The 119,389-nt window shown below is 53.2% G+C and overlaps 1 protein-coding gene across 1 annotated transcript; it reads left to right on the top strand.

The window, feature by feature from the left end:
* Window positions 1-3,096: 3,096 nt before the first annotated feature.
* LOC144735692 (uncharacterized) lies at window positions 3,097-102,951 on the top strand. Its single transcript, XM_078618170.1, has 52 exons — window positions 3,097-3,324; window positions 42,555-42,614; window positions 44,268-44,357; window positions 44,700-44,744; window positions 46,695-46,739; window positions 47,676-47,738; window positions 48,676-48,729; window positions 49,679-49,705; window positions 50,513-50,590; window positions 52,253-52,315; window positions 53,600-53,635; window positions 53,814-53,855; window positions 54,146-54,244; window positions 56,000-56,053; window positions 57,412-57,471; window positions 57,870-57,914; window positions 58,289-58,342; window positions 58,674-58,715; window positions 60,090-60,189; window positions 61,091-61,126; window positions 61,805-61,969; window positions 62,201-62,299; window positions 62,781-62,882; window positions 70,908-70,978; window positions 71,567-71,758; window positions 73,265-73,433; window positions 74,512-74,604; window positions 75,810-75,914; window positions 76,515-76,612; window positions 77,684-77,834; window positions 78,303-78,416; window positions 78,842-79,009; window positions 79,441-79,530; window positions 80,553-80,699; window positions 81,320-81,418; window positions 82,347-82,436; window positions 83,094-83,233; window positions 83,802-83,928; window positions 84,324-84,404; window positions 85,050-85,148; window positions 85,847-85,897; window positions 87,497-87,682; window positions 88,397-88,530; window positions 88,971-89,043; window positions 89,542-89,613; window positions 90,391-90,519; window positions 90,821-90,919; window positions 91,476-91,688; window positions 91,867-92,044; window positions 92,428-92,542; window positions 93,526-93,698; window positions 94,155-102,951. The coding sequence occupies exons 1-52, from the start codon at window positions 3,247-3,249 to the stop codon at window positions 94,234-94,236; spliced, it is 5,076 nt and encodes a 1,691-aa protein (XP_078474296.1). The 5' UTR covers window positions 3,097-3,246; the 3' UTR covers window positions 94,237-102,951.
* The last annotated feature ends 16,438 nt before the right edge of the window (window positions 102,952-119,389 follow it).

Raw genomic sequence — 119,389 nt, 5'->3', positions numbered from 1 at the left:
GGAGAAACCCCGCGCGCGCGGGGGAAACGCTCTATCCCCGTACAGATGGAACCAGGTGGATATTAGTTCACTTGCTGTGCTGCCTTTATATACAAATATTGCCCGTATAGCCTGCATAGACCATCGGGGCAAGTGCTGTTCGAGTGTAGCACGAATATAAAGACGAAAGCGTGGTGTGGCTACTATCATGCCCGGCCGCCTTTGTCTTTACAGCGCTGAAGTTTACACACCGCACCAGGTTCTCATTTCAGATCAGACTCGCTCAAGTGCGGCAGCGGGACTGCGGGATGGTGACGACGTGGAGAGTCCTTCATCCAGCAGTGGATAGATCAGGGCTGCTGCTGTTGGTGATGTATGATTGCAGTGTAATTCCTCTCATAAAGCCTCACCTCTTCGCCACTGCCAATTGTCTTCCTCTTCCCTCCCCCCGCCCCTCCATGTAACCCCCCACCCTTTCATAACGCTGTGGTGACGAGATGTTAACTACCTCGCCTGGTATACAGGAGGTCGTGGGTTCGATCCCGACCCTGACGCCTGCTGCTGTATATTTGGAGTTTGCGTATCTCTTATTATCATCATCACGGTGGCTATGAGATGTTAACTACCTCGCCTGATGTACAGGAGGTCGTGGGTTCGATCCCGACCTTGACGCCTGCTGCTGTATATTTGGAGTTTGCGTCTCTCTCCCCGCGGTCGAGTTATTTTTCTCCGGGTCCTCCGGGTTTTACCCTTCACATTAAGAATCAACATCACCACGCGTTTCCAGTATTTGGCCGCTATAAATGTCCCACGCGACCAGCCCACACTTCGTTGAGCTGTCATTTGTGATGTCCAGGTCGCTTCTGAAAAAGACTTACACAGCTCAGTGGGCCGTACCTGGTAAAATATAAATAGTTTCTAGTTTGAGTTTATAACCCCCACGCACACCTCCATCCTGGTCACCCATTCCCCATCCCTTGCACACCCCCGTCATCTAAACAATGTATTTGTTTATACAGTTGTTTGATTATGTTCAGCGCCACGATCAAAGGTGTTGATGAAATATAAAGTAAGGCCATGCTACTAAAATGTGTTTATTGTTCACCTACATCTGACATTGCCAATCCACTGCTCAGATGCGGGCCTCTCAATCTCGTGCCAGCCACGGTGATTGTTTGACCATACTTCACCACGCTGGACAGTGCGGGTTGGTGAACATATCGGTGCAGATATCATTTGCCACTGATGCTAGCCGTGACGAGGAATCGAACTCGGGTATCTTTGGTTCGTAGCGCGGCGCTCGAACTCCCGTGTGCCACGCCGCTCTAAAACCCCACAAATCCTACCACGTGATATCATCATCAGCAGCAGACATGCTCGATGCACTGCTGGAGGAAGACGTCCTCCTCCCTTCCTCCCCGCTCCAAAACCTATCGTCACCCCCTCGCCATCCTGCGTTGTGACAATCACCCCAGCACCATACACGTCGCAAGCTGCCGTGGCTGCCGCTCCGCAAGCGCGATGAATATTATTTTCTGTGTTCGTACCCTGCTGCAATCAGAGCGATGATACCGCCTCTAGCGTCTGCTGTTGGTCACTTCGCCGTACTTGACACGGAAAATTCAGAAAGCGGCCACTGCCGTCAGATGGATTTAGCCATGTCAGCCCTTGTCCGTGGCAGCGAGGTGACCAGGAGCTCAGCAGCAATGTTGTAAATTGTTTCTTCATTGCACAGCTTACACCGAAACCCATCGACTCGGATGTGTTTTGCACGAGAGCACCGAGCAAAAGATGATGGATCGTGCGCGTGCGATGACGCAGGTCCGTGATCCATCACCTGACCGTCGGGGTTAGTGGATCACTGATATGATCACATGCGTCTGTAGGGCAGGGGGCTGTTCGCAGGCAGCAGTACAGCAAGTAGAGTGGTTATTTCTACAGGCTGGTATTATAGAACGAGTCAATCTCTATGCCTAGCGATGCTGATTGTTCACAAAGTGGCACACGTGTTATCGACGTCCGATCCGCATGTACACAGCACGCAACATCACAGCCAGTGCCCTGTACACGTGAGGCATGCACCCTTTATTTAAACCAGGGAGCCCAAGGTCCCAATACCGTGCACGTAACAATAAAATCGCATGTCTAATAACATCAGCCTGGGAAAGGAAGCGACCGATAATAGTGACCTTACCACTGTGACACCACTCACCATGATGGGCGAACACGTGAATTCTGAAACACAATAATTTCGTATTTTATTTGCGCAGGAAAGTCTCACCGAGTCTTAAGAGTTCTATATATACTGTATGTGTGTATTTTTTTTGCCTCCACGATGAGAGGTTGGATGTTTGGCAACGCCATGAATCTTTGGTAGTTTCCACGCGCACAAAACTCACGCACACACACGCGGCGTGAAGTGTCAGATCTCTCAAATCCCTTTCGACTGGCTGTTAGAGAGGGTTCCTTGTAAGCGTGCAGGCTTGGCCAATGCCCATCATAAGCAATTGTAAAAAAAACGATGCATAGCCTTTTAACAGACTGTTATTGCAAGTGCTGTTTGCGAGTAGCACCTATGGAGGCCGGCACGGCAAACGAGGGCGTGGATGGACAACACCACGCCCGGCCGCCTTTGTCTCCCCAGTGGCGATGTTTACTACGCACCGCACCAGGTACTCATTTGAGGCCGAGTCGACCTAGGAGAGGCCCAGGACCGGTTTCAGATAATCGTCACCGGTGTTGGCCGTGAGCGGGAATGAACCCGGGTCACTACACCACACAGACAACAACACAACACACAGACAACAACACACAACACACAACTAACAACACAACACACGCGCGCGCACCACGGCGCAACACCCATTCTGAACACGGGCGCCGAGCCTTGTTCACAGCCCCTGTGGATGCCAAGTCACCCCCCTCCACCCACCCCCGCTGCGCTGCGCGACAGTCCGTGGGCCGAGTGCGCGCCTCCCTCCCTCCCTCCCATCCCTGGCGGACACCTCCTCCCCTCCTCCCTCCCTCCCTACCCCCGCTCCTCTCGGAGCCGCCCTTCCCTCCCCTCCACCCCCGCCACCCCCGCCACCCCTTCCCCCCCCCAGTTCATCCCGGAGCCGTCCACCCTGGCCGCCTGTCTGCCTCCTCGCTTTGTGCATCGCTCCGTCCGCCCCCTGCGCGCGTCCATCGGCCGTCGTCCGTCCGAGAGGCGTCCATCCCTTGGAGCCCCTCCGCTCCCGGGCGCCCCGCGCTCGATTCCGCGCGGCCATGCGGCCATCGGGCGCGCTTCAGGCGCCGTTGGTGCTGCTCGTTCTTCTCGCCCTGTTACGCGACTGCCTTGGCAAGGTGAGGGATATCTCTCCCCCACCACCCACCCACCCGCCCGCCCCACCCTTCCTCACCCTCCAGGGTCCCAGGTCCCCTCTCTCGCCCAGGTTCCCCCTTTGCCTGCGAGTCGTGCAACCCAGATTTGCGTGCGTCGTGTCTCTTGAATCGTCTCGTGGGTCACCCCGTGGGTCGCGTGTCAAACCGTCATAGTCGTGTCCTCTGCAACATCTCTCCCGTGCGTTCCGGGAACCAGGCCTCCTGCAGGGCTTTGCTCTCCCGTGTCAGATGTCGTTACCCAGCCCCCCCCCTCTCCCATTCCGCTTGCCTCTTCCGCATCGCGTCCTTGTTAACTTCTGTTGCTGCTCATCACCACCACCACCTCTGGACTCGATCTCCCACCGCAGCCTGCCAGAATATCGTCTCGTTCTAACTGCCCTTGGAGCAGGGATCATTCAGACCTTGCACGGAACCCCGAGACCAGTTCCACTTGCCCTGGGACCCTGAGATGCACGTCTCTGGATTCCCCGAGCTCGTGTTAATTGCACGTGTTGGCGACAAACGCGCCGCTGGTGATGAATGTGGCTGTTGTGGCTGTGCGCTGTGGGGGAGCGGTGGCGCAGCGGTTAGCGCTACGCTGCGTTACGAACCCAGCGACCAGGGTTCGATTCCCGCACACGGCCAACACCGGTGATGATTGTCTGAACCGGTCCTGGGCCTCCCCTAGGTCGACTCAGCCTCAAATGAGTAGCCGGTGCGATGCGTAAACATCGTCACTGGGGAGACAAAGGCGGCCGGGCGTGGTGTTGTCCGCCCACCCCCTCGTGTGCCGTGCCGGCCTTCATAGGTGCTACTCGCTAACAGCACTTGCTCCAACAGTCCGTTAAGGCTACACGGGGGAACCTTTGTCTTTGCTGTGTATCATTGCGCTGTGCGTGGCGCTGTGTGTGTAATACGTGTGTGTATGTGTGTATGTAAACATACGTGTGTGTATGTGTGTGTAATACGTGTGTATGTGTGTGTATGTAAATACGTGTGTATATGTGTGTGTATGTGTGTGTATATAATACGTGTGTGTATGTGTGTGTAATACGTGTGTATGTGTGTGTATGTAAATACGTGTGTATATGTGTGTGTATGTGTGTGTATATAATACGTGTGTGTATGTGTGTGTAATACGTGTGTGTGTATGTAAATATGTGTGTATGTGTGTGTAATACGCTGTGTGTAGGTGCTCGCTAACAGCACTTGCCCTTACAGTCTGTTAAGGCTATACGGGGAATCTTTGTATGTGTGTGTATGTAAATACGCGTGTAATATGTGTGTTTGTGTAATACGTGTGTGTATGTGTGTGTATATCTGTGTGTAATACGTGTGTGTATGTGTGTAATACGTGTGTTTGTGTAATACGTGTGTGTATGTGTGTGTAATACGTGTATGTGTGTGTGTATGTGTGTGTGTAACATGCGCTCTACATTCTTATGTCCGTGCGCGTTGCGTTCGACGCTTCGTGCATTTCGCGTTGCTGTTGGCGAGTTTCTGCGTGAAGTTGTGTGAACCTTGTTCGCATGGTGTGTACATGTTGTTTTAATTAACGTCATGGGCAGCTTGTGGAGTTGTGTGTGGGGTGCAGTGTTGTGGTTTCTGTTGTACGACCTCGCGTGCGTTTGTGTTGGCTCAGTGAGTGTGCTGGTGTCGACGATTGTGTCCGAGTTGTGTAAACGTGCGTATTTATATAAAAACGTACGTATGTGTCAAAGTGTTTTTTATACGAGTTTGTGTCTACACGTGTGTGTGTGTGTGAATACATGTGTATGGGCATATATGGATACGTTCATGTATACGTGTGTGTGAATGTGTATATGTGTATGCATATGTATGTACACGTGTATGAATACATATGCGCGTGTATGTAAATACGTGTGTGTAAAAACGTGTGTGTATGTGTAGATACGTGTGTATGTGTGAGTGTGTTTAAATACGTGTGTATGTGTTTAAATACGTGTGTATGTGTGTGTAAATATGTGTGTGTATGTACGAAGGTATGTGTGCAAATACGTGTGTGTGTGTAGATACGTGCGTGTGTCTAAATACGTGTGTGTGTAAATAGATGTGTGTATGTGTGTGTGTGATGACGCGCGGCCGGGCGTGGTCCTGGCCACCCACCACCTCGAGTCCCGTACCCACCCTTCATAGATGCTCGCTAACAGCACTTGCTTCAAAAGTACGTGAAGGCTATACGGGGTGATCTTTGTCTTTGTATAACCGCATTCGCCCACACCACTCGGCCACGCGTGTGTGGGGTGTACGTTGGTTGGCACGTGTCTGTGTGCACGCGTACGTCTTACGCTCTATTGCATTGGCAGTGGATGAGCTGCGACACGTGTGGTTGTCATGCAGACGTCCGCGCACGTGTTCAACTCGTTCAGCACGACCGGTTTGAAGCGCTGTCGCGGATGGGTTAATTTGGCACCCTGAAACTCTGAATCTCTGCCACACAGGGTTCGATTCCTCGCCAGGCCCCGTCTTCACCATTGACCAAATCGATCTGTGCGTGAGTCACCCTCTGTCGACGTTGGCTCGTGTCCCTTTTTGCGTTGTTCCGTTCTGTGATGTCTCTGCTATCGTAGCCCGGCGGTCTCCCTCCCCAAGAGAGTCGTGCAGCCTCCATGTTTACAGCGCCCCCCCCCCCCCTGTTTAATCGAGCAGCTGCTGAATGATGCCGCCGCGATGAATAATTGACCATACTTCACCACGCCGGTGCAGTGGCCTGGGATGAGGGCAGAGAGGTTTTGCTGCACCGCTCGAATGCCGCCTCCACTCTCCGCCTGTCTCTCGCACATTGCCTGGACATTCATCTCCAAGCAGGCTCAACTCCCTCCTGCTTAGCTCCCGAGATGTTGCGAGGCCCGGGGCACACTGCGGTGGACTTGCTCACTCATCACATCTCGGAAGCTAAGCAGGGCTCAGCCCGGATGACGCTCGGAGACAGACCATCACCACCACCCACGCATTGCGCTTGGGGGGTGTGGGCCACGTGGTCACGAAGCGAACCCAGTCGCTGTGCTCGCCTCTGCTCCGGCGTCGACGCCGCTTTGGTCAAATCACCCCCACGTGCGTCGAGGGGCACTCATCCAGCAGTGGAGTTGACACAAGGGCGCCGGTGCCTGTCAGAGATGTGGTCACGATGATGATGCTCACGTTCCAGCATTTATAGGATTAATGGAGTTGAACGAAACTGTGCAAAACGGGACCAGCAAGCACAAAGACCCCGATGCAAAGCGACCAATGCAAGTGAAACGTGTTCTGGGAGTGAATCGCGACACACCGAATCGTAGCGCTTCTTCCGATCACTGTCGGTGGATGCATTGGAATGACTGACTCTCCATACAGAGACCCACCCGTGTAGCCTCAGCAGACTGTTGGGGCAAGTGCTGTTTGCCAGCACCTATGAAAGGTCGGCACGGCACGCGAGGGGGTGGGTGGCCAGCACCACGCCCGACTCTCCACACACAGACACACACAGACACAATATATATACACACACAGACACATGCAGACACAATATATATATACACACACATACACAATACAGACACACAGACACACACAGACACAATAGCTACACACACAGACACACACAGACACAATATACACACACACAGACACACACATACACAATATACACATACACACACAGCCACACACAGACACAATATATATACACACAGATACAATATACACAGATACACAGACACACACCTACACACACAGACACACAGCATCCTCATGCCCGTGGCGTGAAAACACAATCTCGCGAACGTCGCCGTTAACGCACAACTGAAATTCTCCAACAAACAAACAACCCACACCAACCACACCAACAACACCAACCACCCCAACCACACCAACCACACCAACCACACCAACCACACCAACAACACCAACCACACCAACCACACCAACCACACCAACAACACCAACAACACCAACCACACCAACAACACGAACCACACCAACCACACCAACAACACCAACAACACCAACCACACCAACCACACCAACAACACCAACCACACCAACCACACCAACAACACCAACAACACCAACCACACCAACAACACCAACCACACCAACAACATTAACCACACCAACCACACCAACAACACCAACAACACCAACAACACCAACCACACCAATCACACCAACAACACCAACAACACCAACCACACCAACAACACCAACCACACCAATCACACCAACAACACCAACCACACCAACCACACCAACAACACCAACAACACCAACAACACCAACCACACCAACAACACCAACCACACCAACCACACCAACAACACCAACAACACCAACCACACCAACCACACCAACAACACCAACAACACCAACCACACCAACCACACCAACCACACCAACAACACCAACCACACCAACAACACCAACAACACCAACCACACCAACCACACCAAAAACACCAACCACACCAACCACACCAACAACACCAACCACACCAACAACACCAACAACACCAACCACACCAACAACACCAACAACACCAACCACACCAACAACACCAACCACACCAACCACACCAACAACACCAACCACACCAACCACACCAACAACACCAACCACAGTAACCACACCAACAACACCAACAACACCAACCACACCAACAACACCAACAACACCAACCACACCAACAACACGAACCACACCAACCACACCAACAACACCAACAACACCAACCACACCAACCACACCAACAACACCAACAACACCAACCACACCAACCACACCAACAACACCAACCACACCAACAACACCAACAACACCAACAACACCAACCACACCAACAACACCAACAACACCAACCACACCAACCACACCAACAACACCAACAACACGACGCTAATCTACAGCAGGCTTCCAAGGTCACGCAGCGTTTTGTACTGCAGCCCATCGACACTTGTGCAACAACGCAGGCGACTCGGGATGGCGCGTTATGTTGTGCCTGTGGGCTGGGTGGTTGCTGCTGCTGTTGCTGCTGCAGCTGGTATCGCTTTCCGTGAGACGCCGTTGCACAAGCGATGCCGCCGTGCGTCGACGCAGGGTGAACGCGAGCGAGAGAAATCGATTGTTGCGTCGCACGCAGGAGACAGCACGCACAGCGCAAAGGGAGCTCTTCTTTCTGAAGACAAGCGCGACCGTTCCAGCCAGCTTCCTTGTAAGGTCAATTATCCTCTCGCTTGAAAAACAAACAGAAAACTTATAGCCGGGATTGAAGGGTTTCGTTGCCATTAATTTGTCGGGGCGAGATGACCAGCTGCCGCGTCGTACGAATCGTGCCCTTGTGAGGAATCGTTGCTTGACTTGACTCAATCTTCATCATCATCATCAGCAGCAGCATCCCTGATCAATCATCATCAGCCACGGTGGGAAATGTGTGGAGATTTTGGGAAGCTTTCATCTTGCGGTGGATTCACAATGGAAGAGAGCCATTTAGACGAGAGTGATTTAGATAGACAATCGAGATGCTTTTTTTCTGTAACAAGGAGTTGTTACACAGTATTTTAGGAATGCCTTACCTGCTGTGCAATTACACTGCGCGCATTCTTCAGCTGTTTATACGTGGGGGATTTGATGGATTACCTAAACCACTTTGAAAGAGTCGAGGTGTCAACTCTGGGGTTTTTGAAGGATGGCTTTTTTTGAAGCAGGTGTGATGACCGTGTTAACAGGATGGGTCAGAGAGTTGAACTGTAGCTTTGCAACTCGAGCGAGAGGGAGCCAGAGAGAGAGAGAGACCCCCCCCCCCCCTACAACATCTGGCCTTTGAATGCAGGTGCTAGGAATGTCATGGAAGGATGGGACAAGCAACTTGGACGTTCGTAATAAAACGACGAAGTAGTTAGGAAAAGGCTGCGTCCGGATGGTGGCCAGTTAACGCAACATTTCAATTTACACGATCTAACACACAAAGAAACCCTTTATGATGGGAAATATTGGTCGCTAAAGCCGACTACGTGTTAAACTAGGAAGAGGAGGTTGTGATAGTTGGGACGGATGGAGGGCAGAGGTCAGCTACGAAAGGGGAAGAGAGAGGTAAAGCCAGACGGCTGGTTCCCACAGAAGAGCAGCAAGTGTGAGCACATCTTGGGAGCGCAGACGTCAACGTGAGGACGAGTTGCGGGCTCTGGCAGAAGGAAGGTGGCGACATTGAGGTGCGCGGTGGAATCAACAGCACGAGTCATTGATGACTCTGGAAGACGTTCCATGTTCACATGTTGTGGTTGGGTCTCCTCTCACATGGGGGCTGTGTTCGCAGTCTGTGCATTGCCGTGTGTGTGTGTGTGTCTACGTTTGTTGAACTTTCTTCGCACCGTGCGTCGCACACGGTGCTAATCGGAGGCGCGGGGGGAAGGATGAAAAACTAAACACAAAAAAGCGCTTCTCAAGAAATTAGTTTTCAATCTAGATTCAAAAGTGCATAGCTCCAGTGGCTTTCTAATATCGGAAAGGAAGAGTGCTCACTGATGAACGATTGTGAGGGTGAATCCACCCCGCCGCCCATGTCACGGAGTCCTAAATTAGCCTGCGTGTGGCCTTGCGGGCGGCGAGCGAGCATTTGTCTCGGCGCCTCCACCACCAACTTTGCCCCGGATCCAGCCGCGGTGAAGTGCGGCCAAAATCACTCCCACGCCACTGGGTGGGGGGGGGGGAGACCCCGACCCAGCAGCGACATCAATCCCACCCCCCCTACTTTTCCGCGCTGGAGTTGACGCCTCGCGTTCGACGTGTAAGGGGTGCGAGGGGGAGCGGGGGGGTTGGCGTAGAGGAGTACAGGAGAAACTTGTGATGCAGAGCGACGGTTTATCATCATCCTCCGCGTGTTGGAAAAAACAACGCGGAGGAGTTGGAGTTGGAGGAGGAGGGGCACCCCGCGAGCCGAGGCCAAATAATCCACCAGCCGCGCGCTCGCCCGAGCTTCCGCCCCCCTCCCTCCCTTGTTGCAGGGAGCACAAACAACGGCTGTGTTGCTCCGTCGGATCCGTCACGCCCTGGAAAGGGACACCTCGTGCTATGGGGCGGCGGCCCTCAACGAGCCGAGCGCTCCTCCTTCCGGGAGGCTTTGCGAGTCATCGTAGCGAAATAGCGAATGGGGCCACTTTGCATTGGGCGAGTAGAGGGGACCCTGGACAAAGTGCGACGCTTTGGTAATTCAGTGGCATTGGTTTACAAACGGGCCACACCCTGCCGATTCTTCTTCGTGTTGCTGATGTTGATGGAGAGCAACAATTCTCAATTGTACCCCGCGGTCGTTGAGCCGGACGATTGCGTCTGGAGTCGCGGAGTGGTGCATCATCACCATCATCATCGCCGCTGGCCTGACGATGCCTCCTCCTTCGCGTGATTGTGAATTCGGGCATCGATGCCGCGCTCTGCGTTCCTTGGTCCTGTTCTGGGTGACCACGGTCGCACACCGGAGAGTTTTTGGTTTTCCGTTTGTGCGTCGAGTGTCCGCATCTCCTGCTGCTGCTGCCCTGGTTTGTGTGTGGAAGTGGTTTAGCGTGGCCCATGAGCTTCGTGGGAGATCATACGCCAAGGGGACCTTCTGCATAATCTCCTAAACCCATCCCTGCATGTAATCTTCTCACATGCGTGGCTTTTTCGGGGCCCTCCAGTTTCCGCACACACGCCAAATGCTCGCGAAAGATTCCACAGTGGAGGTGTTCGCGGCTGCGCTGCACGCGCGGCTCACCGATGCGTCGTGCCGAGCGTGTTGCTCGGCACGACGCCCGACGTTTCGCTCCGACAACTTCTTCGGCCACGCGGATCGTAAGAAGCTCCCAGCACGCAGTGCGAAACGTGCGGGACACCGCGTGGCGGTACAGGCTGAAAACACATCGCAAGAGCTGCTGCCCGACTGATGACATCGGCCACACATTCCCCAATGCAGGGGCCCTCCTTTGCGTTTGGGAATGTCGAGACTCGTCGAGGCTTTCCCGGGTAAATGATTGGAATTCTCAATTCCTGGGGGAGGGAGTGTGGGAGCGTGGGTCATCCCGGGGGCGCTGAAACGTGCGAGCACACGCGGCTCGTTCCCACGCTCGCCACGGCTCGCTGGACGCGCTCGTCCGCCCGCTCGCTCCGACCACGTCCCACGATCGAACCCGAGCGTGGGGGTCAAAAAACCACGGCGACGACTCCACGAACCTCTCCGAGTGCTTTCGGCCTCGTCGGCTCCCTCGCATCCGATGGCCCTACCCCTTCTCCGACGGCGCACCTGTGCGTCTGCCCTCCGTGTCCCTGACAATCCCCTACGTTGGGACACAGGCGGAGAGACCGCTTCGATCCGTCGATTAAAATCAATCCGTACGGTTAGTGCGTGCCAATCGATCGCCGATTGTGCAATTTGTTTGCAATTCGGTGGCTAGGAGATGTTAACTACCTCGGCTGGTATGCAGGAGGTTCGTGGGTTCGATCCCGACCCTGACACCTGCTGTATAATTGGAGTTTGGGTGTCTCTCTCCCCGTGGTCTTTTGGATTTTTCTCCGGGTCCTCTAGTTTTTCTCTCAACATAAAGAATCAACATCACGCGTTTAGGGTATTTGGCTTCTATACATTTCCACGTGATGATAAGCCACCACGCTGAGCTACCATTGTGGCCAGGTCGCTTCTTCAAAAGAACCGTGTAACTCAGTGGGCCTTAGCTGGCAAAATAAAAAAAAAGTTTCGTTCACTTGCCCCTAGTGGCAGAGGCACGACCATTGATGACGATGCAACCGAAGATTCTCGAATCGAATCGCAGATGATGCGTTGCGTCGCAAGCGAGCGCTGCATTATTGCCTCCTCTACCAAAGTGCGAAAGTATCTCGCTCAGTAACCTGCTTGCTGTACTGTACTGACATTGGCCGACCATTGGCTGCACGCAGGGTCGTGCGCACACCACGATTCCTGAGCCCCATAAACCGGTACGTGAACGGCAGGAGGGTGGATTCACCGGTGTGGCTATCTCTGAGGCTCTCTGGTGTGCAGTGGCATAGCTTTCGGGTGTGCAGGCGGTGCAACTGCACAAGATGATGGGGAGGGGGGGGGGGCACAGGCGCCGGGCTGCAACGAATTGGACAGGAGACTCGCCCCAATTCATTCCTCTCGCTGGGGCCCCGCCAAGCGCGTCACCGCGCCACTGCCCACGTGACGTGGGCAGCCGCTGTCTGCGACAAACGTGGCAGAGGTCATGCGGTTTGTCGCGAGCGCAAAAGTCCAGACAGGGCCCTCCCCACCGCGCCATCCACCAACACCGCGCAGCCCCGTAACCCCCTCGGTGGTAATGGTGCGTTCAGTTTCGTTTGGCGAGATTGTCATCCGCCGTAAACTGTTAAACTCGAATAAAAATGTAATTGACTTCAGATGTTGCGCGGAGAGCTCACGCCCCGCGTGGAGTCGCGTTCTGGTACTGCGAGAGTTGCGTGCGTGATGTAGGTGGTTTGTGTGCGCGCGTGTGTGTGTGTTTAACTTCGTCCGCACCATACATGGCCAGCCATGCTAATCGGAGGTGATGCAGTGTGGCGGTTAGCGCGCTGCGCTACGAACCCGGTAGCATGAGGTCCATTCCCGCTCACGGCCAACAATCGTGATAATTATCCGAACCTGTTCTGGGCCTCCCCTAGGGCGACTCAGCCACACATGATTACGTGGTGCAATGCGTAATTATCGCAACTAGGGAGACAAAGGTGGCCGGGCATGGTGCTGGCCACCCACCCCTTCGTGTGCCTTGCCGGTCTTCATAGGTGCTCGCTAACAATACTTGCCCCAACAGTATTTTTTAAGGTTATAAGGGGGATTTTTGTCTTTGTAGGTGGGTTGTGTGTGTGTGATGTAGACACACACACACAATCTAGACTTTAATGAATGTTTTTTAACCCAGGCTGCTTTATTGTAAACATTTCATCTTCACCTCCTTTCAGTAATTCCCCGAAGTAGACTTTTTTTTGCTCCGTGTTCCAGTTCTGTCGGTCAAAATTTTATATTATACGTAAAAAAAAACCCCCATCAATTTGTACCGCATCAATAAAATGAGTATGACATCTTACTAAGCCGACAGTGGTCATCACATGGAGAGACCATTCCTCGCCATGGGACCGTGGAATTTCCACATTTGGCTCAGCTCTCGGACGTGTGAGCGGAGAGAGAGAGAGAGAGGCGCGTTGACCCACGAGGGCAGAATCGATGTGCGTTTACAGTATTTGTCTGCTATGAATATTCACGTGATGAGAAGCACCTTCACTGAGCTATCATTTGTGGGTCAGGTCGCTTCTGAAAAAGAGCTACGTAACTCAGTGTGCCTAACCTGGTAAAATAAAATAAAAATAGCTTAGAAAAGAAATAACCGTGTGTGCCTGGGTCGCCAGTCTCGACGTGCGTGACACCATCCCGACGTGTTCGGAATCAGAACATTTATTTTACACCGGAGGAATCCGATGAGCTACGAAGCTTTTTTGAGCCCCAGGCTGCCGATGACCGGCACTGGGGCATCTCCTCTCGGGGAAGTCATCCCGCGGTGCCGCTCCCGACTTGCCGAGCTCGCCACCGCAGCTCGTGCGGGAACAGCTGTTCGTCTGCCCGCGGCGCGTAGACATCACGTCGTCTGTGACGCCCCAGGTTTAAATATAGATCTTGGAACATCAACAAAAAAAGAAACCGACATCTTTATTTAGTACGTAGGCATTACGCGGCCGATGTTGAGTCATTTTCTTTGTTGCCGTTGAGACTTACAACAGAAGGTTTTCCTCGCCAAATAATTGGCAAGATCGTGATTTTATGATCAGTTATTCTACATAACAACCAATGTTGCGTTTTTTTCTTTCACAGAGAGGTAGAGTCCTCGTTTTATGACCCCGGAGGGATGATGGGCTTGAGTTGACCCTGACTGCGACTGAAACTGGTGGCGTTGGCATTGCGAGCCGCTTGTTGCAATGATGCCGCCACCCGCCCTGGATTTCCAACGTACCATTAAAATAAAAAATTTGACCTCCTGACCTCTTCTTGGCCAACCGATGCGGGCCCTCGTCACAGAGCGCTCGGCGGTTCACAGCTGCGTTCAATCCCGGCACAGGCTCGGAGCTCGGAAAAAAAAGTGAATTAGCTGCGATTGAACGCATATCGCAGAAGCTTCCAGCGTGGGGCGCGCGGGAGGGGGGGGGGAATAGCTTCGTTAACTGTTGCTGATTTGCGCGAAGGGTAGAGAACGCGGCGAGTGCGTTCCGTCACCCGTACCCGCTGGGGTCGTGGTAACCGGGAGGGAGTACGGCGGAACCCGCCGCTCCCCGTGATGAGGCTAGGCTGTGTTCTCACGCGACTCGCTCGCTCGCTCGCTCGCTGCCTGACGAAGACATCGCAGCGGTTCGAACGGAAAGTCGCGAGGAGTCTCGGGGCCGCCGGTGAAGAGGTTTAACGGTCACAATTCGATCGATACATCGGCGCGTATAAATAATAATATCTGTGCAATATATTGTCGGGTGGTGGAGGGGTTCATGACAAGAATGTTGGCATAAAAACTACAAACTATAGATCGTTGTATTGACTGCAATAGACCACGTGTTAGGTTAGGGAAGGAATGGGTCCAAAGATGTGAGGATTTGGGATGAAAGGATTTGTGACCACAGTTCGGCAGAGCCGTGTGGGGAGGTGGTGGTGATCATATTGTTGGTGTGTTTCCGTGACAACGATTCAGGTCATCCACGGTGTGCAGCACAGAGAAAGGTGGATAACAGTCAACATTATCCACCACACCCAGATGACTCCTTTTATCCGTGCAGAGGCTCGGATAATCGGGTGAATGGGATGAACATGCCACCGATCTCAGGATACTCCCCTTATGTGTGGAGAGGCTCTCACCTTCAGACGAATTGGTGTGCCCTGCCTCGTCGCTGCTAATGTATTTTCTGTGGCTGCCTCCACAGAGGCCGATGTTGACATCTTGACACCACAGGTACCATTCGTCATCACCTCCGCACATCAAAGCAAAACGCACAAAGACAAAGGAGACCCGTATAGCCTTTAAGATACTGTTAAGGCAAGTGCTGTTAGCGAGCATCTATGAAGGCCGGAACAAAGTGTCAGGTGGGTGGCCAGCACCACGGCCGGCCGGCCGCCTTTGTCTCCCTAGTGGTGATGAGGCTCAGTCGACCATGGGGAGGCCTCACACTGGTCCAGACAGTCGTCGCTGGTGTTGGTGGCCGTGAGCGAGAATCGAACTCGGGTCGCCGGGTGCACAGCGCGGCTCGTTAACCACTGCGCTACGAAACGCGCAGCACACACACACACACACGCGCGCGCACACACTCACACACACATTGTCATCGCACAAAACAAGCAAACGTGTAACCGTCGAGGCTTTGTAGCTGTTCCGGCCATTGTGCATCTTCCCTCGGCCGAACAGAAAACAAAAAAGCTCACGGCATACGGAGGATCGTTACTCCGGGAGAGATTCGACCCGCGGGAGGTCGGAGTGAAACGGGCGTCTGTGCCTCCGCGTTTGCTCTCCTCCTGTCGCTGGTGCTGCGATGGCATCGGGGTGGGATTCGCGCCCGGCGGATCTCACTCGCCCTGGAGCGGTGTTCAGTTAGCCGGCAGCTTCGTCGCAGCCTCGCCGATGACAACTCCAGCGGTGTTTTTTTTTAAATCAAGCCTTAGTCTGTGGATTTAAATTCGTGATTAGGATAAATTGTCTACAATGCTGACTCTCGCTAACTCGTGACGCTGCGCGCCGCGTTCTTTAAGTTAGAATTTTTACTGTCAGTGCCTGAAATGAAATCCACAGGCGGAAGATTTGACAGCAACATTTTAACACCGCACGTTGCTTGAATCGCCTTCAGTAAGCGTCGGTGAACATAACGCAGAGGACTGCGCACACACGTGTGCTGTGTGCGCGGGCCTCATCGCAGGTGTCCGCCCTGAGTCAGTCGTGGAAATTCCACATTCCCATGGTAAGGGGCCAGAATGGGATGGCAAGAAAAACACCGAAACGGACAGAATTGATTCTCAAATTAAATCTTGAATCGTGATGTTCTATCGATCGCCTACCTCGGGTATGGTGGGAATCGTCGCAAATTGAGAAGTCCTATGCGTCGTCTACGATGGCAACAGCTGCTGTACGTCCTATCACTGTGGGCACACAACTCACTTCGCGCGGGGCGATTGCCCGGCCAGTTAGCCGGCTTCTCCGCCCAGACAACGGAGAATTCCCCGAGTGGATCCCGAGCCGGCGTTGGTGAAGCTGCAGCTGCCGGCCACTTAGCGGTGATTGTGGCTTTACGGAGCCTCCAGCGACACACAAAAAAACTCCGCTGGCTGAGAGACTCTTCCCGGAACAGATCAGCTGCTCCAAGTCTCCCGCTGGATGAGCAGGGTTTTTAAAATTAAACCGCACTCCAGAGGTCACCGGATGGTTCAGCAGAGGCGAGGGTGCACACTGAGCTGGCGCTGCTTAGGCCCTGGCTGTCGTCACCAGCGGAACGCCGTTCTCCATTCTATCAATCGGACAGATGAGTTCGGGGGAGGGGAGGGGGGAGTTACCCAATATAATTTTAGCTTTTGGCCCCCAATGGGGCATAGAGCGACCACTGCAATGCCTCCCCAGCGTCGATGATGGGGACCGGAGTTTGGCTTCTTGGGCAGCGCTGGAATCCAGCCAGAGCAGTCCGGGACTACGTTCCGGGAAAAGTCACTTCGGCCCCGCCACATCCACCTCGCCTTGTTTCCTCCTCGCGACATTGCGGTGGCGAGTTGCAAATCTGGGGCACAATAATAATATGGGGTGAGTGCGGATAGGCGAAGCATTGCACTCTCGTGGTAGTGCCTTAGAGTTCAGTTCAAAATTATTTTGAAGTACCCTGTGAGTTAAGAAGCTCTTGAATCGGGTTTCATCCCTGGAAAACGTAACGTGCACAACAGGTCGCAAGAACAATATACATAAAAATAGTTAGTGAAGGAAAAAATGGCAACAAATCACATCGTGCGGAGCATATTACGAAGTTATATTCAATTAATCTTTTACTAAAGTGAGGATTACGATTAAATAACTTATTGCAAATAAGGCATAACAACGCAAATGGTTAAATAGTTTCCCCAATAATCCCTCCTCGAAGCCAGCCCAGCAGCGTATATCGAGAGAACAAACTCCAGGGAGATGTTAAACACCGGTTAGATGGGACGGGGGGGGGGGGGGGTAGTAGGGGGGGGAGTGGGTGAGGGGCGGGGGGGGTAGTAGAGGTAGTGGGTGGGGGCGGGGGGGGGTAGTAGGGGGGGGAGTGGGTGGGGGCCGGGGGGGTAGTTGGGGGGGAGTGGGTTGGGGGCGGGGGGATAGTAGGGGTAGTGGGTGGGGGCGGGGGGGGTAGTAGGGGGGGGAGTGGGTGGGGGCCGGGGGGGTAGTTGGGGGGGAGTGGGTTGGGGGCGGGGGGATAGTAGGGGGGGTAGGAGATGTGGGGGGCGGGGGGTAGTAGGGTGGTGGGGGGGTCACGTGGGCGTGAGGCGTCCATCGCCTGGGATGTTCTTCGTTCCGCCCCGGGCTGCATTCTCCGTGGATGTCCCTGCGTCGTGGACCGCCGGGCGATGCGGAGAGCCGCAGCAGCGACGAGGACAGAGGCCGTGCGCGTGGTGGGATGAATGGGCAGACTTGTCGCGCTCATAACGACCCTTCTGTGCATTGTTCGCCGGACACATCTGCAAACATAAACGGCCCCAGACATGGTCAAGTTCCAGTTTTTTTGCAACATATACTGCGGGTATTAATAACGCTTGTTTTTTTGTGTTGAGGTCTGGCAACGCGGCTTTATTTCGGGGGGCCACGTTCATCGTATCCGGCCTTGTGCTGCATTGATTAGTCTTTGCCTCGCTCCACAGAAAGGTCGCGAGTTCAAATCCCACGGCGGGGATCGACTCAAGAGCTTTAGCCTGACGAGCCTAAAGATGCGGGTGCCGCATTGCGGGAAATCAACACTGACCCTCCCTTGGACTTACTTGCCCCCGACATAGCAATGTGGAAATCGCACGGCTGGGTTTAAGATTGTAATGCAGCGGATGATGAGTGCCTGTCGCGCCGCTCTCATGCATGCCAGTGTGAAACCAACTTTTAATGTTTTACATGAACACGGGAGTAAGGCAAAAGGTACAGGTGCAGCCCTGCAAGTTCCCCTTCACGCCGCTGCTGGTGGAAGGAGCTCCTCTGGAGGTAGCTCAAGCGAGCTTGAGAGTGGCCCCCTTTGAGAGGGTACTTGGCCTACTCTTCCACGGCGGCCACGCGTCTTGGAAGAGGTGGAACCACTCAATTTCAAGGACAGTGCATATTATTATCAGAGTTGTCTCTTTTTGTTTGCATTTTGATTGCAAGTGTTGTGGTTATTGCAAACATGATCCCTTGTATAAAGGTGTCAGTTTTGGTGGCAGATAAAATGGTAAAAACCGATTACGATATCTTGCTATTGGCAAAGGAGGTCTCATAATATAATATCAACATTTTAAAACTCTGAGACATTCCCCTGGCTGTCTCTCGCGAGGCGTTCGGCGTGGGAAGTCGTCGCCGATGTCCCGGGATGAGTGGGCTCAGAGATGGACGAGCGATGGTCCACCCGAGATGGACCGGGGAGCAGACATTGGCCAGCGAGGACACGACAGGGCCGTGGGTTATGGAACCAATTAAGGCTCTTGAGTCGTGATATATCCATGTGGCAGTGCAACCCCACAGATATATATATACAAGGACAAAGATCCCCCGTATAGCCTTAACATACTGTTGGGGCAAGTGCTGTTAGTGAACATATATGAAGGCCTGCATGGCACACGAGGGTGTGGGTGGCCAACACCACGCCCGGCCGCCTTTGTCTCCCCAGTGACGATGTTTACACACCGCACCAGGTCGACCTCGGGAGTCCCAGGATCGGTTCAGATAAGCGTTACTGGTGTTGGCCGTGAGCGGGAATCGAACTTTGGTTACGGGGTTAGTAGCGCAGCGCGCTAACTGCCGCACCACCACTCCCCACACATCTACACACACGAACGCACACGTGTGCGTGCATATACACGTACATATGCAAGCGGCTACATCTGTGAATACATTGTACACACAGACACACGCGCGCGCGTACACACACACCCGCATCGGCACGTCTGCAAACGCCCTGCATACCCACACGCGCGCACATGCGCACACACACGCGCACAATTTCCCCACACTCTGCATCTTTCCATGAGTTCGCAATCCCTTAGAGCCTCACAAATCCCCACGCATTCCCAATCTGATACGACCCAAAGGTGCCCCTCCCCCCACCACCCACCCCAACATTCCCTCAAAGCCACTCACAGATTCCCATCCCAAACTCGACTTCGTTTCTCTCACGTTACATCCCCCCTCACATCCTCCCGTTTCTCTTCACATCCCTACACGTTGCTCCACGTCCTCCATCAACCCTGCGTCCTTGGCAAAATCATGGCAACACTCGCCCAGCGCCTTTGGCAGGCTAGTGGTTGGTTCATGATGTAATGATTTTCTAAAATTACTAAATCTACTGGGCCGCTAGGCGGTTAAGCAAGTGTGCTCAAGGACCCATCTGTGTGGATCGACGAGTGTTATTTCCTCGTGTGCGTGGGGTTCCTGTGGGATCTGCAGTTTCCTCCCACGTGTGAACCCCTCCTTAAAACAAAAACACAATGGAATTAGACGAACACGCAGGGCCCGCCTGACGAAAGCCTTGAATCACTGAGAGGCTTTGCCGGATAAATAAATTCCATTATCGTCTCTCCACCTGCACTCGCATGCACATCGTGCTGTGTCTCCGCTTCCTGTATGTCGCATTAAATCCATGCTCCTAACCCCCTCCGCCACACACACACACAAGGCTTCACGGAGCGCTAAGAATAATCGTCAGGAGCAGCGGGGCTTCCTGGAGACGCTGTTGTTTTTGGAGTCGAGAGAGGAAATTGGGCTAAGAACAAAAAAAACCCCCATTCTCTTACCTGGGCGAATTGATAAAAAAAAGTTCAAGGTAAAAGTTTGTTCCAAAATAAGAAGCATTGTGGCGAGCCGCGTGGGTGGGTGTGCAGTTGTTTGCCATGGGGGATGAGGAAGGACGGCAGACGGGGGGCAGGGGGCCTTTAGGGCTGTGGTGTCGGAATTTCCAGGAGATTACCGCCGTGGCTGTCTGTGTCTGTGCGCGCGTTTGCCCGTCCATCTGCGCGTGTGTCCGTGCCAGCGGCGAGCGGTGGCGCAGCGGTTAGCGCGCCTGCAGCTACGAACCCTGTTGGGGCAAGTGCTGTTAGCGAGCACCTATGAAGGCCGGAACGGTACAGGAGGGGGTGGGTGGCCAGCACCGCGCCCGGCCGCCTTTGTCTCCCCAGTAGCGATGCTTACACACTGCACCAGGTATTCATTTGAGGCTGAGTCAACCTAAGGGAGGCCCAAGACCGGTTCAGATAATCTTCACTGGTGTTGGCCGTGAGCGGGAATCTAACTCGGGTGACCGGCTTCGTAGCGCAGCGCGCTACCTACTACACTACACTACCGCTCCCCGCGCTCGCACGGCCCGGTTAGTGACGACTCCCTCGCCTCTCCCTCTTCACGCCAGAGACTGAAAGCTCCTGCAACATTTGGAATATCCCCACACCTCAAGAATGACCGACTCACAGCTCCGCCTTTGTTTACGCTTAGGTCGCACTCATCTGTTCGCGACCTTGGCGGGAGCACGCCGGACTCTCTGATGCTGAACTCAAACCGGCGTTGCCCGTTTCTCCCTTTTGTCGCTGGCCTCGAAGCCAGGAGGTGGGAATTCCCCAATTCCCCGGCTCGCTGTGAGCCACAGCGAGAGGCACTGGCGGAGCGAGTGGGGGGGGGGCGGGGTTGGCACGTGCCCCCCCCCCCAATGATCCGATCGAAATCCCTAATTTTGATCGGATCATTGGGGTTTATTAGTAATAAATCGGCATTTTGCGACCCCCACTGCCACTATGTAGCAGATTATTACGTGCCAGGGACTCTATGAGATGATAGGACAATAGTCTGAGTCCATAATTGGCAATAAGTAACGGCAAAGCGGTTATAAGAGACTCACATAATTGTGCGCAGTTGCGTATACAGTACACGACTTCCCTGAAGGCATTCACCTTCAGCGAGCGCGATGCCGATCACACACGGATCAAATTCGACCCTCGATCGATGGCTGCGCCATCACCGCGCACGCATCGAATAAAAAGGGACAAGTTCTTACTTACTAACAACTCCTTACTTACTAACATCTCCTCTATCATTTTTCATTGCTGGAGGGGTTGCCCCCCCCCCAGCTACCTGAAAATCCTGGCTCCGCCATTGGCGAGAGGAATCCTGGATTTGGTTGTATCTGCGCGCGGGGATATTTAACCGGGTCGCTCGCCCAGGCACACCGGGATGCAATGAAGTCGCGCTCGGTGGTCTGAGGCTGCTGCTGCTGCGAGGAATTCGCGCTGAGGGGGGGGGGGTGGGGTCAAAGGGCGCTGACCACACCGGCGGGCGTTCGCGGGGCCCTCTGTGGCATTGCGGTCGCTGCAGCCACAACTGTCGCCGTCACTGGGAGTGCGCTGGCTGTGTGCGCGCGTGGGTTGAGTGTCGTGTGAGTGTTGTGAGTGTGCGTGTGTGTGCGGGAGCGGTGGCGCAGTGGTTAGCGTGCTGCGCTACGTACCCGGCGACCTGAGTTCCACGCGTGTATTTGTGTGTATGTGTGTGTTTAAAATTAAGATTGTTTTTATGCAGTTTGTTAATGGCAAAGACAACGAGTATAGGGAGCGGTGGCACAGCGGTTAGCGCGCCGCGCTACGAACCCGCCGACCCGAGTTTGATTCCTGCTCACGGCCACCAACACTAGTGACGATAATTATCTGAACCGGTCCTGGGCCTCCCCGAGGTCGACCTCAAATGAGTGCCTGGTGCGACAAAGATGGCTGGGAGTGGTGCTGCCCACCCACCCACCCCCTCGTGTGCCATGTTGGCCTTCATAGGTTGCACGCGAACAGCACTTGCCCCAGAAGTCTGTTTACGACTCAACGGGGGGGGGGGGGGGGGTCGTCGTCTCTGTATTTGACATGTGGTGCAACTTCAGGTCATCTCCGTCAGTTAGCCCTCGACACCTGGGTCTGTCCCGTCAACCCACTGCCAGCGAGCATTTGACACTTCACGGGGCCTGGCACAGGCGCCGTGATGTCATGGCCACTTCGTAGCAGACGGCTGCGGCTGCTGCTGCTGTCGTTTCCAGGAATCGAAGTACATTGCAGGGGCCGCGTGGCCACTGGCAGCCACCGACACAACACGCGAAGAGTGACGACACCACCCCATCGTCATCGTCGTCACCATCGTGCTGCTGTCAACCCCCCCAATGGTTTCAAACGGTGTGGGAGCCCTCACGCTGACGATGTCTCATCGGCGAAAGTGACCCCCAATCCACCTCTGAAAATGAGCCAATAACGCTGACGCAGCGCAATTACCTCTGCCCTTGGTGGTGGTGATAACTGTTTGCAACTGCTCGCCCGATCACTGAACTCGGTCGGCTCGTCGCCTTCCGCGCTGGAGTGAGCTCTCTCACAACGCAGGGGACGCCCTTTCACGACGCGTCACAACATCCGTGAGCGGAATAGAAAAGAAGCTCACGAACCGCCATAGTTTGACCGAATAACAAACACGGCTCGGTCGCGGTCTTCCGATCGCGACAACCTCAACCCCCCACCCCCCCGCAACCGCTGTGCCCTCCTCACTCGACGTGAGCGAGAGCCGCGCTAATTCCCTTCCCTGCTGACGCCACACTCACGGCTCGCCAGCCTCTCATCCCGGGGATTAGCACCGGGGACAATGGCTCGCGTCCCACCAGCGACTTTCTGATTCCCCCCGACGGCGGCGGCGGCGGGCGGCGAGTCCCGTGCTCGAGTCGCTCTCCACTGCCGTCCTCTTGGAGGAGGAAAGCCTGCACGGGCCCTCGGTTGAGTGGGAGCGGGTGATTCCTGCTGCGCCTGGCATGCGTCGGCATTCCCTTGGCGGCTGTGTTAGCGCGGCACGGCCGCTGAGGGTGCCATTGGTGTCCGGATAGCCCCCCAACACATTTTTTCCCCCCCAACGATATTGCAAAGAGACACCCACAAACAATTTTGCGCCCCCATGGCCTATGTTCAACGTGCGCTCAGTAAGGTCTGTCGCTTCGACATCAGTGGTTCGTAACGGATCTATTGGGGCAGGTCGCGGAAGTGAAGCGTGTGTCAATTATTATGATTCATACCGCCGGTCGTGAGAGTCCTCGCGTTAAATGGAGCGTGGCGACAGTCGTGGTGATTGACAGTCGTGGTGATTGACAGTCGTGGTGATTGATTGACAGTCGTGGTGATTGACAGTCGTGGTGATTGATTGACAGTCGTGGTGATTGACAGTCATGGTGATTGACAGTCGTGGTGATTGACAGTCGTGGTGATTGACAGTCGTGGTGATTGATTGACAGTCGTGGTGAGTGACAGTCGTGGTGATTGATTGACAGACGTGGTGATTGACAGTCGTGGTTAGTGACAGTCGTGGTGATTGACAGTCGTAGTGATTGACAGTCGTGGTGATTGACAGTCGTGATGATTTATAGTCGTGGTGAGTGACAGTCGTGGTGATTGATTGACAGTCGTGGTGATTGACAGTCGTAGTGATTAATTGACAGTCGTGGCTCAGCGGTAGAGCGAGCGGCTCGCAATCGCGAGGTTGCGAGTTCGAAAATCACGGCTTGATTCAGCACAGCATCCATCCCGAGGTCGATCAAAAAAAAAGAATTCAAATGTTGCTGAAAAGTCAACAGCGGCTGTCGTACGGATAAGCCTCGTTGAGATATAAACAGGAGCATGAGGCAGCGTCTCGATGCTTGCTTGAGCAGGGAATCACTTTGATGATTGCCAAACACCGGCTCGCCGTGCATCTGTCGTCTGACCAATAGCCTCTGGCAACCTTTCACCCGTTGGACATCTCTCCGCTTTGAACGTTCGGCTGCGGCCCTGATCTCGAGTACAAGTGTAATTAAAGACTCGGACGCTTCTCTCTGTCCTGTGTCATTTATTTGGGTTCGATCTCTTTTCCCTCACGGCACTCCCCTATATACTCTTGGCTCTGCAGCCCCAGGCTGCTGTCGCTCACGTAGCCCAACTCCCTCCTAGCAGACCCGCTGCCGTCTCGTCGCGCAGACCCCCGCTGCCCAACTCCTCCCTTGCAGACCCGCTGCTCTCTGCAGCCTCCTCGCTGCTCCTGCTGCCCCGGGGTCGGTCACCGTTGGCCGACGGTGCCGATCCTCGTGGGCCGGGTGTGTGGCGATCTCGCCACTCTCTCTCACCCTTCGCCCTGCGTGGCCTCACACTTTCCCAGTCCCCGATCACTCCCTACTGCTTCCGGTTTCCCCCCTTATAGACCTGAACCCTCTCCCCCACGTGACGTAACTCCTCCCCCCATGACGACACTTCCGGGAGGTTGTTTACGCCCGCATTACACCACCCTCCCCCGTAGAGAAAATCCAGCCGATCTCGGCTGAACACAGCTCCAACAAGCAATGCGAGCGAACACGACCGAATACGAAAAAGGACACAGAACACACAATAATATACCGAAAGAACAAGAACACAACACAATAATTAACGAAATGTGAGGGATTTCGAGCGGGTGCGGGTCGCCGGGCCATCCCAGACGGTCGGTGGCCCTCCCGCCGAGCGGGAACGTGGCAGGGTTTTAAGAGCGACAGGCTGAAGTTCGTTTGTCGCTATTGGAGGCCTGGCAACGTCCCGGTCCCCTATTCTCGAAGGCGCAGCATCAGAGGCGTCCCGCAATCGCGTCCGCGGCGGGGTTGGAAGGGCTGCGGGCCTCAAAGGTTCCGCAGCCGTGGTAGGCGCACCCTGAGTTGAGTCTTCTTTCCCCTGCCGCGTCACGGCCGGCTCGTCTGTGCTGGCGAATCCTTTCTTGGAGCGGCCGCTGTCGAGGCCTCCTGCTGGGGCGGACCCGGGCCCAGCAGTCCCTGGCATAATGGCCCTTTCGCCCGCAGCGGAAACAGTCGATGTTGTTGCGCCTTGCTGCGGGCGCCCCGTCCCGACGCGGCCGTGTCGGCGGCGCAGCCCGCGGCCCCGGCCCACCGCGGCTCGGCCACGGAGCAGCGGAAGCCGACAGCTCCTGCGGGCTCCTGTCGTCCGGCACATAAACTGCCTTCTTGGGGTCCCAACCCAAGGCTCCCCCTTCGACGATGGGCCCCCCCGTCCACGCCGTAACTTGCTTCCACCGGCGCAGGTTGAACTGGGCGTCCAGACATTTAGCCGCAGCCCGGGATGTGAGCTTCTCGTGACCGCACACCGGCATAGGAATGCCGAGATCCCGGGACAACTCCAGCATCTTCCCCAGGATGAGAGGTTCCAGCAGGTCAGGCTCCGTCTCCGGGTATGCGGCCATAGCCAGCTCCAGTACCGCGCCCCTATACGCCACCGGAGACTCCTCGGGTGCGCGTTGTCGTTGCAGAAACCGGCGATGAGCATCATCCGGCGGCTCGTAAGCGTCTGCCATTTCGTCGAACACACCTCGCAATGTTTTCTTCTTCGCGGCTTTTATAGAGCGAAAGAATCTAACGGACTCGTCATCGAGAAGAGTCGGAAGAACTTCTAATGCCTCGGCGTCAGTCCACCTCGCTGAGCGTACCGCTGCCAAAAATCTGCAGGCGAACGCACTCCAATCGCCCCCGATGGAGAATTCCTTGACAGTCGTTAGGTGACGACTGCGACTCCTTGGCGCGCTCCCTCCAGCCGCTGACTCATCCGGTGGCATGTTCAACATGGCGTCGCACTGTGGTGTCGACAAGATGGCGGCCTTCCGTCGCGGAGGGCCCAAAATGGCGGCTTCCCGCCTTTCGTCATGCGCCACGCCCAAGATGGCGTCTTCGTGCCACGTGGCCGATGGCGTCGACAGCGAAGACAACCCGGGCTCCTGCGGACCACCAACATCTCCTTCCGATGCCACCCTCGGCGTGACGAGCTCACACAACTGTGCAAGTACGTTCTTGAGAGTTTCAAGTTGCTCCGCCATCTGACTCCATCTTAAATCCACGTCCTTTTGTGCAGACGGGTCCGCCGACGCGGCGACATCTTGGACCCCCGGACCCGCACTCGTCTCAGCACGGATCTCCTCCTCTGCCGGAGTCAGGTCCACCGCAGGAGGAAGGTCATCGTCGTCGGAAGATGAAGCCGATGCCGGAGACGGAATATTCTTTTTTCTCAGTTGTTTAGCCATGCCATTACACTTTTGACACCAGTGTAATAAAAGTCTCGGACGCTTCTCTCTGTCCTGTGTCCTTTATTTGGGTTCGATCTCTTTTCCCTCACGGCACTCCCCTATATACTCTTGGCTCTGCAGCCCCAGGCTGCTGTCGCTCATGTAGCCCAACTCCCTCCTAGCAGACCCGCTGCCGTCTCGTCGCGCAGACCCCCGCTGCCCAACTCCTCCCTTGCAGACCCGCTGCTCTCTGCAGCCTCCTCGCTGCTCCTGCTGCCCCGGGGTCGGTCACCGTTGGCCGACGGTGCCGATCCTCGTGGGCCGGGTGTGTGGCGATCTCGCCACTCTCTCTCTCACCCTTCGCCCTGCGTGGCCTCACACTTTCCCAGTCCCCGATCACTCCCTACTGCTTCCAGTTTCCCCCCTTATAGACCTGAACCCTCTCCCCCACGTGACGTAACTCCTCCCCCCATGACGTCACTTCCGGGAGGTCGTTTACGCCCGCATTACACAAGTACAGGGTGATCGCAAAGTCCCACTCCGACGTGACAGTATCTAGGCAGGTAACGATGCATCGATTCGTCGATTTGAAAATAATGCGGGCACTGCCGTGATTTCAGACTTGCATTTTAGACACAGACATGGAAAATCCAAAGTAAAATCCCTCGATTGTTATTTTTCTCAGATGGCTAGCACCTGAATTGTAGACTACCGTGGGCTACCTGCTGTTATGGTGTCAAACTGTGAGTTGGCCAGGAGATGGCCGCAGAGAAATCGATTCTTGAATCCATATGAGCAACGCTTCGGTAATTATCCCCTCCTGTAACCGAGGTTGCCTCCACAGATTTTTTCCAGCTTTCTCACACATGCCAAACCCCCAACAATGGCATTTGCCAAACATTCCAACGCAGTGGCCCCCTGATGAAAAGAACCTTGAGACTCATGATTTTCTGAAAATGTCAAATATTTTTTTTTATTATATCGATTAGAGAACGGAAAATAATCATCGACACCTGTTATTGTTTAAACTCTTATCAGGATCATCCTGTACTCAGAGCACTAAAAGTAACCTGCTTTTTTTTACGTAAAACTAAAATGTTAGGATAATACGTATTGTAAGGGTTTTTTTTTCCTGGCATAGGAATGACATTAATCGGGGCACAAGTTGAAAAGTCAGAGCAATTTTAAATGAACCGTGGTCAGTCTTTTATGTTCGTTACTCCCATCTCTTCGGTGTAGCGATCTATTTGTTATTCATGAAACATCTTCCGTGCTTCTTCTTCTCCTTCCGTCGTTTCAATTCAATGTTTATTTGTTGCGCGGAAAAAATCCCGTGTAGCCAGTTACCCAGCTAGTTTCATTGGCAACTTGTCCCGCAGCAGCCACTAACAATCGAGTTGCTGTTGGGGTAGAGAGGAGCCCAGCCAGCAGCCAGCCAGGACTACTCGAGACATTTATTATTTTTAATGGTAGTATGGTTATTATAATTTAACGCGTAGGCCGTCGCGACCAATATTATCGATAATAGAGGTTTTTGGGTGAGATCGCGTAAATATAAATGCGTCGTTAAACCGGTGAGCTGAACTAGCAACCAATTCGCACGTTCTATTTACGTGACAAACCTGACTAATAGGCTGTGTCGGGTGGTGGCGGGTCTAACGACGCATTTGTATTGACGCGGTCTAACCCCAACAAACCTCTATTATGGTTATTAAAATGTGTTCATTCAGTGCCGGATTATACTGGTAGCAAAAGTTTCATATGCTACGGGCCCCGCACTTTCAAGGGCCCCGCACTAAATATTTTCAAGCTATCAATTCCGGTTCAGTGATTCTGCACTTGCTCTATTACGATAGTACTATACCGCCTTCAAATTTTACGAACGACTGAGTGTTTAAGGTTAGCAATGTGTCGTATTATCTGGCTGTATAGCAAATGAAAAAATACAATTGCTGTACTAGGCAAGTACAAATTTTGTGTTTTAATATTTACGTGTTCTTTGAAAAAACTTTAGGGCCCCTTTGTAACATATGCTACAGGCCCTGCGCTAGCTTCATCGGGCACTGCGTTCAACTACATTCTCTTGCACGCGTGCAGCGCAGCGCTGGGATCTCCTGCGTCTCACGGCACCGCTGCGTGGCGAGGGGGCAACGGCGTTGCGCTGGGGCTCTCACGCGCCCGTCTGGCTCGGGGACTGCGTGCGCGTTACTCTGCCAGGACATTGGCTTTTTTTCCTTCTGTGGCACTTGAGGGCGGCGTGGGTCGTGGTGATCGGCGATTGTCCCCGCTCTAATCCGCCTTTTCATTTTGCCCAGATGAACGATCGCTAATGGTGTGTACGTGCAGATTTTTTTTGGGTTGTATTTTTGGCCCCTATTTTTTTGGGGGGGGGGGGAGGGGGGGTGGAAGGCGCGTGAGTCCCATCACTCCGACTGAAGTTGGCTTTGTGGGCGGCTGCCCACTCCTGCCCTGTCCTTCCCTTGCCCTCCCCTGCCTTTTCCTGCCCTTTCCTGCCACCCCCTTCCCTCCCATGCCCTCCCCCCTCGCTCGTCTACTCAGATCCAAATTCTCACCAAGGGCCCTCAGATCTTAGTGGACAAGGTGCTTTGAATGGCCACTCTCGGACCAGGGAAGCTGCCGTGCTGTGATCGTTATCGCACTGGACTTGCAATCCAGGGGTCACCGGTTCTATTCGTTATCATGGCATGGAGATTAAAACAAAGGGGCGCATTTCTTAAATCCCACCGCCTCTGTCCAGGTAGGAGTATCAATGGTTCCACCAGAGTTAGTCTATCGGCAGGCCCTGCGTGTGTAAAGTGTGATGTCTCGTCAGCGTGTAGGCTGTCATGCTCTCTGGAGCCGGCCCTCTAGAGCTCCCTCTAGTGGAGGCGCTTCCACCAGCAGTGGTGTAAGCAAAAAATTGCAGGGCTGCACCTTTACCTTTTTTGTTTACCAGAGTGGCCATTGACATCAGCTCCGATCTACTTCTGGATGAAGCCGCGTCCAAGCCCCGTGGTTCCCGCGACGCGACAAAGCCCGATTTAATCGCGGGTGATTAAACGGGGCCTGTGTACAGCCGTTGGCTGGCACGACGGTGACCCAAACCCATCTGTTTGCAGACTCCACGGTCCATCCCGCGGACACGGATGACTGTCCGGTGCTTGTTACCGAAACAGCGAGAATGTACGAACGTGGGAATTCGTCCTCCCATCCCCTCCACCCCAAAAAAAGCCTGGAATGTGTATGGGGGCCAATTGTTCCGCAAAATGTGGGAAAGGTAACAAATGTGCGTGTGTTTTGTTGCTGCTCTGGACGCGGCCGTCGTTATCTGTGTGGCCTCGTTGGTGCCGTGCCGCGGGTCGCCGTGGCCTCTGGCCGCGGTGGGCGGCTCATGCAGCCCTTGGGAGATTAAGGGAAAATGCACAAATTCACGACGATTCACGCGAATGTAAAGACAGCCAAAGGTCCATTTCTATTTTATATTTTTGATCGTTGTATTTTACTGGGTAAGGCCCACTCGAGCTGCTATGTAGCTTTTTTCGAGAAGCAACCTGGCCACAAATGATAGCCCAAACGAAGTGGCTTATACCCGGGATATTTATTGCAGCCAAAAAACGTTTAACTCACGTCGATTTTAAATGTGGAGGGGAAAACCCCACGGGGAGAACACGCAAACTCCAAATATACAGGCGTCATGGTTGAGATGTAACCAACGACCTCCTGTATGCCCGGCGAGGTAATTCACATCTCGCCATCGCGGCGAGATGCTAGGACAACACGGTAGCGTCGGGAATGTTTACCACTATTCAAACACCAATTAAGTCGTTACACGCTGCATGCGCCTGATGACTGGTAAAGACATCCCGCGTGACAGGGTGCTTAGTTCAATCACGATATATATCTCGTGTGCGTGTGTGCATTTGAACAAACGTATCCCCTATGAAGTGGAGAAGTCTGGTTCTGATTAGGAGAGAGGAGTTGTTTATGTATGTGTGGGTGTCCCTGTGACGCACGGAGTGCTGACTCAAGTTAAGATGAACATCTGTTGTGTGTGTGTGTGCATCTGTCTTTGCGCTTGTGTGCGGAGCGGTGGCGCAACGGTTAGCGTGCAGCGCTACGAACCCGGCGACCCGAGTTTGATTCCCGCACACGGCCAACACCAGTGACGATTATAATGAAGCGGTTATGGGCCTCCCCTAGGTCGACTCAGCTTCAAATGAGTACCTGGTGCGATGTGTGAACATCGCCACTGGGGAGACAAAGGCGGCCGGGCGTGGTGCTGGCCACCCACCCCCTCGCGCGCCATGCCGGCCTTCATCGGTGCTCCTCGCTAACAGCACTTGCCCCTACAGCCTGCTAAAGGCGACATCTTTGTGTGTGCCCCGTGTGATGTGGAGAGATCTGCTTCACATTTAGATCGACGACCTCGATGCGAAACAGAACTCACTGCCGCCAAGAGGTGAGCACCGTCCCAGGAATCACTTGAGCAGGGAGTCGCGTTTACTTTCGGCTGTGAGCGTGCGCGAACATTCCGAACTCTGCGCCTCTCCCGCAGTAAGGGGGGAACCAGATTTCCGGTGAAGGACAAGTGATCTCACTCCCCCCATCCTTGTTTTGTGATTTAACTTGTTGAAAGTTCCCCCCCCCCCTCCCAGTTGTATTCCGGTTGTGTCGTTGCGTTACTGCGCGTGGCACCGCACCTCTCGCAGAGCGATGCGCCGCCACACGTCAACCCGGCCCACGGAAGCGGATATCGCAGAGCTTCTGCTGAGATTCCTGCAAGGGATCGCTCTCCCCTCTCCCCCCCCCCCCTTTAGTCGACTGTGGATCTCTGTAGCAGTCAGAGAGGGAAAGGAATCCGTCGGGACAGCGCTCAGGACCGGGAATTTCACCAAAACGCCGGGGTCCTCCGTTGTGCCGCGTTCCTCCGCGGTACGGGAGCCTCCGCTCACTTCTGTCTTTGCCACGATCCCTCGTCGCACGATGGACTTTTCATTCGCCTGCGTTTTCAATCCGTTAGCTGTGATGTGATCGAGTAAATTGCTGCCAGCAGGGCGGTAATTGGGTGTTGATGTGGGACAACTTGGACACAGCCCGGTTGCAAAGAATCCTGTAAAGCGACGCTCCCACCAACTTGAGAAGCCCAGAATGGAATAATTAATTGTACGTCTTCTCAGTTACTTGCGGCCGCCGTTTGGGAACGTAGCAAGCGACAGCTGACACCAACACCGCTTTCATGCCTCTCGATTCCCCGCCCGCCCGCCCGCCCGCCCGCCCCCACCATGTTCATATTTCCAGAAACAACTCTAACTGGCTGCCAAAGTCGGGTGGCAGGGAATCCAAATTCCCCGGGACGATGATTCCGCCTCTCACGATGGCGGTCCGAATCCTGCGTCGTTATTATTCGGGCTGACCAGAAACATTCTTCATTTGGGGGAGGGGGGGGTGGGACAGACCCTGGTCAAACTCACACGGAAACTCCGTCAACTTGAAACGGCGTGGTGGAAATGCCGCTTTCTAATGTAATCAACTCTAGCTGTCCGTCAGCTCAAGTTCCAGGAGAAGTCGGGCCCACTGGAGTCAACTTCACTCGAGTTGGCCGTCGACGGACGTGAAGTGCAAGCGATGGAGAGGCCACTGTGGATCTTGCGCCAGGCTAGGTGCACTTTGAGGGTCACGTGGAGTTGCGAAGGCTCGTTGGCAGGTCACCGCCGGACAGACCAGGGTGTTGTGGGTTCACAGCCTAGGGCTGACTGCCAGAAGCATCCCCCTGAACGCATGTAATTATTAGTGTGATTTTAATACATTTAACAACACACAGTGGCATGCATCGCATGTACAATGGCATACCACTGGGGATAATACTTCTGCATAAGGTCGACGTATTAAACCCAAAATGCACGCAGCAATTCACGGATGAAAATAAATATCTATTCCAGGAATTATTACCGATAAAATTTAATGCAGGTGATACAAACAGAAAACGTCACGGAGGGAGACGGAACAAACGAGAGAGAGAGAGAAAACAAACAAAAAAGGTGACAAAAATGACACGGGGAAAGTTACCCTTTGAACACATTCACACGACGGCATGGATCGTCGCTTCTCGCCTCCTGCTGTGGAGCGGGAGGGCAGCTGCCAACAGCTGCCGGCAGCTGCCCTCCACTAGTAAAGCGTCATCCAGGAGCCAGGCCCGCCGCAGACGTCTCCTGCCAAACACGTCGGTATGCACAGCCCCCTCCCATATGCTCAAATATTGATACTAACGCAAAGAAAATGGTTACAGTAATTTACGTGCCACAGCGATATGGCCCTGCTGGTTTCAAGAACAACTTGCCGGCCTCTATTCATCCTCGCGCGGCTGACCCACGCGGCTCCCTCACCAGGCTCCCTGGATGTCCAGGGGGGAGGGTGAGAGGCAAGTTACACATTGGGGGGGGGGGGGTGGTGGGAGGGTTTAAGCAGAAAAGCGCAATGGGTTTGGAATGTACCCAGAGCGCGATACAAACGAGCGCGGAATTCTGTCAAATTAGCGTAATTGAAGTGAAAATTGATAAGGAAAATACGCTGCTTCCTAGCGTTACTACGACAGGGGGCACAGGCATGGGGGTCTCCACGCACGCGGAGTTGAGGTTCGGCCTCTGCTCGGCGTCACCGAGAAGGATCCTCGATGGGACAGCAGCGATGTCCAGCAGCTGGACATCACGGGGCACACGGGACGCTGCCCATCACCGCGCGCCGACAACAGATTTGATTTTTCCGATAACAGATTTGATTTTTACGATAACAGATTTGATTTTTCCCTGCAAGCGATGCCGGGCAATCGTCAGATCGAACTTTAACTTTATACGGTTGTGTAATGGGCCGTGAACCAAAAACGAAGGTGATGTTACGAGAGACAAAAACAGTGTAGCGTCTGCAGCCAGGGCCATCCCTAGCGGGGGGTGTGGGGCCCGGGGCAACTCACACCACGTGCACCCCCCCCCCCAGATGCATTAAAACTAAACCTGAAAACGTTATATTTGACAGCGCGAAGTCGAAGCACGCGCGGGGCTCCCCAAAGCACGGGGCCCGGGGCGGTCGCCCCAACTCGCCGTGTAGCCTAGGCACGGCTCTGTCTGCAACGGTTCTGTCGAACTTTGTCCCACGGCGCTGTGGACAAACAGTAGGTCCGCGGACTACAGGCTGAGAACCACAGATCTAACACATGACATTAAAACAACGCAACACCGTCCTCAAGAATGCGGTGGCGACGTTTCAGGCGATGGCCCTTCTTCATAGAACATAAACGGAGAAGCCAGAGAGATGGAGTGGGTAGTAACGGTTTGGAGACTGAGCTTAGCACTTTGAGGGCTGATGAGAATTAAACGTAAACACATGTTTAATGACGATCAGTTTTTGTTGTTGTTGTTACCTAACAGTAGCTAACGAGCTCCAGACAGACCCTTCAATAATCACGGCTGGCTGCGTGCGGTGCGAAAGAAGTGCAACATACATACACAACGACTAAATATACTCACTAAAATTGAGTGCGTATATTTATCACTAAGAATGATAAGAACAAGGTGGCCCAGTGGAACAGCAGTTGCACGCTGCCTCCATGCTCGTTGTCTCGTGGTTTACGTTTGACATTGAAACTCATTTACTTCATTCATTCACGAACTTGCAACCAGCTGAGGGCACGTTGAGAGTAACGTTGCATTCGAGGGAGGCCGTGCTGAACGTAAGAACATTCATGCACTAGAACGTGTCCTTCTGAAACGTATCAATAACACTCAGCCTCGCTTGCATAACGCCATTCAAATTCTTCATTTCCACATTGCTGAATGGCTGATGGGATGTATCAACATTTTTTTTGCATTTTATATATATATTTGTTTTACGTGGAGGAACAGATGTGTGAAGGCGTCCAATCGTCTGCTGAATAATATTTTTTTTTTATCGCCATTGCGCGAGTTCCCCAAATGCGCACTCGATGTTCTCCCACGTCTCGGCATCCACGCCAGCGCCCACCGGTCACTCCGTAAACCGCAATCGGCAATCTCCGTCAGTGTCCAAGGAACGTGATGCAAAGAGAGAGAGGGGGGGGGGTATGGACGGAGTTTTGGGTGGGTTCGGTGGGGGGGGGGCACCTTTTTGTGAATCGTATTCATCGAGAAGTTCTCGTGCCCCCCCCCCACCACTTCCCACGGGCACGGACAGAGAGCCAGAACGACGGATGGACGAACGGACAGACGAACGTACAGAGCTATCGCTTGCATGCTTTCAACCTCCGCACGCCAGAGACGTCACCGTACGCCGCTGTACATTGCGAGCAGCCCCACGGGATGGAATTCATCACTCAGCGGCGCGGGTCTCGCCGTACATCCTCTCATCCCTGCGAACATTTCCCAGGACCCCCCCCCCTCCGTTTTTTTGTAATGATGACGACTGCGGGGGGGGGGGAGGGGTGGATGGGGGGGGCACACAGCTGCTACCACTGCTGCCTTTAAAACTCTTTCAGAATTAAGCCTCTGCAGACGGGACATGAAATAAATAAAATAATCAAAATAATAATAATACCAACTCATAACAACAGGGCCAAGTCAGACTGCTTTTTTTACATTTGCAGATCGGGTTGCGGAGAGTGAGGGGAGGGGCTCCGGCGTTGATGTCACCGCTGCGTCTGGAAGCGCTTATGGGACTGGAGGGGTCGCGGGGGTGGGGGGCATGGAACACTGGGCTGATACAATCTGCTGACAGAGAGTTTGTGCTCAATGCTGCATGCTGCAAGGAGGGGGTGGTGGATTGGGGGGGGGCTTCTGAATTTCATTTCATTTTAAATGAACACGTATGTTTATTTAGTTATTTTTTTTTGAAAAGCTGAGTTTTCTAATAGAGGCTTTACTTGTTCCCACGGCAAAAGCGTTTCATGAGGTATCACCAGCACGTGTATCTGGCTTGATCAATTCCACATTTTCATCCTTGAAAGTTCGGACTCGATTTCGTCTACCTTCCAAGAGTGTTCTTTTTCTGCCATGATGGGAATAACCAACATCAAAATCGCCCCCCCCTCCCCCCACACTACTGACAAATTAATGCCCGCCAGGTGCTGATTCACCTTGCACACCCAGACGAGATAATACAAACAAACGCAGAGCAGCAGCGTGAACCTGCGTCTGGACGCAAACGCGGTCGGCGTGCACGTCAATGTCCAGAGGCCCGAGGTTTTCCAGGGAAAGGCCCCAAGTGGGCTGCGATGTTAAAGTCGCGGGGTCCACACTCGCCTCGGACGCCTCATGCCTCCTCCGAGCTCACGGGGTCATCAGCGTCGCTGCGTCTCGGCGTGGATGGCGCGTTCACGTCACGACAGTCGTGCCGTGCGAACAGTCCCGTACGCTCCGCGCCCGGGAGGACGTGCCTCCGATTGGCACGGTTGGCTACGAACGGTGCGACAAAAGTTCAACATACATACTGCATGCGTACGTGCGTGTGCGCCCGGAGCGCTTTAAGTGTTTCTCGGAGGTCAAATGTCAACGTTTTCACGTGAAACTCGATATGCTGGAGGCGCTCTCAGTGACCCCTGGACAAATGTTCAACACTGGTAAATGTTTTTAAATGTGAGGCTCTGAAGTGCGAAATGTGTACTGTATATATTTATATACGGGGCGCCACGGTGGTGAGATGCTAACTACCTCGCCTGGCATGCAGGAGGTCGTGGGTTCGATGCCGACCCTGACGCCTGATGCTGTATATTTGGAGTTTGCGTGTCTCTCTGCCCGTGGTTGAGTGGATTTTTCTCCTGGCCCTTCCGGGTTTTCCCTCCACGCTTAGAATCAACACCACGCGTTTAGGGTGTTTGGTTGCTATACATTTCCACACTATAAGCCTCTTCATAGAGCTATCATTTGTGGCCAGGTCGCATCTGAAAAACAGCTATATCGCTCAGTGGGCCTTACCTGGTAAAACACAAAAATAAATACGCATGAAAAGAACAGAATGTGGTTAAGAGCTCACACTTTCAAGACATTTGGCGGAGAGAGCCGACACGCTGTGGCAGTCTGGTGGCTAGCGCGCTTCCCGGGGAGCGAAATTTCTAGAACTTTGATCGATTCAACCTTTTCGTCCGTCGAGTGACAATGCTCCCCGGCTCCTGTGGCGCCGTCCATAAGAGGAGGACGTGCATCCGCTGACGCCCTGTACAAAATATACATTTTTGAAACCGTCGACGTTCCACCCCCCCCCCTCCCAAAAGATTGTCACACGAAGACCCACAGACTTGCACAGAGACCTGTTGTGGACTAACGTGGCGACCCGCACGCTAACATCGAGGCTCACAAACGTTAGGTGCCCTACATGGCGCACTTGCCAATAGTTTCAAAGTCATTTGTCTCCGAGCGGTGATTGGTGAGCACTTTCACCCTCTCAGAGGGCCACCGTGTGCCTCCTTGTTCCAAAAAGTGTGGGGTGACACTCACGTCTCTTAGTAGTCTTGAGCCAGTGGTGGAAATTACACGTTCATATGGCGGGTTTCAGGCTGTCCATGGGGCATTAAACTCCCCGACAATTGACAGCTACATTACATACGAGTGTCGAATGGTGAGCTTTCCTTTCCATCACCCAGTCACTGATGCCCTCCTGTGGTGGAAATAATAATAGCGCATAAAATATTTGCGTTCACGCCACGGCTTAAAATTTTTTATAATGAGTTAATCTTGGGCTGGATCGTGGAGACATGCATTTTGTTTTACCATAACCTGACAGAACAAATAAAATTAAATTGTCACGTGGGAAATTAAACAAATTGAGTTTGTTTATCAGAAAACCAGAAGTTATAGCTCCTAACGACATTTGACACTCCAAGTCCACTATCTTAGTTGTCGATATGGACCTAATTCGTGTTTTTTGTAATTAACGTGTTTTATCTTGACTTAAAGCTTTCGTGAATGCAGGAATTGATATTCTGTGGGTATTTCGGTAAAGTCACTTTACGGACAGACCCACAGACTACAATGTGTTTTACTTTCGGCGTAATTACCCACAAGCACTTCTGCACGCTCCTCTGCGAGCCCTTCTAGCTTGTGTTCCGTATTCTTTGTAATAAAACAGTGTCAAGTTGTACCGCACCGTAAAGTAATTCGCTCGTGCTCCTAGAGAGAGCACGACTCAAGTGGCACGAGGAACAACAGACGAGCGGAGAGGTAGCCACGTGATGATCCGGCGCCAACAATTTCCCGAAGCTCTGCGGTCCAGTCCTCTACACATTGAGGTGTTAACATGTGGGAGGGAGCCGGAGCCCCTGGAGAAAACACACCCGTGGCGTGAGGGGGAAACACTCTATCCCATACGTATGCATCTTGAAGCTTCTTTCGAACGGTACGTAGCCAACGGTGCGAATCAGAGGAGCAGGTGGAAGGGTACATTTCTGGCGTTCTCCTAGCAGGACAGGCTTATGGCACCTCGACACCCACGGGGAGTAGCATCGCAACGTCTGTGTGCGGTGATCCACCAACCATAGCTGCTGCTGCTGCTGCTGCCTCCACAGCACTGGGTTACAGGCAGCCGCGTGCAGCAGCGCAGCCACCTCCGCGCGGCAAACGTTCACATTGCGCGCAGGGTGATGTACACCGGTAGCAATACACAAAAAATCCGCTGTCAATTGCCAGTCAGCTGGTGAACAACTGAATAGTCATCCGAGCACGACTTGACTTACTTGGCGAGGCCTACAATGGTTCGGCCTGGCCCCAACAGTTGCATCGACGCCTGCGTGCGCAGCGAGCGCAATTTACAATCACAATGTGGATATGGTTAAGTCTGGTATGTTCGAGCTACAGGGCTTGCGATACGTTTTTTTTTGTATAGAAAAAAAAGTGTCCGTGTGTTTCCACATGCCCTCGTGTGCACGTGTCAGCGTCTCCGTGCGCGCGCGAGCCACTCTGCGCGCGTCCTTGATCCGCACGCTCTGCGTCCTCGCGTTTGAGCTGAACGCACGATTTTTCCATTATAAGTGGGGTGCAGCGTTTCCAGTACCTTTTTTTTATTCCCCAGGACGACTGTTCATCATTAGACAGAGCCCCACACACCCACCCACCCACCTACCCACCCACGTCCCCGCCGCCACCCCCCGTCGGAGGGATAACTTGTTAAATTAGTACCACGTGTCCGTGTATTTATTCATGTTGTTCGTGTGTGCGTGTGTGTGTGTGATGTGGGCATGTAATGTGTGTGTGCGTGTGCGCTGGGGAACGCGGTAGCGTCGTGGTTTTAGCGCTCTGCGCTACGGATCCGGCCACCCTGCTCCCCACACGTCCTCCTCCTCATTCTCTGGGAGAATTAAAAGCAGAAGGGGCAACATAGGAAGGCAAAGACGGACGTGGTGGTGTGGTGTGGGTGGGTAGGGGGGATGACTAAAAGTTCTGGACATAGCTGTGCATGGGGGAGCATAGTGAGTGTTGGTGCGGAGAGCTCCCAACGAGATCACTGTCGACCTAGAAAGCCGGCGCCTGTCACGGGGAAGACGCCGTGGGGCTGTACTTGCACGCGGCACGGCGATCTTTCGGCGATTCCCACTGTTGTAGGTTTTCGGTTTATTTCGTGAGGTTACACGGATGATGATCTCGTTCAGCCAGCCGCCCGGCTCTTTGGTTTTTTCGGTAAAGTCACGTAGGTGAAAAATAAAAAAAAAATTAACTCACGACGTTTCGGAAGCAACACAAGCCTCCTACGTGACTTTACCGAAAAAACAAAAGAGTATGAATCCTTGCAGTCACGAAAACTTCAAATATGGAATTAGCCGCCCGGATATTTTGCGCGAGAGAGCCGTGGTGGTTGCTGCGTTGCTGCTATTACATCGGCAGCAAAAGCAGCAGCAGCACAAAGATAAAGACGTCGACAGTGCAGAGAACGAGTAGATCAGCAAGGCCCTTCAGGAATATTGCAACAACTTACAAAAGGAGACTCCCAAATAAAGAGACAGCTGGCTGTGCGTGCGATGCTTCTCAACGATTAATGTCGTTCACAATTACGAACTTCCCAAACACGCACGACCGTTACGTCGGAGATACGCTGCCAACACTTTTTATTGTACTTTACATTCTCCTCCTCCGCGCAGAGTTGTGTTGGCGAGTTAAACTCGCGATGTTGGCGTCTGGTTCTTTGTTGACAGCATGCCAGCCAGCTCCGCTTGGACAATGCCGGGGTGAACAAGGCAGATCATCACTGCGCGTGTCCCGGGGTGATCGGGATGTGGCCGCTGATCGGGATGTTGCCACCGTGCCGCTCCCAAGTTTTGTAACGCTTTGCTAACAAGGCGATCGTAGCCTTTAGCGATATTTAAGTCGGTCTTGGACACGTACTTCATTAGTTCTTTTTCATGTCTTCGTTACAATAACACTAAAACGCGAGCCCGATACGACATGCCGAAAGGTTCCGGCGATGGTGGTAAAGAAAATTCGCGGTAATCCATTCCGGCGCGACGGAACCACACGGCAGCGAAGGGAAATTCACCTCTGTAAACTCACCTGTGTAAACTCACCTTTGTAAACCGGCCTCTGCCCCCCCCCCCCAACTAGTCCGGGCCATGTACTCTGCAGGTTCTATTTAATTCGTGGCTTTCCATACACAGCGGTGGCGCATCGGTGGGACCTTCGGATGAAATGGGCCCACTTTACAAATTGATATTCGAATCATTATTGCGTGATTTTTTTTTTCTGCCAGCAAGGGCTACTCTTGTATTTGATGTCGGTATTCACGGCTCGATGGATGAGAATTGCTCTTTAGAAGCCACCCTTTCGTGATAGCGGTGGTGAGAAAGGAGCAGCGCAGGCTACGGGCTATGCCGAACATAACGCGTTTCTAGGAGCATTTCTCAAGGCACACCGGGGACCCTGCCGATAAAGTGCAGAATTCATACGATCAGCGATTATTCATCCATCATTCAACATCTTCTGGCTCGCTTTTAAATAGACTGGCGGTGACACGTGCCGGATGTGGGGATAATTTTCCTGCCCGCTGTGCTTGCGATACAATCTTTACACTGTCAATGTTGTGATTTAAAAAAAATCAAGAACAGCCCGTAAGCATTTAGTCAGTGCTCTCTTCCCGTTTACAGCTCTCTCTTGAAACAGCGATGGAAATTCCGCATTTATATGGCAGGGGTGAGTCACAGGACAACCACTGTTGACGTGTCGACAGAGTGGTACCAATTTTATCGACCCCGCGGAGATGGTGGGCTGAGTCAACCCCCAACCGGGATTTGAACTCGGTCAAAATGCTTTTAAACGACACTTTCGTCAATAACAGATGTTACCTTTCTCACCACACTCGCACTTGACAAGACTTTATTTTTTTCCAATCAAAAGCAATTGCCCTTGCAGAGATGAGTGTTTCTCAGAGGGGGCTTCGGGGTTGTTAGCGCCGCTGGAGGGGCTGGACAGGGAGCAACCCGACTCTGGGCTACCCTCATCGCCCCCCTCCCCCGACTCGCTTTTTACTGAAATAGCTACTGATGTTTTTAACCCCGTAGAACCATAACCCCGTATAACCATAACATGTAGGCAATATAACTACGGGGCCGTCCATAGATGACGTCACGGACCTGGGGGGGGGGGGGGCTTCAGACGTTTGTGACGATGTGTGACGATTGGGGGGGGGGGTGATAAATGTGACGTCACATCAAAATGCGCAACTTTAAATGAATATAGACAACACGTTCTACTTTTTAACAAATGGTTTCTCCTACAGCCACATTAAATACGCACTAGAATGACAAGTGTTTAAAGCGATTTGAAGCATGTTTTATATTTGGGGGGGGGGCGAGCTTTGTGACGTCATATTTGAGGGGGGGGTCTGACTTTTTGTGACGCCGTGCGACAATGGAGGGGGGGGTAAAAAATCGCCCAAAATCGCGTGACGTCATTTATGGACGGCCCCTACACTGTATACATTACTCGAGTTGCACCGTGTATTGGGTTTAGAGAGGAAGACAGTCTTACGGTGACGATATTCATAATGAACAAAACAGATTTAAAGGTACTAATGCTCACAATTAAGTTACCTTGCGTATTGCTTTCATGCCGGGGCCCCCCAAATCGGTCCAGGATTTCCTCAAAGTGGGGTGGACCGCCACAACGCGATGCCGCTCGATCGACGGTGATAGCCCAGACGCCTTCCTCGGGCATGGTCCGCGGTGCGCCGCAGGTCACTTTTGAATACATTTTTTATCAAAATTAAATTTTCTTAACGTTTTGTTCCTTGTTTCACTCCATTGATTCGAGCCCCCTCTCCCCCCCCCCCTTGTGGCCGACCTGGGCCCCCTCTGTGCGTCCTTGCACCCACGGCCCCCAAACCCCCACATCGTTGCGCCCCAGGGGAATGAACCCAGTCCTACGATCCCACTGGGTTCGTTTCGCGCAACCAAAGTGTTGCCCTCTGGTGGCGATGGTGGTGCCGTTGCGCACAAGAACCCGAACGAGCCGCTTCCACGACGAGTGAAACTAGAACATGCAAACACGTGCGCGCGAGGCGCTGTACGCACGCGTACATAGAACTTCCTTCGCACCGTACGGAGGTGCCGGCACTTGCGCGGCATCCGTTGTTGTGTTGTGCGGCGGTGTGTCTTGGGGAGCGGTGGCGCAGCGGTTAGCGCTACGCTGCGCTGCGAACCTGGCTAACCGCGGGTTCGATTCGCGCTCACGGTCAACACCGGTGACGATTATCTGAACCGGTCCTGGGCCTCCCCTAGGTCGACTCGGCCTCAAATGAGTACCTTGTGCGTGTGTGTAAAAACATTACCACTGGGGAGACAAAGGCGGTCGGGCGTGGTGTTGGCCACTCACCCCCTCGTGTGCCGTGCTGGCCTTCATAGGTGCTCGCTAACAGCACTTGCCCCAACGGTCTGTTAAGGCTATACGGGGGAGTTTTGTCTTATATGTTGTTGTTGCGCAATGTTGTCGTTGTTGTTGTTTGTTCTAGGCGTGCCACGGCTGTTCCTCAGGGTCGTCATGTGACTGCAGTGGAGCGAAGGGAGACAAGGTGAGATGTTCAACTCCACCAGCCTCCTCCACCAGCTGGCCACACGCTCCCAGCCTCAACCCCCTTGCACCGCAACACATCTCCATTTGAGTTGTTACGCGGGTGGTGCTGATGTCTTGTTAAGGAGGATAAACCATCATCGCGAGAACTCCGTTCACCCTCACAGCAGCAGCAGCAGTGATCGTTTCGTCTTATCCCCTCTGCTGTGTTAAACCACCACGCACAAACTCGCTCACTCGGCCACCCACCTACCCACACGTGACACTGCAGCTCACACTCGCCCGCTCGCTAACCCATCAACACCGCAGCTCACAAATAATCCGTGATACGCTACAAATGTATTCGCCGCCTGCTAGTCCTCTGTTGCATCCGTTCGTCTGTGCGCATCGCGGCCCAGGCGTGCACTCTTCTGCCTTAACTACCGACCGAGCTGCAGCTCAGCCCAAACAGCCAGTATCGGAACAACCACAGCAAGCCCACATCGAATCTTCCAGGCATAACCCAAGTCGTCGCTCACCCCCTCCTCCCCCCACCTCCCACCTCTCAGCCGATGACTTCCCGAGAGAACAAAAAACCCCACGCAATTCGCTCGACGTTTTGCGAAGATCAAAAGCGGCAAATGGAAGTTTCCCACTCGTGTCTCCGTCGCGCGCTCGCTCGCTCGCCTCCCAGGGGGAAATCGGGCAAAGCCAATTAGGGATAATCGCAACATGTAAGGCTGGGATGATTGACTCGAAATCTATTTAGCCACTTTGGTGGAAAGCAAGGGCCGGATTTAGTCAATTGGCGGCACGGCGCTGAGGGGAGTGCGCTTCGCGGCGCTGCGTGAGGATCTGGAGCCCATTGTGATGTCTTGACGAGCCCCGTGTCCCGAGTTGTCCCGTCGCTTCGCCGACTCCCAATTTGCCAGAGGCGAACGTGAAACGCGACAGGCTCGGCCACGGATGCTGCCCGTGGCGACGGTGGCAAGTCTGGGCCAAAGGGGCCCCTGCCACACTTTGGCAGTGCCTTCGCTTCGGGCAGAGGCACTGCCAAGGGGGAGCCGGGCAGGGCACTCGGCCAGCCGGGATTCCCCGGCCTCTCCTGGGGAAGTGGGGCCCTCCAGCTCCCAGATCATCGTTTCCACCCCACTCCCACCACCAACCCCGTGGCGAGCTCCGCTCTGCCAAGTCGCTCCACCGCTGCGTGATTGTGCGTTGAGTTCATTTGAATTGTTAGGCGGATGGTGCTGATATTGTTAAGGAGCATAAACCATCAACGCATGAACTTCGGTCATCGCAGCAGCAGCATCAGCAGCTTTTGGCTGCCCATCGAACGAAGACTGCGGTCACCAGATCACGTGGCGCTTTCAGATGCGCTTCTTCGGCCGTCTGGAACGCTCTTCCTGCCGTAATTAGGAGTCTACTGGGAGCTAACATCAGTGGGGAGTGATATCTAAACCTCTCCTGGGACCTCCCGTTGGTCAACTCAGACTTCAATGAGGACCTCTTGTGGTGTGTGAACATCGGCACCGATGTAGCGTCGGCCACACCATCCCATCAAGTGCCATGCCCAGCTTTGAGAGGTGCTCATTAACATCGCTTGCCCCAGCAGTGTGTACGAGGCTGTACGGGGATCTGTGTCTTTGTCGTCGTTGTTGTTGTGTGTGTGCAGGGTGCCTCAGGCCTCCCAGGCCTGCAGGGACCTCAGGGACTTCCAGGATTTTCAGGGCCCGAGGGCTCACCTGGGCCAGAGGGCAGCAAGGCAAGTGGAATTCACGGCCCACACCCCGCAGACCACATCACATGGCGTCATACCGTGATACCTCTCATCATACCATGCTCCATGCTGCACTTCCTCTCGTCGCCCAATACCACACTCCGTGCTACACTACACGTGACCATCCAACACCACACCAGACCACCACTCATCACGCGCAGAGCTTTCAAAGTACCGTGTTGAAGCTCAGCTGCTGCATTCCAGCACAGCAAGGACTGGTTCATGCGAATGTGGACTCCCGACATTCAACGAGTGCGGATCTGTTGCTCGTTTGCTCCGCACATGACACTCGGGACTCGGCTTGACGTTGGAATTGTGCTTCTGCAGGGCGACCAGGGAGACATGGGCCACGCTGGGCCCAAGGGCTTCAGGGTGAGTTCCTCCCAACCAACGCGCGTGACCTGTTTGCGTGTCTCTCTCATCATCATCATGGTGGCTAGCAGATTTTAACCACCTCGCCCGGTATACAGGAGGTCGTGGGTTCGATCCCGACCCTGCCGCCTGCTGCTGTATATTTCGAGCTTGTGTGTCTCTCTCTCCCGGTGGTCACGTGGGTTTTATCTCCCGGTCCTCTGCTATGTCCCCTTCCACATTTTTGAAACATGCATATGTCGGGGTGATTGTCACTCACCAAACTACACATATAGAGTATTTTGCTTCTATAAATTGCCACGTGATAAGCCACTTCGTTGAGCTCTCATTTGTGTCCTGGTCACTTCTGAAAAAGAGCTACGTAGCTCAGTAGGCTTTACCTGGTAAAATACAAACATTTTCACAAAAAATTAACACTACAGGATAAATCTTCTCATTCGACTCTATTATAGGGTCAAAGAAATCTCTTACTAGCTCCAGCCCTATGATTACCATTATCTCTGATTATCCCCAGTTATTTTGCCATCCCGCTTTGCATAACGGCTCCCTGTTATCTGGAGTTGTTTTTCGCGGATAAGGGGAGTTACACGCCGTATTCATCCCAGTTCCATATTCATCACATGTCCATATGCATTCCATATCCATATTCATCCAGTTAACATATTCAACCCATTACCATAATGCACACATCAACATAGTCATCTCATTACCGTTTCCATCCCATTACCCGGGGGCTTAATGACTAGCCCACTTCTCCACGATTGCAATGTTGGGAAAATGACCACACAGTTGTGATCAGACAGTCGCTGAACGACACGGTATGCGTAGGCCTCCACCCATCCGCGCGCGTGTGTGGGTTGAACCTCTTTCACGCCGTACGTAGCAAATCACGCTAATCTGAGGTGTGGGGTAAGGACAACAAACTAAACACAAAAAACAGTTCTAAAGAAACGAGTTTTCAATGAGTGGATTAACAAAGGACTATACATTATTATTTTCCGTATCGTCTCCTTACGCGCAACGATGGCCGTTATTACCGATAATAGGAATGAAAGTAATTTCAACTCGTAACACGCGGCACCGCACAGTATCCGGCTCGCTTCGCGAAGAGCCAGCGAGGGCAACTCGCGGGCGCGTGGAGAAGGAGCCACAAGCGAGCGGGCAGGGCAGCAGCAGCAGAGGCCGGCCGGGCAGGCGGGCAGGCGGGCAGGCAGGCGGGCAGGCGGGCAGGCGGGCGGTCGTCCGCCCTTGTTTATGACGAGCGGCTGCCACGTCTCCGTACGCTGTTCCCAAGCGTAATTATGTTTGTAGATTTGCGCCGCGTGCATCCCATTACCAGGCGCGTCTGGTTTCCGCTCGCCTTGACACGACACGGCATGTCATAACCAAGCCAAATGTGTTTTTAAAAAAATGGAGCAAATGAAACGCAGGCCCCGACGCGAGCCCATATCCTCCCCGTGCAGGTCAACCGTTAAAATCCTTGCGTCGCCCGTGGGTTTCCTCCAGGCACTGCGGTTTTCTCCCACACGTGTAAACACCCATTGATTGGCTGAAAACATCTTGAGATATATATGTCAAGGACTTCAGAACTTGGGCAGTTGTTGGAGCTGGCTCACCGCCTGGCTGCCATACAGACTGCCTGTGGTTCCTCAGCGATTGTGAAATGCCATTTGCATGAACGACTCAATATAAAACTGAACATTTCTTGAGCTGGCTGCATGGAAAGTCTGAAAGCTCACGAGGGAGGAGAGGCTGTCATCTCTTTGTCGGGAGCAGGTGTGGCACTGGCGAGATGTGTGCGCATGCTTGCGTTTGTGTGCGCATGTGTGTGCATAGGTACTCGCTAACAGCACTTGCCCCTACAATCTGTTAAGGCTATATGGGGGATCTTTGTCTTTGTACGCACATATGTGTGTGCGCAAACTCTGACTCCATTCTTTTGCCACACAGGGGACACCAGGAACCCCAGGGTTTCCAGGGACGCCAGGCATGCCGGTGAGTGCCACATCGCACCGCACATCATCACACCTCACCACACCTCATCGTGCCCGTGCTCGTTCCACCGCACATCACACACATTGCACATCGCGTCGCACCGCCTCATCTTGTGAACGTGTCTTGTTTTCACCTCGCCTCTTGAAGTGAAAGGAAAGGCATGCCGCATTGAGGTTCAAAGTGAAGAGCTGCGAAGAGTTGATATCAATTGGCTCCAGGGTCAACTGGTTCGGGAGGGAGGGCGCTGAACCCATTACCTCTTGACGCCCCCCGTAGTTTGGTGAAGTGTGATTAGTCTGGGGAGTGGCTAAGGATGGGAATCTACTGGGTGAGTTATGAGCAGAGGCTTCATTTCTCTACCAAATATTTGCCTTCGCGTCGGTAAATGTCCGGGTGATGGCACCACGATCAGTAGCCCACAACCAGCCATGGCGAGCAGTGTACTGGATGTGGTTTGCCGGGCGTGGAAATATTCCTTGCCGGTTTACTGCCCTGGACAGATCAGGCTTAAATGAAACCCTGGTTATAATAACAATAATTTTTAACTTTATTTTATAAAGGGCCTTTCATTTATAAATATCTCAAAGCACTGTATTGTACATTAAAAACATCTAAACTTCACTCACAAAGTACAGTTAATTGCAAGAGAAAAAGTTGTTATGAATGACAACTATGTTCGCACTGTCGATAGAATGAACATCAAACTACGAAAAGAGGCATTAATAATTACACTCAGTACAGTATGGTAACATCCATAAGTCTGGACTGCAATAGGTTCATGTGCAGGAGCAATGATCTCTGATGTGTGTTCACGGTGTACCGCGCGATGTACCAACTGACGCACGGACATCTCCAATTAAAAACGCAATGTTGGAAATTACCTTTGCCGGGGCATTTCCTGTGCCCCTAACCCAAAACCGATTTTCCACCCGGCAGGGCCTCAATGGACAAGACGGCCCCATGGGGCCTTCCGGGATCCCAGGATGCAATGGGACCAAGGTGTGTGGAGCTGCACAGAGAGAGAGAGAGAGGGTGGTGCAGAGTGCTGAGTGCAGCCAACCGAGTGTCCGTGTGAATAGCGGGAGCGGTAGTGCAGCGGTGAGCGCCCTGCGCCAAGAACCCGGTGGCCTGAGTTCGATTCTGGCTCACGGCCAGAATCCGTGGCAAATATTTGAAGCGGTCCTTGGCTTTGCTTCAGTCGGTTCAGCCGTAAATGAGTACCAGGTGTGGTGTGTGAACGTTAGTACTGGCGAGACAAAGGTGGGCTGGTTGTGGTTCACGCTCACTGCTGATGGCTGGCCTCAGTAGCCTTCCAACAGTCTGCATGGCTACATGGTGGGGGGGGGGGGGTGGGGGTTTATTTATATTTGTGCGCATTTTTGCTCGCGAGCCAAGCAGCCGTGCGTTCACGGCTACGTGCGTTGATCGGCGTGCGGGCTAACGTCTGTGCGTGACAGCAACTTGACGTTCTGGCAGCAATAACTCTCAGCAACATCAGGCGACAACAGCTATGCATACTGGCAGCCTCTGCGTGGTGGTGGCTTGCACGTGCTTCCAGCCGGTGTGTTCGGACCGGGAGCGGTATTGGCGTCGCGGTTAGCGCTGCGCCACGCTACGAACCTGGCAACCCGAGTTCGATTACCGCTCACGGCCAACACCGGTGACGATTATCTGGACCGGTCCTGGGCTTCCCCTAGGTCGACTCAGCCTCAAATGCGTACCCGGTGCCATGTGTAAACATCACCACTGGGGAGACAAAGGTGGCCGGGCGCGGTGCTGGCCACCCAACTCCTCGTGTGCCGTGTAGGCCTTCATAGGTGCTATTCGCGAACAGGATTCGCCCCAACAGTCTGTTCAGGCAATGCGGGGGGGATCTTTGTCTTTGTTTTGCATGTGGTGCACGTGCTTACCACTTGTCGTGTCCGGCTGTCTTTAGGGAGACGTTGGGCTGCCTGGTAACGACGGAGTGCCTGGGTTAATGGGACCTCGGGTGAGTGACAGGATCGTCATCGTCGTCGTCATCATCATCATCATCCACTGGGCAGCAGGGTAGCACAGTGGTCAAGTGTGTGCCGCGGAGATGGAAAGGCCTGGGTTCGATTTCTCAAACGCACCTACCACCACCACCCGTTTCGCACGAGTTTCCTCCGTGTTCTCTGGCCTCCTTCCCTGAGCTACAAACTTACACAGCGGGGTTGGTGTTGGTCAAATATCCAAATGCAGCAGGACCCTTCTCATCAAGAGTCTTCGGACTGAGTGTGGCATTCCTGATGCACAAGACATTTTAAAAAATATAAATACAGGATGCTTAAAAAAAATGTTCACACTTTTAAGAATTTGCAACAACACCACGAGAAATGTGCTGCCTCTGAGCTCTGGAGACCACCTGGAGAAGATTCTAGGCAACGCGTTGACAACGATGGCGAACACGTAGAGACGCTTTGACTTCTTAAAGCTATTCACATACATTTATAATAATTAGGGGTTTTCCCCTTTTTTCTGGCAACAAAACTGACACCGTTTGCAAGGAATCATGTTAACATTAACCACAATACTTGCAGTCAAATGCAAACAAAAAACAATACTCTGATAATTTATGCATTGTCCTTGAAACTGATTGGTCCACACCAGAGACAGCTTTTCTTAGAGCCTAGTCTCATATGGTGTTGGACCAGATGACGCCAAAAGGCGCACCTTTTGGTACTGGCAAAGGAGGCCTCATGATAACATACATTTGTTATCATGTTACAGTGTATTCTTATCCGTTGTTTTTTCATAAAAAAAGATAGTCCCATAAGGGACAACATTTATTTGAAGCACCCTGCATATATGCACAGAAATGTATATCTATATGTGTGTAAATATACACTCTTTATTCCACTTTGCTTAAGGCTGGAAAATGGCTGCAAATAACACGTGTGGTCAATTTGTCTCCGCAGGGAATTCCTGGATTGCCTGGATTAAAGGTTCGTTGGCGATGTGCTCCACACGGGACATCGTGACGTCCTGACATGCGTGTTGTGTGTGTGTGTATACATTGTGATGAGAGAGTGTTGTGTGTGTGTGTATACATTGTGATGAGAGAGTGTTGTGTGTGTGTGTACACTGTGTTGAGAGAGTGTTGTGTGTGTGTACACTCCAACATGCTGCTCTCTGTCGCTGTGTAATGGAGTTGTTTTGTATCTTTGCTTCGCTGCCCATTGACTGTGCCCAGAGGTAGGTTGCTCACATCTCAGAATCGCAGTTGCTTGCCGCCACGTGAAGTGCATTCCAGAATAAAACTCTCAAGCCTGGTTTGCTAAAATATTAAAAAAATATACCACGTTTTATAATATTTTATTATGGGACCTTTTTGCCAGTATCAAAGTATAAAAAAATTAGTTTTACCCTTTCTGGCAATAAAACAGGTGTTAAGATGTTTAAACACCAAATAGATACTTTTTGCAATGAAGCAAGTCTGTTTTAACCACATATTCTTGTGGTGAACATTAACAAACATGCTCTAATAATGTGCGCATTGCCTTTGAAACTGATTGGCCTGCACACCATTTATGTTTTATTAGTTGAATGCGATCTTAAGCATCTGCCAGTCATCTCAGTCAACCCACGTGACCTGGGGCTGTCTCGTGACCCTCCCGTCAGCGGCCCGTCGACACTTCACGTGGCCTCAAAGTGCACCTCGCCTGGCGGAGGCGTCGGGGTGACGTCACAGGCGCCCAGTGGCCAATGAGACTCTTGTTGTCGTTGTGACGCGCGTTGTGCCACCTTCACAGGGCGACCCCGGAGATTTTCTTCCTGCGTTCCCGGGACAAAAGGGCGACTCAGGCCTCCCAGGCCTCCCAGGAAACGCCGTGAGGCCCAACATTCACGCACACACACACACACTTTGCCATGCATCACAGCAACGCAGCCATCGAACCCCATGCAAAGCTGGCTCAGTTCTGAGCTTAAAATAGATTCAGACTCTGTCGCCTCGACGGACCTGGTTTTCACCTGAGGACGGCTGCTTGCGTTGTGGCCGAAACGTCGTGAGAATAATTGTATTATGTTTTATTTTTATTATTTTATTACTTCCCTTCTACGTGACTTTACCGAAATAACCAAGAAGATGAATCCCTGCAGTCACGAAAGCTTTAAATCAAATAAAATAGATTTATTTAAACGATTTGTAGTTCGGCCCTATCGAACCGTCAGAAATCCTTTATCAGCCTTGGATTCTGTCTGTGAAATATATTCCATTTCAGAGGGGGTGGAAATCCCAGCTCTCGAGGAAACCCGCCCACAATTGTTCACACCCCGTGGCGGATGGTGGAGTTAATTTTTTCGTGTGCAGTTGAATAATTGCAACTCGTAACGCGCTGCCACCGCACGGCGTTCACTCGCTCTGGAAGAGAGAGAACGAGATGACAGGCGGGACCACGAGGAAAGGCAGCCACGAGCTGAGCTGGCGCCAAATACCCCACCTCTTTAAAGCTCTGCGATCCTCTATATATAAAGGTGTTATCGGGCAATCAGAAGTCAGACGTTCATTACCCGAGCAAAGCCCATTGAGCTATCCAGCTTCTGTACCTCGGAGGTGGCGATGCTAACCTCATGTACCTCACTTGGTATACTCGTGAAGGCAACTTGCATTGAGCTCAAATTAAACCAACCTCGTCTATGGCAGGGTGGTTGTAGTGGTCACCCTCGTGCCTCACAGCAAGACAGGACCTGGGTTCGATTCCAGAATCAGGCGCCTCTCTGTGTGTGGAGTTTGTATGTTCCTCCACCCCGTTCTGTATTGGCTTCCTTCAGATTCTCTGGTTTCTTGCCAGAGCTAAAAAAAATACCAAACCCCCCAATGTCACTGTTTTCAGCCAAAACATGCCAGTGCTGAAACACGACCTGCAGACTACTGGCTTGGTATCACACACACACAGCAGCATCACCCCCAGCTGCATAACACACCTGGCACAACCCTCGTGAAAAAGAGCACTGAGATTCAGTAAGGCTATCCTGGGTAAACACTCATAATAAACACATTCCTGCGGAGGGAGCTGGTAGGAACGTTGGGTTGCTCGGTCAATGGCCAGGGTTAACGGCGGCGTGGTGTATTCCGCAAATATGCCCGACTGTGAGGGCGGGCACAAGCCGGTAAACGTTGAGTTTTATAAGGGCACCACGGCGTGACCAGCCTCTCCCCACCCAGCCCCACCCTCCCCACCCAGCCCCTCCCCACCCTCCCCTCCCCACCCAGCCCCTCCCTCCCCACCCAGCCCCTCCCCACCCTCCCCTCTCCACCCAGCCCCACCCCTCCCATTTTTGGATGCACGACGGACGCAAGAATCCCCAGTGGGCTGATGTAACCTGGCGGTTCCTACCAGTATAACATGATGTATTTCTCTCCACACCACTCTCTCTCTCTCTCTCTTTGCCTCTCTCTGTGTCGGCCGCACTCTCTAATCTCTCTCCTCTCTGTCTCCGTGTCTCCACAACGTGCCCCTCTTCTCGTCTGGGTCACTCTTTCTTCACAGGGCTATCCTGGAGGCGCAGGGCTGCCAGGCCCCATCGGGCCCCCAGGCGCTCCCGGATTTCCAGTACGTCGATTCACGTTCACTCTGATGCTCACAATGCCAGCAATCACGTTGTGCATGAATCGATTCATATCAATGCAGTATACGTGCCGTGTGGAATCAGGTCATGTAAACGCTGGGTCTATACACGTGGACCTGCTCGTATACTCTTGTAAAAAAAAATCGATTCTTTAATTTAATTTGTGACCATGAATTACATCGGAGGAACGTACGTGCGTAAGCATGTATGATATAAGCCAGCGTGAAATAGCACGGCTGTGGAATGCATAATAACAACACAAAATAATGATAAGTTGCGGTGAATTTAGAACGCGGGTTTCTTTCAGCTCGATTCCTGAGCTCGCTGCCTGACGATGCTCAGAACTGTTTGAGTGTAAGGTGGCTCTGTACGTTGAATGCATGTTACTGTATTTACGTTAAACTTTTGGCGTTATCTGGTCCAACACCATGTGAGACTAGGCTCTAAGGAAAGCTGTCTCCGGTGTGGACCAATCAACTTCAAGGACAGTGCATACATTATCAGAGTTATGTTTTTTTTGCATTACGACTACAGGTATTGTGGTCTATGCAAACATGACTCCTTGTAAAAAAAAGTGTCAGTTTTGTTGCCAGATAAAAGGGTAAAAAACCAATTATCATAGGTTTAACTTCTTTCGCACCGTACGCAGCCAACTGTGCTAATCGGAGGTGTGGAGGAAGGACAAGAAATATCTAATATCTTTGTTACGCTAATATCTTCTGACAAAAATCGCAGGTTTCATCGCTTGATTTTAGCTGTTTCGCGTAATGAACTTTTTAATTCAAACCGCAGAGACGATGCCGAGGTTTGCTGCTTCGTTGCAGAGGTTTGTGGTTTGAGCCCAGCGGCCACCCTGCATAATACTGCGGGAGTGTTAACGGAAGATACGGGCTGTCGATGTTAAAGATCCCCTGACGTTACGTGAAAAAGAATAGGCCGTTATGTTTGCCGGCTTCACCGTTCAAGTTTTCCGCATTTGAAGACTACTCACAAATTACCGCCCTCGACTCTGAAACTACCACGGACTGCACTTGTCTGGGGAACATAGTGCCTTGGTGATAACCTTGTGCTATAAGTCGTCAAATTGACGATTTTATTTGTTTATAGTTGTGGCATCGACTAATAAACGAAACCAGGCCAGTGAAATAATTTATCTCAATGCAAAAGGGAGAAAATCAAATGTTATCCTCACCACCACAATCAGAGCTTTGGAGCTGTGCAAACCCTCCGTTGATTTTCTGTTTTGCTATTTTTTTTGCTTTTACCAGGGTCCGTCAGGCCAGCCTGGGCCTCCAGGACCCAAGGTGAGTTCACATCCTGCACAACCAGGTTATCCGTGACCCATCTCAGTGGAGGGCATTACCCACAGCTGCCGTAATGGTGTCACGGCACCCAACTCGTCCACCCACCCACCGTCCCTCCCCTCCGCACCCACCGACCCACCGACCCAGCATTAACTCTGCGCGTCTCTGTGGCCTACAGGGACACATGGGACTCAACTTCCAAGGCCCCAAAGGAGATAAGGTGAGTCTGACGCTTTTCCGTATGTACACCTGCCACTCGCCCGTAACCACGCCAAGCGTTGGGGTTGTGCATGGTGAGGGTTGAGGAGCAGGTGGAGGTGAGCGGCTCAACGAGCGCAGTGAGAGATAGGCCCACCGGGAGTCCCTGCCATCGTCAGCGCTGAGGAGACAGAGGCGGCTGGGTGTATTTCTGGGCACATCCACCCCCGGCTTTCATAGGTGCTCGCTAACAGCACTTGCCCCCAACATTTTGTAAAGGCTGTATGGGGGATTTTTATTGTGTGCGCGCAGGGGGAGTCAGGGCTGCAGGGTCCGCCGGGGCCTCCCGGCCACATCCGTGAGCAGCAGGGCATCGTCGACATCACTGACGGCTTCCAGAAGGGGCAGACGGTAAGCGTCGCTTTGGGTGGGAACCTTAATCACCTTCACAAAAACGTGGATATACGTGCTATGAAGAAGGGCGATTGCCCAAAACGTCGCCTATTACATATATATGTTTTTCTTTGAAGGCCACAGTGTTATTGACGAATGTGTTGAGTTGTTTTTTGTTTGTTCTAAATGTGCTTGGCCGCCACTGCCGACGCAGCAACGCCGCCAAAATAATAATTTGTTTCACAAAAAATATATTTCCTAAATGGATTTTCTCACAGTGCTGACCGTAGCAGAGTCCTGCATCGGTGTCGGGTCACTACGGGTCACTGCAGGTCACCCGTAAATTGGTTTAGGCTGAGGTGGGGCCACGTTCATCGTTGGCGAGACCCCGCGGGCGTAGAGGTTCCCGTGGAAGTGACAGAGAGAGGCGTCCCCGGGGGCCGACCTGCCAATGAGAGCTTTCTAGACATTGGGCGGCGCTACGTTTTGCGCTGGATCTGGACGGCGTGGCCAGCGGAGTCTCTGAATGCGTACATACTCTCCGTCTCGCTCGTGCTCCGAGCCGAGGGGAGCACGCAGTCGGAGTGGCAGAGAAGTCAGAGAGGAGGCTTAGGCCTGTACGCTGAATTGCACTGAAGTTTTGTACTGAAGTGTTTTTGTTCGTGAGTCTTCCGATGAGCATAAACCATCGCCACGCAAACTTCGGTCATCCTCGCGGCAGCGGTTTTTGTGTGGCCATCGAACAAAGATGGTTGCCGCATCGCGCGCTTTCAGGTGCGCTTCTGCTGTCGTCTGGAACGCTCTTCCTTCTGATATTAGGAAGCCACTGGACCTATATGCTCTTTTAAATAATCTAGATTGAAAACTAATTTCTTTAGAACTGCTTTTTTCTATTTAGTTTGTTGTCCTTATCCCACACCTCCGATGAGCACGGTTGGCTACGTAGAGTGCAAACGAAATTCAACATGCATATGTAAAAGTGTTACCGTGTGGAGGATAATAGTGCGAAAGGTATAGTCGGAATTTTACTGGAACAACTCAATACAGGTGTTTTTTCCCAAAAAATTTCGTTTAAAACAATGGTTTACGCTCAATGCTACAAAGTATCCTGAGCAGACTAAGTAGTGCATGGCACGTGGGGTCAAACGTTTAGCAGCAGATTTCGTATTTCGGAGCAGAGCACTTTTTTGATATGTGTAATGCAAGTTCGTGCTTCGATGCTGCGAGAACCACACATCATCCAGACAAATACAAAAATAGTGAAAAATATCGGGTTGCTGATCAAATGAAAGTGGGTCAGGGCACGGCCATGGTGGTAGTGTAGAAGCGGGTTGCGGCATCCGGTGGGGTCATGTGGGGTCAGGTGGGGTCATGTGGGGTCAGGTGGGGTCAGACAGTCATGGGTCGTGTCGGGGTCGTGGGTCAGATAATAAGAGAGCTATGCAGGGCTCTCGATCGCAGTGAATAAGCGGCGCAGCCCGTGGACCGAGCGCCGTATTGCAATGAACGGTCACCGTGCGGTACCGTACACGGGCGCTCGCGAGAGAAGAGGAAGACCGAGGATGCGATGGGCCGATGGCCAGAGGCACGTCGGCCGGGACGTGGCTCAACGACTGCAGCGAGACTGGCGGAAGGAGACGAGGAAGGGAAAGATGCTGGCTGCACGCCGAGCTGCCAACCCTCGGGAGAGACGACTTTGATGATGTGCGCGTGTGTGCGTGCGTGCGTGTGTGTGCGTGCTCGTGCGTGTGAACACGTGTGTTTGCCACACAGGGAGACGTGGGCGAGCCAGGCAAACCAGGCCTCGACGGTCAACCCGGGCCCCCGGTGAGAGACCACGTTGTTGCTACTCTGCTGCAGATGTTCACGTGCGGCTCCACACTGACACAAAGATCCCCCGTATAGCCTGAACAGACTGTCGGGGCAAGTGCACGGCACACGAGGGGGTGGGTGGCCAACACCGCGCCCGGCACCACCCCACCACGCACCCACCCCCTCCCGTCTCGCAGCAAGAAGGGCCTGGGTTCGATTCCAGACTCAGGTGCCTCTTTGTGTGGAGTTTGGATGTTCCTCCCCATTGTTCCGCGTGGGATTCCTCCGTGTTCTGTGGTTTCCTCCCATAGCTAAACATGAACTCGAACTGGTATCTGGTCAAATATCCAAACTCAGGACCATGCTGAAAAATAGTCTTCAGACTTAGCGTGGCTTACCTGGGTAAATAAATCATTATTGTGATCACCACCATTGTCATTCATACTGCGCCGTTCACAATTCGGACTCAGTGCTGTACATACAAAAAAACCGACTTAACATATACTTGCATATGCTGTGTGTGCGTGCGTGCTCTGGGCGCTTTAAGTGTGAGCACTTGGTATGTGTGCGGTGTGTTGTGCCCTGCGTGCACCTCGTGCGTACTGTGTGTACCGCATGTGCTCCACGTGCGTGTGTGCAGTTGTGTCCTGGGCCTCGCCCAGGACGACTTAGCCTCAAACGAGTACCTGGTGCGGTGTGCAAAACATCGCCACTGGGGAGACAAAGGCGGCCGGGTGTGGTGCTGGCCACCCACCCCGTCGTGTGCCGTGGCGGCCCACATAGGTGCTCGCTAACAGCACTTCACCCCAAAAGTCTGTAAAGGATACACGGGTATTTGTTGTGTGTACATGTTCGGGACACGTGTGCCCTATAGACATACGGTTGGCACCTCGGATGAGCACAGTTGCCTAGGTACGATGCGAAAGAAGTTCAATACAGGGATTCCTCTATTTACCAACGAGTTATGTTCCAGAGGTCTGTTCGTATGTCGATTTGTTCGTAAGTCCAACTTTACTCCTGTCGATTCCAAGCACGTTGTACGGCGTGTACACTAAACACAGTGAATGGCTTTCAAAGTTGTATCATCTCCTGTAAATGTGAAGGGTTCTTCATGTTCTGCAGATGTAGATGCCAGCACCGCCATCTATTGTGCGGCGGTCGAACTTACGACTCTCGGTCCGAACAGGCAACTCGACATACGGACAGGTTTGTTCGTATCTCTGAAAGTGCGTAACTTGAAAGTTCCTAAGTAGAGGATTCCCGGTATACATAACATACTACGCGTGTGTTCCTGGGTATGTGTACTGTCGGTAAAACGTGGGTACGCTGCTGCTGAGTACCTCTGCATGACAAATGCCATCTGCTTTGCACAGGGACGACCGGGCTTTGGTCAGAAGGGAGAGAAAGGTGACTTCGGAGAAGCTGGCAAGAGGGTGAGAGTCCCGTTTTGTGAAGATTATTTCGTTCATGTCAACGACATGATTTCGAACGCTTTGCATTCTTCTGTCGTGCGACGGGAGAGGCTGACAATGGGACGTCGTCTCGTTTGGCGATCCACTCCGGTGGCTTCCTGCGATGCCAAGTGGAGAAATTAAGTGGCTCCAGCAACAGGCCCTCGGTGGGCAGATTGATGCGATATGATCCCACGGTCTGGAGTCGCATCCCTCGTCTTCCGCTCGTGAAGCTGGTGGCCACTGCCTCACCGCTCGCTGGCTGCGCTAAGCGACTTCCGTGCGATGGGCGAACACAGGGTTGCTCAATATTACTGTGCAAATTCTGCTTACTAATGCTTGACCGTGTTTGTACTCTCCTCCCATCCCTCGTTGATCAGGGGAAGCCAGGAAAGGATGGGGATTCAGGACTGCCAGGAATCGATGTGAGTGCACCTCCACCAGCAATGGCGTAGGCAAGCAGTTGCAGTGCTGCACCTTTGCCTCTTGTTTATGTACGTGTGCACGTGTTTGCATGCGTTCCAGTTAGAGCACGGCGCTACTAACCTGGAGAGACAAGTTCAATTCCCACTCGCGAGCAATATCAGAAATGAATATCTTAACCAGTCCTGGGCCTCCCCTAGGTCGACTCAGCCTCGAACGAGCACCTGGTGCAGTGCGCAGGAGACAAATTTGGCCGGTGCTAGCCAACCGCCTCCTCGTGTGCCGTGCCGGCCTTCATAGGTGCTCTCTTACAGCACTTGCCCCAACAGCTTGTCGAACGCTACAAGGGGGATCTTTGTCTTCGTGTGGCACGCAGGGAGAGCCTGGTATCCCAGGGATTCCCGGCATTGACGGCCTGGATGGCGAAAAGGTATTGACCACACATCGCACTCACACATTTCGCCGGGCGGCGGTGGCTATGCACGTGGCCTGCAGTCCCGCGCTGTGGAGGCATCGAGGGTTGGTGGATCACACGCAGATGTGAAACTCCCTTGCCGTGGGCATCGAAGAGCCTCACGCTCACTCACGAGGAGCATGCGGTACAGCAAAGGTGGCCTCCACATCGAGTATGGTATAGAGCGTTGCCCCTCACACCTGTGGGCTTTCTCTGGGCGAAGGATATCATATACGTCATTTTGTTAAAATATCGTTTGCTAAACACGGACGTGCATTGCCTAAACGGTGCGTCTGTGCTACTCTAGGGTCTGAAGGGAGATGCTGGAATCGCAGGGCCTCCGGGAAAAGTGAGTGGCTCTCCCCAGCGGACCCGTATGAACACACACACACAGGGCGGTCGATTTCTCTTACGCTGTACAATGGGCAGACAGGAAGTCTGCTCCAGATGTGTGACGCACCGCAGGCTGAAAGTCCACTGCTAAGGTGAAGTCCAACGCCGCGTAAGCAAGGACAGCTACGTGAACCTCCACAGACGATCACGGTTACACCGCCACATTACGCCCACCGTGCACGAAATACTCCACTGGTTGCAGTGCCGGATTAAACTAGTGCAGGGCCTGTAGCATATGTTATAAAGGGGCCTTAAATATATAAAAAACACGTAAATATTAAAACACACACATTTTTTACTTGTAATCGCTAACCTTAAACACCCAGTCGTTCATAAAAGTTGAAGGCAGTATAATAGTACAGTAATAGAGCAAGTGCAGAATTACTGAATCGGAATTGATAGCTTGAAATCATTTAGCGCGGGGCCCTTGAAAGTGCGGGGCCCGTAGCATTTGTAGCTACTGTTGCTCCTGGGATAATCCGGCAATGTCTGGTTGTAAGTGGTTAATTGGTCAGGGCGGATATGTGACGGTCGGCTATGCGGCGATGTAAAGTTGAATGAACAGTGAGGAAGTAAATTTTTTGTATATAATGAAACAAGCTTAGAAGTCCACGTTTACATGTCAATATTTAAACGTATTCTTTTTATGGCTCATTGCCATGTGGGCCTCCTTCACAGCACGAGATGGGTTTTGCTGACTCCTGCGCCCAACGAACCCCATCGTGTTTACGGAGCGATCTTTTGCTACCGTTTATCTCACACCCAGAGGAGAACCCGAAGCCTGAAACCCAGTCAGGATATTTAATTATGCAAGCGAATGGCGTTGCATGCCGCTGCTCAAGGAGGCCTTTGGAATGAACAGGTCCATGGGAGAGGCTTCAAAAGCAGCTGTGTGATATTGGCGTCCGGGGCCATTCTCTGGCACAAATGTTTCAATTTGGAATGCCATCTGACCCTCTTGACGCCAACAACACGATCGGAATATAATTTGGGGGGGTCACAATGCACACGTACAGCCGTTATGTCAATCCACTGCTGGGTGAGGGCCTCCTCACACAATGCAAGTTAGGGGAAGGTTATTAGACCGCACTTCACCACGTTGGTTGGTCAGTGAGGGTTGGCGGAGCGAGGGGAGCATAGAAGCTGAGCTAAAATGACAGGATAACAATCGATGTTTCTGCACTGCCTGCTCTGGGAAAAGGAGACGAAACATAAATGAAAAAGTCGCACGAGCCGAAGGTGGCTGCAAAGCTTGGACCCGAGCTTCCGCGCTCGCAGTTCCCGCGGCTGTGAGAACGAAGCGCTCCCCGTCTGTGGCCCGCTTCCGCAGGTGGTCTCAGTCACCGGCAGCAGTGACGTCGCCACCGCCCAGAAAGGGGACATTGGATTCCCGGGACCCCCCGGGGACAAAGGGGAGCGTGGGTTTCCCGGTAAGCGGTCAAACGGCCGAGCGGTTTACCGTGTTTTGTCGCAGAGGTCCACCGCGGGTTTACGAGCTCGGTGGCCGTCCCGGTTAACGCCACGGAGTGTGTCTTCATGTTGCACACTCGAAATGAAGGACGTTGGGCAGGTGCTCCAATTCGAGGGCAAACACATTTATTGTGGTTAATCTGTAGAATGCAACAGCACGTGTATCACACGCAGAAATCTTCACCGAGTCGCCATTAACCACGTGGCTGGTGTACACGTCCGGTTAATCTTTAACCCTGCCAGCCCCCCCCCCCCACAGGCCCAAATCGGTCATCACATGCTGATGTACACACGTGCATTGATGAACTGCACAGCACATGAGGACTTATTAAAAGAGTGGTCCATTCCTAATGTGCCACATTCACCAAAAAAAACGATGCTCCGTCCGCTTTGCAGTGGATCTCGTTACTAAAGGCGGCACCCCCTTGTATCCGGCGTCGTGATCCAAATAAGCCGTGTTTTTTTCTCTCGCAAATTACCGAATCGGGTGAAGCCACAAAGCAACATCGCCCCCGCCTCCCCCTTAAATTGACCGATAATACCTGAACATATAAAGGGCCGCAGAACTTGGACAATTGTTAGCTTAATGCTGTGTGTAAGTATCACTGTGTAGAGGCTGTGTGTAAGTATTGCTGTGTAGAGGCTGTGTGTAAGTATTGCTGTGTAGAGGCTGTGTGTAAGTATCACTGTGTAGAGGTTGTGTGTAAGTATCGCTGTGTAGAGTTTGTGTGTAAGTATCACTGCGTAGAGGTTGTGTGTAAGTATCACTGTGTAGAGGCTGTGTGTAAGTATTGCTGTGTGGAGGTTGTGTGAACGTGTTCACTGTGGGTTTGTCACGTCACACTCTGCTCTAACCTGCAGGTCCCCACGGTCTCCAGGGCACGCCTGGACCTCCGGGTAAGAAAGTCGCGTGGCCGTGATCTCATAATTAAAGGAGTGCTTTGAGTGTGGGTGAAAGCCGGTGTGCTTGGAGAAGATATACACAGAGAATTGAGTTTCTGTACTGCCGTCTGTTTCCTGGCCACCTCACAGCCCATCTAGAGACCTCACCAGGCTCAACACTGATTGGCTTTCGAGATCTGACAAGATTGTGCAGATTCAGGTCATGTAGGCAGGAGCAGATGACAAGATGACTGATGGGCTGACGAGATGACTGATGGGATGACGAGATGACGAATGGGATGACGAGATGGGAATAGGTTTCCCATTTTTTCTGGCAACAAAGCAAGTGTTAAGATGTTAAAACACCAAACTAAAACCTTCTACAAGGAATCATGTCTGCATTAACCACAATACTAGTGGTCAGAATGCAAACAAAAAACATACTCTGCTAATATATGCATTGTCTTTCAAACTGATTGGTCCACACCAGAGACAGCTTTCTTTCGAGCCTAGTCTCAAACGGTGTTAGACCAGAAGACGAGATGACTGATGTGATGATGTGATGACGAGATGACTGATGTGATGACGAGATGTCTGATGTGATGACGAGATGACTGATAGGATGACGAGATGATCGGTGGGATGTTGTGTTCGTGGATGGCGTTTGAGTCGATGGCTGTGGCGCTCCTACAGGCCCATCGTCCAAGGGCTCTCCAGGCATCCCAGGCCAACCCGGGACTAGAGGGGACAAAGGCCTTCCAGGAGACCCAGGCCCCATCATCCCTGGAGCCAGGGGAGTGGATGGACAGCCAGGTCGCCCCGGCAATCCGGGTATCCCCGGACCACCCGGGCCTCCTGGTACGTGGAGCAGCACTGCTGCCAGTGACGTGGGCATTGCTGCCGGCAGAAGAGAGAGAGAGAGCGCCCGTGTGCATGTGTACAACACGCGTGTGCATGTGTACAGCACGCGTGTTTGTACTCAGGATGCGTTCCTGACATTTGTATTAAATCCAACAAATCGTGGTGCAGTGCGCTAACCACTGCACCCACCGCTCGCACGTGACCTTTCCCTCATCCTGTAATCCACAGCTACGGTGCCCCTGGACTTTGGCAGCACTGGCAGAGGTATCCCTGGGCCTCCGGGACAAGCGGGGCTTCCTGGCACTCCTGGCATCGCCGGCACCAAAGGTACGCGCGGCCTCACCGCGTGGGTGGCGTCACACCAGGTCTCACCTTGAATTCTAACGTAAACTCATGACGTCAAGAACAAAGTTATCCCCGTCTAGTCTTTACAGACCATTGGGGCAAGTGCTGATGGTGAGCACCTACGAAGGCTGGCTCAGGGTGGGTGGCCAGCACCACGCCTGACCGCCTTCTTTCTTTCTCTCCAGTGGCGATCTATACACACGGCATCATACGATTATCCGTGAATCGGTACGGGTGTATGGATGATAGGAAGAGTGGACGATAGGAGGGTGGGTAACAGGCGTTTCACTGTAGTACCCAAGTGTCCTCGTGCAGTTTCCCAGGTGTCAATGAAAACATTATAGTGGCACCTTCAAGTGGCACCTTCAGCCAAACATTGAACGAGAGATCTCACGGTTCAATCATTCGTTCGTTCATCGAATGAGTGAACTGACTGTCGACGCGGTGGATGCTGCCTGCGCAGGGGACAAGGGGGACACGTGCCGGTCGTGCGGTCAAGTGCCGGTGAGGACTTTGCCGGGCGTGCCGGGACCTCAAGGACCACCGGGGGCCCCCGGTCAGCAAGGTGAGATGATGGCACCATGACGCAGCCCCGACACAGCACCACGTTCACAAATCTATATCCGGGAATCGCAACCATTCACAGTGCACAAGGTGGTCAAGTCAGGCGTGCCGGCGATGTCCGTGGTAGGTGCAAGTCCAGTCTGCGAGGGGACAAATTTGAGTTCCCCCCTCCCCCCCCCGAGTGTAGATACAGCAGGAGGATGATCGATATTGCGGTGCGGCCGTGAGATGACTATCGACTCGTTAACCACGTCACGTGTGTACAAGACGCGCGATCTTGCATCCCTCCCTGTACGATGTCCCTTCTCAAAGTTGTCGGCGATCGGTCCTGGCCTTCCTGCCGTTTCTCTCCGTCCATGATATTACTCTGGAACTGTCCATCAGACGCTCCCGGTTGCATCCACTTTTTGCCATCAACATCAATAGACTTTGCCTATTGGAAGCGCCCGTCAAAGGTTCCAAACCCGGCCGAGTCGGCCGAATCGAAGTCAGCGGTGCAGATCCGTCAGTGTCAAGTTCTAGATTGATTTTATTTTTGGAGAAATCTGCAAATTGCAATCGCAACAAGGGGTGGGGAGCGAGTTTCAAAGCTTCATCGATTGAGTACGAATTAGGCGGATCGACGCATTTTGTTTGTCATTTTGACAAAAAAGCCCACAATTTTTACAGCAAGATGAAGACCCGACTCCTCGAACTTAACCGCGATTCAGTTAACAGTGACAATGTGCACAATGTGGGTGTTTGTGGGAAGGGGGTTGAGAAACTTGTTAGCGGAGCGGGTTTTTGAAAGACTTATGGTGAACCACTTTGGTGGAGTGGAGAGGTCACCGTTGACGTCTAGCGTGCAGCAGGCGGCACGTGTTGTATTCTCCCAGTTGGAGACAATCGTTCAAATTTAATTCGCTCTCTTTCCCGGCTTCTCGTACCTGCGTCGTTCATTCTGTAATGCGGGCGAAAGCGACCTTCCGGATGTGACGTCACGAGGAGGCGGAGCCAGGTGACGTGGGTGAAAGGTAGGGGGTCCTTAAGCGGGTAAACCGGAAAGAGAGGGCAGTCGGGGTGTGAATGGAAAGGTGTGGGGCCACGCGGGCGTACGAGCCGAGGGGGCACCGTCAGAAGCGGGAGCCAACCCTGGGAACAGTAGGGAGCTACTGGGAGGTGTAAAGCTGCAGATAGAAATAGGCAGTAAGGCTGTGTGTGAGGGGCAGCGGGGTGGCTGCCAAGAGTCGCAGGAGCGACGAGAAGGCGAGACAGCACGGGGCTGTCAGAGCTGCAGCAGGAACAGCCAAGGGAGCTGTGTGAGAGTACAGCAGCGGAGCTGCTGTACTCTCAGCGGAGCTGCTGTGGGGCTGCAAGAGCGACAAGAACAGCAGCGGGGCTGCTGATGTGGACTGGAGTGACATCGGAACCAGCACAGAGAGAATAAGAGAGACAGCCATGTGGGAACGCAGTACGGACCGAATAAAGGACACTGAGCCAGAGATCGTGGTCAAGTCTTTTATTACACTGGGGTCAGAAGTGAAACGGCATGTCTAAGCAAGTAAGGAAGAAAATTCCCCCGGCGCCAGCATCGGCTTCTTCGTCCGACGACGACGAATTCCCTCCGACCACGGATTCTGCTGGGGTGGTGGAGGAGAGCCCTGCTGAGGCGAGCACGGGGACGGGCGTGGAAGATGTCGGCGCGATGGCGGGTCCGTCAACAACATCGGACGCTGAGCAAAGATGGCAACAGGTGGCAGAACAACTGGAGACACTCAAGGACGTCCTGGCGCATCTATGTCACCTCGTTACGCCAAGGACGACGATGGAACGAGAAGGTGCTCCACGGGCCGCCACGTTGCCTGCCCTGCCGCCGCCATTGGCCACGCGGCAAGAAGACGCCATCTTGCGCGCTCCGCGGCGCCAAACCGCCATCTTGGCCACGCCGCGGGCCGACGCCATTTTGAATTTGCCTCCAGAACAACCATCATTGGAAGACGGCGTAAAGAGGAGTCGGAATCGCCACCTTACTACAGTTAAGGAATTCTCTATCGGGGGCGATTGGAGCGCTTTCGCCTGCCGATTTTTGGCGGCGGTTCGTTCAGCAAGATGGACCGATGCGGAGGCCTTGGAAGTGTTGCCGACTCTACTGGACGACGAATCTGTTCGATTTTTCCGTTCCATAACGGCCGATAAGAAGAAGACTTTATGTGGAGTTTTTGAGGAAATGGCCGACGCCTATGAGCCACCTGACGACGCGCATCGGCGATTCGCTCAACGACAACGAGCACCCGAAGAATCGCCCGTGGCGTTCAGGGGTGCGGTGTTGGAGCTGGCCATGGCAGCATATCCTGACACGCCACAGGATCTGCTCGAGCCTCTCATATTGGGAAAAATGCTGGAGCTGTCTCGGGATCTGGGGATCCCCATGCCTGTGTGTGGGCATGAGAAGCTCACGTCCCGGGCGGCAGCAAAGTGTCTGGATGCGCAGTTTAATCTCCGTCGCTGGAAGCAAGTGGCGGCATGGACGGGTGGGCCCGTCAAGGAAGGAGGCGCGATGGGGTGGGACCCCACAAGGGCGATCTATGTGCCGGATGAGCGGGGTCCACAGGAGCTGACGGCCGCCTCCTCTCCATGGTCGGGACGCGGAAAGCCGGGGCCGCGCGCTACGCCATCGGGACGGGGCCGCCGGGATGCAAGACCTGCGCTTCGGCGCAACGAGGCCGATTGCTTCCGCTGCGGCCGTAGGGGCCATTATGCCAAAGATTGCTGGGCCCGCTTCCCGGGTCCGCCGCAGCAGGAGCCCACAACACCGGACAAGCCGACCAAGGAACCTCCGAAACAGGCATGTCGGCACGCACCAGACACTCGGCAAGGCTTTACACCTCACCCACCACCTTTGTTGCGCGATCCTATTGTTGTTGTTAAAGAAAGGCCATCGACGGGGCCTTGTCATTCAGTTACGCAGTGGCGCAAATTGGCACGGAGAGTTGTCGCGGCCTCTACGGGTTCGTCCACTGTACCGGGGTCTATACAAGGTGTGGACGTGCGCATTTTGGTCGACTCGGGAGCGTCTGCGACTATTATATCGGATGTCATTTTCCATCTGTTGGGCATTCCGCCGGGGGCTGTGCGTCCGGTTTATGGGTCTTGCGTCGCTGCGAACGGGGGTAGTATGGGTATCGTGGGCCAGGTGGATGCTAAGATATCTATAGGGGATGTGTCGGCTTCGGGCGTTGTGTTAATATCGAGATCTTTGGCGGTTCCTTGCTTACTAGGCACGGATTTTTTGGCTAAGATGCCCATTTTGATTAAAATCAATGAGAATTGTATTGAATTGCCGGGGGGCCATCGAATCTCGTTTCTGCCGTCGCCCTGGGGGCGACCTGCTTCGGCCGTACAGGTGCAGGCGCTGTCCGTCGCATCTGTGGACATCCCACCTGGTTCACAGATGCTTATACCCTTGCGGTATCGGAAGCCCCTGCCCAATCGGCTAGGAGCATTAGGGGTCTTGTTGTCACCATCCGCCACGATAACAACGGGATTGGCGTTAGTTGGGGCACAGACCATCGTCCGGCCGGATCAATTACCGGTTTTACAGGTGCTTAATGCGGGGGTGGAAAAAATCCGTGTTCCGGCCGGTACGGTTGTGGCACATGCCACTATGGCGTTTGCGACGCACGATTGTCCGCATCGCCGGGGAGTGGTCGCTGGTGTTTCCGAGCCAAGGGGTTCGGATAATCGTTGGATCGCTACCTTATGTGACGAAAATTCTTCCCTGTACGTGGGGCAACGTGATGCGCTGCGTAAATTGTTGCTGACGTATTCGGATGTGTTCAGCTCCGACGATTTGGATTTGGGACGCACATCGTTGCTTTCCCATCACATTGAGACGGGCGACGCTGCCCCTATTCGGTTAAATTCGCATCGGATGAGTCCAGCGGAGCGAGAACACGTTCGGGGGGCGGTGGAAGACATGTTGGCTGCGGACATTATATCGCCATCTAACAGCCCATGGGGCGCTCCTGTGGTCTTGGTTAAGAAAAAGGATGGCAACTTGCGATTTTGTGTCGATTTCCGGAAATTGAATAAGATATCGGTGGCAGATGCGTACCCCCTGCCGCGTATGGACGACTCCCTTGACGCATTGTCGGGGGCTAAGTTCTTTTCCACACTGGACCTCTCTTCGGGATTTTGGCAGCTTCCCCTTGACGAGTCCTCACGGGAGAAAACCGCATTCCGTACGCCGCAGGGGTTATTTCAATTCAACTGCCTCCCGATGGGATTGAATGCGGCCCCTGCTACGTTTCAAAGGTTGATGGAGCTCGTTTTGACGGGGTTGCAGTGGGAGACGTGTCTTATATATTTGGACGATATTATTGTGTTCAGCCGCACATTCGAGGAACATTTAACGCGGCTGGAGACAGTGTTCACGAGGATGCGCTCTGCCAATTTGAAATTCAAACCAAAGAAATGCCACCTACTGCAACGGTCCGTCCGTTATTTGGGGCACATTGTGAGTGCAGAGGGGGTGTCCACGGATCCGGAAAAGACGGCGTGCGTCCGGGATTAGCCGACTCCGGCCTCCGTGGGGGATGTTCGGCGGTTTTTGGGATTTGCCTCGTATTACCGAAGATTTGTGCCGGGGTTTGCGACGATTGCGAGGCCCTTGCATCTCCTTACGGGTAAAGGACGGAAATTTGTTTGGGGAGAGCCGGAAGAGGCGGCCTTTCGGAGTCTGCGTGATCTATTGGCTACGGCCCCGACATTGGATTATCCCGATTTTGATCGCCCTTTCATTCTTGATACGGACGCGAGTGACACAGGTATTGGGGCAGTATTATCACAGTCTAAAGGGGGCGTAGAGCGCGTCGTGGCGTATGGTAGCCGAGTCTTGTCGCCTGCTGAAACACGCTACTGTGTCACTCGTAGAGAACTTTTGGCGGTTGTTTTTTTCCTACGCCAATTTCGACCGTACCTTTACGGTCGTTCGTTTATTGTGCGTACGGATCATGCGGCCTTGCAATATGCACTCAAAATGGACCAGCCATCGGGACAGTGGGCACGTTGGTTGGACACGCTGCAGGAATTTTCCTTCCAAATTCAACATCGGAAGGGAGTGCGCCATGCGAACGCTGACGCACTTTCCAGATTACCAGGGCGCGCCCCTTGTAAATGTGCGTCGGGGACGCATAGGTGTTCGCCGATTCTAAACCCCCCTCAGCCGCTTACGTTGGCCGTCGAGAAGTCGGATACTCCGATGGAACCGGGACCGACTGACGGGGTTTTGAATCTGCCGCGGTCTGTCTGGATTCGGGAACAGATGATGGACGAGTCGTTGTTGTCCATGCGGAAGCGGTCTATGAGGGACAATGGGAGTCCGAGTTCGGCTGTGGGGCCGCGAACCGCTCTCCGAGATGGTCTGCTTATGTGGCAAGAAGGGTTCCAGGAAAGCTGGCGTGTGGTGGTACCAACGTCCTTGCGATTTGAGTTGATTAGAACTCTCCATTGTGACACACTATTGCATTTAGGGGTGCAGAAGACTCTGTTGACGTTACAACGTCATTATTTTTGGCACGGCATGGCGACAGATGTCGTAGGGCACGTGCGCGCGTGCCCTGAATGCGCCCGGCGTAAGCCGCCTAAACATCCTTATGTGCCGCCTCTCCAGTCGATTCAGGTGTCTCGAGTCAATGAATTGGTGGCACTGGACATATTGGGACCCTTCCCACCATCGGCGAGGGGAAATAAATATTTGCTGGTAGGGGTTGAGTATCTCTCCCGTTGGCCGATGGCCTGGCCGTTGCCCAATCAGTCGGCCGCGGCCATCACCGACGCCTTTTTGTTTGGGTACATTATGGACAAGGGGGCGCCTGAGAGACTCCTCACGGACCAGGGCCGAAATTTCTCTTCTAAATTATTGGCTGAAGTGTGCGCAGGCCTTGGGACTAAGAAGATACGGACATCTCCATACCATCCGCAGACGGATGGTATGGTTGAGCGGCTGAACAGGACATTGTCTGCCATGCTTTGCCATACTGTGAGTGAACAGCAATCAGATTGGGATCTGCACATCCCCGGAGTGCTTTCGGCGTACAGGATGACGCCCCATGCGGCTACAGGGTATTCGCCGTTTTACCTTATGTATGGTCGGGAAAACGTGCCTCCGGTGGATGTGCAATTGGGTACTGGGGTGAAGGGACCTCGTAAACTACTCCCTGAATACATTCAGGACACGGTTCGCCGGGTTACGGAGGCGCGGGAAAACACCCGCGTGGCTACGGCCAAAGCCCAGGCCCGGAACGAGCGGTATGCTCGGCGGTCTGAGGGGGAGTGCCCCTGGAAGGTGGGAGACCTGGCCTGGCTCCATTGCCCGCAGGTGCGGCCGGGGACCTCTCCTAAATTGCACAAACCTTGGCATGGTCCTGTGCGCCTCATTGAGGTTCCCAATCCACAGTCGGCGCGCGTTCAGATTGGTTCTCGCCGTTGGTTTGTTCATACGTCGCGGTTGAAACCATATGTTGCTCCCCTACGTGATGCGTCATCTCCCAATGTTGCCTTGCCGGGGTCTGTTGCTGCTGACTCTGACTCTTCCCCGCCTGCGTCCATTGATCTTGCTAGAGCGCCTGTCGTACCTGTTCCAGACAGGCCGACCGTGACACCGCGGGGCAGGAGTGGGCCTGTTCGGAGGGCGCCTGCCAGGGCTGCGGGACCTTCAAGCCCGGCGACCCTTCCGACCCCGCTGCAGGCGCATTCGCGGAATACGACCAAGACTGATTCGTCAGGGACACGAGACGTCGGTGGACTTCCAATCGCAGCAGGGGAATTACCCCCTGTCATTTCTCGTGTTCCGTCGCGTCCCCGTTCTACAAGTGGGCCGCCGACCGTCCGGGACGGGCCGGCGACCCGCACTCGTTCCAAATCGCTTACGTTTCGTTGATTGTATGTTGTTATTGTTCTTGTTCTTGCCGTCGTATTTATCGCATGCTTTCGTACGTTCGTCGATGTTACTTGTGTTGTTGTTCTTGTTGTTATATTGCATGCTTAGTGTCCTTTAAGGGGGAAGGTCGGTTCACCGCATTACGCTTTGGTATTGTTCAGCCGAGGTCGGCTGGGTTTTTTCTATGGGGGAGGGTGGTGTAATGCGGGCGAAAGCGACCTTCCGGATGTGACGTCACGAGGAGGCGGAGCCAGGTGACGTGGGTGAAAGGTAGGGGGTCCTTAAGCGGGTAAACCGGAAAGAGAGGGCAGTCGGGGTGTGAATGGAAAGGTGTGGGGCCACGCGGGCATACGAGCCGAGGGGGCACCGTCAGAAGCGGGAGCCAACCCTGGGAACAGTAGGGAGCTACTGGGAGGTGTAAAGCTGCAGATAGAGATAGGCAGTAAGGCTGTGTGTGAGGGGCAGCGGGGTGGCTGCCAAGAGTCGCAGGAGCGACGAGAAGGCGAGACAGCACGGGGCTGTCAGAGCTGCAGCAGGAACAGCCAAGGGAGCTGTGTGAGAGTACAGCAGCGGAGCTGCTGTGGGGCTGCAAGAGCGACAAGAACAGCAGCGGGGCTGCTGATGTGGACTGGAGTGACATCGGAACCAGCACAGAGAGAATAAGAGAGACAGCCATGTGGGAACGCAGTACGGACCGAATAAAGGACACTGAGCCAGAGATCGTGGTCAAGTCTTTTATTACAATTCCTTCATGCATTATGCAGGGTGCTTCTGGAGCCCTGGAGCCCAAAGTTCTCTGAACTTTTGTGATCTGCCACGATACATTTAATCCCATTCTTCTTGCAATGTTGTGGAGGAGTAGTGTGAATGTGTCAGGCTTCTCAACAAAACAAGGCCTGCGTCACCGGCGTAGTCGAGGTCGGCGAAGTGGTGCCGGCCGATCCTTACGACCTGCGTCGATGGGCCGATATTATAACGCGAAGTATCGCACAGCGGGGCGGCTGGCGGTGAGGGGCAACCTTCCGGCAACAGATCCGGCAGCCCGTTGAGTTGCCGTTCATCACAAACACGGGTGCCTCTTCTCATGCTCACGTCTCTGTCGTGCAGGGATTCCGGGCGGCAGTGGGCCTAAGGGCGACGGCGGCTTCCCTGGCTCTCCCGGCTTACAGGGACCTTCGGTAAGGCCCTGCCACATCTCCCCGTCGTTACCTTATCATCATTACCACTTTGGTAGAGTGGCGCAGAGGTCAACTTTGGCATTCGGTCATGGATGTTTGTGACCAGAGAACTGGACAGAAAAAAAACGAACAAGACGCTGAATATAGTTGAATGCAAAGGATCCTTGAGTTGTCATGGCAGCCGAAGGAGGGAATGAACATCCAGCGGTGGACATTATCATTCAAAACCCTTTTTCAGGAGGATCTTGTCAAGTTTTCAAAGTAGGGGCCGGCAATTGCTATGTGTTGGCAAATTCAGTAATTTGCTAATTATTTTTCAAATTTGGGCCGTGGCCTACATTTCTTCGAAATTACATCATGGGGTCTTGTATTTTACAGTTAATACGCGCTGCAGTTATAACCAGGATGGCCTGCCGGATTCGAACCACAAACTTCTATGACAAGAGCACAGGCGTGCCACCGCCGTGCCGTGTAATCGCCCAAAGCTGATGATGAAGATGATGATGATAAAAGGGAAAGAGTCAGTCGTAGGGCAGATTTGTCACTGACTAAAGCATCACCCCCTCCCTTCTGCTCTTCCCCCATCAGGGCAGCCCAGGGGTGCCGGGCCGCCCCGGGGACTCCGGTGAGAAAGGGGAGCCAGGGGAGGCGTCCTCTCTCGAGGGGCTCGCTGGGGACAAGGGCGAGCCCGGCTCGTCGGGGATGCCCGGGAGTCCGGGGGCCAGTGGCCTCCCTGGCCTCGACGGGCAGCCTGGGAGCCCAGGCCCAAAGGGAGACCCGGTGAGTGGGTGGGTCGGTGGGTGAGAGTGAGTGAGTGAGTGAAGTTAGTGAGTGAGTGGGTGGGTGGGTGAGTGAGTGAAGTGAGTGGGTGGTTGAGTGAAGTGAGTGGGTGGGTGGGTGAGTGAGTGAAGTCAGTGGGTGGGTGGGTGGGTGAGTGAGTGAGTGAGTGGGTGGGTGGGTGGATGAGTGAGTGAGTGAGTGAAGTGAGTGAGTGAGTGGGTGGATGGGTGAGTGAGTGAGTGAGTGAAGTGAGTGAGTGAGTGGGTGGGTGGGTGAGTGAGTGAGTGAGTGGGTGGGTGGGTGGATGAGTGAGTGAGTGAAGTGAGTGAGTGAGTGGGTGGATGGGTGAGTGAGTGAAGTGAGTGAGTGAGTGGGTGGGTGGGTGAGTGAGTGAATTGAGTGGATGAGTGAGTGAGTGAAGTGAGTGAAGTGAGTGTGTTGATGGGTGAGTGAAGTGAGTGAGTGGATGGGTGAGTGGGTGAGTGAGTGAAGTGAGTGCAAAGGGCAAACATGAATGCTACTGTGGCGGAAGAAGAATAACAAGCTACTGAATCAAATTCTCCGCAGTTGAACACAGAAACTTTCCAGCAACTGGCAGGGAATATAACCTACCTCGCGGTCCAGCGTTTGGTTTCTGTAAAAATGTTTTGGCGCCGCAAAAACTCTGCACCCTTCGCCACGTGTCCCGACACTCGTCGTCACGTGCCCCAACATTGTAACATTGGTCAGAATATGTTTTTATGCTGCCGGAAACCCACGAGCTATCAAGCTCTTTTTCACACGTTGCAACCACAAACAGTACAAAGACACGACATTATTGCAAGGTGCAGGAAAGGCAAACTAATCACCCCAAAAACATACAAATAAAACGAAACCATCCCCAGTGTGCAGACAGTGCAACTACACCTGGGCCCACAAGCCAGAGGTGCCCAGGCACCTGGCTACGAACGGGGGGGGGGGGGGAGGCGAAATTTGACAGGGGGCCCCATTTAATAATTCCCTGTGCCAGGGCCCATGCCAATCACACACTGATGTGAGCACCTGATACGTTTCCTGCGTGTGACTTCGTTGCTTTGAGTTCGTTGTCGCGCGACATCCCACGTTATGCAGACCAGCTCTGTTGCTTCTCCGAGCCAACGTGTTGCTGAAACGTTGCAGTCAAGCGCAAAGGCCTTTTACCAGCAATATATTCGGTGGCCAAGGTGTGACCTCTTGCTGCGCTGGAGGACCTAACAGTTGGGTTCCTACCGAGACAACCTCAGTCAACGTTTTACAATCCCAGATCTACGTGAACAGGTGAAGGCGCGGCCCTGCAGTTTCTTGCTTCTGCCGCTGGCGACAAAGGTCGCCAGCTTTATTTTCCAAGCTGGCCAGGTGCGAGTACCCACACTTCACCCCACCGCACACCGCCCGCCGATCTACGGACGTCAGTCCCAAACATTAAGCGATGACAGGCGATCGCAGTGTCTCATCGTCGCTCGTGTGGCCGCCCCTGCCGCCGCACAGGCCCCGTTCGGATTCAAGGGAGAGCAGGGCTCCCCGGGCGGCGCGGGGATGCCGGGGACACCCGGGGAGCGCGGCCCCCCAGGATCTCCAGGGTTCGGGCCCCCGGGGCTTCCAGGGCAGAAGGGAACCGACGGAATACCCGGACGGGCCGGGATGGAGGGACCGACCGGTGAGTGTCGTCGTGTGTCTTATTAACACACGCTTGCACACGCTGGCACACGCTGGCACACGCTTAACACTGACACTCACTAACACACACTGACACACACAGGCGACTCAAAGGTAGAGCAAGCGGCTCACAATTGGTACTGGATGGAATGGATGCCTCATCTCATGACACGACACCGAACCTCCATCTCTCCGCGGCAGCCCCCACCGTCTGGAACGCGGCCATCATCATCATCGTTATCATCGTCGTCGTCGTCGTTATCATCGTCGTCATCATCATTATCATCATCGTCGTCATCGTCATCATCATCATCGTCGTCATCATCGTCGTCATCATCGTCCCCGCTGCTGCTGCACATGCACAGCAGCAGCAGCGTTCAATCCACACCGACTTTACTAAGAGCCACTTCAAGGCCCCACCTCTATCTCCTGGCTTTCAAGCGACGCCAAGCTTGGCTCCCGCACCTCAGAGTCATGCTCATTTATGTCCGTGAAATACCGTTCCCGTTATAGATTGCATTATTATTGTAGCACAATCAGGAATAGAATTGGGCAAACAAAAATAAAACTGAATACAAATCCCATGTAAATGAGGTGGTTGGGTGTCTCGGAGGTCTCCGAGCCAACACCCCTGAGACCCTGAGTGTGAATTCTGAGTGTGAATCCTGAGTGTGAATTCTGAGTGTGAATCCTGAATGTGAATCCTGAGTGTGAATCATGGATGTGAATCCTGAGTGTGAATTCTGAGTGTGAATCCTGAGTGTGAATCCTGAGTGTAAATCCTGGATGTGAATCATGGATGTGAATCCATATTCCACCGCGAGTGATTGAACTGGGCCCCCAAGTGTCCTGAGTTGACGATCTCAACCTGGCCACCGATGGCTGAACAAACCTCATGCCCCCTCCCCCACGTCGTGTTCTATAAATGTTTCACTTAATTTGCCTGCATTCCAGCTCTGAGAAGTCATCACATTGTGTCGGAGCGTCGTGCGATGAAACATTCGGTGCAGGGCATTGAAAGTTCGGATTAAATATCCTAAATACCGCCTCCTGCGCGCACCCCTCCCCGCTGTGTCCAGGTGGCAAGGGGGAGCCAGGCAGGACGCTGGGCCAGCCGGGATTCCCCGGCCTACCGGGCTCTCCTGGGGACGTGGGGCCCTCCGGCTCCCCAGGTAATCGCTTCTCACCCCCCCCACCACGAACCCCGCGGTGAGCTCCGCTCTGCCAAGTCGCTCCATGGCTGCGCGATTGAGCGTCGAGTTCATTTGATTTGTTATGCGGATGGTGCTGATGTCGTCAAGGAGCATAAACCATCAACGCCGGTCATCTTCGCAGCAGCAGCAGCGGCGTTTGGCTAGCCTTCCGAAATAAAGACGGCGGTCACCGCATCACACGGCGCTTTCAGATGCGTTCTGCGGACGTCTGGAATGCTCTTCCTGACGATTTTAGAAAGCCACCGGAGCTATGCACTTTTAAATCATCTAGATTGAAAACTAATTTCTTTAGAACTTATTTTTTTCTGATTATCAGAGTTGGCTACGTATGGTACTAAAGAAGTTCAACATATATACATGCCTTGTAGCCAGTTTCCCAGCTATTTATTAACAAACTATTTTTTATTTTACCAGGTAAGGCCCACTGAGCTGTATAGCATTTTTTTCAGAAGCGACCTGCCCACAAGTGACAGCTCAACGAAGTGGCTTATCGCGTGACATGTATAGCAGCCAAATTCTCGAAATAACGGATGACCCAGAGAAAAATCCACAAGACCACGGGGAGAGAGACGAGCAAACTCCAAATATACAGCAGCAGGCGTCAGGGTCTGAATCGATCCTGATGGTGTTGCAGGAAGTCTAAGTGATACGTTCCCGATTGTCCCTGTAATCACAGTGGTAGTTTCGTAGGTCCCAGCCAGTGATTGACACCGTGAGCACAGCAGCAACAACAGAGACATCGACGTTTTGGAGAACGAGTGCAGCAGGGTCCTGCAGGAATATTTCACAACGAACAAACGAGGTATTTAACGGTCGTGAACGAAACACGCGAGGTAAGAACAACAAAACAACAAACAACAACAAAACAACAGCGCAAATATAGCATGATGGCAAATGGTGCTAGAAAAGGTGAGGTACACGTGCAAGAAAGCTGCTCTGTGTATCTTAGTCTGACAGTGACGCAACGAGAAACAAGACAGTGAAAAGGTGTGGGAGGCAGAGGTGCCAGGTACAGGTGCAGGTGTGAGCTCTACCTTTTGGTCTCATAGGGAAATAACAACGGGCAGGAGGCCCAGAGTCGAGCCACGTGACTCTGGGGGTGCCGGACGGGGGCGAGAGGATCGAGGCGGCCGGTTTGAGCTCGATGTCCGTGTTTGCCGCAGGCATGCCGGGGATCCCCGGCACCCCGGGACTGCAGGGGGAGCAGGGGGTGAAGGGTGACGCCGGCTTCCCCGGGTTCGGGATGCCGGGGGCGACCGGGCAGAAAGGTGAGTGAGGCCGCCCGTTACTGCGCGCCACGCGATTGACGCCGCCATGCTCTCTCTGCGCGAATGAAAATCGTACGTGTGTACGTTGAACCTCTGTCGCACGGTACGTAGCCAACCGTGCTCGTCAGAATTCAAGCGGAGATCACGGGGTCGTCCGTAGGAGGGCTTGGGGCCCAGGGCAAATCCCACCGTGTGGGGCCCCCGATCGATGCCTTCAAACTAAACCAGAAGTTTTACATCTGACACCCGCGACATCGAGACTCAGGGCCCCCCAAAGCGTGGGGCCTGGGGCAGTCGCCCCAATTCGCCGTACCCTAGGGTGGGAGCAAAACTGATTTTTATACCGTGGTCTTTTTTTATTATTTACCACGGCTTCTGAGCGCAGCCCCAAAACGCCAGTCGGCCAGCAACAAACAGCACAATTGGCCAGAGCATTCGAATCACAACAACAGGCTTCGCGCCGCTATTTCGCGCCGAGCCTAACGCGGCGGCGGCGACCTTGGCGCTTGCCGGCCGCCACGCCAAAGCTTGGCTCGGCGTGGCCCCCCGCTCATGGCCCGCCGTTGACTCCGAGTTTCCTTCCACGTGGCCGTGCCGCAGGCGCGGTGGGCGTCCCGGGGCCTTCGGGAGGGTCGGGCGCGGTGGGCCGGCCGGGACAGGACGGCACCCCAGGGCAGTCGGGCCCAGCGGGACCCAAGGTGAGTGGCAACAAGAGCGGAGCGGAGCCCTGCCCCCGAACCCACAGCGCGCATCGCGCGTGCGACGCTGAGTCTGCGTGGGCCTCGCCGCGTAATTCCACGGCGACGCCACGGTGTTGAGATGTTAATTACCTCACCTGGTATACTGGAGGTCGTGGGTTCGATCCCGACCTTGCCGTCTGCTGTATATTTGGACTTTGCGTGTCTCTCCCTCTCTGGTCGTATGAATTTTTCTCCAGGTCTGCTATAAATTTACATGTGAAAATCCACTTTGTTAAGCTGTCATTTGTGGCCAATTCACTTCTGAAAAGAGCTATGTAGCTCAGTGGGCCTTATCTGGTAAAATAAAAATAGTTTGTTAGTTCATAGCGAACGGCAAGTGACGGCGATGACGTTTGGCGAAATGCGCAGCGGCTAATCGGCTGGTAATTGTGGTGCGGTGTGAGCGCCGAGCCAACGGTGCGCGGCGATACAACTTTCTCATCTGCGCCTATCAAGAAAGAAAGTAGTCTGACGGTCGGGGTTTTTCAATGAGAATTTGGCTGAAAGGATTCCGGCTTGAGCAGACCATGGAAGGAAGTATGTTCCCCCCCTGCTAGTTTGTGGAATTAATAAAAATGTCCGAAGTTAATCTCCTTCAACGGGCCATCCACCAATCGGAGCGATGCACTGTTTACCGTGACAGTTACGAGGGTACGGATCTGCGTCGTTAACTGCACGACGCCAAGAGTACGATACGAATACAACAATTGGAGATGGGAAATGTGTTGTTTGAAAGGCGCACCCAGTTTCCATTGGGTTGCAGCTTCACTTAAACTCCCCTTTGCACTCTCTCTATCGTGCGGCATTTGAAATACAACTGACAACAAAAATAATCGACAGTCGTGGGGACGGCCTCAGGAGTGGCCCTACGTCCTACGGCGCCCGTGCCGTCCGTGCGAGCGTACCCACGGTGGGCGGCGGGTGGTTGCGCGACGAGCGGATCGCACTTCGCCGCGTTCACGAGAGGGCCACTTCTTTCCCTTCTCCGTCCATCGCCACTGATCCCTCGTGCGTCTCTTCAACGCGCAGGGGGAGTCGGGCGTCGGAGCGCCGGGTCTCCGGGGACCACCGGGAGTTCCGGGCCAGGGCGGGTTGCCGGGCACGAAGGGGGAGCAGGGCTCCCCGGGGCTACCGGGGATGCCGGGCCGGCCTGGCATGGACGGCGTTCCCGGAAGCAGGGGTAAGAGCCCCCCTCGACCCAGCCCCATGGTGTGACCTGGTGTTTGCCGGGCGGCGGTGTGGGCGACGCTGCACGTGGCCCGTGGCCCAGCGCTGTGGAGGCAGCAGCGAGGCTTTGGCGGATCGCCGTGCAAATGTTGTGAAGCTCCCTTCCCCGTGGTTGTCGAGGAGGTGCCGTAACCCTGCCACCGCCAGGAGAAGGCGGTGCAGCAAATTTGGACCCCCTCCTGTTCCATTCCGGCGCGTTACAAGTTGCAATTATCATAAAAGGGGGGTCACGGACAATAACGCAGAGGGGTACGATACGGTCAACAGCACGAGTGGCGATACGATACGATACGATCGGCTTCTGCCTCGCGCTCTCACGCGACCTTCAAAGCACTTGCCCCAACAGTCTGTTAAGACTACACGGGGAATCTTTGTCTTTTAACCCTTGCGATGTGCCGCCTGGGTTCTGTCATGCGCACAGGGGAGGGGGGGTCTCCGGGCATCCCCGGGCACCAGGGGCTTCCCGGCCTCAAGGGATTTGGACAACCCGGATCACCTGGCCTACCCGGCCAACCTGGTCCGACCGGCAAGGAAGGTCAGCGGCCCGCATCACCCTCTCCACGCATCGTCCACATCGTCCCCTACACCATCATCATGGACTACATTCTCACTCGTTGCATCATAATTAACAACATCATCAACGGCACCATCATCCTTTACATCATCATTATGATCAACTCCATTGTTACTCATTACTTCATGATTAACGACATCATCAACTGCACCATCATCAACTGCACGATCAACTTCACCGTCATCGACCACACCATCACACATTTGACACATTGTCATGATACGAAGTCACCATACTTTTCGTCTAATTTTTACCGTCCCGTTTGTATTGTTTCTCATTTATTTGTCTCACTCCTACAGTTTGGTTCACTCCGTTAGCGTGCATGTAACCTTTGCACGTGCAGGAATTTGAAAGAACAGTACAACAATAATAACGATTGATTGCAGGTTCTCCTGGCATTGCTGGGAGCAAGGGTGACCCGGGACCTCCGGGCCTCGACTTGACCGGGCCTCCCGGCGACAAGGGCAGCCCGGGCTTCCCTGGCGTGCCAGGCCAGATGGGGCCACCGGGTCCCATGGGCATCCCGGGGAAAGACGGGATTCCTGGATACTCGGGTGAGTGGGGCGGCTCGCCCGTCGGCGTGCGGGTGATCACGCTGAGACGAACGTTCACCTTCGTCCGCGGTTCCAATCGGAAAACCTTTTGACGACAAAAAAAAACAACAACGCGGCTTCTACGGAGCCCGCGCGCAGCTCGGGACAGCCGCCGCCCGCAGCGGCTCCTGTTTATGCAGAGGTGGAAATGAGCCAGAACGCCCCGGAACGCCCCGGAACACCGTGGAAGGAGTGAAGATTTGAACCAGACTGCATCGTTCCGAAAGGAACCAGGGACAATTGTAGTAGCGGCGTGTAGTGTCTATATGTACCTGTAAAGATACCTGTATATATATCTATATGTGTATATACCTGTCTAAAAATATACAGGTATATATCTGTGCGTGACCGTGCTCTGTGTACCGTGCTCTGTGTGCGTCTTCTCTCCCCAGGCGCCAAGGGGGAGATGGGGGTCATGGGAACTCCTGGGCCCCAAGGCCCCGTGGGGCAGCTGGGGGCTCCTGGCCTCGCTGGCCCCACAGGTGACCACTCCCCGAGTTCAGTCAACCGACACTCGCCATTCCCCGTTGTGCGTGCCGTCCGCGATGGCGCCTGCGGTGGTGGTGCTGTTTGTTCTGCGGTGTCCGCGGTGGATTTGCCGGGCGGTGTGTGCGGGGCGGTGTGCGTGGGGCGGTGTGTGCGGGGCGGTGTGTGTGAGGCGGTGTGCACGGGGCGGTGTGTGTGCCGGGTGTGGATTGCAAACTGTGCGGTGGTGTTCCTGACTCGGTCACTTGTATTTCGTATTTTTGGTAAATGACTCAATTATAAACAGAATGACGGACATGCACCACTGCCGTGGTTCAATGGTCAGCACGCGCGTGGCCGGTTCGTTGAGATTTCCCGTCGCGGCCTTTGAAACAACGGCAGCAGAGTTTTCCAAAATCCTTACCGCCTCTATCGACCCAGCGGTGTGAATGGGTACAGCCGCAGTTAGTCGATGGGCAGGCCGCGTGCGGAGGGGTAGTGCGTGGGTACGGCCGCCTCTTCCGATTCACCTGCCAGTCGGCGTGGAATGGTAGAGCTCCCTCTAACGGAGGCAGTCATCATCACTCACTGTATTCCACCCCTCCCTCAAAATTCACTTTCTTTGCCGAGCTCAGCCCACGACCCCCCCTGAATCTCCCCTCATAATCACTACCGTGTTCCTGCTCCCTCTTCCTAATCCCATTACATGGCTACCACTCATTCCCCATTCATCCAATCCATTCATCATCATTTGCTTTCATCAATTTAGCTTTTACCTAATCCACGCATCGCAGATTCGCCCATTACTTCCTCTCATCTGTTCTCCACCATTGCATTCACACGTACCATTCTTAGTTATCCTTAAAGCGCCTTGGCCAAGGCGCTATATAAATTGCGTTAAGGTAAGGCTCTTCCGCCAGCAGTGGCCGTGAGAGAGCAAACGAAACGCAGTGCTGCACCTTTACCTTCGTTCGGCCAGACACATCGGTCGGGATTGCCTCTCTCTCTTGCTCAAGACGTGCTTCCCGCTCTGATGCAGGCAACGCGGGTCAGCCCGGGCCGTCGGGCGACGAGGGACACGGGGGCACCAAAGGAGACAAGGGGGAGCGAGGACTCCCTGGGAGCCCCATGACCATTGCCGACATGCAGCTGCTGCAGGGCCCGAAGGGCGAGAAGGGACAGGAGGGTACGAAGCCACCGTCGTTGCGTCACCACCCGTTGCATGCGGTGCACCCACGAAGATCGTTCGTGATCGATTCTTTGGTCGTGTCACGTGACGATCGGGACAAATGTTTCTGCAGTTCTAAATTAACTCGGGAATTTTTCATTTTCGCTGTTACGTGGACAATGCATATGATGATGTTAATCGTTGGCCCGGGTACATTTGATTTAAATTTGAATTTGCGTTTTGTAATGGTTAATATCTAGTGTAAATCTAATTGGTTGTTCGTGTAAGGTCATGACACCTAACTCAGAAGCTGGGTCAGGTGACACGGTTAATTGGGCTTACACTGAACGGAATGAACTAGAAACCGATGGTATTGGTCATGATGATGAGTTTGTACCATTACCTGACTACTGGGTACGGTGGCTAGAGGAGTATTCTGTGTATTTGCGTACGAGTACCTTGTGCGGTGTGTAAACATCGCCACTGGGGAGACAAAGGCGTGGTGCATGCCCTGTGTGTTGTGTCGGCCCTAATGGGTGCCCACTATCGGCACTTGCCCCAACAGCCTGTGAGGCTGCACGAGGGATCTTTGTCTTTGCTTCTGTCTTGTCCGGCTACGTGTGTTTACTGTCACACAGGGGATTCGGGCCAGGCCGGGCAGAAGGGATCACCGGGACCTCCGGGTTTGCCGGGGAACCCCGGCGCCGAGGGCCTCCGTGGCACGGACGGGAGCGCAGGTGAGCCGCGTCGACATTGTCGGTGACGTCGATGCTGCGGGGAATGCAGCAAACGGCGTGGGGGGCGTATGGTGCGAGAGAGCAGAGGTAGTGCTCCGGAGACTACCCGCTGTAGTCTACAAAGCGATGCACCAGGGTGCCCTGAGTGTTTTGAATGTTTCCTCGTCGAATTATCGCCGGGACAGCTCGGAACACTTCGCACGCGATAGGCGACTCACATCGGCGACTCATCTCAACGCATTTTTAAAGGGCACCCCCAGTGTCAGCTGTCCCTGTGTGGCAAAAGGCGGCTCAGGACCTGGTCCGCAAGTCGGTCTTTAGTAGACGGCGATGATTGCAATGTGCAGCCTCCATTGAGGGATTTGTGGGTACACTTCTAGTCCTTGGCAAATCTGGGACTGTGTCGCTGGCACACAATGGCCTGCATTTTTTCGGATGACGTCAGGAGATCTCTTAACCTCCACTGTAGCGCAGACGGAGCATGTTGTTTCACGTTCAGACACCCCCCCCCCGCCCGTAATCACCAGGGCGGTATGCCGGATTCCAACCGCGAACGTCGACATGAAGCGGCGAACACGCTCTCGCCGAGTCACGCCACCAACCCGTGATGAACGAGAGATCTGAGATTCTTCTCTCTGTCGTCTTCCGGTACAGGAGGATCTCGAGGCAACGCGCGTGAAGCAGAGAGAGACGCGTATCATGGCCGGGGGGATGTTTGTGGCCCTGAATGAAGCTTCCAGGCTCTCGCGTTGTTTTTGTAAAACGCCCCAAAAGATCTCAAACACGGCGGCGCGTGGGCGAACTGCGGCCAAACGCCGGCAAGTCTCAGTCCCCAGTGCGACTCGCGCGAGTCCTTTGGTCCTTCATCTGGAGTGTGCGTGCGTGTGCGTGTGTGTGTGTGCACGACGTGCTTGTGCGTTTATTTCAGGGCCCAAGGGGAACCCGGGTTCTGACGGTTTCTCAGGGCAGCCAGGCACACCAGGCCAGAAGGGCTCCATGGGAGAGATGGGCCTCCCAGGTAAAGGCTGAACCACCCACTGCGATGTGTGCGCGGCGGTCCACAGTGATCGCTCCGATGAAACATCCCACGGACTCGCTTCACTACTTCCAGACCCGCACGCAACTCCGCCTACCTCTTCCACGCACCCGGCATTAAACCGTATTCTCGAGCGTGACGAGTTGACGACCTCACTTTATAAGGCCTTCACGACTCAAACCGTGACGTGGATTGCGAATTGAAAGGTTACGGGTTCGATGGCCTTTACCCGTTTTGCACCTGCATGCATATTGCAGTAGGTGACAGATATGTCCAGTGGTCGCTGGTGTGTAAGTGGATGTTGTGGGGAGCGGCGGCGCAGCGGTTAGCGCATTGTGTTATCAACCCGGCGACCCGAGTTCCATCCCCACTCACGGCCGATAACAGTGACGAATATATGAATTGCGCCTGGATCTCCCATAGGTCAACTCAGCCTCAATTGTGTATCTGGTGATTTGTCTAAACAACGGCACTGGGGAGACAAAGGCAGCCGGGCATGGTGTCGGCCACCCACCCCCATCACGTGCTGCACCAGCCTTCATAATAGGTGCTACTCGCTAACAGCACTTGCCCCAGCAGCATGTTAAAGTCTGCACGGGGGATCTTAGTGTGCGCGTGTGCGCGTGTGCGACGTTGCAGGACCCAGTGGGGTCGTGGGGAACCCTGGTCCCCCTGGGAAGCCAGGTTTGCCTGGCAACCAGGGGCAGTTGGGACTCAAGGGAGACAAGGGGAACTCCGGCGTGCCTGGGATAGGAGCTCCAGGGCTGCTCGGAGTTCAGGTGAAGTTCTGCAGCCACATTTCAGACCCTGGTCTGCTCTCGGCAAGCGTATACACGTGCGTGTGTGCGTTTGAGTGTGCGACCCGAGCTCGATTCCCGGTCACGGCCAACACCGGTTGACGGGTGCGGTGCTGGCCACCTACCCACCCCCTCGTGTGCCGTGCTGACCTTTATAGGTGCTCGCGAACATCGCTTGCTTCTTTCGTCTGTTCAGGCTCTACGGGGGATCTTTGTGTTCGCGTTCATACTGAATGGGCAGCGGCGGTGCAGCGGTTAGCGAGCTGCGCGACGATCTCAGTGACCCGAGTTTGATTTCCACTCACGGCCAACACTAGTCGCGATCATCTGAACCATTCCCGGGCCTCCTCTAGGTTTACTCATCCTCAACTAAGTACCTGGTGCGGTGTGTAAACATCATCACTGGGGATGTTAACACATCTTAGTCACACCATCTCCATGTGCATCTTGCCAGCATTCGTAGGTGCTCACGACTCGAGGGGATCTTTGCGTGTGCGTGATGTGTGAACGTGTACGTGTCTGTGCATGCCCCCTCCCGCCCCACGCCCAGGGAGAGCCGGGAAAGCCGGGTCAGCCAGGGGCTCCTGGACTCAAGGGGTCCACGGGCCTACCGGGGATGCCCGGATCTCCGGGGACAGATGGCCCCAAAGGAGATGCGGGCATCGGTGGCCTCCCAGGTAGGGCCCACGAGGCCTGCGAGGCACCTGTCCCTGTGTGTCTCCACGTGTTTACATGCTGTGTGTGCGTTTACCGATCAAGGCCAACATTGGTGACGAATCTCTAAACCAGTCCTGGGCCACCTCTGGGTCGACTGGACATCTTTGAGAAACAGCTTCATAGCTCATCGGATTTCTGCAGGATTAATGAAGATAAAGACCCAGCCATGAATGAGTACCTGGTGTGGTGTGTAAGAACATCGCCGCTGGGGAGACAAAAGTAGTGTGATGTGGTGCTGGCCACCCACCCCCTCGTGTGCCGTGCCGGTCTTCACAGGGTTTTCGCAAACAGCACTCGCCCCAGCAGTCTATTCAAGGCTATATTTGTCTTTGTGTGTGTGTCTGCGCATTTGCAGGAGACAGTGGCAGGGAGGGTCCCAAAGGACAGGTTGGGCTCTCAGGCAGCCCTGGTCAAGCAGGCCCCCCTGGGCTTCCAGGTACCCACACACACACACGAGTATGTAGGTATGTGTCCTCGCCAGAGCGCCTGTGTCTCCACGGGGGGTTCAGGCCGTCCCCCATGCTACGGACTCTGGACACAATGTGTCCCAGAGAGGAAGAAGATCGTTGATCGGATTTTGAGTAAAAAACGAAATGTATTGTATATATGTAAAAAAAATGTTTAATTGTGTGTTGTTTATCACAAGTCAAGAAGTATCTAAGTCTGTGCTCTCGGGCGAACAGTGGCGGCACTGTCCTTGGCCAATCCTGGCCCGGACCTGGCTCATAAACTCAACGAGCCAAACGTTGACATCCCACTCAGACCGGGCAGCACTCACGTGCACGTTATTCCTGCACATTGGAAGCACGGCCGTTGTTGCCGTCCATAACTCGAGCAAACATCTCTCGATCACAGTCAGACGACGCCGGCACACGGTGGATCCGACTTGTTTTGCACGACAACGGCGCATAATAAATTACGGTTAATACACCCGCGGTAATGACCAGGGCGGCTTGCCGGAATTGAACCGCTAACCTCTGCAACAAGCGATGGACATGCGTTGCTGCTGACCCATGATGGAAACGTTGATGATGATGATGATAGGAGTGATGATGATAATGATGTTGATGTTGTTTACGAGGTATCGGAGGACAGCCGGGGTTTCCTGGTTCTCCTGGCGAGAAGGGCTCCATCGGCAGAGACGGAATCCCCGGCACCATCGGCAGCAGAGGGGATCCAGGTGCGGACGAGCGCACTTCCGTTCCGTTATTTTGTTTTTTACACGCGGTTGCCGAGCACATTGGCCCCAAGGCCCAAAACGTGAAGCGGCCAGCAACAAACGGCAAATGTCGAAGTTGCACTGAGAGTGTCGCCGTGAGCTCAGGTCCGCGCTCGTGTAGTGAAGCACGATCCTTGCCTATAAAGAAGTCGAGGGGCTCTATGATGGGGGGGGGGGGGGGGTGTGGCACCATGGCGGGGGGCTGTGGGGACGGGACTCCCGACTCGCGGTGCTGAGTGTGAGCCTTGGACGGAGCCACCCACTCCTGCAGCTCGTGGGTGTGCGAGGTGGAGTGTGGGGGCAGTTGACGGGCAGCCACGGGGTTGTCAGTTGGGGCAGTTAATGGGCAGCCAGCGTCAGTTAGGGCAACGTAGGGAGTAGGAGAGTAGATCCACAAAGGGGTGAAATAGCAGTTGGGGGTAAGCTGTTTGTGAGAGCTCCATAGGAAGTTATAGGATAAATAAGTAAAGGAGTGTAAACATCAAGTTTACCGATTGTTAAAATTGTGAAGTAATATATTTGATCAATTTATGTTACCCATTCTGGGTGACGCAATAGACACGATTGTCGGCATCTTCTCTTGCGGTTTATATATATTGCGACGTTTAAGCGATGCCACACAGGCACTGACTCCGCTTGCTGTGTCTTTCCCTGCGCAGGGCCTCCTGGCCTCGGGACGCCTGGGGCTCCCGGTTCACCTGGACACCCCGGTGAGACGGTTTTTTAAAGAAAATTCTTGATCGGTCGACAGACGTCCGTGCCACCTCGGCACGCGACGAGATCGTTCCGACATCAACATGGGTTTCCTCCCGCATGTAAAGCTCTCGGTAATTTGTCGATAACAGCTGGCACAGTGAACGGCATTCACGGCTGCCTCTGTGCATCCTCCTTTGCCCCCAGCGTGGCGAATGGCAGCACTTCCAGTGCGGATATAATAGCTCTTTTTCAGAAGTGACCTGACCACATATGATAGCTCGACGAAGTGGCTTGTCACGTGGAACTTTATTGCAGCCAAATAGTCTGAACGCTTGACATTGATTGTAAATGTGGAGGGAAAAACCGGAGGACCCGGAGAAAAATCCACGCGACCACGGGGAGAGAAACACACAAACTCGAAATATAGAGCAGCAGGCATCAGGGTCGGAATCGAACGCACAAACTCCCGTATACCAGGCGAGGTGGTTGACATCTCGCTACAGTGGCACCCACTAATCAAGCGGTATCAATATCGGTTTCCTGCTGCATGTAAACACTCATTCATTTGTCAATAACAGCTGGCACAGCGGACGGCACTCAAGAGTGCCTCAATCCGTCCCTCGTGACCCCGCCTGGCGAGGGGCAGCACTGCCTTGGCTCAGCGCGGATCTAAAACTAAACAGGTTTTCTTTTTCTTTGGGTATTTCGGTAAAGTCACGTAGATAGAACAATAAAATAATGAAGATGAAAAGAAAGTGATGACGATTGCTTGTGCTGCGATCGAAACGTCGTGAAAATGTTATTATTTTTATTTACTTTATTTTCATTTTTATTATTTTATTGTTCGATCTACGTGACTTTCCCGAAAGACCCAAAGAATATGAATTCCTGCAGTCACGAAAGCTTTAAGTCAAGGTTATATTTTAGCAGCTAAGGCCCACTGAGCTCGATAATAGCTCTTTTTCGGAAGCGACCAGGGCACAAATGACAGCTCAACGATACTAAAAGCGGAGGGAAAATTTGGAGGACCCGGAGAAAAATACCCGCGTCCACGGGGAGAACACACGAACTCCAAATATACAGGCGTCAGGGTCGGGATCGAGCTCATGACCTCCTGCATACCCGACAAGGGAGTTAACATCTCGGCACCGGAGGTGTAAACGTTGTAACCTGCACGTTTGGAACTATGTTGAGATAGAGATGAACGCACAATTAGAGAGCATACGCAGGTCAGACGCAGGGTTCCGACTGTCAAGAAATGCAAGTGGGTTTGGGCAGGATGTGTCGCTCCAAGAGATGCTGGCGGGTGGTGACGAATAGTGGAGGGGTGGCAGCCATGGAACGGAACGTGTTGGAGAGGATGTCCAGCCAAATGAGACGGAGCGATGACATCATCTCCTCTGCAGGTGTCATGCGGATTGTTGAAGTTATAAAGCCCCGAATTCCGTGATGTATCTCTCCGCTCCGTTCCCTGCTTCTACACGGAACCAGTCTGAAGCCTCTAAATATCGCGACCCCTCTCTGCCCCTCTCTCCGCCCCTCTCTCTACCCCGCCCCCCCTCCACTATCATCACCGTTACACCAACGCGTCTTGTGCCCCCTTCCTCCGTCAGGCGAGAAGGGCGACCCCGGCATTCCTGGCCACGTCGGCCCGCCCGGGATGCAGGGCCCCAAGGGCGTAGAGGGACAGAAGGGATTCCCCGGGCCATCGGGCCAGCAGGGCCCTGCGGGCGCTCCGGGCCAGGTCACCGACGGTGCCAAGGGGAACGCTGGGCCGGCCGGGCTTCCTGGGCTTCCCGGTGCGTGAGGCTCCGGCCCTAACGTGGCCGTTCTCATCCTTGCTGTTAGCGCAGCCCCCCCCCCCCCCCAAATCAATGCCACTGCTGCGCCCCCCCTACCCACCCATCCACCCACCCACCATTTAAAACCACCCACCCCCCACCCACTCTCCCACCCACCCACCTCACCCCCTACCACGCGAGTAGCGATAGAAGAGGGGGAAGGAGGCAACTCACCGCTGGCGAGCGAGTGACTGCAAGGAATCTGTTTCGTGGTAAATTAATCGAGGAGGGGCTCGTGAAGGGACGCTACTGGGTAGTTGGAGGCAGTCGCCCTCCAGCAACAACGGAGGGGGGAGGAGCGACGCTCACAACAACGAGCGGAGCGTCGGGTGGCTAAAGCACGACCAGTTGGCACATTCGGGGGCACAGGTGGTGCATCAGCCAGTCATCTCGGTCGTCTCGGTCAGTCGACTCGTGGCACCTGGGTCTGCCCCGTGACCTCCTGCCAGCGGGCGTTCGATATTTCACGTGGCCTCAACGTGCACATAGCCTGGCACAAGCGCCGTGGTGACGTCAACGCCACTTAGTGGCGGATGGCGGTTGTTGTTCCTGGAGTGAATCGGTGAGTGCTTCAGCGTTTAAGCAACCGCCCTGTGAGTCTAAATTACTTCCCTCGTGTTTCTCAACGTCTCTCTTCTCTCACTCACTCTCCCTGCGGTGGCTGAACCGCAGGCCCCGAGGGGCTGACTGGCTTCCCAGGGACGCCTGGAGTCGGGGGGCAGAAGGGCGAGCAAGGCAGCCCTGGCAGCCGGGGCTCCTCTGGGTTCCCGGGGCCCCCCGGCGAGTCGGGCCCCCCCGGCCAGCTGGTGAGTACCCCCCACACGGGGGGGGGGCATACAACTTAGGGGGGGGGGGTGGGGCGGGTGAGGACACACCGCACAGGCAGTGTTACGGGAGCTTGAAACGAGTGAGGGTTGGTGGACCACGCAGTTGTTGTGAAACTCCCTTTGCGTGGGCGTCGAGGAGGAGGAGCCGCACCCTGGCTCGCCAGGAGGACACCGGTGAGGTGTTGTGTGTGTGGTCATCACAGTGGGGAGCATAACTGGTGCATCTTCCAGACATCTCGATCAAGTCAACCCACGGCACCGGGGTCTGTCCCGTGACTTGCCGTCAGCGGCGGCCTCGGCCTGAAAGTGCACCTAGCCTGGCACGAGTGCTGTGATGACGTCACCGCCACTAAGTGGGGTGGAATGGCGGCTGCGATTGTTGTTGTTCCGTGAGTTGACGGTCGTCTCTGCTTTAACAGGGAGCCCAGGGGCGGCCCGGCCTGGACGGAACAAAGGGAGACCCGGGAAGCCATGGGACTTCGGGTTTCCCAGGTGATGACACCTCCCTTCCACCGTCACATGGGTGCCCTGCTAAAAAGTTTTCCGCCATCACCGTGACCCTCATGCCCATCCTGCGCCACCTAAACCGATGCGCGTTGCAATGCCAACCGCCATTCAAAGAGGATATTCGGGTGAACGCCAGGTGAGGGATCTGGCCCAGTTCATGCCGTGAGACCCCTCCACCCACTCGATGTAGCCAAACAAATGAAACCGTCACGTGCACGAGCATTTAACGTGCCGATTGTGAGTTATCGTTGTTTCAGCTCGCCCGTTAAGTTGAGGAACACATTCTCGCAGCTGAAACGTGGCGTTCAGATGCGGCGTTCAAAGTCGGAAGTCACTTCCCCGGGTGCTGTCCTGAAGATGCTCGACGCGGTTAGAAGCGTGGCGTCGACCTAGAATTTAAGCCACAGGGCTTTAACCGCCGTGGACTGGCGCAGTAGCGAATGTTTATTTTTATTTTATGTTTTCGTTGCGTTCGCTTCGCAGGAGAGAAGGGCGTCCCGGGACATCCTGGAACGCGTGGAAACCCCGGGGAGACGGGACCGGTCGGGCCCATTGGTGAGCGACTTCCACGCACGCCACCATGCCGTGGCTCTACGCAGCCGCCCAGTCTTGAGGCTCAACGCTGAGCGGGGAATCGCCTTCCCTGGCATCAGTGCCAGGCAGACGCGCCCGAGCGTGGCGCAGTGCGGTGGTTCGCTCACTGCGCGACGAACCCGGCGACCCGGGTTGGACTCCCGGTCACGGCCAACACCAGTGACGGTTATCCGAACCGGTCCTGGGCCTCCCATAGGTTGACCCAGTCTCAAATGAGTACCTGGTGCGGTGTGTAAACATCGGCACTTGGGAGACAAAGGCGGCCGGGTGTGGTGTTGGCCACCCACCCCCTCGTGTGCCGTGCCAGGCTTGATAGGTGCTCGCTCACAGCACTTGCCCCAACAGTCTGTCAAGGATGTACGGGAGATCTTTATCTCGTTGTGAGCATGTGTGTCTGTGGAAGTACAGTACGGGGAACGGTAGTGCAGTGGTTAGCGGCACTGCGCTACGAAGCCGGTGACCGAGTTTGATTTCCGATCACGACGAATAATGATGGTGTATATATTTGAACCCGTCCTGAGCCTCCCCTTGGGTCGACTCAGGCTTAAATGAGTACCTGGTACAGTGTGTACATTTTAGCACTGGGCAGGCAAAAGCGGTCAGGCGTGGTGATGGCCACCCACTCCTGCTTGTGTGCTGCGCTGGCCTTCATATGCTCTCATTAACAGCACTTGCCCCAGCAATCTGCTAAAGACTATATGGGGGACTTTTTGTCTTGATCGTTGTTTGTGCTTGTAGGTCCTCCCGGAATCGCTGGAACACCTGGAGAGGTCACCGTCATCAAGGGAGACCCGGGGCAGCCAGGATCACTTGGGTTCCAAGGTCCCAAGGGACCTCCTGGTCGTCAAGGAGACCCTGGCCCTAAAGGTCTCCATTCCCCCCCCCCCTCTCTCACCTGTGTTACACCGTCACCTGTGTTACACCGTCACCTGTGTCACCTGTGTTATACCGTCACCTGTGTTACACCGTCACCTGTGTCACACCATCACCTGTGTCACCTGTGTTACACCGTCACCTGTGTCACACCATCACCTGTGTCACACCATCACCTGTGTTACACCATCACCTGTGTCACCTGTGTTACACCATCACCTGTGTCACACCATCACCTGTGTCACCTGTGTTACACCGTCACCTGTGTCACACCATCACCTGTGTTACACCACAGGCTTCGTGGGCCCCGACGGGCCGCCTGGCCAGGACGGGTTCCCTGGAATCGACGGGAGCCAGGGGCCTAAAGGCAACATGGGGACTTCAGGCGACCCGGGTGAGAGCACCGCTGGTGGTGATGATGATGATCAACGACCACGTTTGTGGATAAAAAAAAAGATTGTTCCGACAGCCAAGGTCCCGATAGGGGTTGCTGGCTGCCTTGCTGTACCTCATTGACATGTGGAAACCTTGCGCCCCCATGCGGTGATTTGGTCACAGAGCCTTCAGCAGTAGAGCCTTCAGCAATATAACCTTCAGCAGTGGCACCTTCAGCAGTGGGAGTCTGGTTCGTGCTTGGATGGTGGTATATTTGTGAATGTGACGGTGATTGCAATGCTACGGTTGTTTCCATTAGTGGTTGCCATGGTGGTGGTGGTGCGATTGTGACTCTGATGGTGGCATTGATCGTCAACGCGATGCTGATGATGACGATGATGACGATAATGCTGATGATGATGACGATAATGCTGATGATACCGATGACGACGATGGCGATGATGACAATAATGCCGATGATGACGGCGACGACGATGCTGATGATGATGATGATACTGATGACGACGATTCTGATGATGATGATACTGATGATGATGCTGTCCACGGTGCGGCAGGCGAGGTGGGTCGTCCCGGGCCGCAGGGCGTGGACGGGATGCCCGGCTCGAGGGGCCAACCCGGCAAGGCCTCCATGCCGCACGGCTTCCTGGTGACGAGGCACAGCCAGGCCAAAAGCGTGCCCAGCTGCCCCCAGGGCACCGAGAAGGTCTACGACGGATACTCGCTGCTCTACGTGCAGGGCAACGAACGCGCGCACGGACAGGACCTGGGTACGACGTGCCCCACGACGTGGCGTGTTGCAGTGTAGCCGCGATGGAGGTCGTGGGTACGATCCCGACCCCGACGCCTTTTGCATATTCGGAGTTTGCATGCGCCTCTCCCCGTGGTTGCCGTTGCAAGCCGAAACGATTGTCGCTCACGCGTTGACTCGCCCCCCGTGGTGCGCAGGCACGTCGGGCAGCTGCCTGCGCCGATTCAGCACGATGCCCTTCGTCTTTTGCAACCTGAACAACGTGTGCAACTTCGCGTCGCGCAACGACTACTCCTACTGGCTGTCCACGCCCGAGCCCATGCCCATGAGCATGGCCCCCGTCACGGGGCCCCACGTGGAGCCCTTCATCAGCAGGTGCTCCCCCACCCCCGACCCCCTCGCGACTCGCCTCTCTCCGCGCGAGATGAAATACAAAAGCGATTTTTTAACGCATCCCATCAGCCGCACGGCCTATTTGGGAGCGCGCCGCCGGTGGTGGCCGCGGCCGCGCTGTGCGTGGATGCTCGTGATCCAGCGGCGTGGAGGCAGCGGCGGGGGGTTGGTGGATCACCGCAACAAACGTTGTGAAACTACCCTTCCTGTGGGCGTCGAGGAGACGCGGACCCTGGCTCGCCAGGAGAAGGCGGCACAGCAAAATGATCTGTCTGTGTGGGATTGAGCGTCTCCCGTGCGCCCCCCCGTCTCCCATTCTACCATCTCTCGTGTGTCACTGTCTCTCCCGTGCCTTGCCGGCGCAGGTGCTCGGTGTGCGAAGCATCGGCCATGGTGATCGCCGTGCACAGCCAGTCCGTCACGGTGCCACCGTGCCCCGAGGGATGGGGATCCCTGTGGTTCGGCTACTCCTTCATGATGGTGAGACGCTGCCCGCCACACCTGCCTCCCCACCTCCACCCCAACCAAGGTGGCTAGGAGATGTTGACTACCTCGCCTGGTGTGCAGGAGGTCGTGGGTTCGATCCCGAGCACGACGCCTGCTGCTGCTGTATATTTGTAGTTCTCGTCTCTTTCTCCCCGTGGCCGCGTGGATTTTTCTCCCGGTCCTCTGATTTTTCCCTCCACGTTTAGAATCAACATCCCGCGTTTAGAGTATTTGGCTTCTGCTATAACTTTCCACATAAACCACTTCGTTGAGCAATCGTTTGTGGCCAGGTTGCTTCTGAAAAAGAGCTACATAGCTCAGTGGGCCTTACCTGGTACAATAAAAACAGTTTATAGTTTAAAATAAAAGTTATTTTCTCTCCTCCTGCTGCTGCCTACCTCCACCCAACTCCCCCATGTGCAGGTGCAGCCACTGTGGGCGTCGCGTGCGTGTCGTGTGGGTGTGGCGAAGAGGCACCGATGAAATGTTGGGCCCCTGGCAAAAGTGAAACACATGTTAAAAAGGATGTGTCAGTCTTAATGGTATCATTACTGGTAGCACCGTGTAGATGTAATCTAACCGAGTACGCGGAGCGAGACCGTTGAGCATCGTGCCCAACAGCGCTCGCTACAGCCTCGAGAACGCAGCGGCGAGTTGCTCCTTGTAATTACTTCAAGACGAACCAGAGCAACGTCAGACGAAGCCCCCCTGGAGTTTGCGTCTTAAGCTGCAAACAACCCAACTAAGCAACCACGCTCAAGTCTCACGGAGCCGGATTACGGCTCCCCAGATATACGTCGGGGCCGAGCGCTGACGAGTAGCAGCCCTATAGGCGACCGAGTAGATTTCGACAGCGCGTCACGTGATGCCAAAATCGGGGACCCTCGGCCTTCAACGCCGGGGCGGTTGAACAGATCGGGGCAGCGCCACGGCTCGTCCGACGCCGACGCGCACTCACGCTCGCTCGTGTGTTGCAGCACACGAGCGCCGGGTCGGAGGGCTCGGGACAGGCGCTGGCCTCGCCGGGGTCGTGTCTGGAGGAGTTCCGCTCGACTCCCTTCATCGAGTGCCACGGGCGAGGCACCTGCAACTACTACGCCAACTCCTTCAGCTTCTGGCTCGCCACCATCGATGGCAGCAACATGTTCCGGTGAGCCGCGCGGCGCGTTGTCGTCATTGTTGTTTGTTTCGTGGTGGATTCGTGTCAACACCACGGGAGGATCTTGAGGTCGCAAGACCGTTTAGGAATCGAGCCGGGAGCCCCACGCCATTGCGATTCATCGAGTCGCAAGGGGAGCGGTAATGATGCACGCGTTGGCAGCGCTTTTGTCCGTCCACTGCCGGATGAGGGCCTCCCCACTCCCTGCTGGCCGTCGGAGATAATTGACCGTGTTTCACCATGTCGGTCGGTGCAGATTGACGATTGAGGCACAGAGCTACTCTCTGCTGACAACAGATGGAAATATCACATTCCTAACAGATCATGATTCATTCCTAACATTTAGACAGCAAGGCATCATGGGTAAAACCCCACGCGATGCCTTGCAGCGGCGCCCGGTGATGGAGCCGCGTGCTCACGCTGCCTCATGCCACCCTCGCGGAACAGGAAACCGCAGTCGGAGACCCTCAAGGCCGGCGACCTGCGGTCACGCATCAGCCGCTGCCAGGTGTGCATGCGACGCACGTAACCAACGCGCGCGCGCGGCCGCCAAATCCACGTCGCCCACGACGTCGGCGCCACAGCTTCCAACGACGCCGCAGGTACCGCCCGCCAGCCAGCCTGCCAGCCCGCCAGCCCGCCAGCCCGCCCGCCCGCCACCACTCCGGACTCCGCCCCGGTTCCACGACCAAGCGTCTCATCATCACCAGCAGCAGCTTCGCAACCCCGACGCCGCGGCCGTCGATGGTTCTTGCCGGCCCCAACGTCGGATGGACGTCCTCGCCGGCTTCAGGGAGCGGCCACCTCAACCCCTTTAATCCAGCCCCACGGGTATCTGTTTGGCGTTCTCCAGCCCCCGTAGTGTACGGAGTCCAGACCAAATATTTTACTTGTTGGTACCGCTCGAGATGGTAAAACTTGAGTCGTAGCAACGTCGATTAATGGCCACCGAAAGTAAATTACGCACGAACCCAAATTGTGCGCGTTATTATGCAATCCACTTTTTTATTACCACGTGCAGAAACCGGTTCCCATAAAATATTTGCCACCGTCTCTGGACTGCCGCAGCCACGTTGCCTCAACCCTTTGTTGGGTCCTCACCGGCACCGTGGGTCAGCGTCTCTTAACCAAGCACGCAGCTGGCTGGCCGTCTCAACGTTCTCCAGCCACACACAAAGCTGGGTGTCCATCCTCATCGGCGTCCAGAGACAGCCATTACCCCCCCCCCCCCCCCCCCCCAGCTGGCTGGTCGTGTGCCTCCGAACGCCACCGCGAGCTGGTCCACCCTCACCGGGTCCTACGCCGCAGCAACTCCCACCACCGTCCCCCCCTCTCCACCACACGTTTCTCAGGCCTGGAGCGGTGATCGTCATCCAATTGTCGCAGTCGCAAACTCCAGGTGCCCGGCCGGCACTTGGAGACAGACCGACATTATTTTTTTGTTTTTTAAGAGAGAAAGTAAAACAGTCGTACGTGACGTTAAATGAAGTAAAAGCAAAAGAGGTATCCAATACTGAACCACAATGGTGCTTATCGTTATCGTGATGTGTGTGCATGCACACGCTATAATCTGTGTGTATTTATATATAAATGAGTAGCGTAAACACGGTGCATTCGGAAAGGAACACGAGTGGTGGGCGGGCGGGCGGGGAGGCGAGTGATGCATTGTAGGGATCGCTTCTTTTGACTGCGGACAGCAGCACATGCCGGCCATGCAGGGCCCGGTCGGGATCATCCCAGACGCAACAATGCAAACATGCGGCTGGCCAATCACACGCCGAGCCATTTGACATCGGCTGAGCAGATTCAGGTGACGATGGGTGACCATATCGCACCGCAACAAAGTCGACGGTATTCTATCATGATAATCATCACAAGCGTGCCAAGGCTGTTTCTTTCGTGAGTTTAGCTTATTGTCATTCCCCCGCACCAACGATTAGCACGGTTGGCTAAATACGGTGCAGAAGAATCCATATTGCAGTTTTTTCTTGGGTTAGATCACGATCTAATATCATCCATAATACAAAAATCCTGTATTATGGATAATATTGATCACGACATCCTCCACGTTAAACTGCTGCAGAAGAAGTTCACTATACATGACGTGCGTACAAAAGCCCGTTAAACCTACTGCGTTCGAAAAACAGCGGTCAAAAAAGCACGCGGATGATTATTCTCGGACGCGGGACACCTGTTGCGCTCAGATGCCTGGCAAAACGCTCACAACTTCGTGCGGAATGAGGTTTGCGTTGGGTTGTGCTAGAGCTTCGGCAGCCAAAATGTTGGGGATGAAAGCTGACGAGGGAGCACACACGTGACCGTTTACGCTCTCGATCAGTTATTGACCACGTTGCAAAGAAGCCATGTGTGAATATACGTTTCTATATCGATGTGTGTGTGTGTGAATTGCAGAGGAAGCAGGGCACGTCCATGAGGCGGTAAGAGGAAAGCACGTACTTAGGAACTGAGAGAGTGTAGCCCGCTATGCATTGACAGACGTCAGTCACTGGACTTCCGTGGGGAAGTAGGAGAAGTCACTCAAACCTATTCTCTACCATCCCAGGACACCCATGAAATAGAGCCTAACCGCGTTCTTGCTGAAAATAAATAAAATATATCTTTTCAAATTAAAAAAGCCACCTATTTTCTATTTGTATCCATTTAGTGAATTCCCATTTTTCCCAAAGTGGAATTTTCACCTTCAGAACAGCCCAGCTGTTATAAGCTTCCTGTGGTTATTTCCACGGTAGCTGCCTCATTAGACCTGCTTGTGATTGGATGGAATTTATGACATGCGGCTTATGAGTCAGCCCTCTCATCAACTGCTTCTGCAATGCATTAATTTGAAGGATAAACAAATGCTAACGTGTCAGAACGTGCAAAGTATTAGTCCATCCTATTGAAAATACTTGTGGTCGATTGAACAGTGCCGATTAAAAACAAAAGTGGAAAGTTAAGCAGGTAAATAGTAACAATGTTCATGTTTAATTCAACGTATAATAAAGAGTAATTTCTTTTTTAAGTCATCCGGTGGAGGTAGCCACCAAACGTCGAATATATTTTGTAACAATGAGGCATAAGGCCCAGCAGGGGTCGTGGGATTCCAAAGCCATTGATGGGGCCGTGTCAGTGTCAGAAAGTGGACTTGTGAGGCCCAGTAGCCTCAGGAAGTGGCACCACGAGTGCATAGGTCCTTTCCCTGCTTCTGTCGCAACCTTCGCCACATAATAAGGTCACGCATCAGTTGATGTACCGAGCACCTCAACTTGCACGGAAACTCGACCGTTGTGTTTTCTATAGCTCTCTCCCGAGTTCCTCGCCTCTACGCATCACCCTCCGTGCGTTCACACCTCCCTAGGCCATCCTGAAAGCCATCGCTCATCGTTTCGCAGCATTTCCTTGCTTGCCTTTGACAAACTTCTACTCCCATCACCCCTTTGAGTTTTTCCGCATCGCCCCGCAATCTTGACGACCCCTGGCTATAAACTTGACATAAATTACAAATGGTTTAAAGTGAATGTTATTTCAAATTGGATTTCGAATAGCCAAGTGAATTGAACTTTCCTTTTTCTAAATAATCCTAAGAACACACACACACACTTAGCACGTGAATATACATTAATATACCTCAATATAATAAGGATGTGGCGTTTGCATGCAGAGTAGTACAAGACTCACAGTTGTAATGATCCTTCACTCTTGATTAAAGGAAGGGAATAACCTAAATAACAAGCAACGTGGACCCCACCTGTTCCATCTCTACAGGATAGAGCGTTGCACCCTCGCACGCATGGGTTTTCTCCCGAGCGCTACGATTTCCTCCCACGTGTAAGCGCTCATTAATTGGCCGACAAGGCCCTCATACGTAGAGGACCGCAGAGCTTGGGCAATCATTGGCGATCGACTCACCTTCCCGTTTGCTTGTGGTTCACGCGGCTCCTCGCGCGGCACGGTATTCGCTCGCTCGCGTATACCGGGCGGTCGAAAGGTGTGCTCTAAAACCGGCGATAATGGCGCTCCTTTGTGGGTCGGTGATGTTGAGCAAGCTCCGCACACGTGCTGCCGAATTTCGTCAGCGACTAACTGGGCAGACCATTGAACATTTAAGCCAAGTTATCGGCAGGCCGGTTCAGTTCAAATACCCATCGAGGCCTATCTTGTTTGTGCGGGTGGTGCTGCACCCACACCACTCGCACACAAAGATCTCCGCCCCATAGCCTGACCAGACTGTTGGGGCACGTGTTGTCTCCACCAACGACAATAATTACGAATGCCACGAGGTACTCATTTGAGGCCGAGTCGACCTAGGGGAAGTGCAGGACTGGTTCAGATAATCGTCGCCAAAGTTGGTTCGCGAGCGGGAATCGAACTCGGGTGACCGGGTTCTTACGGCAACGTGCTCCCCGCTCCACTGCCGCTCCCCATGACACCGCTCACACACCCGTCCGTAGACTTGACTCTCATGCAAGATCAGCGTCGTTTTAGGAAGAAGAAGAAGAAACCGTGGCCACAGCCAATGACGAACATCGCGTCCTTGCGTCGAGCAGTCCTCGCCACCGGTTGAGTCATAATGTAAGCCACCGCACAGTGCACAGAGCTGGGCGTAGCCGTGGCGAGATGTTAACTACCTTGCCTGGTATACAGGAGGTCAGTGGGTTCGATCTCCCACCCTGACGCCTGATGAATATTTGGAGTTTGCGGTGTCTCTCTCTCTCCCCGTGGTCGCGTGGATTTCTCTCCGGGTCCTCCTGGTTTTCCTTCCGCATTTAGAATCAACGTCACGCGTTCAGAGTGTGTGTGTCAGCTGTCAACTTACACGTGATGATGATGATGAGCGGCCACTCCGTTGAGGTATCATTTGTGATAGCCAGGTCGCTTCTTAAAAAAAATAGACGTAAAATAAAAATAAAAGAGTTTAGTTGTTGAGTTTTCAGCCTACAAGGGGTAGAGATAGACACATTGGTGGTGGTGGCGAACTGGCTGAGGGATTGGGCGAACCGAGATGGCACCACTGACATCCGGGGGTTCGAATCGGAGTGCAAGCCGCCCTGCGATTCATCTGCCTCTTTCAACTTTGGCGAGTTAATGGTTTCAGCCCAGTGAACGGGGGTTGAAGAAAAATATCATCATGCTAAATTTAGTTTTTAGAATGCATTTGGAAAAATGCCAGCTCTTACAATTAAACATATTTGGTTTTTAGTCACCGTGCGGCTAACATTTCTGTGTGGCGGGGCTTGGAGGAAAGTGTGTGAATAAAAAAAAACGTCACTTTTAGGGATCTCATAAGTAGTTCTGCGATCTATATTTCTGCGGGTCGTTCTCTATATCGCAGGGTGGTGCATTGCTCTGTGAGAGTTCTGAATGGACACCCTCTGGCATGAAGCTGACAGCACCGTTGGATTACATTTAAAATCAACAGCCCCAATGCAAACCTCGACCATGGCGGAGACAATCAAGATGGGAATTTAAGAAGCCATGACTTATGCGATTATCCTGTGATATACATATACACAACAACAACAACCACCATTCGCCACTAAGTGGCGGTGACGTCACCACGACGCTTGTGCCAGGCCATGTGCACCCTGAGGCCACGTGAAGTGTCGAACGCCCGCTGGCAGGAGGTCACGGGGCAGACCCAGGTGCCACGGGTCGACTGACCGAGATGACCGAGATGACTGCCTGATGCACCACCTGTGCCCCCTACTGTGCCAACTTGCTGTGCTTTAGCCACCCGGCGCTCCACTCGTTGTTGTGAGCGTCGCTCCTCCGCCCTCCGTTGTTGTTGGAGGGCGACTGCCTCCAACTGCCCAGTAGCGTCCTTCACGAGCCTCCTCCACTGAGGCCGATCTTGACACCGCTGGTACCAGTCATCGGCAAGTCCACTCAGCTCCACGTCCGCCTGTACCACATCACTCCATCTCTTCTCTAGCCCGTGCCGCGCCCGTTTAGCCCCCTCGATCCGGCCGAACAAAAGCTGTTTAGGCATGCGGTGGCTGGGCATGCGGGCTACATGACCCAGCCAACGCAGCCTTGCCTGCCGGAGGAGCTCACTGATGGGACTTTGCCCAGATCTTTCAAGGACTTGTGAGCTCCTCACACAATCCAGCCTGGTTAAACCCAGGATGGATCGTAGGCAGGCCAGCCTAAATGTTTCCAACCGGCGAAGATGCTCCACCAGGGGGGTCCATGTTTCGCAAGCGTAGAGAAGGGAGGGAATGACCGTGGCCGAGAAGACCTGAAGCTTCGTGCGGAGCGACAGACCAGGTAGCTTCCACACAGCGTTACACACAACATATGTTGATTGTTACATTATAATAGTATTTCTGTAGTCATAGTGCATTCATTATCGCATATATGCTTAATAGATACGACCGATACCTATTATCATCATCATCATCACCAGAGGTATTATTCTTCACTACTGATTTTCTACTTCGCTTCCCGTAGGTGTGAGGCTGCCATAGAACCTAGAGACGTTGAGCTGTGCTAAGAGGGGGAGGGGCAGGGCGTAGGGGCCGGTGTAAGGTTTTGACGGTGCTCTTTGTGTCAGCGTTACATCAGGGAGAGGATTACGAAGCCACTTTAAAAAATTAAAAAACGTCTTGGCACCGCCGAGAGAGACGTCTGCGATGCGTTTGCGTCGCAGACGCGTGGAGGAGATCACGTGGGAACGGAGCGAGGGCGACGTCCGGCGCGCTCGTGCGTTGCGTGCGTGCAAAGTCGCGAACACGCACGGAGCCACGCACGCTCACACGGAAGGTTTTTTTTTTTTTGTGCCACGTGGCGTCGTGGAAAATATTCACGGCACACGACGCCCAAACCTCCAGACAGGTAGAGAGAGAGGGCTGCCCCATTCTTGTTGTCCCATAATGCTTTGCATGCGGGTTGTGCCCTGGGCTGTTTGGCACGATGTCCGACGTTATTCTCCACGTACTGCTGCTGGGGGTTTCTTAGGATCGGTCCTCCACAAAGAGGGACTTTGGTCTGTAATTTCTTTGGCATTCTGGTCCCGGAGAAGCTCCCAGAACTTGGAGCGAAACGTCGAACGTCGAGTGGAACACCACGCGGTGCGATCCGAGAACGCATTGGAGGGCTGCAAAGCACGACCGCACAAACTGCGCTGCGGTGTTCAACAAATACAGAGAAGTGTACTCACGTTTAATGTCATGTTTTTTTTAAAGGTATGTTTGCGATGTTTTTTGTCATACATGATCATGCCGGCTCAAACACTTGTCCACCTCTAAGCGTGAGTGACGATCAACCTCGTATTTTATGTTACACGTTTTAGCATTGGAGACACGCTTGCAAATGAGTTGCTCCATCTCGAGGAATTATCCAGGTGAAATGTTTTAATAAACAATTAATTTTTCTTTTAATCATAAGTACGCCTGAGCCTCAGGAAGCCAGGTCTTTGTGGCAGCGATAACCTCAAGCAGCAGGCATCTTTAACATCCGAGGTAGAATTTAGGAGCGTCTTTAATATGATCCTGATACCGGATAGGAACAAAATTTAAACCAAATTTATCTGCCCATTAAGTGGGCCTCCCAAGTAAAACTCAACACCCGTGAGTCACTGTGAACCAGGGCAGTACGTACATGCAGAGGCCAGTGCCTCTGCCAAAACGTAGTTCCACAAGGTGCAGCTCCACGAGGCAGAACAAACTCTGATGGGGGCTCCCCAATAGTTGTTCAGCATTTTACGCGAGCTCTCATTGTGCCTTCACTTTATTCCTTTGACCACCACCACCACCAATCATTTCAACAACTCATCCCTCATCCACCCTCATCGTGTTTGCAACTATTTTCCTCCTTCGGCAACCACGATCGCTCTCTCGTGTGCTTCCGGCACTTCGTCTTCTTCTGCTTCATATGGCTGCGGGAAGAAGCTGTAGTTCGATGTCGAGGTTAGCGATCCATTCAACGGCTTCAGGCGAGGCAGAGTGAGTGGCCGCGATGTCACCGGGGAACGGATCTCTCAGGGCCAGGAGTTCGGTACGTGGGTGAGCGCCTTGACTTGGGGGTGGCCACAGTCACAATTTGGTTCTGCTCCTCACATTCCACTTGTTGGAGCACGTGGCCACATCTTCCCCGGGCCAGCGTCCACAAGCGGTCGAGGGTTGTCCAAGTTGTCCGTGGAAGGTTGAACCCTGGGAGTTCACTGCTCGGGTTCGGGTTGCATTTGGTGATGTGTGCGGTCAACCGGGAGTTGAGCCATCGAGCCGTAGGGCTGCCACCAGTTTGTAGGGCTTTGGAGTGTATTCCAGCAAAGGGCTGGAATACATTGTCCCTTGTCGAACCTTCATTCTGCTCCTTCTCATCCAGCACCTTCACGGAGGCCGCTGTTGTCCACTAATTTTCTGCAGCAGCAACAACAATAGTCCTCCGCAGGCGCCATGCTCGTTTTCCACTGCAGAAGCCGACCCGTGCCGCTGACGTCACACGGAGTGAACGAGTTCGAGACCCCGCCACCCCAGGCGCCGCTTGTCACGTGAGGCCAGTGTATCACGGCTTGGCTCCAGGCCTCGTGTTCGGCATACAGCCAATGGGTAACTAAAGGCACCGCGAGGGGCCTGACTCGGCTTGGACGCGCCAGTGGAAAAGGCACAAACTTGGCTCGGTTCTAGCTCCGGCCCACTTCTTAATGGTCGTGCAAACTGCGGCACAGTTGCGTGCCACTTTCCGCTCGGTGCCACAGTCGCGTCCAACTCCTAGCGTGTCGCAGCAGGGCCTCGTGCACGACGAAGCGTGCCGGTGACGTTGTCAGTGAGAGAAGTTGACGTGTGAAACATATGCAGGTCAATGCCAAAAAAATATATTGTGCGGTAAAGTATTTTTACAAATTGTGAAGTACGGCAGTGGGTTACGTTCGCCATTTATACGCCAAGAGATTTTTGTTATTTTTATTTGAGAATAAAAAACAATTTTCAGGAAAAGTTCTTCTTTGCAGAGTACAGGTTTCACAGCTGTGACCGTGGATCGTTTGTCAAACAATAATCATCTTAATGAAATTATATTTTTTGATTAAAACAATTATAGGAAAGACAATTTGCTTACTTTTGCATTTCGTCCGACAGTATTTATAATTTACAATGTAACCTAAATGCGTCAGTATTCAAGAACTGAAAAGTGACAACTGTATTGATTTTGAGGATGGATCTGCTACCTGTTACTGATTATAAGTGTAACGCGATGACATGATACTATTAACGTCGCCGTGGAATAAACACGCCCACATATTGTTCTCCCGCTTCTTGCAACTCCATTCACGACCTGCCGCGATGCGGCGGGTTGGGCGCGCTCCGGACGTGCCGTCCAGAGGTCACTGGTTCCGCCTGCAGGTGCAGCAGGTGTTGACTCACATCCCCCTCCGCCTTTGTTGTTGCTGCTGCTGCTGCTCACGTACCACACTGCTCGATCTCCCGCGCAAATATGTAGCCGGACAAGCGGCCCCATCGGGATCATGGTCCTCGTGGGAAAGGGTCGAGCGAGAGTCCAAAAAAACTAGCCATCTTCTTGGTTCTTTCGGTAAAGTCACGTAGAAGGGAAATAAAAAAAATAATAACAATAAAACATGATAAAATAATTCTCACGACGTTTCGGCCACAACGCAAGCAGCCGTCCTCAGGTGAAAACCCCCTTCTACGTGACTTTACCGAAAGAACCAAGAAGATGAATCCCTGCAGTCACGAAAGCTTTAAATCGAAAACTAGCCATGTTGGGGAATGAATAACACTGGTCAACACACTTTTTGTCGCATAAGGTATTCCAATGGTTTTAAGGTAATTTTGGGGTGCTGATTCCAAATCTGGCATCAGGTTTTTGAGATATCAAATATTGCATTTTCAATAAAAACTGCAGAAGAAAAATATTAAATAAATGTGGATATCTACATAAAATGATATTATAAACACACTATTCTAAAAATACAGCGCCATATTTTAACACTAAAGCAGTCACTGACTCGCAACAACTTGCAATCATAAGCGACAGAGTTAATTTCGGGTAAAATCAATGAAAATGAAGAGAAGATTTGGAATCAGCATCCTGAAATTAGTCTAAAACAGTTGCAAAATTTCCAGGCCAGAATTGTTTTTTTGTTGACCAGTATAATTCGCGGCTCGCGAGGTCAAATGGCGCTTTCGACTCTCTCACATTTGGCGACCTGTCCCATGGGGGGGGGGGGGGCATGAATGAGATTTGAAGGTGGAGGAACATTCGAGTCGGATTGGTCGTCAGAGTAAACTAAGGCGAAATGAGGGGTTGGTTTGGAGGCCGTTCGGGGTGAGATGAATGGAATTGGTGGAGAGCCGTGGATGGACGGGCGCTGAACATATTGGAACTGCACTTGCAGATTGCTCCGCTTGCCAGCGGCGGTACCCAACACCGCGGAATTTTGGAAGAAGGGTTATTATTATTTAAGGAGTTGTTGTTATTATCTAACTCCCTCCTATGACTACGAAGCAATGAGCTCAGCACGAGGCATTCGCTCAGATTATGCTCGCCAAAGGTCACGGACTGGCGAACGGACTCACAAGCGAGCAACGCTAATCAGCTGACAAACAATTCCACAACAAACAACAACAACAACTTCCATGACAACGTCTTGTAAGCAGGACTTCTCTCGCCAGTGCCCGGGAGAGGGTTTGACAAACTCGCGATGACGTTGTTTGGGAGTCATCCCCTTCTCTGTTGTCATCCAGAGTCCACCTCCACTGTTGGCGATCGTCATCACATCCCACCCAACGGTCTTGTTCCTCTTTCCCTCCTCCCTCCCTCCTCCCTCCCCCCTAACCCCCTCCTATCCTCCTCCCCCCCCTCCTCCTCCTGCCCTCTCCTCCTCCCTCCCTCCCCCTCCCCCTTCCCTCCTCCCTCCCCCCGCCCTCCCTCCTCCTCCCCCTTCCTCCTCATCCCCCCTCCTCCTCCCTCCTCCCCCCCCTCCTCCCCCTCCTCCTCCCCCCTCCTCCTCCCTTCCTTCCTCCTCCCTCCTCTGCCCCCTCTGAACTCCCGAACGCTCCTTGTGGATGGCTGCCACCAAACCCGAAGAAACGACCAGGATAATGGGACTCACGCAAAAGCTCAAAGTAAAACCGACACCGCAGAAATAGTAGTCACGACGATTCCTCTCTACGCGGTCGAGGGCCGAGAGGCCACGCGGCCGCGTCGATCTTGAAGACAAATGTGGGACATCAGCAGCGGCGGCGAGTGAGAGAATTCGTGGCATTCGCCGTCGCTTGCCAAAGTCCACTGTGACGAGACGTTCCAAATGAACCGCTCAATCGTTTTCGTGAACAAAACAACAACAACAAAACCATCCTTTTAATGGAATAATTTTATCACATTGATAATCTTTATTGAGACTGGAGGAATCCGATGAAGCTTTGGCAGATATTATTTTCCCCGAATGTCCAGCAGAGGCCGCGTGGGTCAGCGAGTTGCATCAACACACGAGACGAAGGACGATATGAGGAGCGCAAGATAGAGACATTGTAAGGAAGTCGCAAAAAACAAGTAAATATTAATGACGTATAACAAAAAAAAATTACAAACATTCCTGCCGATTTGTCAACACCAAAAACCATAACCAGAAACATTTGCGGGTGTTCACGCCCACGTGTAAACACGCTCATTAATTGCCTTCAAAAAGTTGTTGTCATATACAGAGGACTGCAGAGCTTGGGCAACTGTTGGTAGCGGCAGCTCACCGCGTTGTGTTTCCCCAGCGATTGCGAGCCGTATGCCGCAAGAACGACGACTTTTATACATATATATATGTGTAAGAAGCAAAGCGAATTAAACGTCATTTAGCGGCATTTTTTTTTTGCGTGTGTTGTCGCGGGCACAACAATCTAACGCAGTGTCAGCAGCCGAAGGACGTAAATCAATAGCGCGGCATGTTCGCCTTTGCCTCCAGAGCGGCGGCGGCGGCGGTAGTGGCGCCGCGCCTAAAAATACCGCCTGAACTTTGCGTGACTGGAGACTCGGTGGCCCCTTTGAATCGGCCGTGTGCGACACGCGAACTAAAAATAACCCGGAGAGGTAGAGGAGGAGTGGTGAGGGCGGCATGCCTGCCACGCCACGCGTGAAGCCCACTTATGTAATGGTGACTCTCTCGCGTTTCGGGCCCGCGGGCCGTCACGAGGCCTGCAGCCGAGTGCTGTCGAACGGAATCGAAGATTTTTCCCGACGACGCCGCCGAGAAAAGTTACTGGCACGCGAGAGCTCGGTGCTGCTCACGGGAATTCAATTGCCGTAGCGGGAATGTCCTGAACCTTCCCGGTTTTGTGACCGTGCCACCGGTGCTGTCCATGATTTAACTGCGCAACCGTTGACTACCGAAGTCAATTTTTGCGGAGCCTTGAGTATCCATGGGGGGGGGGGGGGGGGGGATGGGTTCCCCCAGATACTCGGATTTTCTCCCGCACACCAAACCCCACGTAGTCGAAACCGACCCAAATATCTCAGACCGCAGGACCCTCCTCGACGAAGAGTCTCGCGACACGGCCAGTGATTGCGGATCAAACGAAGGGCATCGCGATCATCTTTTGTTTTGGTTTACACTCTTTAGAATTATGGCACACAGGGTATTTGACGGCTATTTAAAACAAATCGTCAGGAATCAAAGGGTAGGCTGTAGGGAAAGCAGAATGGATCCGTGCCGAGTATTACGACAACTGAGATTGCAATGCACTTTAGAAAAGAGGCTGACCGCTGCAGGACAACGGTGGAGGGCAAGAACACTCATGGCTTACTTACGGATCGACGCGATTTAGGACGTACAGCACGGGTTCATGAATCGTGAAATTATAGAGTCCATTCGTAGGCTTCATGGTGCGTGTGTCAAGTCGCCTGCGCGTAAGAGCTGACAATTTACGCGACGCGTTATGTGAATCATCTGGCGATGTTACATTTTTGGGGGGATACGGAGGTGAAGAACGTCACCGTACAATCACGCCGGACGAGATAAACAATACAAATGAGGTAGAATAGAAATCATACCAAAATTTGGTTCATTTCAAGAGGTATCTTTTGTCCACACTTTAGGGGCACACGTGTGATGACGCTTTGAGTGGCAGATTGCTGCCAGCAATGCGCCACTTGTTTAAGAACATTTTAAAATAGACTCGACTTCACACACGTCAAATGCAAAAGCGCTTTGTCGTGTCGGTGATCAAACTGGAAGCATTCATTCTTAGACCCCTGGAAAAAAAGCCAAATAAAATAACATCGAGGCCTATCGCGTGGACCGTGGTTCGAATCTGCAAGCGGCCGACGGTGCCAACCCCGACAGTCGCACGGAAACCCCCGACCCAGTGTCGCCATCCTGCCGCGTTAAGGCGGCGACTCTCCCACATTTGACAGCCACGCTCTGCGGGTTATAGAACATTTATAAAAAAAAAAAACTACACGTGAAATGCTTAACAATTTACGACGACGGTTTTATGTTTTGCTTGTATAAACCACCGATAAACAAGTCGTGCGTGTGCACCTGATAACTTTAAATAGAACTCCTGCGTGGGTTAAATGTCACAGCACGGCCACTGGCCTGCGTGCCCACCAGAGGCGTAGCTAGGATATTTTGCGCCCGGGGACGAACTATAAAATTGGCGCCCCCCCCCCCCCCTGTTTAATCACATTTTCCTATTACATCGAATAAGGAATAACAATTTAAATTTTAATGAAACATTGTATTTAAGGAAGCAAATTTATAGAAATTATATTACATGGCTCACTCAGTCACTGTCGTAGACTGGTTGACATAGTCTACAAAAGATTAATTTTTCTTGATTTCACTGTCCCAAATTGGTCAATCACGTAATCAAAATCTGTTTTTTCCAATGTTTCTCTTTCAACGCTAAGAAGAGCAAGATCGCTGAGACGATCTTGTCCCATTGAAGCACGCAAATACGACAAAATAAGTTTCAATTTGCTGAACGACCGCTCACAGCTTGCAATTGAAACTGCTATTGTTAATAAAATTTGCAGTGAAATTCGCAAATTCGGAAATGTCGTCTCCATAAAACACAATAAAAATAAGAAGATCCAAAGAAGTTTCTGGTAGAACTTCATTCCGGTTACTGAGCAGCATTTTGCAATCTCCAATTTCTGTGAAAAGTTCGTGGCCATTGATGTCGGTGTCATAGAAATTTCCAAAATCTGCAATTTCGGCGAATTGCATCGACATCTGTGTCGGATAGAAGAGTTTTGACGTCCAGCAGAAATCCATATTTTGTGTTCAGGTCTTTTAGTCGTAAAAACCGTGTTGACATCTCCTGTTGAAGTCGATAAAGTACGCTCTTCATAACGCGCACAATTTATTCTTCTGCTGAAAGTCCTGCATCTCTTGCCAGTTTTCATGGCATCTTATTCTGTCCACATCTGTAGTATTCTTGAATGAGACAGAGACGTCGTAGAGGCCACACGCTTTTATTCCAATAACACTAGTCCTCCGGACTCACTGGGGGGAACAGCCCAACCACACAACCTAGGGAGGTACAGCCTCCGGCTCTATTCTCATTACTCTCCTTCCCTATCCTACAGCTACTCACTTACTCTCCTTCCCTAGCCTACAGCTACTCACTTACTCTCCTTCCCTAGCCTACAGCTACTCACTTACTCTCCTTCCCTAGCCTACAGCTACTCAGCCCACTCAGTCCCAGCGGGGCGGCATCCTCGAGGCTTGGGTCCAGGATCTCCGGCCGCACCTCCTTCAGCTTCTCCTGAGATGGACCCCCTCCGCTCTCCGGGAGCCGTCTTATATATCCCCTCTCTCTGAGGGTTGCGGGGGTGTCTCGGGGCCCTGGCTCTCGCCAGCCCCCTCCCCTCAGAGCGGTTCCAACCACCTCTCGTCCCTGCCGGTTCGGACCGGTCCAGACCGGTACGTACCTCTCCCCTAGCTTGTGTGACCTGTGTGACCTGTGTGACCTGTGTCAACCTTGGTGTCAACCTTGACCACCACACATCTATCCCCCAGGCTGTGCATCTTGTTTTGGCGTTTTCTACAGCAACTTGGCTCAAATCATCACGAAGCTTGACAAATTCATGCTCCAAAGATTCAAGATCAGTTGCTGCTTCCTTGAAGTTCATAGTAGGATCCTGTTGTATCTATGCCCCGTTTTCCCAAAATTCCAGTAAGCGCTTCTGAACACGATACATTTTTCCAAGAATGACATTCTAGAAATGTAATAAAACTATGAAGTTAAAATTTAATACGCATGCCTGTAACTGTTTTGCATCGCTTTTGGTTTCAGGCGTCTAGTTACATCCTCCGATAATTTGTCTAGCAACCCTACTAGTTCATCCGGTCCTTCATAGATAGCTTTAACAGCTTCTGATCATGCACTCCAGCATGTTTCAGACTCCCGCTTTACTGTGATGGGCACAGCTTTTTTTAACTCTTCCCAACGAATTGTTGAACGAGAGAAAAACAAATATATACTTTCAACTGTTCCAAAAAATGTGATGAAATGTGGATCCTGTTTGGCTGAGTGTACTCCTGCTAAGTTTAAGCTGTGGTTGTCACAGTTGACAAACAATGCTCTGTGATTTTTGTCACATATTCGTTGTTGAAGACCGGATATATGCCCAGTCATCACAGCAGCATTGTCATAACATTGTGCCCGACAGTCGGCTAGAGGTATGTTGTCAGATTTCAGTCTTTCGACGATGACTCTTTCTAGGCTTGCTGCATCTTTTGCATGTATATCGATATAACCTAAAAAAAAATATTTGATAGTTACTTTTTTAGTTTGAAAATCCACATCCACAAATCTTATGACCTGAGAAAGCTGTTCCCGATGTCCTAGATCAGGAGTTGAGTCAAGTAAGATACTGTAGTACTTGTTTTTCCTGATATCACTCAACAATTGGTTCTTTACAGTCGACGCAAGTATGTGGATAAATTCATTCTGGATTTCCGGTGACAAATAAGAAACTGATCCCGGATTTTCTCCTGCGTGCTGTACGTGTTTTGCTAACAATGGGTCATACTGCGCAACGAGTTTGATCAGCGCGATAATTTTTTCAACATTTTTATCCTCATCCGCATTCAAATTTTCCTCATGGCCACGTAGTGCCTAATTTTGTGAAACCAGAAACTTAATACAGGTGAGTATTCTTTGCAATATATCTCGCCAACGTTGTTTTTCCAAATGAATCTGAGCTTGAACCACTGCGTCAATTCCAGTACCATCAATTATCCTTCGTTCGGCTTCCTTCCATGCAGTAAAAGCTGTGCGGTGGCTAGGATTGTTTTCATGAGAATTTAGTTTTTCTGGCTTTCTCCACTTGTTGAAACCGTTTGTTAACTCAAACGAAGCTCGTGAGTTTGAACTCGATGATGTAAATAATAGACAACAAAAACAGTAAGCAGCTTTATTGATTGGTGAATATAATAGCCACGAACGATTCACTTCCTCTCCGTTCGCTAGTCGGCGTTTAAACCATGATGATGTAATTGAACGTGCGTGGGCTGCTCCGGCTGCTGCAGCCGCCTGGAGCGTGGTGTCACTAATAAGAACTAAAAATAGGCCGTCGTAGTTTCTGCCACCAAAAAACAGGCCAGTGACTAAGGCTGAAAGACTGCGCCTGTTTGTTGTTTGGGACGTTCTTCCATGTAAGTTCTTAATAGGCGCGTGTACCAAAATGTAATTACATGAAATGTAGGCTGTGTGTAGCGGCATATATAAACTTTTAGGTTGAGGTGTAGATTTGTGCAGTAGTTTCAGGCTGCCGCGCCCGCCGCAATAAGTTATAATGTTACGTTGTAAGCCTCATTTTGGCGCCCCTTTACCTTGGCGCCCGGGGACATATGTACCCCCCTGCCCCCCCCTAGCTACGCCTCTGGTGCCCACCTCGTGAAGATCGGGGCTAATCGGGACCGTGCTTGCTCCACCGAGGCCACTTCACCAGCGGCTGCGCTAGCCTGCACCCTCCCGCGTTGACATCCGCCGTGACCTTTGACACCTCGGCCACAAGGGGCACGCCGCGCTCAGCCGAGTCACCGTAGGTCGATATTTGTTCGCAGCCTCGGGTGACCGTGGCTCAAGGGATTTGTCCTAAAGATCAAGGCATTACTGTTGCGTGCGGTGCTTTTTATACTGTTTTATCTTTAGAGTCATTGTTAAATTACGATAAGAGGCTAAAGTGCAGCCTTGTAAATATTGCCCCCTCCCCCCATGCCACTGCCTGCAGAAGGGCCACAATCTCTCTAGAGCCGCCTCTCGAGAAGATTTTACTCTCCCACGCGGGCCAGAAATCTTGGACGGAGGTAGAAGGACAAACCCACCCCCTTGACACACACCGCGCGCACCCTGCCCGGTCCACAAGAGACGCGGTGGAAGAATGAGAGCGACTGTAGACAATGCATCGGCTTCCTACAAAGCGACCGAATACAATCGTTCGCTGCTGAAATCTTCGTCGTTGGATTTTCCACTTCACGCCGACGATGGTCGCCTCTTCCGACAGGCGTGGGTTTCAGTGGCACAAACGAACGAACTGGAAAAAAACACCCACCATGCTCGGCGAGTAGGGAACGATTTCAATTGGCTAAACGTGCAGGTCGCGTGTTACAGCGTCGACTGGTGCGCTTCGTTAGCCGTGTTGCCAATGTTGGCATTGTGCGGCACAGGAGCACGTGGAGGAGGAGGAAGACGATCGACCAGGGGGTCGTCGCACTCAACGAAAGAACATCTTCACCGTGCCGCTGAGGGAAAAGCGCCAACAACGCGATAGAGAGGCTTGCCAACAAGAATGCCCCCAACCATCATCATCCACCACCACCATCACCACCATCGCATGCCCTTAGCCCCAGTGACCAATGACGCTAGTGCGGGGTCTGTAGCAAATGTTATAAAGGAGCCCTACATAAATAAGTAAACGTTAATATTAAAATACAAATGTTTTACTAACATAGTAAAGTAATTGTCTTGTTTCCATGTGCTATACAGCCAGATAATAAGACAAATCGCTAACCGTAAACACCCAGTCGTTCACAAAAGTCGAAGGCGGTATAGTACTATAGTAATAGAGCAAGTGCAGTAGCTGCTACATGTGTAGCTAATACATGTGTAGCTACTACACTAGGATAATCTGGCACTGCTTCGCCCCACACTGCAGCAGAATCTGCGGCTCTCGCATCGGCCTATGCAGTCATCTGAAGATCCACAAGCTGCTGATGATGCCAACGTTGCAATAGCAGAACAATACCCGCAGGGGCAACAGCGGTGTGTTGCATGCAAACAAACACGGGAGGAGGCATGCGACGCGAGAGGCAGTGGTGTGGGTGGGGTGGCTGGCAGTGGGATGCAAGAAACTCGAAACGTTTGTCAATAGCAACCGTGGCCTTGAAAGGGAGAAAAAAAAAATATTATATAATCTGTGACGTTTCGGGCAATAGCCCTTCTTCATTGACGGGCTATAATGAAGGGCTACTACTGGTGGGACGTGTTACGTCTTAGCTATGGCGATCAGGTTATTGCCAAAACGGCCCCAGTGGTACAGGAGGATTAAGCCAAAAATAGTTTAGGTAGTTCAACTGACGGGACGTTTGTCATCCATCGCTTGTGATTATGTTCAGCTGAGCCAAAAACTACATTTTCTTTCTTTCTTTCTCTTTCGTTGGGAAATATATTTAGAAAAGATAAAGTTAAATGAGGTGTTCTTCTGCGCTAGCTTAACCCAGGCTGCATAATAGCTGCTCTAAAAGTTCGACACTCGGGTAGGGGAGGGGGTTGCCACCTGACCAGATTTCCCCACGATCGTTTGAGAACTATAATGGGAAATGTGTAAGCCCTTAACAACTGAACAAGAATAACAACACACCACTCGAGACCAGGTATTCCATAGATATTCCCCGTCCCAGTGGTTTCGTACCCACAGAGGTGGCAACCCCTACATCGAGGCGTCCCCAGTTGTGCAATGGCTTACGTAACGGGGCATTGCTTGGGTTTGGATAATTGAGATTGGTTTGGCAACGGTGCGTTGGCTGCGTTTGGATGGAAATGTCCACCTCTACCATGGAGGGACATCTGCTCACAGCCCCACCTCGCCAATATCAAAATGCAAGGGTGGCAAGGCAACAATTGACCACTCACGTGCCAATCACATGTCGTTCCGAGCACGTAAATGAAGGCGCCGATCGCACCACGCACGTCATTAGCAATGGCAATTAGCGGGGCGAGGAGATGTCGGGCCCTGATCTCCTGGCTTCGAACCGAACATAAACCAAAATTGACGTAAATAATTTTTGTTCAAATGTTAAAACTAAAATCTTAACGTGTCTTCTTCCTTGCTTTGCTTGAGTGGCTTGAACTTTTGACAAATAAACCTGACTGACTCTAGACGACGTTGCACGGTAGAATCAGGCACGTGACGAAGAACGTTGGGACACGTGATGAAGAGCGTTGACACGTGATGAAGAGCGTTGACACGTGATGAAGAGCGTTGACACGTGATGAAGAGCGTTAACACGTGATGAAGAGCCGTTGGGACACGTGATGAAGAGCGTTGGCACGTGATGACGAGCGTTGGGACACGTGATGAAGAGCGTTGGGACACGTGGCGAAGGGTGCGGAATTTTAGCGGCGCCGAGTCGACCTAGCGGAGGCCCACGACCGATTCAAAAACTCTCCCGCCACGTTTGGTCGAGAGTGGGAAGGGAAGTTGCGTCGCCGATTCCGTAGCGCCGCGCGCTGCGCCACCGCTGCGCCACCGCTCCCCATGGCGCAGCCACACAGACGGCCCCTCGGCCGTGACCTTGCGCAGACTGCTGCGAGGAAAGTTCCGTTAGCGAGTGCCTCTTACTGTCACCGTGGCTGGCGCACGAGCGGTGGTTGTGGCCTGCAACAACAACAACTATACCCGGCCACTGCTCTGTCCGCAGTGCTGAACTTTACGCACCGCGCCAGTGACTCGTTTAAGGCTAAGTTGACCAACGGCAGGCAACCCACTCGTTCTGCTGAGTGGTGCTGAAGGTGGTTGGAGAATACAGATTTAGTTTTAATCCAAGATATGTTTTGGGGTTTTCAAATTGTATTCCAATTGTACATCGGTGGAATTGCATGAGATGACGTATCCATGTGAAGTATAAAGCTTCAGCAATGCATCATCCCTTGGTCGAGAACGGCCCGTGGAAGGAGACGTCTTAGATCTACTGCTGAGAGCAAGATAACTTTGTCATCTACCCACTGCTGCAAAGCTGGATTCATGATGGGTTTTTTTTCAGTCACTGGGACCATCAGCCACGCTTGCAGAAATGGCTGTAATCACGGGCAGCTCAATTGATGCCCCCTCACCCAAGTGATCCCTGCCCCTCTGGTCAGCCACACTCAAAATCAAACTAAGTGAATTTACACAAACTACCAAAATAATGATAGATAATCACCATGCTGCCAATTACAGCATTCCTTGTAGAATTGTACAAAGGCATTCATTCAATGGACATTAGCTACTCGGTTTATCATCAAAAAATTGTCAGGAATAAAATATTTAATGAATACAAATAATGCAAATTCACGCTCAACGAAAGTTTTGCTCATCGGACGACACGATTGCCGTGCAGCATGCCCTCCCGTCGCACGAAGCATCGCAGGATATCGCCGCAGCCATTTCGACGACAATTCTTCACAACCCTACGATCGCGTCCACGAGTGAGTTCCTCTTGCCGTTGCTATGCCCCGCGCAGCCCACAGGGTGCAGGAGATAAACAGCGTCGGCGATGTACGACCGGCAAACTAGCCCCCGTAACGAGGAATTGTCCGTAATAATGAAGAAAAATCCACGCGCTAACATTGTGCCCTCATTTAAATGCTTATCGGCGAACGCAGCTGCCGCTGACATCTGCCTTCGACGCTGCGGCGATCGCGAAGCGCTTTTCGTTTTGCCGTAATATTCGTCGCATTTGAGGTGCGGTGCGCGCGCGCGCACACACACACAACGCAACAACAACAAAACAAACCTATGAACGAAAACCGCAAAAAAGGGGAGCGCAGGGCACGCGAGACGGGGAGGGTCCGACCACGCAGCCTCGTGACCGCGCGCTGCATCTCGGCGGAACGAGCTCACGTTTTAAAATACAGGAGGTTTTTTTGTGGGTTAGATCGCGTAAATATATAAATGTGTCGTTAAACCCGCCACCACCCGACACAGCCAACTAGTAAGGGTTGTCACGTAAACAGAACGTAGCCAATTCGTCACGAGTACAGCACGCCGGTGTGTTGGAAAGGCAAGCCACAACATGTACAATTCGAGTACGACGTTTCACCAGTAATTACAACTAGCTTCATCAGGGAACAGCCAGATTTGTGGAGAAGCTAGTTGTTTACGTGACAACCTTTACTAGTTGGCTGTGTCGGGTGGTGGCGGGTTTAACGACACATTCATCTATTTACGCGATCGAACCCAAAAATAAGTCTATTATGGATGATATTGGTCGCGAAAGCCTCCTACTACCACGTGTCAAAGCTCACGTTTTGTTTGGCGAGCGGCAATTTTTTAGCGTGAGAATTCTCAAATGCACACGCCGGGACATCGCCCGCGTCAGCAGCTGTGAGCCAGGAGCGTGAAGAACCACAGAACCATCACCACGCGGGCTCCGGGCGTCAGCAGCAGCAGCAGCAGAACAAAGACGGCGGCCACCGCGTCGCGCGCTTTCTGATGCGCTTCTGCGGCCGTCTGGAACGCTCTTCCGTCCGATATCAGGAAGCCATTGTAGCTACGCACCTTTACATCATCTAGATTAAAAAACTAACTTATTTTGAACTGCTTTTTGTGTTTAGTTTGTTGTCCTTCCCCCGCACTTCCGATTAGCACGGTTGGCTACGTACGGTGCGAAAGAAGTTCAACATACATACATACAGGCAATGACGCGTGCTCTTGTGCTCCCATGTCTTGATTTGCAATTTTAACCACACAGCGAGTTGTGGTGAGACTGGTGGTGGACGACAGAGCCAGATTAAGGTTCTTGTCGGCCCTAGGCACTACTGTTTCGTAGGCCTGCAATGATAACTCTCTACTTACGCAAATGAAAAATAAACTTCCACCGTTGTTTCAACTGCCGCGCTTGCATATCGGATCAAACGGAAATTGCCAACCTCTGCACTGCAAAGTCCGGCGTGCTGACCATTGACCCGCGGGGGCATCGTCTATCCCAACGTTCTTCACTCATTGTCAGAGCGGGGGGGGGGGGGGCGCTTTCGCGAATAAGACATCGTCAGTGGGAGGTCCGCCATTGGGGGGGGGGGGGGTGACAGCAGCACGATGGTGACGATGATGACGACGACGGGGTGGTGTTGCCACTCTTTGTGGATTGTCGGGGGTCCACACGGCAGGGGCCACCAGGGCTCCACCAGTGGCCCGCGGGGCCTCGCAGTGAAGACCGCCGCTCTAAGACGAAGCAAAAGCGACAACCGAAGAAAGCCGGGGGGCAGGGGGCGCGAGGGGGGGGGCGCTCGGGTATCTTAAACTACGCGCCCCCCATTGGACGAGCGCCTGCGCCGAAACCCTCGCGCTCTGACACGAGAACTGCCCCCCCCCGGAGCCGCACGCAATCCACCTCCCATCCAGCGCCCACTCAAGGGCGCCTTTCACGGCACCCAACAGGAAGCACTTATCACGGAGCCTCCGGCCACATCCATTGCATCGCTTCTTCCGCTACAGCTGCGCGCAAATTAGATTCTTTATCGGTAGAGGAACCGTCCATTGATTAGTCCATCCCCTGCCACGTCACTCAGGGGCGCCCAGAAAGCCATTGCGGGTGTCCGCCCTGGGCCAAGGGGCTTTGCCGGAGAGGAGAATATCTTCCCCCCCTCCCCCCTGCCTTCATCACAAAGTAAACAATTTCCCTCCGGGAGTAGCCATCGTCGAGCTGCCAGCTGTCTCCCACCAGGAGGGAACTTCAACGCGCGCGTAATTCGTGGGGCACTGGGCTCCTGTCCGAGAGAATCCCACGGCACGTGCAGCGAAACGTCGGGCGCGGTGGCAAGCAACGGTGGTGCAAACCGAACAGGCGTCGAAGAGCGCACGCAGGCAGCACGACCGCGGAGACCCTGCGTGGTGGAGGGAGGCATTTGTCCGGACCGAGCGTGCCAGGTCGGCATATGGGGGGAGCCACAATCGGGTTGTTCACGGATGCTCAGCCAAGTTTCTACGCCGACACCACGAGGTCTTCCCCCAATCCCGTCGACAATGATCACGCATTGCCCAACGGGGGTTTCCTGTGCCCGCAATACACCGATCTTGAGTAACGTTCATCGCACAGAGCTAAGCCAAGGGCGTATTGCGACGGGAAGGAATCGGAGACCGATGATGCTCATGACGATGGTGAGCTGTGTATGACCCAAAATAATACAATAATTATGAAGATTAAAAAAAATACAAATTAAGCAGTGATTAGTATTCTTTAGTATGGTAGTTTGGGGAAAAATCAACAGGACTAAAATTGACTTAAAGCTTTCGTGACTGCAGGAATTCATATTCTTTGGGTCTTTCGGTAAATCCACGGAGATAGAAAACAAATATCACGACGTTTCGATCGCAACACAATCAATCGTCATCAGGTGAAAATATATCGGGAGAGCTGCCAAGGCAGCCACACACATACAAAGACAAAGATCTTCCGTATAGCCTGTAACAGACTGTAGGGGCAAGTGCTGTTAGCTAGCAACTATAAAGGCCGGCACGGCACACGAGGGGGTGGGTGGCCAACACCACGCCCGGCCGCCTTTGTCTCCCTCGTGGCAATGTTTACTGCACACCGCACTAGATACTCATTTGAGGCTGAGTCGACCTAGGAGATGCCCAGGACCGGTTTATGATAATCGTCACCACTGAGTGTTGGCCGTGAGCGAGAATCGAACTCGAGTCGCCAGGTTTGTAGCGCAGCGTAGCGCTAACCGCTACACCACCGCTCCCCACACACAGACATCCACAGACACACAGACACACACACAGACACAGACACCCACACATACACCCAGTCACACACACACGCATACAGACACACGCACACAAAATATCTCGCGCGCGTTTTTGCAGCAATTATCACTTTCGTTCGTCAGGCTTCTCTCGTGGCGCGCCACGTGCGACAGAGAATCGCCCTCCGCGATCGGAGCCTTCGGTGTTGCCCTGCCACAGTCATTACCCCTCCCGACCGACCGCCCGCGGCCCCTCGTCTCGCGTTCCGGGGGGCCGCGTGCCGGGCCCACAACTTCACGAGGGCAACTCCGCTCGCCTGCTCCGGCGTTGTCATAACTGAGGCTGTGGGCGGCGGGAAAGTCCCCGAGCTGATACATAGACCTGCTTCATGATAGATAAATACACCTGATTGATAACACTGGTCAACAAAAAAAATTCTGGCCTGGACTTTTGCAGCTGTTTTAGACTAATTTCAGGGTGCTGATTCCCAATCTGATCTCAGATTTGCTCTATCACATCTCATTTTTATGCTATCGGCATACCCCATTTTCATTGATTTTACCCGAAATTAACACTGTCACTTATGATTGCAAGTTGTTGCGAGTCAGTGACTGCTTTAGTGTTCAAATATGGTGCTGTATTTTTAGGATAGTGTGTTTATAATATAATTTTATGTAGATATCCACATTTAATTAATATTTTTCTTCTGCAGTTTTTATTGAAAATGCAATATTTGATATCTCAAAAACCTGATGTGATAGACAACAATGATGCCAGATTTGGAATCAGCACCCCAAAAGTACCTTAAACCCGTTGGAATACCTTATGCGAGAAAAAGTGTGTTGACCAGTGTAATAGATACATATACCTGCTTGATAATAGAACTGAAGGGGGGAGGGAGTGTTGGCTAAATATAGCTAATGCCTTGTCCGATTGATTAATTGAGTTTGCCAACTTATTTTTTTTTGGTTAAATGTGGGCGGTCGATTTCGTGGGCTTGAATGTTAAAACCGGGGCCGCACGGCCCTGCGGATGGTGCTGGTGGTGGTGGTGATTGTGATTTAAGTTTATTTTGATGTGTTACTCGAGTGGTCCCGTTTAGCCAGTTGCCCGGCTATTTTACAAGGGAGATCCCTGGTGCGTGAGCATAGCAACAACAACGTCAAAACACAAAGAACAGCATCGGTTATATTTCAAAGAATGACTGCAGGGTCCTTCGGGAATATTGTTGATGGTGGTGGTGACGGTGATGATTGTGTTCATGATGATAATTATAGTTGTAGTGGTGGTGGTAATGGTGCTTGGTGGTAGCAGTGACGGTGGATGTGGCCGTGATGATGATGGTGACAGTGGTGATGATAATCATGGTGGTGGTGATGATGATGGTGGCAGTGGTGATGATGGTGGTGATGGTGGAAGCCGCGGTGATGATGATGGTGGTAGCCGTGGTGATGATGATGTTGGTGATGGTCATGGTGATGATGATCATGGTGGTGATGATGATGGTGATGGTGGTAGCCGTGGTGATGATGATGGTGATGGTCATGGTGATGATGATCATGGTGGTGATGATGATGGTGGTAGCCGTGGTGATCATGATGGTGGTGGTCATGGTGATGATGATCATGGTGGTGATGATGGTGGTAGCCGTGGTGATGGTGATGATGGTGCAAAATTGGATCTAAAAACTTCCCCCGGAGTGCGCGTGTGGAGGGGGACGGCACCAACAACAATCTAAGTCGTTATTCTAAATGGGGCCCGACGTTAAT

Source organism: Lampetra planeri, chromosome 56 (assembly GCF_965212315.1).
Source record: "Lampetra planeri chromosome 56, kcLamPlan1.2.h2, whole genome shotgun sequence".
NCBI classification, from domain to species: domain Eukaryota; kingdom Metazoa; phylum Chordata; class Hyperoartia; order Petromyzontiformes; family Petromyzontidae; genus Lampetra; species Lampetra planeri.
The sequence above is the reverse complement of the archived record's forward strand: the minus strand, read 5'-3'. Positions and strand labels throughout refer to the sequence as shown.

What these genes read in the sequence shown, in the direction of transcription:
- LOC144735692 (XM_078618170.1), top strand. Translation starts at nt 3,247, where the DNA reads ATGCGGCCATCGGGCGCGCTTCAGGCGCCGTTGGTGCTGCTCGTTCTT. An exon ending in TCGGAGAAGCTGGCAAGAGG is followed by an intron (nt 57,472 to 57,869) that starts GTGAGAGTCCCG and finishes CTCGTTGATCAG; the next exon opens with GGGAAGCCAGGAAAGGATGG. An exon ending in TGGTCCGACCGGCAAGGAAG is followed by an intron (nt 78,417 to 78,841) that starts GTCAGCGGCCCG and finishes GATTGATTGCAG; the next exon opens with GTTCTCCTGGCATTGCTGGG.